At 42.3% G+C, this 144,179-nt stretch overlaps 2 protein-coding genes across 9 annotated transcripts; both read right to left on the bottom strand.

Moving 5' to 3' along the window:
• Positions 1 to 2,757: 2,757 nt before the first annotated feature.
• LOC147616418 (pyruvate, phosphate dikinase regulatory protein 1, chloroplastic-like) lies at positions 2,758 to 5,843 on the bottom strand. Of its 2 annotated transcripts, none has more exons than XM_086777498.1 (4): positions 5,194 to 5,843; positions 4,389 to 5,022; positions 4,144 to 4,282; positions 2,758 to 4,065 (listed from the first exon to the last, which is right to left on the bottom strand). In XM_086777498.1, exons 1-3 carry the CDS (start codon positions 5,773 to 5,775, stop codon positions 4,179 to 4,181), a joined length of 1,320 nt encoding a protein of 439 aa, XP_086633624.1. In that variant the 5' UTR covers positions 5,776 to 5,843; the 3' UTR covers positions 2,758 to 4,065; positions 4,144 to 4,178. The 2 variants fall into 2 exon arrangements, with proteins under 2 accessions (XP_086633624.1, XP_086633623.1); XM_086777497.1 differs by having other exon boundaries at positions 2,758 to 4,052.
• A 26,202-nt stretch (positions 5,844 to 32,045) lies between these two features.
• On the bottom strand, positions 32,046 to 95,558 carry LOC147616417 (DEAD-box ATP-dependent RNA helicase 12-like). 7 transcript variants are annotated; one of them, XR_015262494.1, is made up of 13 exons: positions 94,989 to 95,530; positions 86,458 to 86,578; positions 85,586 to 85,734; positions 85,255 to 85,445; positions 67,667 to 67,727; positions 67,286 to 67,520; positions 43,903 to 44,141; positions 34,184 to 34,435; positions 33,828 to 34,008; positions 33,640 to 33,728; positions 33,405 to 33,478; positions 33,115 to 33,312; positions 32,046 to 32,556 (listed from the first exon to the last, which is right to left on the bottom strand). XR_015262494.1 is itself a non-coding variant. In XM_086777494.1 (13 exons), exons 4-12 carry the CDS (start codon positions 85,434 to 85,436, stop codon positions 33,234 to 33,236), a joined length of 1,392 nt encoding a protein of 463 aa, XP_086633620.1. In that variant the 5' UTR covers positions 85,437 to 85,445; positions 85,586 to 85,734; positions 86,458 to 86,578; positions 94,989 to 95,558; the 3' UTR covers positions 32,046 to 32,556; positions 33,195 to 33,233. The 7 variants fall into 7 exon arrangements, 5 of the variants coding, with proteins under 5 accessions (XP_086633620.1, XP_086633621.1, XP_086633618.1 ...); XM_086777494.1 differs by having other exon boundaries at positions 33,195 to 33,312; positions 94,989 to 95,558; XM_086777495.1 differs by having other exon boundaries at positions 32,420 to 32,557; positions 33,207 to 33,312.
• Positions 95,559 to 144,179: the final 48,621 nt, after the last annotated feature.

Below are 144,179 nucleotides of genomic sequence, written 5' to 3'. Positions count from 1 at the left end.
AACTTCAAGAAGATGAGGAAGCTTGAGCACAACACAGTAGTGTATTATGAGTGCCAAAAATGAAAGATAACAAGCCCTAGAAGATAATGGGCGTATATACAATGCACGGGGGAAAAAACCTCCTAGTGAGGGAAAAAGTGCCCCGGCGGTCCTAAGTGTGTTCACACACATCACTACTATAATATGGTAACACTCTAACCAAAATCATATGATTGTAAAAGCGCCCAAATGAGTAGGCAAATTGATATGCAAATATAAAACACTCGACCACTAGTGAGTAGGCAAAGTAGCACCGTAGGGGAGTGAAAAATAGCCCAACCATGTCTAAAATAACCTTTGAGCTAGAGAGTAACCAAGCCAAAGCGTCTCTAAGTTACCCAGCCAAGTCAGAAATGAGAGGGAGTGAAAATATGTTGTAAAACTTGCAATCTCTTTCCTAGATCCTAACAATACTGTAGGCATGGTAAGTCTTCCAAGATCAAACTTCTTCTCATATATATAATGTGCCCTTTTTATCCAAGCATATAATAATGTTGATCAAGAGTCAATAATCATAACATTATGGAAAAGAGTGAACTTCCCTTGGTAGTCAATGACCAAGGTTCCTCCCAACATCCTTATGGTAGTCCCAGCATTTTTACTTTCTTAAGTCATCTTTAATTTCATGAACTTCTCAAAAATAGTGTCAATAAAATCTTAGTCTAAATTCTTAATCTCTTAATATACAAACCCAAAGTCATACAAAACATCAAAGCAATTGAAATTCAAACCTCAACTAATCTAGTAAACTGAAATAGTTGAGCCATACCAATAATCCTTATTATAGTCTACACCATTTCACATTGTCTTAACATCACTTTCATGTGGACTTCTAATTCAAACAAGAGAGTAAATATCATACTTAGAGAATGCCATGATTCCACACATAATCAATCTCATAGTCATGCAGTATCAAAAGTTTCCTTTAACATGAGAGTGATCCATCCAGAAAAGAATCCACAAATTTAACCTTGATTCTATTTTTATTTCTTTATCACGTAAGGTTTCACAATTTGGGTATCAAGAATATCTTGTTCTTGGGAAGGAGTATTCTAACCCGCACTCCCCTTGTAAGAGTATCTTATGTGTGCACCCACAAGATACAAGTATGTTTCACTCTCCTAAGTCTGATGTAAACCCATTTTGTGATAAAGTCCAACACTAGTCCTGATTGTAGCTCTAGCCAAGGTAGTGCCAAATATGTTTTCTCTTTAAATTAGGTTTCACCTCTCCTTCCTTGGTGTCCTAATCAAGAGTTTCAATTGATATCAACGGATTACGTGAAGTACATTCAATGTCTTAACCAATATTTAGTTAACACAATGTTTAAAATACACAACACATAGCATAGTTTATTGATAATGTTGCTACCATGCACATCATTTATAGGAGGCATATATTTAGGAACTTTAAGCCTATTGTAGTTGACATAAATGTTTTTTGTACATGTTATCATGGACATCATTTATAGGAGGCATATATTTAGGAACTTTAAGCCTATTGTAGTTGACATAAGTGTTTTTTGTACATATTATCTTCCTATCAAATTAAGGCATAGGTAATGGGTCCTTGATCCTGACGAATCGTGAGGAAGGATGTACTTTATATTCTAAGAATCAAGAAAAATTATCTTTTTTGTAAGCATAATTGTAAAGCAAGGGTTAACAGTGGAGTTTACAAATGAGAAATGTTTAATAAAAGATCTAAAAATCATATTTTTTATAAGCATAATTGTAAAGCAAGAATTGATAGTGGAGTTTACAAATGAGAAACGTCTAATAAAAGATCTAAAAATTCATTTAAGATCTTGATATTGAAAACACTTAATCATATCTTGCTCCAAACACGGAACTCTTGCCCTTATCACAACTCCAGTTCCATTGCTCAGTAAAATTTTGGTTTCTGCAAAGAAATTGATTTTCACTTGTGCTTTATCTGCCGACAAAAAAACGCTTGGCATGTGCTTCATAGTCCCACGCCAAATTTCGCACGCATTCATGATGATGAAAGAGTGCATTTCTCTAAATGAGTGGATGCCCTACCCTAGCTACAAGTCGAAAATACAATGTAAAAGCAACCAAATGAGTGGTATCATATATGTTTGTGTGAAAGAGAAGAGTACAACCTTGGTAAAAATGCTGCAACCAAATGAATATGCAAGCGTCAGTGTGCATGAACAAAGCATTGGGCCTCATCGCTCAAAATCTTGGTGATGATATGATTAGTCACATTGCTGGCATCAAGGATGCCAACTTGGCATGACAGAAACTCACAAGATTTTCGGCACCGACTCAAAGAGCTCAAAGATCAACCTTCTCATGTAGTTCTACAAGCTCGATAAGAAGGAGACAGAGACCATAGCACAACACATCAGTAAACTCAAAGAAGAAGATTGCTATCACAAAAAGAAGCCCATGTGCACACTCTATGCTCAAAGTTTGTACCACAAGCAATGCATTACCAATAAAAGAGCGTTGCAGGAGACAATGCATTACCACTCTATTCTTTGTTCTCTGCAGGAGACAATCCAATCCTCCTGCAGAGAACAAAGAATTGCATCTACCGCTGCACCCATGCTGCAATCATTTCTCAGTCAAACTCCCCATTGAAATTGGGACCAAACACAAGGCCGATATACCTGAACTACAAGTGTTTAACAAAGAATTAATGCAATAACAACAGATGAATTTGGGAAAAAAAAAACACAAGCAAGGTAGATATGTAAACAAAGCTCTATTCACAATGTCTGCCGAGACTGAAAACTAAGAGAAAACCCTAATCGCTAGTGTAGACTTTTTCTCCAGCAAGTCAAGTTGCACCAACGCTTCCATCTGATGCATAATGCTGGCTGAGGGAAGAAACTTGATGACGAACATTGGGGCTGTTGCTGCACACCAGGCTGCTCACTATCTGAGGAAGAGGAGTGGACTTGTGAAGCACCTGCACAGTCTAAAGAGGATTAGCAGAGTCCTTTGTCAAAGACGGGCTGCCCAGGAAAGAGGCTGCACGTGCGGGAGCAGATTTGGACCACCCAACAGCAATGTTTAGATGTCGGACATGTAGCAGACAGCTTAAGCAGCTGTGTAGACAGGTTGGGCTTTTTGCAACAGTCAGGCAGGTCAGGTAAGAGGCCAACCAGCAAGCCAACCAGGTTGACTTGCTGTACACTACTGAGTTGTAAAGAGGAAGTGACCTATAGGGCTGGTCCACCAAATCTGCAACCAAAGGGCACTTACAAGACGATCCTGCTGAGCAGCATCTTCAAGCTGCTGGACCTGCTCATTCTGCTGCCCACTTACACCATGGCTGTCCTTTAGAATTTGGCCTCATACTCCTTGCCTATGGCTGCCTTGTTTGCTAGGGTCTTTGTCGTTTGGATCCAGGCTGCCTTCAGTTTAAATGTGCTGCTCCTAGCAAATGTTCTTTGCCTCATGGTGGTGAACTATTCCTGTCCTTGACGTGCAAGCCAAGAACACAATGAACTCTTTGGATCATGGTGGTACATTCCTGTCCTTGGTTTTGAAACCCTGGTGCAAGGTCACTTGTTTTATCCCTTGGGCCTTTTTGGAGCTCACAATCATCGCACCTGTTTGTCATTCCTATCTAGCCCTAGTCCTCAAGAAGTGCACGTGGATAACAAGAAGAGGAGATGGCTATGAACACTACCAAATTCCTTTTTCCAGTCTGTTAGATGCTAGTATGTCTCAACCATCCAATTTACATTAGAAACAATAATCTGGGAGGAGTAAAGGCTAGCACTAAAAACTGTATTTACAAACAAGCCTAGCACCACCAAAGTAGTCTCACTTTGACCTTGAGATGGTGCTTGGCTTTTGGAAACATTACAGTTCTGTATGTACTTTGGCCTTCCCATGTAATAAACATAGTACATACAAGAGCACCAACCGGCGCACAAGAATGACCCATGTATAAAGGCCTATGAATTCAGCAGGAATCTCCAGCCTGGGAGCATGAATAACTGTTCAAGCATCCCCTCTTATAAGTTGCACCAGCTGCAATCGATAACTTCATAAGAAAGCCTCTAAAGATTAAGCAAAAAGATCCATGTTTAATTTTTAATAAACAAACCATGATGCATCTTACCTGCAGATTGCTTGGATACGCGCTAATCGTGGAGCTTAGTAGCGCCGAGAAATACGAGGCATGACGTATTTTTTTTCTCTGTCGTGATAAATACGCAGAATCACAGCAGCAGTCTCTTCAATAGCCTTCCCTGTGACCTCTGCCAAGATAGAAACCACCCCCCACTCACTAGCTCAATCATTGATGTGTGGTAGCAACATGCAGAAGTTTCTATCTATTTTTTGAGACATAATGAAGAGACTAACCAATGACCGGCCACTTTGGATTTTGAATGAAAAGCTTGCTGCTGTACTCAAGCTCCTTCTTTATATGATCCATGTCACTGTAAAAGCTCGTAGATGAGACTCCGAGGCTCTTATACCTGGCAATACGTATGGAATGCAAGGAATTTGGGTTAATTGTCAATGCATAGATTTTGCTCTGGTCTATCTCGAACAGTTCCTTGGGTGGACCAATGCCAAGTACCAGAGGCACATTGGCAACTTTATATCCTTTCTGAGCCATGTAAGTTGACAAAGGGGTCTTGCTTGTGCGAGAAACTCCTACTAAGACCACATCTGCTCTATGTAGATTTTTTGGAAGAGCCCCATCATCTTGCTTGATTGTGAATTCAACTGCCTCGATCCTCTTGAAATATTGCTTGGACAAGGCCATTTTACGCCCCGGAGCACCCCGTGGTAATCCCAAGGGAGTCACTCCCATGTGAGTACTAAGTAGCTCTGTAATAGGACCAAGTATATCAAGATGCGGTATACCATATAATTGACAAGCCTTTTTTGCAGCTTCTGCCATTGCTGGATCAGCTAGTGTGTAGACAAAAATTGCATGTTCCTTGCCGGCATCTCTAATGATCTCCATCAAGCGCTCTACATCATCGATCTGCTAAGATAAAAGTAAATTTTCTTATAAACAATATATACATCATGTGTGAAAAAAATATCTCTTCTCCTGATGCACCCCCCCCCCCCCTACCTAGACCGTATCTTCACAGTATACACCTAAGGACCTAATTTCAGCTTTTGATCCTTTTTGTGCACCCAAGATATGTACCTCTGAGAAGAGATGTGTATTGACGGGGCAGCCATGGTCCACGAGGCAATGCTCAAACTGGCCCAGGGCAGCATGGACAGAGTGCTCAGCAGTCCAGCCTGTGCCATCAGAGACCATGTAGATGATGTTTTCCGATCCGAGAGAGGGGGTGGGCATGTCATCATAAGCATCAGGGTCAGCATGCATGTCAGAGGGCGAGGGGGTTTGGGTGTCCACTATGGCTTCTGCAGGAGCCAAGCTTTTGTCCGTGAGTTTGCCGGAGCGGATTCTGCGGGTGCGGGCCCACCGGGTGAGCTGCGAGCTGCCCTTGTACTTCCAGTCTTTCCTTGTGCTACTGTTGGGTTGTGTGTCTTCAGCAACCTGTGATGATGGCGACGATGATGTTTCTGATGATGCCGCTGCGCGCGGGGCTGGTATCAGTGTTCCCACATGCTTCGCCCTTCTCGATCTTGAAGAACTGAACGCATGGGATTTGCTTGAATCAACTGCTTCGGAGACGAAGCCAGTCTCCCAACATGCGAAGCCATGCCGTACACTCGTACACGACGTCAACAAGCCTTGCGCAAGAACGGAGCCTACCATTGTTGCCTCGTGCTTGTCACTGCAAAAATTGAAGTGTCGATTGTACTCTAGAATCCTTGGTCATTGAGCACTAGGCTATTTTTTGCCCTTTTACTTGGATATTTTGCCCTTTTTCCAAATGGGCTTATTCACTCTCCTATTCACCTAAAAATCATAGCTCCACAGAGACAAGGTCGATCAAAATTCTGTTACCACAGATATTTTTTAAATATACCAAAGAAAATTCCTATGGAGTTAGAATTTTCATACTTGGCAAAGTTCTGCACGTCACGGGGGGTTTTTCGACGGCGCAGACGACGGAGGCAAGTCGACGACGATGGTAACTTCCTAATTAGTAGCCTCAGCCTGCATCGGTAGCTTATTTGCGTGTGGCAATTTGATGCTTAGCTATGGATTCCTCCCTTGTAATCCCAGGGCTTCCAAACCACATCGCCTTGCTCTGCCTCCTCAAGGTTCCTCGCATCTACCATGCTTGCCTCGCTGCTGTTTGCACCGCCTGGTGCAAGTTGGTCCGCTGCCCCCGCTTCTACCAGGAACAGCCCCAGAGATCCTAGCTTAGGGTACATTTTCCTCAAGAAACCATTAACTTGCAAATTTTGTAGGGTTTTGTCCTAGAACTAAACTAATTTCTGCGCGACCGATCTCTTCAGCACCAAACGCCTGGAGAGTTTCCAGCCCATCAAAACGGAGGAAGTAGGCGCCCTCTTGCGATCTGTCCTGGCCGAGCGCAACAAGCTTGTTTCTGTCCGTCCCTTTGCACCACCAACATCATCTCCCGAATGGTTGTAAGCAAATCGTCTAACGTTGTTGGTTCTGACGAATTAGCAAGAGGCAGATTGCAACCGTTGGCCGTTGGAAATTAGAATGCAAAGAATAGCAGCCCCCCCGCTCGACAGGTTGCATCGTTTAATAATATCATACGATTCAAAATCCGATTAAGGTTACTGTTAACTATTTAATCGAATTTTGTTTTTCACACATCGTGGGTCCCTATTCACTCTAATGAATTAATTAATTTTATGGTGGGTGCTTCTCTTTGATTTTTGGACTAAAACCTTAGCTTAAACATTGGTCACCCTTCTGACGTGGCATTTAATTACGTGTAAAGACCCGTTAATGAAGGGTAGACAACGGCCAACCCTCACCTCTCGCAGCTCCTCTCACCCACCCTCCGCCTGCTAACAGCACCACAAAACGTTCCGATAGCCCTCCCCCCAAATGCCCTCCTGCTGAAGAGAGAGAGAGAGAGAGAGTCTTTGCGCTACTCAAAAATGTAAGCGAGAGAGTGACAGAGACTCGTAGGGAGCAGTGAGATAGAGAGAGAGAAGAGGCGCGCGAGAAGATGATGAGAGAGCACGTGGGGCACTAACTTCTCTTTATAGGGGCGCCATCATTTTCCAAATATAATCCTTACCCACCACCCTATTTTAAATTTTTTTCCCCTCCAACCCTACCATGAGGGGGGTACCCTATTGAGAATACACGGGCATTAATTAATGTGCACTCAAAAAAACGTTGTGGGTACATATTTGATATGTATATTCAGAGAATTTATTTGATATGCATTAATTAAATGCCATTGATGTGGCATTTAATTAATACAACCTTAGAAGACTAGTTTCTCCCACCCCTCCCTCCTCTCTCCCTCCCTTTGAGGCTTTTTATAGAGAATTATGGAGTTTAAATAGAAAGGATATGGGTGAATGCATGCAAATAGAAACAATATGGGGGTCATCATTTTATTGCCTTAAATAGATAGGATTGCAAATAGAAAGCATATGGGTGAATGTATGCAAATAGAAACGATATGGGGGGTTATCATTTTATTGCCTTATATAAAGAGGATATGGGGGCCATCATTTCATTGACTTCTTCAAGCATTAATCATTACATACTAAAATAAAACATTAATTTATCAGTTACATGTATCAACTTTGTGTTTCAACTAAAAAAAAACCCAAAACTAGGACATATGATGGTATCTACGAAGGACCCCTAGCTACATCACACCCCACCGTGCTTGCTCACAGCAGTCCAGCTTGTGCCATCAGAGACCATGTAGATGATGGGCTTATTCACTCTAATGAATTAATTAATTTTATCGTGGGTGCTTCTCTTTGATTTTTGCACGAAAACCTTAGCTTAAACATTGGTCACCCCTTCTGATGTGGCATTTAATTAAGGGTAAACAGCAGGGTACCCTTAATGAAGGGTAGCCCTCACCCAGCCGTCCTCCCCTCTCACGCAGCTCCTACTTCCACCCTCACCCTATGAGGTGGGATTTCTATCCGAAGGGACTTGGTGCCCTAAGGGTATGCTAGCCCACCCCGAATAGTTTGCCTCTATATGGGGAGGAGAGAGGCAAACTATTCGGGGCGAGCTAGCATACCCTCAAGGTACCAAGTCCCTTCGGATAGAAATCCCACCTCACACACCCAACCCTCCGCCCCGCTAATAGCACCACAAAACGTTCCAATAGCCCTCCCCCCAAACGCCCTCCTGGAGAGAGAGAGAGAGAGAGAGAGAGAGAGAGAGAGAGAGAGCTTGCAGTCTCTACGCTACTCACAAATGTAAGCGAGAGAGTGACAGAGAGACTCGTAGAGGGAGCAGCGAGATAGAGAGAGAAGAGGCGCGCGAGAAGATAATGAGAGCGCATGGGGCGCTGACTTCTCTTTATAGGGGCGGCATCATTTTCCAAATATAATCCTTACCCACCACCCTATTTTAAAAATTTTTCCCCTCCAACCCTACCATGACAGGGGTACTCTATTGAGAATAGACGGGTATTAATTAATGTGCACTCAAAAAAACATTGTGGGTACATATTTGATATGTATATTCAGATAATTTATTTGATATGCATTAATTAAATGCCATTGACGTGGCATTTAATTAATACAACCTTAGAAGATGACCCCTCCCTCTCCTCCTTCTCTCTCTCCCTCCCTTTGAGGCTTTTTATAGAGAATTGTAGAGCTTAAATAGAAAGGATAAGGGTGAATGCATGCAAATAGAAACAATATGGAGGTCATCATTTTATTGCCTTAAATAGATAGGATTGCAAATATAAAGCATATGGGTGAATGTATGTAAATAGAACCGATATAGGGGGTCATCATTTTATTGCCTTAAATAGAGAGGATATGGGGGCCATCATTTCATTGACTTCTTCAAGCACTAATCATTACATTAATCATTACATCATTTCTTCAAACCTTAGAAAACACTCTTATTTTTGAAAATCTCGCATAATATATTGAATGGAAATGCAAAAAATATTTTGGTGCCATATTGACATTACATAAATCAACTTTGTGTTTCAAGTTTTTAAAAAAACCCAAAACTAGGACATATGGTATCTACGATTCTAGGACCCCTAGCTACATCACACCCCATTGTGCTTGCTTAGTCATTTGCCCCTCGCACCCATCTATGTCTACACAAGAGAGAGAGAGAGAGAGCAGAGAGAGAGAGAGAGAGAGCCTAATCTCTAACAATAAAGTGTGTTATTTGTTTTAATCCACCATAGCCATCTGGATCCATGAGTTCTTTCATGGTATTAGAGCTAGCTAGGTCTATAGTAAGATCAAGCAAATGATAGCATAGGTACGCTCCTTGCAAGCTCAAATAGTAATTCATTAGGGACTGATTAGGTTTTTCTTAAGCATTTTCATTACTTGTGGTATAATAGACAGTGTGCATCTTCATTGTTTCTTAGAGAGAGCAAATCTTCAAGAACATCTTTAGTGAGAATTAATTGACCCAAGAAGGTCTTCTTGTTGTAATAGTGTAGAGAAATTTCAAAAATATCTTCAAGAAGCTCGCCTAGGAATCCACCCTTAGAGCTACAGTCCTGAGGTAGAACAAAAGGCCCAAAAGACCACTACTAAGGCTAGTAATAAGCCTACTGGCCACAGTAGAGAAGAAGCATGCTGAGCTGAAAAGAAACACGTGACCAAGCAGGTCAGTGAAAAGAAGAAATAGGAAGGCATAAGAGAAGGTGGCAACAGTTGTAGTTCTTAGTGGCAAGCCAGCTTCAGCGCACAGAAAAAGAAGTGCACACATGGCGTAGAACAAAAGGCTCGGAAGACCACTTCTAAGGCTAGTAATAAGCCTGCTGGCCACAGTAGAGAAGAAGCGTGCTGTTGAAAAGAAACGTGTGGCCAAGCACTTGGGGAAAATGAGCATCATGAAAAATCGTGTAGTTCTTAGTGGCAAGCCAACTTCAGCTCACAGAAAGAGAAGTGCACACATGGCTACATTCAATATTCATGTAGCCAACGGTTCATCGCCTCTAGGAGAGAAGAAGAAGTCCTTGCACCCACGGGCTTCATCAAAGCCGACTTCATTTTTAAAAAAAAAACATTTCACTTTTTCCTTTGCAAAAGTTAATGTAATCTTTGTAAGCAACCACCTTTCTAAAAGTTAATGTAATCTTTGTAAGCAACCACCTTTCTGTTGAGCATGCATATGTTGTGAATTAAAATTTGAATATGATGTGTGGAGAGCTAGCTTGGGGTCTTGGATTCACCGAATGAGTGAGTAAAATTGTGAGGGCACCTCTCCCACCTCGTGTTTAACCCACTCATTATATTCCTAGTTTAAAACTTCAAACCCTAAGCCAACATTATAGCCTATGAGGTACCTGTGTGATAGAACACTCTAGGAAATGACTAAGAGTGTAGATCCACTATATGCATGGTGATGTTGCGAGTGTTTAAAAAAGTAAGTAATGTTGGGTAAATATGAGGAGCATAAGTCATACTGTTATTGCTCACCCTATCTCTCCTTGAAACACATCCAAAAAGAGCTTACCTGGTGAACCGCAACTGTTGCGAGGGTCTTTCCAATGGACGAGCTCATAACCCTTGAGGTCTCCAAGCTCTATAACTCCTTGAGAAGCAATTCCATCGCATCTCTCTCGTGAGCATTGTCACACCGTCGCGTTGCACTACGGGTCCTCGTCCCTCCTCTCAGCTCACTTCACTCACACACATTCACTAGCATGCATTAGGGAGATAGATTAGCAAGAGGATTAGCAAGAGCAAGACTCAATTGCACAATGGGAGAGTATGTTTTTTATGAGAGGAATTCACTTATATACATGGCCATAAGTGTTCACACTCACTTAAACTAGAGCCGGATGGGCACTTTAGGCTTATAAGAGGCCTAATGCTATTACAATGACTACTCTCATAATATATCCATAAAGTACATCACTTAGGACTTCATCCTAACTTGCTACCACATGCTCTTGAAGCGGGAATCGCCATAAATACTCCGTCACACCATTACGAGCGCCCGTCCAAGTTGTAGCTTTGGACACTATTGCTTCATATCTTGAATGTATGACCCTTTGGTGTAATGGCGGTAGCTCTTGTTAATCCTAGAATTGGATTAACATTCCCTCCTTCCTGATAACAATCGCGTCCTTGTGATCGCGTTGAAGACCTTTGTGTGGGGAGAATGAACAAGCTTTGTCAATGGCTTTGATGTTGAATGACGTTCAATGGTCTTTGTTCCTCCGGAAGGAATAAGGAAAGCTAGTTAATGAATGAAGAGGTTAGTTATGTATTGGGAATTCCTAACGGGGTGGGGCGTTTTGCGAATGATTGTATTTTTATATTTGTGTGAGCCCTTTTTTTTGCTCACTTTGTTTTTGGTAATCATCGCGGCAAAGTTACATGTGATTTTTATTAGTGGGGACACTAAGAGATGTTAATAATGAGAGATAAGAGAGAGAAGGATATGGAGGAACATAGACTTAATTATCAGAACGAGATGGTGATTCTCATTTCTTCATTTAATTCATTGAACGACATCCGTCATTTGAAGTAATTGGCCTGTGATGATGTCCCTTTGTGTGACAGGATTCTTGTTAAATGTTGTTGAGTGTAGGCTAATCCTGTCTTCTTCTGCCCATGTGTTTTTTTATGTTTTTATGTATATTTAAGTTCTCTTAGAAGTAGATTTTTATGAAGTACAAGAATTGAGTCATATAGACTCTTATTGAACTGCTCTGTGTTGAAGTAGCCACTTGTTGGTGAGGATTAAAAGAATTACGCTGACTTGCGAGGCTAATATAGAGATCTTCACTAGGGATTAAACATCCACCATGGCCCCCCCATCCAGAGATGTACCTGGAAGTTGTCGATGGTGAGGCTTTGGTGCAAATGTTCTCCAGTACATGAGTATGGATATGTACTCATGGAGCAGTTGCTACATTAATTTAGGCAAAAGAATAGTAAGCAATGAGCTTAACAATTATATAGTAGCTATTGCGTGATATAGCTTAATCTTGATGTGGCTTAAATCGTGAAAGTGGAGGTTCTTAAGCTGTGAGATGAAACTCTGTGAATTGTAATTGTGTGAGATGGAATTCCATGAATTTGCAGGTTTTGACCTCAATTTTTTTAAATTGGGTCATCTAGGTCATGATTTGTAAGCAACAGCTTCTTGTGCGCTCATTTCTCACTTCCAGAGGGGTGACACGAGCATTGTTATTTTGTTCTTGATGTGCTCCTAAGTCTCCGTATTGATTCTTGAATTTATTTGCTGAAATGATATCAAAGGCAGTAGGGAAGACTACTGACTGTTTGCTTGAATAGACAAGCTCTTGTGTTGGTGCTGAATGAGAGTGGTTGAGTTATTTGCTTGCTGTTTCTTGGGCCTCCATTCTTGTCGAACTATAGGTAAAGTTGTTGGGGTTAAAGTCAATGGTGGTGAGGTTTTCTTCACATTGTTCGATTTTGGCAACCATATGATAGAATTACCATCATAGTATCCTTGTTATTGAAGTACATGCACATGCACTCATCTTTGACGACCGAACACTGTAATTTGGTGGCCAATGTGCTTGGTGTTGAGGCTTTCTTCTTTGTGCAAGCTTAGGGGACTTTGTGATGCGCTTGGGGACCCAAGCTTTAGTATTTCTTTAGTAGTACCCTTGTGCTTGTAGTAGTGTTTTTGGTACCCATACTTGTTGCATTGGTGGAGTTCTTTGAGGAACTTGCATAGGCTTTTGTGGACGATGTTGTGGAGGACTTTTCTTTTTCCTTGGCCTCCTAGTGCTACGTTGTTGAGGAATAGGTTTTGACTGTCGAGACACCCAAATTTGATTGGCACCTTCATAGTAGCCTTGAGCTACTAGTATCTGCTTCTCCACCCACATTTTGATACGATTAAGATATCATGATTGTGGGAATCTTGGTGGAGTTTTCTTTAGGGTTGATGTGGAAGGTTTGGGACCCTCCTTGACTTTGGCTGGTACTACTGAGGCTGCAGGTTTGAGACTCATGGGAATTGTTGATGATGATGAGGTTAGAGTCTCTTGTGGAGTGGCTGTCGATGACGAGGCCTTTGAGCATGTGGTTGTCTCCTTTGTTGAGATTTATCGATGAAGATGCATAGGATCTTGGGCCTTTCCTTTGAGTTCCCTGTTAGAGATAGATGGTTGGGCTCTGGGAACTTCTTCAGGTATAGCTGCTGATTGCGAGGTTTTGGCATCGAACTTCGTAGGTGAGGATGGGACAGTTGGGATTTCCAAGGGCTTCACATCTTTGTTCAAACATTTGAATGAATTGAATAGGGTCTGTTGTTCCGTCATATTTGGCCATAATTTTAGAAATTTGTACGGCCGTATTTCTATATGAGTCACTGAGGCCGTATGTGAGTGCCCTTGTTGGAAGAGACTTAGTGAGTCCCTAGCCACCCCCCTTCCTAGACTAGTTAGTATGTCCAAGGTGTAGGCATTCAGGAAAGGGTTGGTACTTATAGGATTTGCGGGAATGTTAGGCAAGGGGCCAAAGCCCGGTGGAATCGAAGTGACAGGGGGTGTAAAACCCGATGACACGCTTGTTATAGGCATGGCCAATGGCATTGGGAGGAGGTGAATTTGTGGCATAGATCTCAATGGCTCGAAGATGTTAGCCATTGGGTTGAGTCCATGTGTGATCCCTGGCAATCCCTCTACCGTGGCCATGTCAGAGTGCCTAAATGCTTCTTAATGAGCAATCTAAGTTTTTTTTTTTTTTGCTTTTCATCCTTTCCCACAGCCCATTTTACAACCTCAAGCGGCTTGGCGCACTCTTCGTTGGATCAAACGGGTGTCCATTCGCCCTAATTAGCTTAGGCATTATACACACGTGAACGACCTTAGAGATATTTTTTTTGAAAAAGCGCATACTAGGAGCTTCCCAGATGGAAGAGGAGGTCCTAAAACCTATTTTCCATCACTGTCTCAAGATGGAAAAAAAATCAAGATTTTTTTTTCCTATTTCGCAACGCATGTTTTTGAGGGTGTTCCAAAAAGGAATTTTGAAAAACAATGTATGAGGGAGTTATAGCAATTTTGGACTACTACAGCTTTGTTTTCCTAAGTCGTCCGTGATTTTGTCGCTTAGACCCTCAAAAATAGCTCGAATATGACTCGTCGTTTTCGCGCTGTTTTTTTTTCGATTTTTCATGGTTTTTGGGCTATTTTTTTACCTCGATTGCCGGGTCAAATTTTGAGACTATTGGTCAGAGGCCAAAATGGTTGATTTTGACTTTAGACAGCCAGTCCAAAGTCGAAGAGCTCGATGTCAACTTTCTAATGAGCCCTAGAGCGCCTTCCTTGGATATACGGTTTAGGAGATACGGGCCTCCAAACAGGGGTGTTTTCTAGAGTTTTTTTTTGGTTATTTTGTGGACCTTTTCACGGGCTAAGCCTTTCACGTCCCAACCGTTCACGTGCTAAGCCGTTCACGTGCCAAGCCGTTCACGTCCCAAGCTGTTCAACGGGTCAAGCCTTTCATGGCCTGTACTTTCACGCCAGACCTTTTCACACGGCCTGGTCTTTCATGCCTCCTCTTTTTTTTATATTTAAAGTCTAGTGGGAAATACGAATTTTTCTTTTTTGGGGAGAATATTTTTGAATTTTTTTGGGAAAAATATTTTTGAATTTAAAATGAAAAGGGTATGGGTATTTCCCAAGAAGGGAAGTGGGAGTAAAAAAGTCAACCTTTTAATGACACACCTTACATCCTTCACATAAATGACCCCCAAAATGGATAATTTTGACAACTCATGAGTATCTACTCATCATTGAATACTTATTAGCTTTAATGACTTATGTAAAAAAGTGATTAAAGATTAATTCTTTCACTAATCTTTCCCTCTTTTATACTAATCAAAGACTATAATTAACCATTAATCCCTAATTAATTCACACAATTGAGCACATCATTGGATAGAGCAAGGGAATGCTAATATTTGTGCATCAATAATTATGTAAATTAATCTAAATCAAGAGATTAATTAGACTCTTAATTATAGTCTCCTCTTTTAAGGCAAAATTAAGCAAAGAGAGTCAAATTTCTCCAATTGATTAAAAAATTGATGTGATTAGGTGTTTGATGCATCTAGATGCTCTCAAAACACTCAAAAACCTCAATTTCGACTACTTATATGATCAATTTAGATCCCAATTAACACATTTTCTAAATTTTTAGCCTCTTGAACGAGATTAATCACCTTTAATGATAAAAACCAGTCCATTAAGAGAAATTAATCAAATTCAAGGATTTTTTGATAGTTTTAAGAATTTTTTTGAAAGATTAAGCCACTCCTAATTCTTGCTAACACTTTAATCCAAACAATTTCAACAAAAAATACATAATTAAACTATAATTAATGATCTCAGATCTATGTTTAAACTAAAGAGAGCTAACATTCACAAAGAAATGCATTCTCTTGCATTGTTGATGCAATGGATGCAAACTAAGCCTAATATAAACTATGTGCAAGCCCTAAGAACATGAAAAACCACAAAAACAATAGCAAAAACACAAATTAATCTAAAAATTAAGCAAAAAATATTCTTTTCAAAAACAAAAAAAGAGAGCTATTCTACACCAAATCTCACATAAATCACCATAAAATCCACATCTTTTTTATGGAAAACCATTAATCAAGATGATGGGCAATGGGTTATGCGTAGATTAGAGGCAAAACGATGGAAACGCCAAGGGATGGCTCCCCAGAAGCAACGCCAAATATGTTATGGCTCACTCTAACCCTCCTTGAAACACATCCAAAAAGAGCTTACTTGGTGAACCGTAACTATCATGAGAGGATCTTTCCAATGGTCGAGCTCGTAACCCTTGAGGTCTCCAAGCTCTACAACTCCTTGAGAAGCAATTCCACCGTGTCTCCCGCTGTGCGAGCGTTATCACACCACCACGTTGCACTACAAGTCCTCGTCCCTCCTCTCACCTCACTTCACTCACACACACTCACTAGCATGCATTAGAGAGATAAATTAGCAAGAGGATTAGCAAGATCAAGACTAAATTGCACAATAGGAGAGTATGTTGTATTATGAGAGAAATTCACTTATATACATGGCCATAAGTGTTCACACTCACTTAAACTATGACGGCCAGTCGGGCACTTTAGGCTCATAAGAGGCCTAATGCTATTACAATGACTACTCTCATAATATATCCATGAAGTACATCACTTAAGACTTCATCCTAACTTGCTACCACATGCTCTTGAAGCGGGAATCGCCATAAATACTTAGTCACACCATTACGGGCGCCCGTCCAAGTACTCCTTAATGTAAGATAATGGCGGTAGCTGTTGTTGATAATCCTAGAATTGGATTAACACATACACTATGGAGGTATAAGTGGAATGTCCATCCCATATGGAGGCCAAAAGAAGGCGGCTAGAAGAAGGTGAGAAATAGCCTAAGTTGGTGCTTACTTTAAGGGAGATGGTGCTTAAATCTAGGCAAGGTTAGGGGATGGCTTAATGAATATTAGGAGCTATAATTATGGCTAATGGAGACGTACTAAAGCCTATATAAACACCATCTATCTAATGGAATGCATGGAAGATTGTCAATGTAATTAGCCTCTTGATTAAGCATATTATTGTCCATATTATTGTCAATACAATTAGCCTCTTTATTAAGCATATTATTGTCCATTTAAGTTTTGATTAATGAGATTATATTTTAGTGTGACATTGCATTAGCTATTATTTAATCAACTTTAATTAGCCTAATCTCTAACCAATGAAGTGTGTCATTCATTTAATACCTAGATCCATGTATTTTATCATGGAAGGTGTGCCCTTTGTGTACTCCTCGAACCACAAAGATTTCTCCAACTCACAGCTTTCTTCAACTCTCTTTGCTACTTTCTTATACATTTACTCGACATCCCTTTTCTTAGGGAGTTAAAATCATTAAATTATTGATGCATGGCAACGAACTTTACATGTAATGGAGTTAGACGGCCTTGCTTACTCGAGAAATTTGGCATTATCGAGCATTGGGCTATGTGGAGCAATGATTGGTGCAGTCAAAGAAGAGGCCATGAAAGGTTCTTGTTGATTTGAGGAAGGTCCAGGCAATGGGTTATACACCATGGGCCAAGCTTATGCCACTACCATGGTCCCCCCCCCATCTAGAAATACACCTGGAGGTTTGGTGTTGATGACAAGGTTTAATGTAGGTGCTTGAGATATCGGTGCCTATTCTTACTAAATGTGTCTACTAAATACAGAACCCGTGTGTATATTTTAGGTATACTGCATGGGTAGGGGCTAAAGGTGTGCTTGTGTAGAATCTCCTTTGTGAAAAGTGCAACACACCATTTTCTTTGACACTTATTTATCTACTTTCTTCAAATCTTACATATGGTTTGGGGTAGGAGATTAAGTGTTGATATGTAATAAGGTTGGCCAGTATAAGGCAGTTGTGAATGAGGTTGGGTTGTCCATGAAAATGGAAGAATTTAGGACACCCAGTATGGCATATATGTTGGTAAACCATGAGCTATGGGTGGCTGAAATCCATTCAGGCTCTTTTTGAACTATTGGTGGCTAGTGCCTCCCCCCCTCTCTTACTTGAAGCATGGTGATGTGGGCAGAAATAATTGAAGCCGTACATAGTGCTTGCATGGCTTGGGGGTGAAATTTTGAATTGTCGAATAATGCCAACCTTGGGCGTACGACTTTGTTTTGATCTTATGGGCATCTCTTCCTTGCTTAATTATCATGGTTGTAGGCAAGTTTTGTGCTTTAAAGGGAGATATGGAGCCCATATGATGGAATCACCACTTTGTGTGAAGTTGGATTACGGGACAATGTCGACCTTGGGCGTGTGGTTTTTTTTAAACCTTGGGCATCTCTACATTGCTTAATTGGCATGGTTGTAGGCAAGTTTTATGCCTTCGAGGCTAAAATTGTATATGGCCAAAGTCCTACCATGGTAACAAAATCCGGCTCATATCAGGCTTGAGTTTGTAATGAGAACATGTTTTGGGCACCCCATAAATGTGGGAATTCGGGCAAAGTCTAGTTATATGGGAGTATGGAAAGACAAGACACTTTTGATAATTCAATATACATCTAAGCTCAAGCTTGGGAGCTCCTTCAATCTTTCTTGTCTTAATCTCTTCTTAATTCTTTCATGTTTATGTTTGTCATTAGCTATGGAGTCTTGATGAGTTTCTTGCTTACATGTGTGAGTGCTTATGTGTGTTGAGGTAAGTTTGATTGATTTTTACTTGTGATTAAGTAGATGTGGAGTGTGATTCAGAGAGAGAGGAAGAGAGAGATACGGTGTGAGAAGAGAGGAAGCTTTCTAGCTTCTCCCTCATGAGCGAATAGATTACGGAGATCCAAACATTGGTGGTAGAGCTTAAGGGCTTGACCACCCTTGAGGTTTCCATTCCCATGTTCAATGTACTTTCATGCTCTAGACGGGTTGTACTCCTTAGTGAAGACAATGCTTGTTGTGAAGTTACAGCTTCCTAAGAACAAGAGAGGTGCCACTACCAGGGAGAGTAAAACCTAGTGCTAGAGTCGAATAGGAGCATTTTATTGATCCATTGTTTGTTTAAGTTTTCCCATGATTTACAAAACTTGTGGTAGATTAAGTGATTGTTGAGATTTAGAGTGATTAGTATGGTGAATGTGTGATTAGATTGATTGAGTGTTGAGACTTAGAGTGATTAATATGGTGAAAATGTGATCAAGGTAGGAGTTTTGTGTGGTTTTTATTAACTTTAACCATCTTCTTTTCTTCTTCTTTTTTTCTTGATTTTAATCAATGGGTGATGGAAGAAGGAAAGGCAACCCTCAGTGCATATAGGGGGAAGTCCCATGAACTCCCTAGGTATCAATTTCATCATCAATTACTTTAATTTAGCTTAATTAGGCTAATTAGGACACTTAATTTTTATAAAAGTTCTCATTTTTTGGTGTTTATGCTTACTTGATAGCACTGTGCCATCAAGTAGAGTCTCAAACTATTGATCAATAAAGTAGTCTAGGGACAAATCAGGCCCAAAAAAGAAAGGACAAAATCAAGACTGTGTAGGTAAAAAAAGGTAAAAACTACCCTCTAGAAAGTCCAATTGTTGAACTGTGAAGTCCAATCATTAAGTCCAAAGTCCAATCGCCTAGTCCAATGGCTCAGGATTGAGCCAATGTGGATTGAAAGTCAAATCATGGGCAGTTTCAAGTCTGTAAAAAGCTATTAAATGGTAAAAGGATCTACTAAATGTGGAGTTATGTTAGTTACTAACCAAATATGGGAAAGGATATTGAGGGGACGTACACATTGAATGCACAAAAATCTAGGAAATATATCAGATTGATAGTAGCTGGTGTAGGTCTTGACACGTAGAAAGTGCAATTGTCAAACAATTTGATTGCCTGATCAAGTTAGTCGAATTGTTAATTGCAAATTCTATAATTGTGGGCACAGTTCACTCGCCAGTAGTATGACCAATCATGTATGAGCAATTGTATATGACCAATCGCCAAAAAGCCTAGTCACTTGTTTAATATCTGATTTACGATTGATAAAGTTTAATTATTTACCTATCCGACCGTCAAGAAGTGTAATCATCCGGAGTTCAATTGCCCGATCGAACTAGTCTAATTGTGTTTCTAGGGGAAATATTTCCAAGAATTCTAGAGAGTGACCTAAGCTAATTCTTGACCTGTGTGAGACCCAAGGATCTCCTAAAGACTAGTCATTCCTTAAAACACATGACTTGAAAACACCATTAAAAAAATAAAAAATAAAATCTTAAAACCTTAAAATATCAGAGAATTAATAAAAATGATAAAAAGAACTTTAGCAAAGAGATTCTGATGTTGGACCAAGTGCTTATACATTTACATTCACGCCGAATCATTGCGACTTCATACTCAAACCTAACTTTTAAACACGAAACATTATTATACACACCAATGCTAGGGAGTGGGACATGACCAAGAGGAGTTGATCTAACCACCCTAGTAGCTCTTTATTCTAGTTTAGATGTAGACCAAGAATCCTTCACAAGGGAGGATACTAGATTAGGATTATTGGGCATTAGCCTAATTCAATGTTCGAACTCAGATATAGCCAAATGAGACCGTGTAGTGTTCAAAGGGGAGTCATTGGAAGGAGCCAAAAGGCTAATGGATGAGAGAAGGGCCATGAGTGAACATGAACTAGTGAAGCATACGTCCTACAATGTTATAGCTTCCACATAACTAACTAAGCCTCAGTCTTCATTGACACAAACATGAGACCTATTGGACAACCTCGTGAGTGGTATTCTCTGCTAGTGGGAACCAAGAGATCTATCTAGACTCTGATGGGAAGATGTATATCCCTACAAGGGACATTGAGAAGTTTTGACCTTTTGGCCATGGCCAATGAGATAGAAAGGCCCAGAAGATTAAGCTACCAGAGCGCTCAAACAGAGCCAATAAGGACTTAGCTCCCTAATGTCATTGGCAAATTCTTTTTTAAGGAGGCTTAGAGTCAACAATGAAGGAATGATGCTATATGAGGATGCCTCATGCAACCTCTACATAATCGTTAATATTGTAGGGACTTACAACAAGCGTCATTGTGCACACCCCTAATGAGAAAGTGTTACCATCAAGCCACTGATTAAATGACATATGTTGATGAAGAAGGTAACACCAATACCCCAAGACTTTTTAAGGAGGCAAGGAATATAGAAACATCTAGGCAGGGGGAGTCACACCACCCTTAGCCTACCAAAGTGAAAGGATAATGAGAGGAAGGGAAGCGAGGACCTCTTAGGAGGAAATAACTTCAAGAAGAGGCAGCCCAACAAGAGAGCAAGAATTCTCATTCTACGATGTAAACAAGATGCCAATTCCTCATTGGTACTAATCAGGGAAGAAAGGACGAGGGAAAATAGTACTGTCTGAAGAGAGGCAACACCTCTCCATAGAACAAGAGTAACAACTCCCTAGGCTAGAGTGCCAGCTCAAGGAGCTTGGGAAACTAAGAGACTACACATTCATGAATGAAGAGCTTTAAGCTTACCAATAGTTAATGAGATACTGGTAGTGGGATACCCTATCACATTATGGCTAATGTACTCCAAGAACCCTTACCATAATCATGAGTTAGAGTACCAACATGGGTATGCGAGACCATCCTATGCACTAGTACCTCCTAGAGGTGAACCAAGGTACGTAGCCTTGATGGCTCTAGAACCAATAGTGAGCCTATAGAACTTAGAGCATGAGTTTGTATTCATGAACGAAACAAGAATAGTGCTAGATGTCATTCCCACAGGGTCAGTCTACCTAGAGGAATAAGAGAGGAATAGGAGCTCGACCATTTGAGTATTAGAGCCTCACACATATCCAAGCTAGTGTCCAAGTTCGAAGGATCAAGGGATCCCTACATCCACTTAGCCACATTTAGACAAGTCTACATGACTAAGAGGATTACCCGCTGATCCTAGAAGGTAATGGGTTGTGGTGGTGTCAAATGTTAGAAGATTCACAAAAAGCTCGAGCTAGTATTTACCACCACAAGGTTCTCAAAGATTGGTGTCAAGCACATCTCAGTTACATATATTAAGCACAACAGCAGCTTGAGCATGAGTCTAAGAGATAGTATCAACCGCCTTATGAACCTGAATAGCAGATGTCATGATGAAGAGAAACCAAACCAAACTAGGCTAATTTCATTGTTCTTAGAGGGATTAAGAAGCAAACAATTGTATGATGCATTGTATGTCAGAAGGCATAGAAATCTAGTGGAGTGTTTCCTAGATGCAATAGATTTTGATGATAACTTTACAGGCATCCCTTTTATAGAAAGCAGAAGACCAAACTCTTTGGTCAAAACAAAACCCAATGTCAAAAGCCAAGACACTAGGAAAATAGAATTTCCCAAAAGCACAAAAGACATTGCTAAGGCAATGATCAAAGGGCTAGAAGAAGTCTAGAAAGCCACTCCTAGGAAGACATGCCATCCACATTCATCTCCAAGATGGAAAATGGCTTGGTGTGTTGTTTACAAAAGCAACTACATGGTTCATGAGGGCTCGGTCTTGAGAGCAAGGGGAAACCAGTGGTGCGAGTATCAAAAGATATGGAAATCATGAAGAATCGTCTAACTATTACCGCATGCAATGAATTGCAAGAATGACATGAGTGCATGCCTTACCGGTAGCTCCTCAGCCACCATTAGCTTTACTAGCCCCACCTATAATAGGACCTAATGCTACTTCATGTAACAATGAACAAGATAACATTGGTTGTAAGAAACCCATACATAACATTGGAGGTTCCTCGTCCGGTGTTACCATCATAGCCATAGCACCGCTAGGAACCATGTCAAGGATGAGGCTAGATGATAATGAACATATTTTCTCCTAGCACATCATAAATTTTTGTTGACCATCTAGATTCAATCCTTGGAAGCCCACCTAGAAGTGAATACCATTCAGGAAAACCAAGGCCAATGATGTGGGACATGCAACAATTGAATACCTTAATGTAAATAGCATCAAGAGCTTATTGACCTCGGGACATTAGTGGCCCAAGGAGAGCCCCTCTTGCTTGTTTTAAATGTCAAGGCCCCCACAAAGTGGTTGAATGCCCTATAAAGGCAAACCCAAAAGTGGTGACAACAAATCTGCCACCTTTTAAATGTCAAGGCCCCCACAAAGTGGTTGAATGCCCCATAAAGGTAAACCCAAAAGTGGTGACAACAAATCTGCCACCGTTTGATAAATGGTACATTAGGTGTAGGATAGATGACTTGATGAGTGCCTACATAAGCCTACAACTTTGAATCCTCTTATCATTTCTATCATTGCACCACAACCACCACCACTAGCCGCAGGTTTGGGATAGTTAGTGTCATAAGAAAAACTTCTTTGGAAGAAGAATATAAAGTACCATTAAGGATTATAGTGACTAGAGTGTAGACCCAAAAAGAAGCCCTGAGTCTACAACCCAAGCACTTGAAAATTCTAAAATGAGGCAAGGACCATAACAAAAGAAGGATCAGGCTAGCCCCCAGTCTATAACCCAAGCACCTAAAACTTCCAAGAGTGTTAAAAAACAAGGAACAAGGTAGAAGGACCGTAGCAAGAGAAAAGCTACATAGCCCTCCTCAGACCCATCGAAATTAGTAACCAATCAAATAACAAGGACCTTAAAAAGTCCTAGTGATAAAGAGACAAGAGAGAAGGTCCCAAAAAGAACATCATGAACTAGGTTTTGTTGAGATTGAAGATGTTTCGGAGTGAGTAAGCCATATGACTTGGATAAAGAGAAGGGATTAAATGGTCCCAATGGACCTGTGTGTTGATAGAGAGAACCCTAGAACTCTTGGAGAAAACTACATTAGGGGAAGGTTGAGGTCTATAGGGGCCCTTTAAGCTGCCATATTATGATTTTAATGACTTTTTGTTAAAATGTTAAGTTTCTTTGACTTTAGATACCTTCTTATTCTTCAAATGGCTAGAAGTTTGAATTTCAAAGTTTCCCACCAAAATTGAATTTAAAATTGAGTGGGCAAAACCATATCATGTGACATATCTATGGAAAGAGCTCAACGAGTAGATTCTGGATCTCTAATGTTAATTTTGAGCCATATGTAGAAGTTATGGATGTCTGAAATTTCAAAAACACCCCCCCACTTTTTGGGAATGAAAAGTACAAAAAGGCATCTTTTAGAGAATCTTTTGACCACCTTTAATCACCCAACATTTTTGTATACATGGCATCACATGATTGGCCCTTTTCCTTAATAACCTTTTAATCACATGGCATCTTAAAAGGCCCCTATAGACGTCAACCTTCCCCTAATGAAAGAGCTTTCTCTAGAACTCAAGGAGAAAGCTAAAAGAGCTTTGTAACCCCATAGGGAAGAACAAATAACCCAGGCATTAAAATCAATTTGATGATATGAGGTGTGTAGAAATAGAAACCATCCTGGAATTGCCATTTCAAATCACTCTTGATGACGAACGGGGCAAGGAAAGTGAAAAAGGATAGACCAAAAGGATGAGATTCTTAAAATGTCTAAGAAAGCCATGAAGGGAAATACAAATTTAGAGGATTAGAAGAACCCCTTCTCGAGAAGTTACAATCTTACCCTAACTCGAGAGAGGAAATCTCGAGGTTAGAAAACATGCAAGAATTGGTATAGTAGACCGAGCTAGAGGTAGAAGGGCTTGTAGGATCAATTTCCTTATTCCCATTGAGAACCCTTATTATACAATGCCATCAGACCTTGTTAGAGAGGGGAATTGCATCAAGGGGAGTGTCTCAATTAAGAAACCAGTGGCATGCAAGCTAGAAGCTTGGAAGAAGTCCATCAGTGGATGAAAGAAAAGTTCAAACCGATTTGAGAAATTAAGGAGACATACCAAGTTAAAATAGATAACCCATAATGGACATTCAAGGATGTACCAGTCACAGTGCAATTAGGAAGTAATATGAGGGAGATGATATGAATGCCACCATTTCAATCAAATTGGGAGGAGTGACCACCCCACTGCGATCCTTGATGGGGGAAGAGAAATGAGCATTTCTACCAAAGACATCTGGCAAAGATGGGGAAGGAAGCCCCTTAAAAGAGAAAAAACAATTCTCAAGCTAGTATAATGAATAAAAATTTAGGAACGCCTATGAGAATCCTGAAGAATATTAAGATAACATTGTGTGGCATGATCTATGAGCATACATTGTTTGTTGTCAGACTTTGGGAGGCCCACCAATTACAATGTAATATTAGGAAGACCATTCATGCACCAATCGTTGATGATTCACGATTGGGGTTATAATGTCATTTACCGCCATCAAGAGGGAAATACCATTGAGAGGAAGACCATTCATGCACCAATTATTGATGATTCACAATTGGGGTTATGATGTCATTTACCTCCATCAAGAGGGAAATACCATTGAGGTGAACTTGAAAGACCATAAGTACAAAGAAGTAAGCAGAATGCCTATGAATTGGGGTCAGATATATGACAACTCGCTCAGATTCTATACATATGTACCACTTCAATGGACAAAGTAGTAAAAGATACGAGTCAGAAGATGAAGCATCCATAGCTTCACTTCTAAACCTTGGAGAACTAGATGCAATTGCTAGAAACCATTCATACACTGATGGGAACACAGTTTTGTGATGAGAATGCTAGAGACATGATCCTAGTCAGGACTGACCCTAGTGACCACTCGCTCGAATTTTATACACATGCACCACTCAATGGACACATGCTAGAGACATGATCCTAGTCAGGATTGACCCTAGTGCTTGACCACTCGCTCGAATTTTATACACATGCACCACTCAATGGACAAAGTGGAAAAAGATATGAGTCAAAAGACAAAGCTTTCATAGCTTCACTACTAAACCCTAGAGAACTAGATGCATTTGCTAGCCATGATGGATGTATACACTAATGGGAACACAGTTTTGTGATGAGATGGTAAAGACATAATCCTAGTCAGGACTATGACCCCAGTGCTTCCAAAAATAGAGATATCAATTTTGCCAAGGAAGTAGGAATAAAAAATGGGAAATAAGTCTTCAAAAGAGCCTAAAATGGTACCAATGAGGGGGTTAAGTGCAAGTTTTGCACACCCCTTTGATAGTGAAGCTTTAGCTGGAAGGATCTAATGGAAAGGCCCACTATAAATGCCATGAAAATAGATCATGAAATTATTGAAGTTCTAGCCCGTGATTACCCCTATGATAATTTTTTAGTGGACTCCAAAAAGACTTCCAAGTCTAGACGAAGAAGTCAAAACAAGTCCATAAAGGCAGGGAGAGTCAAGAAGGAGGCTGATCCTTTAAGCCCAACCACCAGTGATCAAGAGGAAGACTCTAAACAAGTCCCTTCTCGATTCAAAAATTATGAAGCAAAAAGCTCAAAGGTGTGTGCTCCACCACCAAAAAGGGAAAATGAACCAGGAGTGTCCTATGATGGACCAAAAGATACAAAATAGGTGGACTTGGCATTTCTTGGGGAGGAGCCCAAATTGATGTGTATCACCACAAACTTAACCCAAGAGAGGAGGAGACAGAATTTATAGTTGTTCTTAAGGGATACAGAGATGTGTTCGCTTGGAGCTATGTAGATTTGAAAGGAGCCTCTAGAAGTTTGCCATCACACAATTCATTTAGTGGATGGAGTTAGGCCGGTTAAATAAAGACCGTACACATATAATGAAACCTATGCCAAGGCAATTAAGGATGAAGTCCACATACTTATCAATGGGGGTTTCATTTACGAGATTTAGTACATAGATTGGGTATCGCTACTCATGATTGTGCTGAAGAAGAATGGTAAGATCTGCATGTGCATTCACTTAGAAAAAATGATGCGACCACGGTAAGAGATCATTACCCCCACTATCATACACACTGAACATGTGCTTTGGAGAGTGGAGCCTATCGCTTCTTAGATGGATTTTTTGGGTACAACCAAGTATCCATAGACCCAAGGGACCAACACAAGGAAACATTCAGAATGGGCAACATTTGCATATAAAATAATGACATTTGGTTTAACCAACATGCCAGAGTTATGTTTCAAAGACTTATGTGTACAATGTACAAGGATTTCCTTAGATATCTTCATGGGAAATCTCTTCATAAACTTAAAGGTGAGACAAGAGCACATACCCCATTTGAGGGTAGTGTTGAGAAGGTGCCGACGATGATACAAACAAGTTCATGGTGAGACAGAGTGTAATCCTAGGCACGTGGTGTCTAAAAAAGAAACCTTTATAGATGAAGAAAAGATTCAAACTTGAAAGACTTAAAACACCCAAAGCAGTCCAAAGACTCATGGGTTACACAAGGTATTATAGAAGCTTCATATTCATGTATGTAGAAATTGCTAGACCACTATATACCCTATTGGTATGTTTTGTGTGGAGACTAAAGAGTGTGGAGTCATTCCACAAGCTCAAGGAGCACTTGATAAAACAACTCTGATTTCTCAGAGTGCCAAGGTGGAATGTCATCTTCCATGTACATATAAATGCATCACCTTACACTCTAGGATGCATACTAAATCAACTTGGCGAAAAGAACATGCACTTTCCTATTAGTTACATAGTAGATAACTCAACACTCCTGAGAAGAATTATACCACCATAGAGAGGGAAGGCTTAGCAATAGTTTATGTAGTTGAGAAGTTTTACCATTCTCTTTTGGCAAATAAATTTATATTTTTTATAGACCATTAGGCTTTGCTCTACCTTATGAACAAACCATGCACCACAAGGCAAATTACATTCACATTGTGTAGCAATTGCACCAACCTACGTCTTAGAAAATGTTTCTGCTTTGAATATCTAACTTGGCCATCATTCCTCATGCCAAATATTATCCTTGACAATCAAGGAGAAATCAAGAGCAATAATTACTTAATCAACTTGCATGAAATGTGTGTGAACATGTGGTATGACCGCATGATATGGTATGACAAGTGCCCTTAAACCCTTTGTCCTTTTAACCCATAGTGAGCAAACTTTACTCATGCCATGCATAGCCAAATTTGTTCAAATTCATCAAGTTTGAGAAGCTTCAAATCTACCATGATCTAGACCATCAAAGTTGCCTTTTGAGCAAGTTCATGGTCGACATCTTCTCTTCACCTTTTTTCAACTTTTGATCATAATATGCTTTACATGATAATGGTTGCTTATGAATGACCTTTTGTTAATGTGTGATTTGTTACCTTACATTCCCATTTATAATTAATGACTTGACATCTTACATGTGTCTTTTTGCATAGGAACTAATGTACACAATGTGAGCATAAGTCCCTATTTCAAGAAAAGAAGAAATAAATGTCTACATTCACCACCAATGCAAAGGATCTTATTAGCTCTTTATAGCACAAAATATTTCATTTAGGCCAAAAGACATTACTTCACACCTTTGACATGGAAGTATGGCCTCAACACATTACTTATTTTATCTCCATTATCTTTGGATGCTGTCTTTAGACCTTCTACATGAAAGCGTCTAGATCATAGTTGTTATAAACTTGTTTTATTTGAGTTTTATTCTCTCAAAATAGCTTTCAGGTATGTTCTTTAGACCTTTTACATAGTAATAATGTGATGCACTCATTAATTTTACATTTTTGTGTTGGATTTCAATTGCTATCTTTAAATTTTTCTCATAGAAGTATGTCGAATGAATTTTTTATCTTGTTGTATATGTCAACTTTAAGGATCTACCAATAGGTTTACTATCAGTGCATCTTCTCTTCACCTATTTTCAACTTTTGATCATAATATACTTTACATGATGATGACTAGTTATGAATGATCTTTTGTTATGTGATTTGTTACCTTACATTCCCATTTATAATTAATTAATGTCTTGACAGCTTACATGTGTTTTTTTGCATAGGAAACTAATGTACACAATGTGAGCATAACACCCCATTTCAAGAAAGAAGAAATAAATGTCTACATTCACCACCAATGCAAAGGATCTTATTAGCTCTTTAGAGTATACAAAAGATTCCATTTATGCCAAAAGAATAGACTAAAGGGAACTGTTTCTCACATATAGTCAACATGTTTAAAGAATACCACTCTGTAGAGATTAACATGGTTTCACCTACTTGTTAACCTACTGTATGGCACTTTGCCATCTTACTGGTGCAAACGGGTACTTATCCTTTGTAAGACAGTGATAGAACATATAAAGTATGTTGAGATATCGAGTTCAACTAGTGTTACGGACATTCATGACCTGCCTACGCAATACCTTCTGCACTTATGCCACTAGCATGGTTGGTGAGATTATGATTGATGTGCCACTAGTGTGGATGATAGGTTGTGTGTGGCATAGTCACATAACCTGAGATATCGAGCTCAAAGAGTGTTACGGACATTGATGACCTGCCTAGGTGTTATGGCTCACCCAAACCCCCCTCAGAACACATCAACAAGAAGATTACCTAGTAAACTACAACTGTTCGCGAGGATCTTTCCATTGGCTGAGATCGAAACCCTTGAGGTCTCCAAGCTCTACAACTCCTTGAGAAGCAATTCCACTGCGCCTCGAGCATTGTCACACTGCCGCCTTCTTGCACTACGTGTACTCTTCCCTCCTCTCACCTCACTTCACTCACACACACACTCATTAGCATAGATTAGAGAGAGATTATCAAGAGGATTAGCAAGATCAAGACTCTATTGCATAATGGAGAGTCCTCTATATTATGAGAGATATTCACTTATATACATGGCCATAAGTGTTCACACTCACTTAAACTATGGCTGGTTGGGCACTTTAGGCTCATAAGAGGCCTAATGCTATTACAATGACTACTCTCATAATATATCAATGAAGTATATCACTTGGGACTTCATCCTAACTAACTACCACATGCTCTTGAAGTATAAGTATTCCATGCGTTGGACCATTACAGGTGCCCATCCAAATTGTAGATTTGGACACCATTGCTTCATATCTTGATTGTATGACCTTTTGGTGTATCTACCTTGACTCCTTGATGTAAGATAATGGTAGTAGCTCTTGTTAACCCTAGGAATGGGTTAACATTCCTCCCTTCCTGATGCCGATCATGTCCTCGTGATTGCGTTGAAGACCTTTGTGTGGGGAGAAGTGACAAGCTTTGTTGATGGTTTTTGATGTTGAGTGATGTTCAATGGTCTCTGTTCCTCCACAAGGAATAAGAAGGGCTAGTTAGTAAATGAAAATGTTAGAGATTAGCAAGAATTCCTAATGGGGTGGGGGTGGTGGGGTTTTTTGCAAGTGATTGCATTTTTATAATTTGTGAGCTTTTTTGGTTTATATTTTTTGCTCACTTTGTTTTTGGCAATCATAAGCAAAGTTACATGTTATTTGTGTTAGTTGGGAATCTAAGAGATGTTAATGATGGGGGAGAAGAGAAGGAAGGATCTTGAGGAACGTAGACAAAATTATCAGAATAAGATTGTGATTCTCAGTTCCTCTGTTTCTACATGCTTCTTCCCATGTGCTTTTTATGCTTTTATGTATATTTAAGTGCTCTATAAAGCAGATAATCATGAAGTACATTAAATAAGTCAAATAGACTCCCACTACGGCCTTATCACATAATAACTCTATATCTATCGTATGAATCCCATCCTTGGCATGTTTACCATTGTTCTTCAATAAATGATTTCACCACCTTTATCCATTTACTTTGAATCATTGGGGACAAGACTATGAGCTCCCCAAAGGTTACATTTATCATTTGGGTCTCTTTAAATCAACCACTAGACCTCCCTATCCCAATGCAAATTCCTCTTGCAAAATTTTTCTCTTCACCTTTTTCACCCTTGGGGTCCGCTAGTCCCTCCATCTATCTTTGCTTTTGATGAAGCATCTTCAACCTTCTCTTTCTCTTTTCTTTTTCTTTTTGCCATGATGGAATCGTTTGCCTTCTCTTCATTTTCATCCATAAGGTCCAAAAGAATGGAAACCATTGGTATTTGCTCCTAATCACCCTTTTTCCTTGCCTTTGGATGTGGGTAGTTTAGCCTCATGCGTCCCCTAACCTAGCAAGTGAAGCAAACCACGTTAACAAGACCTCTTGGAATCTTACCTAAATTTAGACAAGTGTTTCTCTACTCCCTTCCTTTTATCATTTGGAGTTGTAGGTCAATAAGTTCAAAGGTCAATCTATCAAATTTAGCATCCTCTTCCTTTAAACTTTAGGTTGGAAGTTGCTCTCTACTAGCCAATTTCCATTTTCACATTGGCCAAAGCTTCACTCTTTATGGCAATATTAAAGGCATCTTCATAAGACCTTGAATCCTTTGCCAATACCTTGGCCTTTAGCTTCCTCATTTTTAATGTTCTAACCCAATCAAGGCAATTTCTATACCACCTACCTCTTGAAAATGTCTAAAAGAACCTTACACATATCTACTCAAGAGGTCCTTACACTTGTGGCCCATGATGACTCTAAACATGCTCCCTTGTTGCTTAAAATGATCCAGTTTTTGCAACAGGCCTTCCTTGGCTTTCGTATGCCAAAAATATCAACCAATCCTGCTTTCCCAATCGCCTTGAGTCTCTTCATAAGCCCCTCTAATCGAGTGCAAGTTGAAGCTTCAAGAAAATGCAGCATAATTGCCTTGTTGATTTTACAACCCTAGTTAAAAATCTCACAAATAGGCTAATATCACAAGGTATTGGAACCATAAAAAATTACCAAATCCATATAAGTCACCATAACCACAAACAAGATAACAAAACATATCCTTCGCATAAAATTTTAATCAAATCGTGCTTTCTCTAACAAGGGTAAATAGTGACCATCGATCAATGTAATCCAAAGAGGTCTCCGATTAAAGTCTAAGAGGCATCTTGCTGCCTCCAACTCGATGGTGTTGTCTAAGCAAGGCCTCTCAATGGCGATAGAGCTCTAGTAGGTGTATACCTAGGTATCTCTTATCCTCAAACTGCATAACCTACGAGAGAGAATCAAATCCATCTTAAAAAAGAAAGTGGAGTCTCCCACAAATCTCATGGTATGGTGAAAGGAAGGGTATGTGGGTCAAACCAGGTACCTAAAATTACATTCCTAGTAAGCTAAATGGCCAACTGCAAAATACAGTTTGTATCCAATGCGTGTGATGGTTTGAAAGAGGGCACGATGACTAGGGGAGCTACTCCAAACTCAGCTTGGATGAATTACTCCTAATTATACATGAAAGCATAATCACTTACAACCGCTCATCCTCCAAGCCTCCCCCTAAATCTGGTCTACCAAAAGAAGGCATATGTCGCAATAGGATACACAAAAGAGTCAAAACGCTAGCACTTGGTGTAGGGCTCCTATAGCCTAGAAACATTCTCTCTCCATACAAGCCAAAGCTGCATATCTTAAAGCCAAGTGGGGCTGGGCAGCTAGTCTCATGGAAAGATCGAGCCTGTAAAGATCACCCCGAGGTAAAAAGAAGATGAGATATATGAAAAAGATCGACAAGATCTCACCCAATAGGTAGTGGTAAAGATCATGATTTTGGTTTTACCGATATTAACCATGAGATGTCTCCACTCAAGAAACCTCTACAATGTAGCATCAATAAGTCTCTCAGCTTCTGTCCTCCATACAACAAAATCGACACCATACAACAAAAAACCCTACAATGTAGCATCAAGAAGCAGCTCAGCTTCTCTGTCCACGATACAATAAAATGGACACCATTGTCTAAGCCAACCGTGGGCTTGTCTCTCCAAAGCTATCCACAAACGATCTCTCTCAAAACCCAAATCAAGAGAGAGAGCATCCTAGTTTGACCTCAATAGTACTGCTGATGTCACTTGAGAGATCTTTGGTGCCCAGATATCGTGCCAATCTCACAGCCTCATAAATTACCTCCCATATCATGTGTATTAAGCCCTTTGTAAATGGTTCAAAAGTCCTCATAGTAAAGACACTTGAGTCAGCAGCATTCCTGAAATTTACAAAACAACAACAGTGTTGCCTGTGGATCTAAAATCAAATATACAACCCCGTCATCACTTCTAAAGTATAGATAATTAAGTTGAAAAAAATTTAAAGCAAAATAAACTGAAGTTCTGTCGTAAAAAGCAGAAAGACTTGTGTTTATATAATGATAGTAAGAGGGAAAAGTGGTAGATGTAAAAAGCAGAAAGACGTGTGTGTGGGGGGGGAGAGAAAAGAAAGAAAGTTATATTAAACGTCTTCAAGAGACCCAGTGGATGTATGAGACCAAAAGTAATACAAAAATGTCCATGTAAACTCATCATGGTACAAAAGAAAACAAAGAGTAGAGCTATGAGCTGGGAATGTCAAATCCGAGCCATAAGATACAAAGTCGGAGAGAGAGAGAGAGAGAGAGAGAGAGTTCGAAAACTATTATGTTCCTTATGAAATCCCACATGCATGAAAAAGAAGAAAACTAATGCACCTATACAGCACACCAGTTGTATTTGCGCTCTCATTTCAATCGAAGCTCATACATACGAAACCAGAATGTACAAGAACCAACCGTTCCAACCAGTTATCAACTTTCATTCTAAGTGATCATTTGCAACATAAAGCTTTAAGCGCTATCTCATTGAGGCTCACAGCCAGAGTAGCAGTACTTCATGCCCCAGCCATCACAGCTCACTGGCAATATATCGCTTGATCAATTTGAGGCGGTATGGTCTTGATCTCCGTGCCCAATTCTTGCTCAATTTTGTATCTGCAAAAACACCAAACACTAATTTCAAGTACCAGAGAAAGATCAGCAATAAAGCTTTTTTCCTTACATGAGCTTGTTGTACTGGGTCTTACAAATTGAAGCGATCTTCATAGGTGATGAGATTTACAGCCAACCCAAGATGCCCAAATCTCCCTGAGCGTCCAACCTGCAAAGGAAAAAAATTGAAATAGGCAGTGACTGAGAGACCCGGCATGTGACGCATGTGACTGTGGTTGTGCGCGCATGCATGTGTATGTACTGGAAAGAAAATCTTGAGAAAGTTGCATTGACAGGCCTGTCACAGTGCACACACCAATTCAACCTTACCCTATGAAGATAGGTCTCAGAATTTTTGGGGAAATCAAAGTTGATAACCACATTTACAGCTTGAACATCAATGCCCCTTGTGAAAAGATCTACAGAAGATGGTAAAATTTTAAGTGTCAGGAAGGCCCTGCAACATGTAGCTCAAAAAAGAGGGGCAGATAAGCACATGCAAGGAACGAAAAAAGCACCTGAGCAAACAAGATTCCGACATGCACCATTCCTGAAGTCATGAAATACCCTGTTCCGGTGTGACTGCACCATCTTTGCATGAATGTAAAAGCAGGAGTATCCAAGTTCGGTTATCTTCTTAGCCAGAAGTTCCACACGGTTTACAGAGTTGCAAAATATGATAGACTGATTTATTTGAAGCTGAAGGGGGAGAAACAGACCACACCAAAAAAACAAATTTTCTTTGAAAAAAAAAAGACAAGGTTTTATGAACGAAAGCAAGAACAACAAAATAAAGCTTGTAGAAAAAGGTCGATGTAGATATGGAGGATTTTTCTGATCAACAAAAAGCCAGTTACATCCTCTCTTGACGCACCTTAGAGAAAAGCGTGTTAAGGCAATGCACTTTTTGCCTTTCCTCCACGAAGGCATAATATTGTGTGATGCCCTTCAATGTCAGCTCGTCCATCAAATTTATGATGTAGGGCTTCTGAAGAAACTTTTCCTTGAAGTACTTGACAGTGACAGGGAAGGTTGCTGAAAACAGTAAGATTTGCCGGTTTGCAGGAAGAAACCTAATAAGCTGCTCAACTAGTGGTTGAAACTCGGGAGACAGAAGTTTGTCTGCCTGTAATGAAAAAGAAAACACATATCCTTGTCAGAGAAGACAAAAATTTGAACAGCCCCATGAATGCTGTTAAGCTTTTCTAGCTATGCTTTACCTAAGTCCATTGCTCAGAACATTGGTCCTTTATCCAAAGTGATGACGTATGAGAACCAGAGGGGTGTGTATCTCTGCTTAAAACTCATGGACATAGTCTTACAACACCACACTTGCATAGAGACACACCACCCACATGCTTTACTTGAGATTCACACACGTGCCCTCTCATGACAGCACACTTGCAGACAGAAAGGCACCACCCACATATTCCTTCTTTCAAAAGATCTGCCAATGCAATGTGTGAAACTAGGGGATGTGCTGCCGTGAGCAGACATAAACACATTGAAAAAATACAAGGTGTATGTGATCAAGGATTTATTACATTTGTGGAACAGCTAGAGAGATTGCCGATATGTGGATGTGAACATGTGCAAGTGATTTGCAGTGATATGCATGTGTGTGCAAAAGCCAAGAGACAAGTATAAATGGATGTGCATACCACGTAACCATTGGCACTTTGACTATGCCAAGATACCTGTGTGAACAAGTGCAATTGCAAATGTGAGAATGCATCAAGCCTAATGTGAATGTGTGTGCATTTAATTTGTGTACTTTTGAATTTTGTGTCCAAAATGTCCAAGAGCGGGATTCGCAGTTGAGTTCGTGGGAGAGCGAGATTTAGCAGCACTTCATCTCTACACTTGACACGCAAGATTTTCTTTGAGCAGGCAAGAGATCCTGTGATGGACGAGAATGTTCATCTTGACGACGACCACACGATGATGACATGACAGTTGATGTCTTGGTCAACAAAGTAGACTTCGACGCAATGACGACCTTGCTTGAGCAGCAGATTTTGAACCTTACCAACACCATAGTTGTTATGCAAGCTACATTGGTAGGTTTGGTGATAGCAGGGGGAGCTCGGACATCATTAGTAGCACCCTCCTGGAACCCTCTACGAGGAAAAAAAAGCATAGGACTCAAGAGACACTAGACTCCTGGCTCCAAAAGCGGGGTACACACTGTAAGTTTTTCCCTGAGGATAAAAACATATGGATGGTACACAGGTTCCTGATTGTAAAAGCCCTTACCTGGTGTGGAATGAGTTACAAGTGAATCCCACGACGTGGGTAGATTTTTCCAAGAAGGATTCATGCACGCCGAGAACAAGTACAACACAGTACCCAAGTTTATGGAAATGAAGAATATGCCTCTTGACACATCTACAGAAATTTAGAGAGTTGCACGCTCAAGCAACTCACATGGTTTTTGGAATTCTTTGTGGATGGATTGCTAGATGGATATCAGCTCCAAATTGGGAACAAGTAAAACAAAACATTGGATGATGCCATCCGATATACTAAGATTTAGAATGAGAGCGCGGTGAAGAAACAACCAAAGAAACCCCAAAAACCCTCATTGATAGACCAGGCAATATACCGGCATAAACAAAAGTTAAAGCATGGGAAGGCATCATAGATTCCTGGAAAAACCCAACGTCAATCACAGACTTTGAGGGACCCCAAATCGAAAAAATCAAAGAAAGCAAAGCAAATACTTCAGTACATTGAGGAAGGTCGGTGCTTCTGTAAAATGCGAGGATTATCCTTTGATAAATACTTTCAGCCCTTGGTTCTTGAGGATGAATAGCACAATGTACAGAAGATAAGAGTGCAAAAGAGAGAGAAGACAAATACACAATATTGGGTCCCAAATACCCTTCGAAGGGCCCTGCCCATGTGATGTATTTTCTTTATTGAATGAGTAGATGACAATATTCTGGCTGTAATTAACCTGGACTGTACTGAGGCGACTTAGGCACCTTCCTTGGCAACTGAGATACCTTTCAGCCTGCAGTCTATCCCTTGATCTACACCTTTCCACCTTGCTTTGGTCCTTCACTTGGTATGTCTACAGCCCTTGACTTTCAGCACTTGTAGAGAATGAGATGATTTATGCCCTATGGTGCCTATTGCTTATATATCACCAATATATGCTGATCGGTTTGCAACAAAGGCTGTCGGCCTATTTCCAATCACCCATGCCCTGAATATTCACCAATTATGAGGTGCCTTTTCACACATGTGGTTATGGGGATGGCCAACACGGCCTAATGCTGGCCAATAGGGATTGTGTGCCCTACGGACTGGCCTGACAAGGCTCTTGTAGGGTTTTATGGGCCATAGCACCCATGTGCTACCCCAACCCATGCCCAAAAGCAGGGCAGCAAAGGTAACTCTTTTGCCCATGCACTTCATGCAAATACCTGCATATTCTGGTGCCCTTGCAACTGACTAAAAGCCTAACAATGTGTGGTATACCCCTACATCATTCCAAAGGGTGAAACTTGAGTGTGGGACATGCATTGCTGTTGGCCCAGGAGGGCAGTTACAGCTACACAAAGAAGTACATAGCACACAGATCACACAAAGATGGTGAGAGATAGAGATGCAAATGTGTGGATTGCATTGGAATGTGTTGAGCTGAGAAGTCAACCCACATCTAATATGTAAATACAACAATGAAAAGGTATCCTTTCACACCATATGTGCCAAGGAGAAAAACCCGAAGGAAAAAGTGCCCACAATTATGCCCTGTTCACATGTGGCACTACAAACATGTAATACATGCCAATTCGTTCCCCCCTGTAGTGGCAATGTGAACCTCTACAAGGTCGGTAGCAGATCACTCTTTGTAGGAGAGTAAGCCCAAAGCTTTGCAAAAAGCTTCAAACTTCTCTTGAGGCAACGCCTTTGTGAACATATATGCAACATTATCCTATGTAGAGCAGTAAGATAATGTGATCTCCCTTGCATGTATCCTCTCCCTGACATAATGATAATGAATCTCGATGTGCTTAGTGCGTGCATGAAACATAGGGTTTCGTGCCACGACTATAGCACTCTAACTGTCCGTGAGTATGGTAGTGGGTGTCTGTTGACACTCACAAAGATCAACCATAAAGTGCTTTTCGCAGCCTCCATACTTTGTTTTCTTGACTAGGCATCTCAAAACCAATGGGTTGATTTACATAAACCACTTCTTGCAAATTCCAATTGAGAAAAGCTGATTTAATGTCCAACTACTGCACTTTCCATCCATGATGGGTAGCCAATGCAACAACACATTTAACTGTGGCCATACAACTTTACAAGAAGTAGGTGCAAAAGTAAGTGCGAAAGTCTCATCATAATCAATGCCCTTTTTTTGGGCATATCCCTTGGACACAAGCCTGCCTTTGTACTTGTCAATAGTATCGTCTGACTTTCTTTTCAACTTATACACCCACTTTGTCCCAATTGACTTTTTGCCAGGAGGCAAGTCTACCAAGTCCCATCTGTTGTTTTTGTGGATAGAATCCACCTCATTTTGCATGGCTTGCATCCAATGCTCATCCTTATGAGCCTCTTCAAATGAATCTGGCTCATCTGCATCACAAAGAGTACTCATGCAAGTAACATATGCATGTTCTCTTGCATTACATGAACCAGCCTGTGTCTTGCTTCCAAGTGGAGTTGAAACCTTGCTCTCCTGTAAGGTACGGAGCAGCCAACGAGGCACTACTCTAGCCCCTTCCCGTTGCTGTTCGCTCTTCCTCGATTGTTTCCTCTACATTTTTGTGGTGTAATGAGCTCATTCATGCACTGATTTTGAGCACCCTAATGTTGTCCATTAGGCAAAGTTGATGGCTGATCTGTTGTGCCATCAATTCCCAATGGGAGTAGTCCTTCAAACATGTTATGTGGGCCTTTATATTGCTGTCCAAAAAATTCAGCCAATGGCTAGTCTGAATTTTCAACAAACACGTCTCTACTATCCAAAATCCTGCGTGTGGAAGGATTAAAGAGATGGCACACTTTACTGCCACTGCTGTAACCCACAAATATGCACTTCGTAGCTTTGTCATTAAGCTTACCTCACAATTGCCAAGGTACATGTACATAAGCAATACATCCGAAAACTCTGAAGTGATCAACTTTAGGTTTTCTCTCATACCAGGCCTCATATGGTGTTATGGCTTTCAATGCTTTCATGTGTAGCACACAAGATTGCCTCCATCCAAAATTTGTGAGGCAAGCCTTTGCCTTTAACCATGTATCTAGCCATTTCCATCAATGACCTATTCTTTCTCTGAGCAACAACATTTTGCTAAGGAGAGTATGGCATCATGCATTGATGCTTTATGCCCTTTTCTATCAAAAAAGCTTTGAAAGCAATAGACATGTATTTTCCCCCTCAATCTGTATGGAGGATCCACTTTGCAATCTGTTTGATTTTCAGCTTGTGCCACACAATGCTGAAAACATGCAAATACATTAGATTTTGCCTTCAAGGGATATACCCAAGTAAATTTATAGTAGTCATCAATAAAGGTTACAAAGTATACATGCTTTCAAATCAATGGTGTCCGCATAGGACCACACACATCATGTGCACAAGGTATAATTTCCGGACAGCCCTTGTTGCTCCATCTTTTGGAAATGCATTTCTGTGCCTTTTACCCAATATGCACCCTTCACATACATGCTTTGGTGGCAGCTCTACACGAGGCATGTCCTGCACCGTTTGATGCCTTTGCAATAGCATCAGACTGCCATAATTCACATGCCCAAACCTGGCATGCCACAATAGAGCCTCTTGCATGGTAGAAGTTAGAGTGGAAACCACATGAGCATCTGCTCTCTCCTATCAAAACTATCAAGTTGGTATAACACATGGTACAATGTGCCGGATGTGACTAATGCATAGCCACTTTCACGGTCCCTCACTGTGCACTTGTCGCCGTCAAAGTTCACTGCATATCCTCTTTTAGCAAAAGAGGAGACTGACATTAAATTCTTCTTAATTCTAGGCACATACAATACATCTGGAAGACATAAGTTTGTGCCATCTGCTATTGTGAGAATCACCTCACCAATTCCCTTGACGGGATAAGAAGAATTGTTTACACATGTTACCATTTTGCCCTTGGAGGCAGCCATAAGCTTCTTAAACAAGGTTATGTGTTTAGAAGCACCATTGTCAAAATACCATGTGTCAAGTCTTTCACTGACACTAAGAGACATATACACTAATGATGCATCATAACTGCAAGTAAGAAAAGTCCACTCATCCTGCACAAGATTTACCGATGCATCATCTTTCACTCCAGGTGATGAAGAAAAATCTATAGCCATGCTGCTTTCCTTTTTCTTCTCCTTTGCAAGCCGCTTTCTACACTCATTTACATAGTGATCGGGTTTTTTTGCAATAATGATACTTGTCCTTCTTGGACTTGCATGCATCATTCTTAGTTTTTGGTGAAGGCTGTCCCAAATCAGCCTTTGGTTGGACATTGCTTTTGGCTTTTCCTTTGCCCTTGCCTTGGGCAACAAAAAGCCCCATCACTGCCACGCATGACGGAAGATTTGTTCTTCGATTCTGCTGCTCCTACAACAAACAAACTAGCTCTTCAAACAAGATTAGTTCGAGTTTTCCCACATAGACAGAGTGAGCGATGTGTAGAAATTCAAGTAAGTTTCTCGTAGTGATAATAGTGTCCGGGAGACCAGCTCCTTTTCAGGAATAACCTCATCAATGTTAAGCAATTGCTCTCGAAGATCTTGGATCTTTGTAAGATGATCAGCTACGCTTTCCCCATCTTCCATGGACACATTTTCCAACTCCCTTTTAAGAAAGGCAACTTTGGCCTCATTCTTAGCCTGCTACATGGTCTCCAGTACATCCAAACCTGACCGTGAGGTCCTGCATGACCTGATATGCGGTATAATTGATCGCTTTATTGACAAAGCAATCAAAGCCATCGCTTGGGCATCACGAGTATCCTATCTCTTCTTCTCCTGTGAGGGAGGAGCAAGTGTTGCAGCTTGCTGAGCACCATGGCTAGGTGTGTTAGGTGCTATATCTGTAGGGTGTACATCTTCACCTCATACATAACCCCATATAAACGTTTGGACAAGAAGGTTTCGGACCATGAAACTCCACAAGGAGTAATTACTGCCATTCAATTTGTCCTCTTGGGACAAAAACCCGAATATATCAGTTGTATTCCCAACCATAATGCTGAAATCTCTCTGCTAAGTGATATGCAAACACTTGCAACCAAGTATGCTGTAAAAAGCACCTTCAGGCAAAATCCCAAATTCCAATGCACCGGAGTGCTATGCCAAGCAATCACAAGTTCTTGAGCAAATTTTTTGAAACAAATACAAGGTTGCAATAAATGTTTGGAGTGTCCTGACACAGCACGTGCAATCCAAATCCCTGCATATTCACTACACAAGCATCCAAACAAGGTCTGTAGAACGAAAAGCCCCAAATTTTTGTGCACCAATGAGCTGTATGATGTGCCAATTGCACACAAATGCAGAAAGCTCCAAATTTTAATGCACCGTTGGGTTTAATTTTATGCCAATTGCACATAAATTGCAAAAGCCTCAAAGATTTGTGTACCTTGTACCTGCAATTGTGCAATTAAGCACAAATTTCAGAAAAACCCCAACTTTTACTAAACCCTACACCTGGAATTTTGCACTCTACTACTGCCTGCACCTGGAATTTTGCACTGAAGCATGTAATTCACAAAAGCCCCAAAAACAGAAATCAAAGTAGTACCTTTGAGACACGCTAATTGTAACAAAAGAGAAGCAGCACTTTGAAGGTATTGACCTTGACGGTTTGCATTGTAGCAACTAATGGACGGTGAAGACCATGCCGCGGGGACAGTCAGAGCACAGGCACAGAACAGCGATACCAACAGTGAAGTAGATGGAATGGCACGAAGATAGACGGCAAACGCACGGAATGGCACGGCGATGGATGATTGGAGACAGCTGACGAAGTTGCCCGATGTAAGGACTCACAAAAAACTCAAAATCCAGTCCTGTGTCATGTAAGGCATAAAATGGGCAGAGCTCCACTCACTATGCTTGCAGCTCTGCCCGGGGGCTGGGCGGTGGTGGACTTCCCAGCAGTAGAGCCACCCGGTCAGCAATGGCTAGAAAAGCGGCGGCGGAGTACTGGACACTAGCTCTACCAGTGTTGGACGAGGGTAACAACAACGAAGAGAGGCAGGCGAAGCGAAGCTCGCGCAGGGAGAAGGTCCGTCGCACAGCAAGAGTTCGTCTAAGGCGCAAGTACATCCAGCCAAAGCTTCAGGGAGACCCTTCTATTTGATACCACTGTTGGCCCAAGACGGCAGCTGCAACTACTCACAGAAGCACACAGATCACACAGAGATGGTGAGAGATGGAGATGCAAATGTGTGGAATGCATTGGAATAAGTGTTGAGCTGAGAAGTCAACCCATATCTAATATGAAAATACAACAACAATGAAAAAATGTCCTTTCACACCATATGTGCTAGGGGGAAAACCCCAAAGGGAAAAAGTGCTCCTAGTTATGCCCTGTTTAAATGTGGCACTACAACCATGTAATATATGCCAATAATTGCCTTCATGTGCGGGACATGCACACCTAACCATGACCATGTACGAGACTTGTACACCTGACCATGAACTCTAAAGTGGATCCCTCACTAACTCGTCTTGGAGTGGGCTCACAAGGGGCTAGTTACCACTAGGTCTTGCACCTTCTGTACAAATATGGCCACATGGCATCTAAATATGGGATGCACATGACATGCCCTTCTGCTTAACTTGACGGAAGCTGGATAGCCTCCAAATAGTCCATCAATAATGCCGAACAATCTTCAAATAAGTTCTTGTCAAGCCAAACTACCTCATGCATCCCTCGATCCCCAAATTTCGCGAGAACTTGACGATCTTTGCAACTAGAGCCGTGCTTGAAGCGGTGTAAAATGATCTATCTAGAACCATCACTTTGGCTTCATCGAGCGATGATATCATGTTCTTGTTCATGTTAGACATCTGTGGGAGGAGGTCCGGCATAGTCCTTCAACCAAGCAACATGAAGGACATCATGCATGGTCCAAAATTGAAAGGCAACTTCAACTTCATGGACACCTCGTTGATATTCTTCATAACGGGAAAAGGTCCGATGTTGATGATAACTTTGGCCATCGCTCGCCTCTTGTTTCAATCTTTATTTTATAATCGTGAGATAAACCCAATACCCTTCCAAGAATTTCACATCCCTTCAGTCCTTGTTGGCCTCCTGTGCTTTGGCTAACCTGTCTTTTACAGGCTCCGAAATCTCCTGGTAAGTCTCTGTAGCGCGGTTAGCGTATAGCTGGATGTCTCCTAAGAGCCCTCCTGGTGCCCGGTCTCTGCCAATCTTAGCCTCATATAGATCCATTAAACCCCGTACTAAATCCAATGGAAACTAAAGCTCCTGGAGGCGGACCAGAAGTTAGGATCTAGGGACAGAGTCAAAGGCCTTCTGAAAATCCACAAAACAGATATATACATGTTTCTCTTCAATGCCATTGCTTCCTCAATGGTAGCTTGGAGAGTTGAGATCTGATCTGAAGTAGAATAGTTTCTCCTGAAGTCTACATGGCCTGTGGCTCTCTGTCCCGTCCCTCTGCCAAAAAATTGATCTCAAGCTCCAAAACTGCCCCATAGATCTTGGCCAATGTATGGCCTATCAAAATGGTCCTGTAGTTGTTGGGATTGGTCGGGTCTCATTTTTTTATGGATAGGGATGATGGTATAAGTGGTCCAAGAGGGAGGGGAAGCCTTCACATAAGGCCCTATTGAAGAGTTTTATGCAAGAAAGGGGGCAAGGATTTTGTGCGCATGTGCGAAATGTTCTGCCCAAAGGTCCTCATAATCCTTAGCCCGGCCATTTTACGGCTTCAATAGGGCCCTAGTGACATTAGTAGTGTTGAAAAAAAGGGCTGAAGTGGGACGTGGGGTGTGTGGCTGTGGTATGGGCTGATTTGGCACATCATAGAGTTGCCGGGTATAAGCTTCCATATTTCACTGTTGGTATGGTCAAAAATTGTGTTTTTTTGTATATACCAAGCTTATCATACAAGGCATTTCTCAAATGCCTGAGAAATGCCTGACAATATTTGGCACACTCACCAACAAGCACATGGGCAAACACAAAACTGAATAATAGGAAGAAGAGGTAGGCACTAAAGTTCAAATCGAAAGTTGGCAAACTAGCAAAACTACCTTAAAATCATAGTTTCTTAGCATGCAAAAAGAAAAAAACATCATCACCTTTACAATTGCTCTAGCAGCTCATCATACCTCATCCATCACCAGCATTGTATACTCACTCAAGTTAGAAACCCCTTTTCAGGCACAAAAGCGAATAATAGGAAGAAGAGGTAAGCACTAAAGTTCTAATCGAAAGTTGGCAAACTCACCAAACTACCTTAAAATCACAGTTTCATAGCATGAAAAAAGATTTTTAAAAATCATCACAGTTTCATAGCATGAAAAAAGATTTTAAAAAATCATCACCTTTACAATTGCTCTACCAGCTTATCATACCTCATCCATCACTAGCATTGTACACTCACTCAAGTTACAAACCCCTTTTCGGGTCAGATCTAGGACTCTTCCGGGAGTCCCCACAAGAATGTGCACAGGCTGATAAAGTCTCATAATGTCATCCTTCAAGCTCGTCCCACCTGTGGTAACCATAATCTGAATGCTCAAATGCTTAGCCAACTCTTTGCATACTTGTGATGTTTGCAGTGCTAGCTCCCGGGTCGGGACTAGGAGGAGGGCTGCAAGCATTCAACAAAAAATAATTTCAAGAAGTAACACATGATCTTACAAAACAAAAGAATACACTCCAACCAAAAAATGCACAAACAATTAATGTCAGAAGGAATGAAAACAAATCAGTTAACTGTTATATTGAACACTGAAAACACACACCCATGCGTGCGCATGCACACACACGTACAAACTCAAAAGCATTACATCTTTAAGCCTGAAAAACGTTCTGATTCTTTTCAAAATATTACTAACTCATCATTATATTTTTCAGTGGGGAGTTTTATGCCAATCCATGTGTCAAAGATTGTAATATGAACCCCGCATAGTATGATCTAAAATGGTGAGGAAGTCCATTTGCTTCTGGACATAAGAGGGAGAAGTCTATTGAATCAAGTTAAGTAGAGTTGGAGTTAGAAAGGTTGGGACAAGATGGTCCAGGTATTACGGTTTAAGGATAGTCCTTGGGTGTTCTACTAAAGTTGTAGAGAATAAAAGTTTTATTATTAAACCTTAGCTTTAAGGGGTTCCCAGTTCTATAAAGCCTTGATCCATGCCGCAATGCTGCTAATGATCTCCCACCATTGACAAGTGACGGGGGACCAGGCTATGTTTGAGTGTCGCGAGTGGGGAAAATCCTGCAATGGGTTATCCTGAAGGCCTGACTGTCATATGTCTCCTCATAGTAAAGGGCGGGTCCTAAGTCATCACCCAGGCAACTGCCCCCGGAGTGATGATGCCAGAGGAAGTCCGGGAGGTGGTGAGAAGACGAGGAATCCTCATCCAAACCTGCCGCACTTTGGGACAGTCCCAAAGGCAATGGCGTTCCGACTCTTGGGGGTGGTTGCATCTTGTGCACTGTGTTGGACGACCACCAATGGCGCCAACTGCTAAGCTTTTATGAGAGGAAAAGAGTGACCTTCCGAGGTCAGAAGCTGCCCCAAAGTTGTTTCTAGTAGTCTCTGAGGAGGCTAGGTGAGATGTCCTGGGAGAACCAATAGTTTGCTGAAGCGGGAGTACGTGGGAGGATACCCATAGCTGGCCAATCGCAAACCACATAACATGTGAATACCTAGGTAGTCTGACTGCTGGATGAAGCCATCCTCTGTGAGCCTGAGGAAATATTCGCTGTAGAAGTGCATCTTCGGTGGTGGGAGCTCCGAAGGTGCAATCAATGTGCTATGTACATGGAGGCTAAGGACGTCGAATCAGATAGTTTGTGGGGGGGGGCGGAGGAGAGGGGGGGAGGGGGCGGAGGAGAGAGAGAGAGAGAGAGAGAGAGAGAGAGAGAGAAAGAAAGATTTTATTAACATCTTCCAAAAGACCGAACTCGGCCTATGAGACAAATCAGTGTACCTGTGTGGGGTATCCTCTGTCATCCCAACAAAATGAAAAAGTACTGAACTAAAAAAGCTGAATCTGGGTGTGCAATAAGTACAATGAGTGGGGGAGGTGATGGAGCTCTACTACTAGGAGAATGCAAAGCTATATGCATGGAGTATACAATCATGATATGCAACCTAGCTGGCTCCATCCTGTACCATACTAGGGGTATAGAATGGTATACATCAATGAAGGGGGTGTCCACAGCTCCCTGAAGAACATGCCTAGGTCTGCTCTGAAGCGCGCCAGTCGCTCCGCACCCTCTCTGTGAAACTGAGCTCTGATCTCTGTCATCTCTCTCTGGTATAGGCGTGGATCAGCCAGGTGTCCTCTGTCTCCTACGGGCTCTGGGTGTCTCTGCTCTCTGGAGAGTAATTCCCTGCTGTGTAGGGGCTGGGAGTGAGAGAAGAAAGAAATTTGTATTAACGTCCACAAAAGGCCAAAATGACCTATGAGACCAAAAGGTTACATCATGTCCATGAAATACATCATCATGGGTACTAAAAATAAAAATCAAAGAAAGTAATAAGAGCTGAAATGTCAGATCTGATCCAAAAAACAGTGTCCAATTCTCTCATCACCCTAAAATATCCCGCATAGGACGTTGCAACATGGCACCCAATGTAGTAAAGTTGGGCTGGCGGGAGAAAGTCCTATGGTGGTGGGAGATGATGGCTCTGATCCTCCTGTAGTGACACAGGCGTGGGCGGGGACCACGAGGTCGAGGGCATAGGGCTCAGCATAGCTCAATGGCTCTGTCTAGTGTAACTCCTCTAAGCCGAGTTCCCTCATCAACCTGAAGGTCGGGTGTAGTGGGTGAACCTGCCCTCGTCACTATGTTCTGGAAGAAGTCGGTGAGAGCTCTCTATATTGGCCCTCTAATGGGTACTCCTAGTCTAGGCCGCAAAAGGGACTCCTTGTGTCTGCGAAGCTCCAGCAAGAAAAGTCCCAAGCATCCTTGGTCTGGGAAATCCATGATCCTCGAAAGTGGTCCAAATCCACCTTGGACGAGGCAATGAAACCTCCCCCTAATCTCATAGTAGATTGGGCATCTCCATGCATAGTGGGCCTCTGTCTCAGCCTCTGTGTGACAAAGCGGTGCAGCTGCCCTCGGCCCATATTTGGTTGTCTCCACTCTCAACTGATGGGATGAGATGCAGATCTGATGGGATGTCTCAGCCTTTGTGTGACAAAGCGGTGCAGCTGCCCTTGGCCCATATTTGGTTGTCTCCACTCTCAACTGATGGGATGAGATGCGGATCTGTCCAATCGCACATTGCACCCAGAATGACAGATGTGTGTCCATGTAGTGCGGGCGTGTGATGAAGCTGTCCTCTATCAGCAGGCAAAGAAAATGGTCCCTGTAAAAGGCCATTTTCGTCCCAAGGGGCTGGACGGGTGGGTGCCAAGTCCTCTGAGTATCCAGTCTCATGATGTCCTTCCTGATGACCCTGTTCAGCTCTGTGCAACTGAGAGCAAAGGAGGGCGCCTCTATGCTATACTGGAAGGGATGGAGTGCCTCCATCTACATGCCATGCATACCAAACCAAGTGCTTACCTGGGCATACCAACACTGCGTGTCTCCGTCTAGTGCCAGCTGTCCCGAGGACTAAAGGGCGAGCCTCGCTTTTCTGTCTGGTGGGAGCTCCCATAATCTGTGCCAGTATGTCACTGTCTAGAAAATAGCCTCTGTCACAATCAGTGCAGCCCCTATCTCCACCCGCACAATCTCGTGTGGCACTGATGGCTTACTTCTAATCATGCGTGGGATCATCATCACTAGCGGCCTCTCCATCGGCTTCCACCCATCATATACATCCTCCGTGTCTCTCTCAGTTGGCTCGCCCCTCTCTCCTCCTGTGGTATAAACTAGGACCCCAAATGGGAGCTCCATATAGTAGTGCGGGTGTGACTAGTGTCAAATAGCCAGAGCTTCATCCACAGCTCCTGAAACTGTATCTGTGAGCACTGCCTCTCAAGTAAGCCCAAGCGACATAGCCGCGCATCAACCTGGTTTCGACTGTCATCCGCATAGAGAAACACAGTTCGGTAAAACTAATATCAAGGTCACATGCTCCATCGGCTCCCCCGCTATATGTAAACTGTTGTGCAGATATGCGTATCTGAAGCGAGGAGGTGTTAAAGATCATAACCTTGGTCTTCCCAAGGTTTACGATGAGGTCCTAATCCTCGCAAAAGGCCTGTAACCCATCCAACTGTCTCTGCAACCCCTCTAGTGAGCCAGAAATGAGGACAATCTCATCTGCATACAATAGAATGGGTATCAAAATTCCTGCCAAAAGTGCTCCTGGACCTCCGTGTTTGTCTATGTAGTCAGACACCTTATCAATGTAAAGCCCAAATAGAGGGGGAGATAAGTGACAGCCTTGTTTTACCCCGATAGAGCTATGTATGTCCTCTGATTCCCTGCCGGGGCCCACACTCTACCAATGACAGACAGAGTGTGACGATCCTCCAAAGCATCTCTGTCGGTACTCCCATGTCCTGCAATCTCCTCATCAATCTGGCCCGTGGGACTATGTCAAAAGCCTCGCGGAACTCCACAAAGCAGCAGCATATCCGGTGCACATGTGCTCTCCCCTCCTAAATGATACCCCGTAATGTGAAGATGTGGTCCGGTGTGGAGTGCCCTCCGTGGAAACCTGCTTGCCTTGGTGCTCTGAGTCTCTGCTCTTCCCTCCATCTGCTGAGCTCATGCTCCAAGATTGATCCATAAATCTTGCTCCATCTGTGACCAATCATAATAGTCCTGTAGTTACCGGGATCCATGGGGTCACCTTCTTTTAGAATGGGCACAATGATATTAGCAGACCAACTAGCAGGGAAACCCTCGCATAGGGCCCTGTTAAACATATGAACCAGAAAAGGAGCGAATACATCCCTCACATGTGAGAAGTCTTCAACAATCAGCCCATCATGATCCGTGCTCTCCCATTCTGCATCATGTCAATAGCATCTCTCACCATGCTCAAGTGGAAGGAGGAGTGGGAGGAGCGAGGCTCAGGAGGGTGGGGGAGAGGTGGTTGTCCGGGGACGTGGTAAAGGGAGGTGGCATATGCATGCCATATGTCACGTGAGGTAATCGGATGGAGAGAGAGAAATGAAATGAAATGAAATGTTATATTAACGTCTTCAAAAGGATGAGACCAAAGTTACAACCATATGACATCTGATACACTATCTGGAAAAGAAAAGAAAGGACTGAAGGTAAGTATCTAGCCCTACAATACATCAACAGGGAGCATCCGGAAGTAGCAACTAGGGAGAGTGGGAAGCTAATGCTACTAGTCAAAATGGGGTACATAAGTACATGGATACATGGATACATGAATATGGGGGAGTACAAAAGTGACAGTGAGTACAACAGTATATGGCTGGAGTGGTAATCATCCTAGGAGCTCTAGCATGGGTCTCTGCCGATGGCCTGGATATTAGTGAGATGCCTGGTCGGACGAGCCCGATGCCTCACAATGATGCTCTGAATCCTCCGGTGTAGGCACCGTCTCTGATGTAAGGATCCGCGAACCCTCGGGCGTCTGGCTCTGCCCAACTGGATAGCTCTCTCAACTAGAGTCCCACAGGGTGCCCACTGTTGGGCTGTCGGCTGTGTCCCCTCCCGGGTAGTCCCTCTAAAGAAGTTAGTAATCTGTCTCTGTGTGGACTCCCTGCCGGTCGGTGCTCCTCATAATGGACTCTCTGAGCCTGCGGATCTCCAGGAGATAAAAACCCAAGCATCGCTGATCACAATAGTCCATGACTCTAGCCAGTGGTCCAAATCCCTCTCTAAAAAGGCAATGGTAGCGCCCTCGAATCTCATAATATGCTGTGCAGCGACAGATGTAGTGCTCCTCCGTCTCTGGCTCTATCCAACATATCTGACATATCCTGTCCCCTGCCTCTAAATCTGCCTGTCTCTATCTCTAACTGATGTGAAGAGGTGCGGATCTGCCCAATGGCGCACCTCAATCCATGAGACAGATGAGTATCCATGTAGCTCGGTCTAAGTATAAAGCTATCCTCAGTGGTGCGGAGAAGATGGTCTCTATAGAAAGCCATCTTCGTCCCTGAGGGCTCTAGCCATGTCCTCCTAGTGTCCAACTGAATGAGGTCCTGTCTGATGACTCTACTAATCTCAGAATGTGTCAAGGTGAGAAAGGGTGCCTTTAGAGAGTACTGGAAGGGTGGAAGTCTGTCTAAGCTGAACCCGTGGAGATCAAACCAGGATGCTATCTACGCATACCAACATGAAGTGTCTCCCTCCATGGCTAGCTGATGAGAGGACTCTAAAGCAAGTCGTGCGTACCGGTGCCAGGGAAGCTCCCAGGTGCTATGAATGAAGGACACTGATCTGGCAAGAGCCTCTACTACGATCGGTGGTGCTCCTATCTCAGCTCGGATAATCTCATGGGGTACCGAGGCCTTAGACCGAATCATCCTGGAGACCATGGACACGAGAGAGAGAGAGAGAGAGAGAGAGAGAGAGAGAGAGAGATGTGTTGGAGGATTAGAATTAGGGTTAGAGTTCATTCATGTGGGAGACATACACAAAGAAGAACAAGGGAGAGAGAGAGAGAGAGAGTTGTGGGGATAAGTCAACTCATGATATGAGTGTGTGACTCCCCTATCACACATGTATATTGCACTAGTACACATAGTGCACTTAGTACATTAAAAGTACTAAGTGTACCATGTACTATAACTTATGGGCTTGTACACACTATAAGGGTGGGCATAGTGCCTTTACCCCAACAACCTCCCACTTAAAGGCAAGGTGCCCTTAAATGAAGGAAAAGAAAAATCAGCATGTACATGATAATATACAAGGCCATATCAAGGCTGAAACTGGCCTCATCCAATGCCCATCAAGTGTCTGCAATGAGCAAACCGCTCCGGAGGCAAACTCTTTGTCAACAGATCAGCCGGGTTGTCATCCGTATGAATCTTAACCAGCTGAATTTGCTTGTTCTCTATCACCTCTCTGATGAAGTGATACTTCACATCCACATGCTTCGTCTTTGCATGAAAAACAGGGTTCTTTGCCAACTGGATGGCACTCTGACTGTCACAATGCAACAATGGAATATCACCTGTATAGCCCAAATCAACCACTAACCGAGATAGCCATAATGCCTCCTTGCAAGCCTCTGTGGCTGCAATATACTCGGCCTCTGTAGTAGATAAGGCAGTGCACTTCTGCATCCTGGATATCCATGACACAGCACCTCCTGTGAATGTAAACACATAACCGGTAGTAGACTTCCGGTTATCTGGATGACCGGCATAATCCGAATCCGTGTAACCATGCACTAATGCATCCTGTTTGCCAAAGCAAATGCACATATCCTGTGTGCCCTTCAGGTATCTCATGACACCTTTCACTGCTTCCCAATGCTTCTTGCCAGGGTTGGCCATGTATCTAGAAACCACTCCCACTGCAAATGCAATGTTCGGCCTAGTAGCAACCATGGCATACATGAGACTGCCACAAGCTGAAGCATACGGAACCTTGGCCATATCAGCCCTGTCTCTATCCGACTGTGGGCTGTCCATAGCACTGAGTTTCACATATGGAGGCAAAGAAGTACTAGTCTTCTTCCCCTCGTCCATATTGAACCTCTGCAAGACTTTGCCAATGTATTCCTTTTGAGACAAATACAACACATGCTGATTTCTGTCCCGAAGTATCCGCATACCCAAGATGTGATTTGCATCACCCAAATCCTTCATATCAAAGGTTTGATGCAGTCTCTGCTTCAAGGTATCCATCTCCTTACAAGATTTCCGGCAACCAACATATCATCAACATCCAAGTTGAGGATCAATAGACTGCCATCCAAAGCTTTCTTGGTGTACAAGCAGTGATCTATGTCACTTCTCCTGAATTTCTGGGATTTCATGAATGTATCAAATTTATGATACCATTCCCTTGGTGCCTGTTTGAGCCCATAAAGACTCTTTTTCAGCTTGCATACTGATGGGAGAAGGAACCTGAATTAGGGTTTAGAGTTCATTCATGGGAGACATACACAGAGAAGCAAGGGAGAGAGAGAGAGAGAGAGTTGTGGGGATAAGTCAACTCATGAAAAGCATGAGTGTGTGACTCCCCTATCACACATGTATATTGCACTAGTACACATAGTGCACTTAGTACATTAAAAGTACTAAGTGTACTATGTACTATAACTTATGGGCTTGTACACACTATAAGGGTGGGCATAACGCCTTTACCCCAACAACCTCCCACTTAAAGGCAAAGTGCCCTTAAGTAAAGGAAAAGAAAAAAATCAGCATGTACATGATAATATACAAGGCCATATCAAGGCTGAAACTAGCCTCATCCAATGCCCATCAAGTGTCTGCAATGAGCAAACCGCTCCGGAGGCAAACTCTTCGTCAACAGATCAGCCGGGTTGTCATCCGTATGAATCTTAACAAGCTGAATTTGCTTGTTCTCTATCACCTCTCTGATGAAGTGATACTTCACATCCACATGCTTCGTCTTTGCATGAAAGACAGGGTTCTTTGCCAACTGGATGGCACTCTGACTGTCACAATGCAACAATGGAATATCCCCTGTATAGCCCAAATCAACCACTAACCGAGATAGCCATAATGCCTCCTTGCAAGCCTCTGTGGCTGCAATATACTCGGCCTCTGTAGTAGATAAGGCTGTGCACTTCTGCATCCTGGATATCCATGACACGGCACCTCCTGTGAATGTAAATACATAACCGGTAGTAGACTTCCGGTTATCTGGATGACCGGCATAATCCGAATCCGTGTAACCATGCACTAATGCATCCTGTTTGCCAAAGCAAATGCACATATCCTGTGTGCCCTTCAGGTATCTCATGACACCTTTCACTGCTTCCCAATGCTTCTTGCCAGGGTTGGCCATGTATCTAGAAACCACTCCCACTGCAAATGCAATGTCCGGCCTAGTAGCAACCATGGCATACATGAGACTGCCACAAGCTGAAGCATACGGAATCTTGGCCATATCAGCCCTGTCTCTATCTGACTGTGGGCTGTCCATAGCACTGAGTTTCACATATGGAGGCAAAGGAGTACTAGCTTTCTTCCCCCCGTCCATATTGAACCTCTGCAAGACTTTGCCAATGTATTCCTTCTGAGACAAATACAACACATGCTGATTTCTGTCCCGAAGTATCCGCATACCCAAGATGTGATTTGCATCACCCAAATCCTTCATATCAAAGGTTTCATGCAGCCTCTTCTTCAAAGCATCCATCTCTTTACGAGATTTCCCGGCAATCAACATATCATCAACATACAAAATGAGAATCAATAGACTGCCATCCAAAGCTTTCTTGGTGTACAAGCAGTGATCTATGTCACTTCTCCTGAATTTCTGAGATTTCATGAATGTATCAAATTTGTGATACCATTCCCTTGGTGCCTGTTTGAGCCCATAAAGACTCTTTTTCAGCTTGCATACAAGCTTCTCCTTTCCACTCACTGCATAACCCTGTGGCTGCTGCATATATATCTCCTCATGGAGATCACCGTGAAGAAAAGCAGTCTTCACATCCATCTGAATCAAGTCCAGATCATCATGCGCAACCAAAGCCAACACAGCTCTAAGTGTGGTCATTTTGACCACTGGAGAGAAGATCTCCTCAAAGTCCACACCATATTCCTGCTTGAAACCCTTAGCCACTAACCTGGCTTTGTATCTTGGCTTTGCATCTGGTGCAACTTTGAGCCTGTATACCCACTTGCATGGCAAAACCTTCTTGCCTGCAGGCAAAGGCACTAACTTCCAAGTTCCATTTTTGTGCAGAGAATCCATCTCTGACTTCATGGCACGCTCCCATAGAGCTTTGTCTGCCCTCTGTAAAGCCTCTTTGTAACATGAGGGCTCCCCACAGTCAGTAAGCATCAAATAGTCAACCCCTGGAACAAACCTGTCAGGGGCTCTGGAGGGTCTAGTGGACCTCCGTACCCAATGACCATCATTTGCAGGTTGCTGTCCAGCCTGCATATCACCCATTGGTGGCTCCTGTTCCATGCCATAAGGCTGAAAAATCATGCCCGGTATCTCCTCTAACTGTGGTATATCCATAGGGATATCTTCTGCCATATCTGGCTGTCCATTTGGATCATTTTCAGCACCATTTAAGGGCTGGTTTTCCTGCTGTAATGGCTGATTTACAGCCCTTTGTTGTTGTCCATGATGTCCATCATCATCAAAGATGACTCTGCCAGGCTCCTGTTGCCTTGCAGGCTCCTTATACATGCATGTTTCATCAAAAATGACATCATTGCTGCGTATGATCTTTCTATTCATGGGATCCCAAAGTCTATACCCCATTTCACCTCTGTCACCATATCCTAGGAATATGCATTTGTGAGACTTAGGATCAAGTTTGGTGCGCATTTCCCTGCGTATGTGCACGTACGCAACGCAACCAAACACTCTCAAGTGCTTGTATGACGGAGGCTTCCCTGTCCATACTTCTTCTGGCACTTTCCCACCAAGCCTCGTGTTAGGTGACCTGTTTATAAGGTGAACGGCTGTCATAACAGCTTCAGCCCAAAAACCATGAGGTAATGCAGCATGTGACAACATAGAACGGACCTTCTCCTGTATGGTCCTGTTCATCCTCTCTGCTGTCCCGTTTTGTGGAGGATCATAAGGAGTAGAGAGCTCCCTCTTGATGCCTTTAGCATCACAAAAGTCCTGAAACTGTTTGGACATATACTCTCCACCATTGTCGGAACGCAAAGCCTTCAGTGTTTTGCCAGTTTGATTCTCAACATGAGCAACAAACTTCTGAAACACTGAGAATGTATCACTCTTCAAACGAAGAGGATAAACCCACACCTTGCGTGTGGCATCATCAATAAAAGACACAAAATATTTTGCCCCTCCCAAAGAAAGCTGAGGCATCTCACATACATCTGTATGCACAAGCTCTAACTGAGCATCTTTCTGTCCAAGAGCTTTCTTGTGGGGGCACTGTAGTTGCCTACCATATATACAATGCTCACAAAACTGAAAACTTGAAAACTTTAGAGAAGGCAAGTAACCCAAACGAGACAATTGCTCCATTCCTTTGACACTCATGTGTCCCAACCGGCTATGCCACATAGAGATTTCCGGTAGCTCGGTTGCATTTACATTAGCATGGTGACAAACACCTGCATGCATGAAATAAAGAGTGTCCACCTTAGAGCCTCTGGCAACAACCAGTGAGCCCTTACTAATCTTCCACTTTCCACTACCAAATGTGGTAACATAATCAGCATCATCAAGCTGTCCAGTAGAAAGCAGATTCTTTTTGATCTCAGGCACATGCCTGACATCATGGAGCATAAGCTGTGAGCCATCTGAAAATACAAGCCTCACATCACCTCTGCCAAGTATCTTGCATGCATGGTTATCACCCAAATAAACAACTCCTTCATTGCCAGCAGTATACCTGACAAACAAGTCTCTGCAACCTGTGACATGAAAGGAGGCACCTGAATCAATGATCCATGAGTGCATACCATGACCACCTGTAAGAAGTGAATGGGCATCAAGTGAAGACGTAAAGAGGACCTCATCCTCACTGCCACCTGCATGTGACACATTGATTTCTTCGATCTTGACTCCACTTTTGCCCTTTGGCTTTACATCTTTGGCTTCATCCTTCTCTTTGTCTTTGCCTTTTCCCTTTTCCTTTTGATCATTTTTCCATTTGTAGCATTGCTTTTTGATGTGTCCCTTTTTGCCACAATAATGGCATTCCAAATCCTTTTTGGAGCGAGACTTGCTCCTTCCCCTTTCTTGGCTTTTCCCCCTTTGCTGGGATCTCCCACGTGCATTCATTGCATTTGACTTTCCAACAGAGTTGTTTTTCCTGTTCATCTCTTCTTGAAGAAGAGCACCCTCAACATCTGCATATGACAGCATAGCATTCGAATTGCTAGTGGCTGTCCTGAATGTGTCCCAACTCTCTGGCAAAGTGCATAACAAAAAAGTGGCTTTGAACTCATCGTCCATTGCCAACTTTTGATTAATGACTTGGCTGACAATACCATTAAACTCATTGAGATGGGCTGTCATAGAAGCCCCTTCCTTCATCTGAAGACCTATGAGTTTCTTCAACCAATACACTTTGCTTGAGGCACTTTGTTGGGCATACAAGTCCTGCAATCTCTGCCACATTCCCCAAGCTGTCTTCTCTTCACGAATGCTGAAAAGTAATGAGTCTGACACAGACAACATGATAGTAGATCTTGCCAGCTCATCCATATCTTCCCACTCTTCAGCTGTAAGAGAAGCGGGCATCACACCTTTTTCTTTGATAGGCTTGTGCTGCTTTTTCTGGAGCAACACATTGTAGCACTGGGTTTGCCAAATATCATAATTCTGCGAGCCTTCAAGCTTCTTGATATGAAGCAATGAAGAGCTTTCACCTGTGGTTGCCATAGCAATATGCAACCTTTAATGCCTGACTCCCTGCAAATGTGCAAACACTGCACCCAAGATGTGCAAACACTGCACCCAAAGCACACAAAGTGCTCACAAATGTTCTCCCAAGCTTTATCTCCCACTGCGGAAGCAAGAATGCAACTTTTCTCCCACTTTTTGTGATGAAAACACCAAAATCTGGTTGCTGCAGATTTTGGACAGCACCTTAAATGTGCTCTTTTGCCTCTCCAAAGTACTGTACAGCAGTACCAAGTGCTCACCAATGATGTACCAAACCTGTATCGGCAATTTCAGCAGCTGAATTTGAACCTTTTGATCACTCAAAACAGTGTACAGCCATGACAAAACATGCACAAAGCTGTGCCAAATCTGTACCAGCAGGTACAATAGCAATAAATGCTCTCCTGGCTGTCCAAATGAGTGAAAATCAGACTTTTACAGTCTCGAACACTGCATAAAACAGTCCCGAACAGAAATTGGGCAAAAGCCCCTTGACTGCAAGCTGATTTTTGAGGATTCAAGGCATAAAAGTCTCGCCTGCTGCTTTGCCAAGCTCAACGAGCATTCAAACTTGAAAAGCCCCTTGATTTGAGATCAATTTCTGATCATGCATGGTACATTGACGCACATGAAGGCATCCAGAGTGTTCACGATGCTTCCCCCTGGCCACATATACATCAAATACATGAAAGCCCCTTGATTTACAGGCACATTGAGTGCTTGTAAAGCATCAAGACATTATCCACAGCATCAAATGCGATCGCCTGCATGCAAATCAACCAAATCAGCACAAAAGCCCCTTGATTTGCACTGCAATTTGCTGCGATTTTGCCCAAATGTGCGATTTTTCACATCATACAGCATGTATGAGTGCTTAATTGCACAATTACATCAAAAGCCCCAAATTTCGACATCCAATTTCCTGCAAATTGATCCTGATTTGACCAATTTCCTGCAAATTGATCCTGATTGTGACCAATGTCACCCAATTTTGCCAATTTTGCTCAAAATTGAGCAATTTGGGCACCTGTACCTGCTCAATTGCTTGAATTGATAAGAAATTCGCAAAATTGAAGCAAAAATACCTCTGAAATTTCTGATTTTTCTTGCAGGAAAGGAGAGCGTCGATTTTGCTGTTGATGCTGCTGCTTGCAGGCTTCTTTTCAGGTGGGGGGTGGCACTTCTAATGCTGGTGCTTTCTTCTGAGACTGTTTGGGCCACCTGAAAACATGGAGTTGAGGTTGGTGATGTGGTGCACGTTGCAGCAGCTGCGTTGATGGCAAGGTTGAGCACAGAAGGCGGATCAGGTGGCGTCGGGTGGCGCCTACACTTGCAGTCGACCACGCTTCGCCTGGCTGATATGCGCTTCACTCGCCTAGCGCTATTGTTGACGCAGCCTACGACCGAGAGCCAGCCGACAAGTCACCTTCGCTATGCTGCCTCAGCCACGCTATTTGCCTTCGCCGCTTGCGCTACACGCGTTGTGTGTTCGCCCGACTACGCTCCGCCTGGCTGCTGTTCGCTTCACTCAGACAGCCTAGCGCCACTCGCCTTGAGCGCTTATTGCCTTCGCCTAGTAGCGCTTATCCGCCCAATGCGTTGCTGCAAGCGCACGTGTATTCACCTAGAGCCTTCTACACGTTTGAGGTCGACATGCTGCTTGCTTTGGACAGGGAAGAGAAAAGGCGACCAGAATTCAGCACGACCAGTTGATGTAGGCGCCTCACCACATTCACACGAGCAAGCCTGCTTGCACAGAGATTCGACGGGCACCGGCTCTGATACCAGTTGATGGGAGAAGGAACCTGAATTAGGGTTTAGAGTTCATTCATGGGAGACATACACAGAGAAGCAAGGGAGAGAGAGAGAGAGAGAGAGTTGTGGGGATAAGTCAACTCATGAAAAGCATGAGTGTGTGACTCCCCTATCACACATGTATATTGCACTAGTACACATAGTGCACTTAGTACATGTGTGATAGGGGAGTCACACACTCATGCTTTTCATGAGTTGACTTATCCCCACAACTCTCTCTCTCTCTCTCCCCCTTGCTTCTCTGTGTATGTCTCCCATGAATGAACTCTAAACCCTAATTCAGGTTCCTTCTCCCATCAACTGGTATTGGGCTTGTACACACTATAAGGGTGGGCATAACGCCTTTACCCCAACACATACAAGCTTCTCCTTTTCACTTACTGCATAACCCTCTGGCTGTTGCATATATATCTCCTCATGGAGATCACCGTGAAGAAAAGCAGTCTTCACATCCATCTAAATCAAGTCCAGATCATCATGCGCAACCAAAGCCAACACAGCTCTAAGTGTGGTCATTTTGACCACTGGAGAGAAGATCTCATCAAAGTCCACACCATATTCCTGCTTGAAGCCCTTAGCCACTAACCTGGCTTTGTATCTTGGCTTTGCATCTGGTGCAACTTTGAGCCTGTAAACCCACTTGCATGGCAAAACCTTCTTGCCTGCAGGCAAATGCACCAACTTCCAAGTTCCATTTTTATGCAGAGAATCCATCTCTGACTTCATGGCACGCTCCCAAAGAGCCTTGTCTGCCCTCTGTAAAGCCTCCTTATAACATGAGGGCTCCCCACAGTCAGTGAGCATCAGGTAGTCAACCCCTGGAACAAACCTGTCAGGGGCTCTGGAGGGTCTAGTGGACCTCCGTACCCAATGACCATCATTTGCAGGTTGCTGTCCAGCCTGCATATCACCCATTGGTGGCTCCTGTTCCATGCCATAAGGCTGAAATATCATGCCCGGTATTTCTTCTAACTATGGTATATCCATAGGGATATCTTCTGCCATCTCTGGCTGTCCATTTGGACCATTTTCAGCACCATTTAAGGGCTGGTTTTCCTGCTGTAATGGCTGATTTACAGCCCTTGGTTGTTGTCCATGATGTCCATCATCATCAAAGATGACTCTGCCAGGCTCCTGTTGCCTTGCAGGCTCCTTATACATGCATGTTTCATCAAAAATGACATCATTGCTGCGTATAATCTTTCTATTCACGGGATCCCAAAGTCTATACCCCATTTCACCTCTGTCACCATATCCTAGGAATATGCATTTGTGAGACTTAGGAACAAGGTTTATGCGCATTTCCCTGCGTATGTGCACGTACGCAACGCAACCAAACACTCTCAAGTGCTTGTATGACGGAGGCTTCCCTGTCCATACTTCTTCTGGCACTTTCCCACCAAGCCTCATGTTAGGTGACCTGTTTATAAGGTGAACGGCTGTCATAACAGCTTCAGCCCAAAAACCATGAGGTAATGCAGCATGTGACAACATAGAACGGACCTTCTCCTGAATGGTCCTGTTCATCCTCTCTGCTGTCCCGTTTTGTGGAGGATCATAAGGAGTAGAGAGCTCCCTCTTGATGCCTTTAGCAACAGTATTTTGCCCCTCTCAAAGAAAGCTGAGGCATCTCACATACATCTGTATGCACAAGCTCTAACTGAGCATCTTTCTGTCCAAGAGCTTTCTTGTGGGGGCACTGCAGTTGCCTGCCATATATACAATGCTCACAAAACTGAAAACTTGAAAACTTTAGAGAAGGCAAGTAACCCAAACGAGACAATTGCTCCATTCCCTTGACACTCATGTGTCCCAACCGGCTATGCCACATAGAGATTTCCGGCAGCTCGGTTGCATTTACATTAGCATGGTGACAAACACCTGCATGCATGAAATAAAGAGTGTCCACCTTAGAGCCTCTGGCAACAACCAGTGAGCCCTTACAAATCTTCCACTTTCCACGACCAAATGTGGTAACATAATCAGCATCATCAAGCTATCCAGTAGAAAGCAGGTTCTTCTTGATCTCAGGCACATGCCTGACATCATGGAGCATAAGCTGTGAGCCATCTGAAAACACAAGCCTCACATCACCTCTGCCAAGAATCTTGCATGCATGGTTATCACCCAAATAAACCACTCCTTCATTGCCAGCAGTATACCTGACAAACAAGTCTCTGCAACCTGTGACATGAAAGGAGGCACCTGAATCAATGATCCATGAGTGCATACCATGACCACCTGTAAGAAGTGAATGGGCATCATTTGAAGACGTAAATAGGACCTCATCCTCACTGCCACCTGCATGTGACACATTGATTTCTTCAATCTTGACTCCACTTTTGCCCTTTGGCTTTACATCTTTGGCTTCATCTTTCTCTGTCTTTGCCTTTTCCCTTTTCCTTTTGATCATTTTTCCATTTTTAGCATTGCTTTTTAATGTGTCCCTTCTTGCCACAATAATGGCATTCCAAATCCTTTTTGGAGCGAGACTTGCTCCTTCCCCGTTCTTGGCTTTTTCCCCTTTGCTGGGATCTCCCACGTGCATTCATTGCATTGGACTTTCCAACAGAGTTGTTTTTCCTGTTCATCTCTTCTTGAAGAAGAGCACCCTCAACATCTGCATATGACAGCATAGCATGCGAATTGCTAGTGGCTGTCCTGAATGTGTCCCAACTCTCTAGCAAAGTGCATAAGAGAAAAGTGGCTTTGAACTCATCGTCCATTGCCAACTTTTGATTAATGACCTGGCTGACAATACCATTAAACTCATTTAGATGGGCTGTCATAGACGCCCCTTCCTTCATCTGAAGACCTATGAGTTTCTTCAACCAATACACTTTGCTTGAGGCACTTTGTTGGGCATACAAGTCCTGCAATCTCTGCCACATTCCCCAAGCTGTCTTCTCTTCACGAATGCTGAAAAGTAATGAGTCTGACACAAACAACATGATAGTAGATCTTGCCAGCTCATCCATATCTTCCCACTCTTCAGCAGTAAGAGAAGCGGGTTTTACACCCCTTTCTTTGATAGGCTTGTGCTGCTTTTTCTGGAGCAACACATTGTAGCACTGGGTTTGCCAAATATCATAATTATGCGAGCCTTCAAGCTTCTTGATGTGAAGCAATGAAGAGCTCTCACCTGTGGTTGCCATAGCAATATGCAACCTGTCAATGCCTGACTCCCTGCAAAATGTGCAAACACTGCACCAAAAGCACACAAAGTGCTCACAGTTGTTCTCCCAAGCTTTATCTCCCACTGGGGAAGCACAAATGCAACTTTTCTCCCACTTTATGTGATGAAATCACCAAAATCTGGTTGCTGCAGATTTAGGACAACACCTTAAATGTGCTCTGTTGCCCTTCCAAAGTACTGTACAACAGTACCAATTGCTCACAAATGATGTACCAAACCTGTACCGGCAAGTACAGCAGCTGAAATTGAACCTTTTTCTCACTCAAATCAGTGTACAGCCATGCCAAAACATGCACAAAGCTGTGCCAAATCTGTACCAGCAGGTACAGTAGCAATAAATGCTCTCCTGGCTGTCCAAATGAGTGAAAATCAGACTTTTACAGTCCCGAACACTGCATACAACAGTCCCGAACAGAAATTGGGCAAAATCCCCTTCACTGCAAGCTGATTTTTGAGGATTCAAGGCATAAATGTCTTGCCTGCTGCTTTGCCAAGCTTAACAAGCATAAAATCTTGAAAAACCCCTTGATTTAAGATCAATTGCTGATCATACATGGTACATTGACGCACATGAAGGCATCCAGAGTCTTCACGATGCTTCCCCCTGGCCACATATACATTTAATACATGAAAGCCCCTTGATTTACAGGCACATTGAGTGCTTGTAAGGCATCAACACATTTTCCACAGCATCAAATGCAATTGCCTGCATGCAAATCAATCCAATCGGCACAAAAGCCCCTTGATTTGCACTGCAATTTGCTGCAAATTTTGCAAATCAATACAATCGGCACAAAAGCCCCTTGATTTGCACTGCAATTTGCTGCAATTTTGCCCAAATGTGCGATTTCTCACATCATACAGCATGTATGAGTGCTTAATTGCACAATTACATCAAAAGCCCCAAATTTCGACATCCAATTTCCTGCAAATTGATCCTGATTGTGACCAATGTCACCCAATTTTGCCAATTTTGCTCAGAAATTGAGCAATTCGACACCTGTACCTGCTCAATTGATTGAATTGATAAGAAATTCCCAAAATTGAAGGCAAATACCTCTTAATTTTTTGAATTTCTTTGATCTGCAGGCTGAATTTCAGTTGTTGCAGGAGAAAGGGGGGGGCACGTCTGATGCTGGTGCTGCGTCGGATGCTGCTGCTGATTGTACGGAGCTTCTGGGAGCTACTGACGGGTGCTGTGCTGGAGCTGATGTTGCTGAATGGCTGCGTGGCTGAAGCTGTGTGTTAAGACGCGATGGGGAAGAGGAGGCCTCTCCGCTGGGACGCCCACGGGTGGATGCAGCACCACCTTCTCCTTCGTTTGGTGGCTTCTTGCTGCCGCCCGCTACCACGTGGTCACGTGTTCGTTCACCGCCGCCTTCACCTGCGTGTGCTGACTCATAGACATGTTCGCTCGACTACCTGCAAGCGACTGGTTCATCGCCTGAGTATGGACACCCGCCACCGACTTCGCCTGGTAGCCTTCGCCGTGTAGCGCTACACGCGTTGCTTGTTGACGTCGCCTTGTGAATAACGATCCCCAGCCTGCACCACGCATGCGCTTATCAGCCCGGTGGTCTTACGCCGTCTAACGCCCAGCGCTACACGCTTTTTTTGGACCAACGCCTCAACGCCTGCTGTGCGCTGGAACTCCACGCTCATGTATTCGCCTGGTGGCCAGCGGTCGACCAACGCTTCTTTGTTACACTTTAAGGCCACCAGCGCCTTGCTGCTTACACAGACAGCCTAGCGTTCAACACAAGCAGCACAAGCCTTGATTTGCTACCTAAGCCAGGAGAGAAATCAGCGCCTGCACCTTCTTCTCCTCTACAGCAAATTCGACACAACCATTGTTGGAAGTTCAGGCTCTGATACCAGTTGTGTTGGATGATTAGAATTAGGGTTAGAGTTCATTCATGTGGGAGACATACACAGAGAAGAACAAGGGAGAGAGAGAGAGAGAGTTGTGGGGATAAGTCAACTCATGATATGAGTGTGTGACTCCCCTATCACACATGTATATTGCACTAGTACACATAGTGCACTTAGTACATTAAAAGTACTAAGTGTACCATGTACTATAACTTATGGGCTTGTACACACTATAAGGGTGGGCATAGTGCCTTTACCCCAACAAGAGAGAGAGAGAGAGAGTTGTATTAACGTCTTCAAAAGAGAGAGAGAGAGAGAGAGAGAGTTGTATTAACGTCTTCAAAAGAGAGAGAGAAATGAAATGAAATGAAATGATATATTAACGTCTTTAGAAGGCCAAAATGACCTATGAGACCAAAAAGGTTACAACAATTGGTGGATCTGATACAATGTCTGTGTAAGGAAAGCTAAAAACAACTAAACAACTAACTGAAACTGAAACAACTATGAGGAAAAGTACGGTACTAGGAACTCCTAATGGATAACATCTGGGAGGAAAACTCCAGCAACAAAGGTAAGCATCATACACATCACTATCCAAAGATGTCTCTCATCGGTCGATGGCGGATATCCTCAATATCCTCACACAGAGAGAGAGAGAGAGAGAGAGAGAGAGAGAGAGTTGTATTAACATCTTCAAAAGGCCAAAATGACCTGTGAGACCAAAAGGTTACATCATATCCATGAGGTACATCATCCTGAGTACAAAATAGTAATAAAGAAAAAAACCAAAATCTAGAACTTTAAAATCTGATCTAGGTACATGAGCAAAGAGCTCTCATATCACCCTAATACATCCCTCACGAGCCACTGTGACATGGTGCTCAAGGTGGTAAAACTGAGCTGGCACGAGGTCCTACGATGATGGGAGATGATGGCCCGGATCTTCCTCTGGTGGCATGGCCGTGGGCGAGGGCCATGGGGTCTAGGGCGTCAACCTCTGCATAACTCAATGGCTCTATCGAGTGTCACACCTCTCGGCCGAGCTCCTACACTAGCCTCTGGTCTGGGTATGATGGGTGGATCGGCCCTCGGAGTGCTGGTATGGAAGAAGTCGGTGAGAGCTCTCTGTGTTGGTCCTCGAGCAAGTACAGCTGATCTGGATCTCACTAAGGACTCCCTGTAGGCTGTGTCTACGGAGCTCTAGAAGAAAAAGTCCCAGGCATTTCTGACCCGGAAAGCCCACGATCCTGGAAAGTCGTCCGAACCCAGCTCGGAAGAGGCAGTGGAAGTTCAACGTCTTGAAAAGACCTAATGGGTCTATGAGACCAAAAGTGATACAACAGTGTCCATCTAATCTCATCATGGTACAAAAGAAAACAAAGACTAGAGCTATGAGCTAGGAATGTCAAATCCGAGCCATAAGATCCAAACTCGCATCATTATCATCAAAAAGCCTTTGGAGCTAACCCCCCGGTAGGCGGAGGGGGTCATCAAGGATATCAAGCATGGGGGTAGCCCGTAGAAGGTTCTACAAATCAACTGGGTGTGGGAAGGTGGCTCTGTGCCTCTCCAAGATCTCCTCAAGCTGGGACCAAGAGAGAGGGAGAGAGAGAGAGACACCAAGAGAGAGATGACTTATTGACTGGTGATGAAACCCTTCACAAGTACATGCTTTTGTAGGCTAGTAGCCTTATCTTTTGACCCATAGATCTATCCCAGTGCCTACCCTAACACAAGAGGGGGTTACACTTCAGCGCGCTGCGGACCTCCGAGCTAGACGGAGACCGAGAGCACTATGCTACCAGACTCCCAGACTACATCAAAGGGAGATCACAAAGATACGGGCTCAACATCAGCACCGTATCCAGGAGCGGCTAGCTCACTTACACTCACCCCCAGAGATCATGCTCCGAGATTTTTTGCCTCGCCATCGCCTATGTATCACATATCACACCCCCTTTATGGTACTGGTTGGAGCTAGACAGATCTGCATTGCATTCTAGTATACCCTACGCATATAGGTTGCATACTGAGCCTCTAGCAGTACTGCTCCATCCATCACCCCCCCCCCACTAGCTCAGTACTTTCATAGTTTATTTCATGTTCATTTTGTCCTTTTTTTTCTGGACATTGACATTGACAGTTGTACATTGATTTGTCTCATAGGTCGAGTTCAGCCTCTAGTAGACGTTAATACAGCTTTCTTTCTTTCTTTCTTTCTTTCTCTCTCTCTCTCGCACACACACACACAATACCAATGACACATGGTGCACACATCTTATCCTCTCATAAGAGGGTGTTCACACCCTAGAAGGGTGTTCACACACACACATAGCCTTGAATCCTAACATTTAGTTATCTTGCTTATGCTCGTGCCTCATGCCACAACCCACTAAGCTGGACGATAAGACAGTTTCTGGGAAGCAAGGAGTATAGACTCTACCATATGACCACAAAGCCGATTTGGTGAATAGATTGTACATATGTTTTTTTGTGGAAAACTCAATCCAGCCCATGCTTGCATGCAAAAAACAGCAGTCATTGGACATATTTGATTCACTTCTACCTTTGTACAATTTGGGTTCACCATTTATGGAGCAATCAAGTGCTCACCAGTGTGCTGAACTTTAACTCCCAACAGCGGCAAATCAGCATCCATCGGCTGAAAATCATGACATGTTACAGCCCACAGATCAGCCCATTGATAAGGGTGTTGTGAAGGATGGAGTGAATGAGGAACGGGTCCATCCATTCAAGAGTCCAAAAGGGTGCCGAGATGGCTGTCGGACACACTACATAATAGTAAAATCATAGCTCCTTCGTCTAGCAAGACACGTGCAGGTTCTCATTATGCATCTAGTTATCATGTGGACCATACTCTCATTTTCAGCACATGCAATGACGAGGAACTTGTTTCCTTTGAGGAAGCACAGGAGAATGATCACTGGTTGTGTACCACGTAGGATGAGTATGACTCAATCCTGAAGAAAGACACTTGGTATTTGGCAGATTTGCTTTATTGCAAGAAGGCCATTGGTACAAAGTGGGTTTTCAAGCTCAAGCTTTAAGGCTGGTGGTACTACCATTAGGTGTATCATCGCATTGGCAGCACATCATGGTTGGCATGTACATCATATGGACATCAAGATGACATTCATGAACAGTGATTTACATGAGGTCAATGTATCTCAACCTCATGGATTTGTTCAGAAGGGTCAGGAGAGCAAAGTGTGCAAGTTATGGAAGGCATTGTATGGCCTCAAGCAAGCATCTAGAGCACGGTATGAGAAGATTCATGCATACTTGATTTCCCTTGGGTTGTAAAATAGTCCAACTGAGAGTACCCTCTATGTCAAGAGGGTATATGTTGATGACATGCTCGTCACAGCCCTTGATGATGAGAAGAGATCAACCTTAAAGGCTGAAATACTGAAATACATGCATCATTTAAAATGACATATTTAAGCCTGTTGAATTACTATTTATTCAGTTTCTTCAGCGTGATGATGGCATTGTCATGCCAATAGGAAAACTATGATAGTCCAACTGCTAGTCCATGGAATTTAATCACTATGACTTCATTTCAGATATTCCTTTAACTCAATAAGATCATGATATCAAGCGGTCACAATTCATTCCCTGTGATAATCCTCAAGGCTCTCAAAGTTGTCTGCTTGTGCATACAACGCACTGATAATGTCCAATGCCCCGCCCCACCCCCCGCCCCCTTCCCCCCCTATTCCCCTTTTCCCTGTGATTTTTCCAGGGCAGCTGCTTTACAGCAGGAGCAAAATTTAGAAAATATTGTATACTCCCTGGCTGCTGTTGTTGTGTAGTGCATCTAAAAAAAGTACGGAGTTAACTCCTGGCTGAACCCTGCTGTGCATCAAGCGGTCGCAATTCACTCCCTGTGATAATCCTCAAGGCTTTTGAAGCTGTCTGCTTGTCCGTACAACACAGTGATAAGGTCCTGCTTCCCCTTTTCCCTGAGATTTTTCCAGGGCAGCTGCTTTACAGCAGGAGCAAAATCTAGAAAATGTTGTATACTCCCTGGCTGCTGTTGTTGTGTAGTGCATCTTTAAAAAAAGTATGGAGTTAATTGCTGGCTAAACCCTGCTGTGCATCTGGAGCTGTCACTTACAGAGATAAACAAGCTGCTAAGTTGCTGGTCTGAGCTGCAACGCTGCTAAACTGCTGGAAGGCCAGAGACTGGTGACCATGAGTAACTCGCTGAATTAAGTATCACATATCAAACGTAGAAGCAAAATGAAATAATTCAACATTTATTGGTTACAAAATCTCAAACCACTTTCTATAAAATATAGTTAGTTAAAAGCAAACCAACAATAGAGATGCACAAACTCATTACAGCATACACAAACCAACAGATTTGCTACTCAGTACAACCTTTAACTCACCTTGTATTACATTTTTACTTGGATTCGTTTTCTCAATAGCTGGAATGCAAAATGCTGCAGTTTTCCCAGTTCCATTCTTAGCTCTTGCTAATATATCACTTCCTGTCAAAGCTATCGGTATACTTTCTTCTTGAATTGGAGATGGTCTCTCAAATCCTTTCTCATAGATACCCATCAATAACTCACGCTTCAGAAAGTAATCCTCGAATTCGTTTCCTTTTGTAGCTGTAACATCCTGCAGCATACTAGAGCTTTTATTACCCTTCTGATTTGTATTTTGTCAGATTCTGTTCGTGATAAAAAAGTTAATATATTGAGAATAAAAAGGAAACTACAAGAAAGAGTACCTTAGTCTTGTAGCGTGAGTACAAGAAAGAGTACCTCAGTCTTGTAGCGTGAATCTGGAGCTGGTGCTTTGATTTGTGCTTTCCAATCCTGCAGGCTGTAGAAAGTAGAGAACTTAGCAGCAACATAAGCAATTTAACAGATTACCTACTCTTCTCAAGCAGAATAATCATAAAGCAACAGCATAGCCAAGATTCAAGTAAGGGCTTCAAGAACTCTGCATTCTGCAAGGAGTTCCCTCATGCTTGGACTATCAACATAATCATCCACATTCATAGGCTGGGGATACGAGGAAACATCTAATACAATACTACGAAGATTGGTAAAATTTATGCACAATCCTTTCATCTATGGTGACCACAAACAGCATAAAGATGGGTACACAGAAGGAGACAAGTTCGTTAACTTCTAGAATCTACAAGAGGCCAAAAAATGGTCAAAGAAACCAAATTCCTACAATATAAGAACCTAGAGCATCCCCAAGCATTAGTGAGCTCTTTCACACGTGACAATTGTTGGTCATGTCCACTCCCGGCTAGTTCAGGTGTGAACCCAGCTTACTCACGGGCACTTTTTCCCTGTGACTGGGGACAGGTTTTTTCCCCGTCTGAACACACTATGTGTGTTGGGCACTTAGCCCTAGGCCTTTTAGTACTCACTTGTACTTTCATTTCATACCATTATTGAGTACATCTTTTCCAACACTCACGTTTCTCTGTGCTTGAGGTTGTGTGTGTGTGTGTGTGTGTGCAGGCTAGCTTCCCTCCTACCCAACATTGGTATCAGAGCCTGGTTAAGGTTAGGGTTTACCCACCTACTGCCCTTCAGCCTTGTGCTTCAGCCTATTGCACACTTTACACTCTTATTTTATTTTTTATTTTTTTTAAAACAGTCGTGTTTTCTCTCCTCTCCTGTTGGCGACCCATACCTGCTGCAACAGTCCGTCCGTACGCTCCTCACGACCTGCTACTATACGCCGCCGCTTGCACCGCTGCCATCGCCGCGCCTGTCAGCTCTGTGCGCAACTCCGCTGCCGTCGCTGCTAGATCTGCGTTCGCCACCGCCGCCTGCCCTGCGCCACTCTGCATCGTAGATGTCGACGCCTATCGCCCCTGCATCGCCATCGCCATCGCCATCGCCATCGCCTGTCTGCTTCTGCGCCGCCTGTACCTGCATCGTATGCGTCGCCGCCCGTCGCCCCAACGTCGCCTGCCTGCCTGACGCCGCTTGTACAGTGCTCATCCAGCCCAGATTTGCGCCGCCGTACGACTGTACCTGCGCCTTGTACCGCCTCAGATCTGTGTGCCGCCTCACAACTCAATAGTACCTGCATCTCAGACCCGCCCAAAGCAACTCCAAATCTCAGAACTGTAAGGTTTGAGGGATTTACAAATTTCTGACCTAAAATTGCACATTTTGCCTATTGAAATTTGAGGCTTTTCACCATTGAGCCTGCAATTGCAACATTGACATTGATTTCAGCAGATTTGGTGCATAATTGCACTAGAAATTTGGGGATTTTGCAAAAATTGGCACTATTTTGCATAAATTGGTACTATTTGCAGGCAATTTTGGGTATTACAGGCCCATTTGGTTGGCATTGGGACATTTCTCCCAATTTTTCAGGCACATTTGCTTGGCATTGGGGCATTTGTCCCAATTTTTGGGCATTACAGCATTTGGTACAGGTGGTGACAATCACATTAGCATATTTACAGGTGTGAGCTGATCGTGTTTTTCACGGCACATGTATACATTTGTGGTTTGCTGTAGTATATGTATGCCATTGTGGACACTTTGACAGATTTGCATCATCGTGCAGTACACTCGCAGATTTGGGACATGCATATGTATTTCTAGGAGTTCCTGTCACCATTTGGCCACCCAATTGGTCCACCCGTGCTTTCTTATCATGTATGTACATTGGACTGGTGTCCATGGCAATTGTTTATGCCGGGGATTGATGCCACTCATGTGATACTGTAGACTTGGCTTTCCGTTGTGACTTGTGCCTCCGTGTACATGCCCGGAAATGCTTGGTGGATTGGTGTTCCATTGGGTCTGGTACCTCGTGTACTTGCCTGGAGCACGTCTATTTTGGTATAGTCTCATGAACGGGGATTGTCCACACCAATGTTGCATTGCATAGCATCTTTATGTGCTTGCCTGCAAATGAAATTGCATGCTGTTTTCATGCCTGCATGACCTATGTGTAGTTCCGGGCTAGGGGACGCCCGCCCGTGAACCATGCGTGTGAAACTGTCTGCTGACATGGTTGTGTGGCATGTGAACACGTGGTAAGTATTACCCAATCTAGGCTCAAATAGCCCTGAGGACTTAGCCAATATTTATAAGTGAGTGCGTTCCCACTTCATTAAAGTTTAGGCGCCCAAAAGTCACTCATAAATTATGACCGCTTCCAAGTTCACACTCACTGAGGTCCCGAGGCGGACAAGACTCAATGTCCAGGACCTGATCCCCCCCTTTTACTCATAAATGGGCATCTCCCCATGTCCCTTCACCTAATTGGACCCCAATTCACTTACTTATAAAGAGAAAATTCGTGTTTTCTCTTCATGAAAGTTCACACTCACCAAGGCAGACAAGACTCAATGTCCAACACCTGATCCCCCCCTTTTACTCATAAATGGGCATCTCCCCATGTCCCTTCACCTGATTGGACCCCAATTCACTTACTTATTAAGAGAAAATTCGTGTTTTCTCTTCATGAAGATTTTTGGAGGCTGAAAACTCTGTTTTTCCACCATTTCTCTCCATTTCCAAGCTCTCCATAGCCATACCTAACTTGCTAGGGTGTTTTCCAAGCTTCCAAGAGTGTTTTGTGTTTCCAAGTGCTAATCACTCTCCTACTCACTCCCAATGATTGAAATTCAATAAAACAGCTCTCATTTTTGCTGTAATTTCTGGTCTTTTTGTTGAAAACCCTAATTTCAGCCTTCCTTTCTCAAGTTGAACCATAGGGGAAGCTTTCCCAAGGTTCCCTTCAATCTCTTGAAGACTTTTGTCGTGAAGAAAGACGACAAATCAAAGATCTCAACACTCCAAGGACTTCCATCGCAAAGACTTCCGCTGTCATCGACTCTACTTGCTATTGGTAAGCTTTTATGCTTAAATATGGGAGCAAGTAGCAAGAGGGAGGAACCGGATTACAAGATCACATATCCTGTGTAGTGTTCTCTTGTCCTACGTGCTCTCTTGCAGATTGTTGCTACCATGTGTTGGTGGAACAATAGAGAGCACATGGTAGGGAACATGGGCACTTCAGAGGGTAGTGTGGATTGCAAGTCTACATCGACAACCACTTGTTTGCAATACTGTATTCATAAGCATTGGTATGGAAATCTGGTCAAAAATGCCCATGATACTATGTACTTGATTCTCCCAAGATCAATATACTTTATTTGAGGGAGGGGTCGGCCATTCCGACTCATTGTGTGTCTCTTGTGAATTCAGCAATTTTACTTCTTGTATTTTGAGCAAGTGTCATCAAATTTTAGTGTATTTAAGTGTATTGATTAACATTGTGTTCAACCAAGTTACTTGGTATCAAAGCATACGGTTCTCTTTCACTTCTATCATGAGAGACGATCACCGTGAACACTAGCTATCTCTACACTTAAAACATTATGGACAGCCATACAATGAATGTTGGAGGCTAATACAAGAGGCAGAGACAATGAAATGCATGCCTCCAATGCTTTACAGGATGCGCAAACTCATGTGGTGCACAATAGGGAACATGAATATGTGGGACAGCCGTCCCGTGGCAAAAAGAAGATGCAGAAAGAAGAGTCCATAGTCTTGAGGGCTGAACTTACTCGTATGCAGGCTCTTCTCCATGCACAACAAGAAGAATTGAATCTCTATCGCCGCGAGGATCCATTGGTACATGACCGTTTGAAGGCCAAGAAAGCTGAATCTTATATGGATCATGCAATGGCAATGATTGCTCAAGAGTTGCACATGCAACCGAGGGATGCAGCACGTGCATACTTGGCTCGTACCGAGGATGCATATGTAGAAAAGGCAACCATCCCACATGTCTTGGAATCCCCACAAGTGCCCGAACAAGAACTTATGTCTAAGAGGATGAATCTCCGTGCTATGGGAGAGGAACAATCAGTGACTTCACGCCATGCAGGAATACCTTATGTAGCCCATGAAGAATACAATGTTTATGTCAGTGGTCAAAATGTATGTCAAATGCCATTGCCAGCTGAAAATATGCATGCACAACACATGCAACATGGGCTGCAATTTTTTGTTGGTGCAGGTATTCTTCGTATCTCTCATGCCACTCATGCCTTCGAGTGTGCTCGTGAGGGAGAAGTTATGGCTGAAAATGTATCACTGCATGTTGAGGGGCGGGCACATGTATCTATGCCTTATGCATCACCTTTTGGTCCAAAAATGATACCAGTCACAAGGGCTGTCCCAATGGACAAACATGGGGGAAAACATGTTGAGATGCACACACATGCATCAAAGTCTCCTGACTTCAAAGCAGGAGACAAATCTGTGAAGTTTGACACACATCATGGGGAATATGATGCATCAAAGGCACTTGCTTTTATTGCCCAGTTTGATATTGCTTTCAGTGATGAGGATTTCACCCAGAAATCCATGATCCGGCATGTAAGCATGTTCATGAAAGGCCCCCTTCTGTGGGCATTTCAGCGCTCTCTCTCTCTCTCTCTCTCTCCCTCCCACCCCCCCCCCCGCGCGGCCGGGCCTTTTCGCCCCTCCCCTCTCCCTCGTTTCAACTTTCTCCCACCTTCGGTCTTCCTTGCCCCCCCTTCTCTCTCCTCCGCCTAGCCTCGCCCGCCCCCCCCTTTTTTTTTTCTTTTTCCTTCCCCCTCGCCATCTTCTCCGCTTCTCTCCTTCTGCCCCTCCCGTGCAGGTTGGTTCTTCAGGCTTCAAGGGTTCTTTGCTCTACTACACAAGTTTCAGCCTTTTCTGGCCTTCGCCCTCACGACGACTCCATGGCAACCGCTCCGTCATCCCCAACCAAGGCCGCAGTTGCTTGCATTTTCTTCTCCGAAACAGATTTTCAGGTTCTCGCCACGACAATTGCCTCTCTTGAGGCCTCCACCCTGGTCTGCAAAATTGTTGGTAGCCACCCTGTGCGCGGACAGCTCAGGGGTCTCTTTCAGGCCAGCCTCATTGGCGAACTTGCGAAGATCACCAATATTCACCCTCTGGGGCGCAGATACTACCAGGCAGAATTCTACTCGCCAGCGGCGTCAAATCGGGTCATGCAGCTCAGCTAAGTCCCCTTGCATTGCGTACGACACAAGCCTTCTTTGCACGGTGGCAGCATGGCTTCGATCCAACATCTGACCCACTGGCTAGCATTCTAGGCTTCCCAGTGACAGTTTGTTTTCCAAGCCTTAAGAAGGAGTACCTTCCTCTTCTCCCAGTGATTGGTGGAGCCATTGCGAGAGTGATGGAGTCCCCCCCACTACTGCCTCGGCCCTTCCCCACTACTGCCTCGGCCCTTGGGCAGGCAGCCGAGATTCCATCCCTCCCTATTTGTGTGGCCTCGTCGGAGTCTGTACCGCATTGTATATCTCTTCCTAGCCTCCGAGGCGACCCCATATAGTAGCGCGTGGAGTATTCATGCCTCCCAAGCCAATGATTCATTTGCAGGCAGATGGGCCATTTAGCCAGAGCTTGCCCTCAACGGCAAGCCAAGACGCCGCCTCCAGCGGTTCCTCCCCCCATTTCTCATGGGGATCCTCAACAAGGAGCAGGAAGAGAGACGCCCTCAAGCAGCATAGCCCTAGGCCCCGACTTCGGATGACCCAGCTACCAGCGAGTGGCGAACGGCTGGCCCGCGCCCGGGCCGCCAGACATCACCCGGGCCGAGTGTCGCCACTACGCACGCGAGGCTGGAAGATCTCAGGAGGATTCGGTTCTATTAGAGAACCGTTATGAGCATTTATCTCAGGATTTTCCTGTTGGTGACACACCCTCGCCAATCCCAAAGCGGGCCCCTCTGGCCCCACCAGTATGGCGAATGATCCCTCATCGAGATTCTCCCCCCGACCCCCGTGTTCTGTCCAATGGATCTCTCCCAACAGCACCCCTCCCCCGCCCCTCCGCCCCTCCGCCCTCCCTCACCTCCTCCCCCCCCCCCCCCCCCCCCTCTCTTATCCTTGCTTCGACACCGACTTTACCCACCGCAATTTCCTCCACCCCGCCCTTATCATCCGAGCCCTCCCTCCTCCCCCCTTCTGCCTCTCCCAAGCACTCTCATCGCCCCAACAACCCTCAACCTGGAGCGGAGGTAGCTTGCAGGATCCGTCCGTCGCTTGATCCAAGTCCCGTACAACCCAAACAACAATCAGCACCTCAAATCTGTTATATACACGATGAAAGAGAGAGAGAGAGAGAGAGAGAGAAGCTGTGTAACTCTGTTATATACACGAAAGAAAATCTCGGAATACAATGGGAAGTGTGGGGGCAAGGGGCCATTTTATATGGCCCCAAGCTGCTGGTCGGCCAGCCTTAAATAGGCTGACAACAGCACGACCAACCCTGGAATGCCCACGACCAGAAGCTGAAGCAATCAGCCACGTGCCTGAAGTCAGCCAGCACACCTGACCAAGTCGGGTACCAGAACTGTAGTCGGCCAACTTCTGAGGACAGCCGACAGCCCTCCACACCTCAGGAAAAATGGGGAAAATGGGAAAACACTAAAACAGGCGCGCACACCCACAACAGAGGCCCTGGTATAGTGTACAGACAAGAGATGACTGCTAACAGTGGCACGGCCACAGTTCAAGAGCAAAGTATTCAGCCTGGGAGGAGATGATTCTTGCAGTCAGGGGGGACATGACCCTTGGCATCTTCCAGAGTTTTGCCATAGCCTTGAGAGCCTTTGCTTCTCGAGATCGGATAGGAGGAGCACCAGCCCCAACCTCTCTGGAGTTGACAAATTTTACGTGGATGAGTGGGCTTGCAGCTGAAGGGGTATGATTGGCATTTTGCCAGGCACTTCATTTTATGACCATGCCACAGTTATTTTGTCCTTAGAGGACCCCTGGAGACATGACAGGCAAGTGAGCTCAAGGATCCCGGTCAGAATCATTCAAGACCCAAAGATTTGCAGCAAGATAGAGCAGATATGGGTGGGATTGGATTTTCTTTCAGGCTCTGCTGCTCACACTGTGGATGAGGGCTTAGGGGAGATCAGCTAATTCTTGCACGAGGCAACTCAAAGCCGATTAGAGGGTTTCCGAGAGTAGGAGAGGAGTTTGAGGAGTCGTCTTGCCTTTCTACAACGGCTTCAGAAGAGGTCCCCGGATAGCAAGTGGATCGAGAGTCAGCTTGCCACCACTCACACGGAGATTAGATCCATAGAGGAGAGGGGGGTGGAGTACAGGTATCATGCCAGGGCCCTTTCTGAACTCAGGTAGGCGATAAAGTCACAAGGGATTTCTTTGAGATAACCGGGCCCCACAAGAGGAGAGACGGTATTTGCAGGTTGTGTGGCTAGGATGGATCAGATCCCCCCCCCCCCCCCCCCCCGCCCAAGGGAGAGCCATCGCCACGGACTTTTTTCGATCCCTCCTCACTGGTGCCTCAGTATCTCCAGAGGTGGTGGAAGCACGCAAGAGGGTCTAGCAGCATACGTGGGAGGTGGTTCCCCCTTCTCTTCGGTCATTCTTATTGACACCTTTTATTGCTAAGGGGTAGGCAGAGGCTGTGATGACACTTCCCAGGGGCAAATGCCCGGGGGCGGACGGCCTTCCAATATCCTTCTTTCTTCGCCATTGGGACCTCATGGCAGGTGGCCTTCGTGTTGCCTTCAATGAGATTATGATCACAGGTGCCATGCCAGAGAAGCTCTCAGAGGGCTTGATTCACTTGATTTCCAAGGAGGGTGGTGACGAATTGGAGATCTGGCAATGGAGACCCATCACTCTTCTAGGGACAGCCTATAAGATCTTTGCTAGGGCCATCAGCAAGGCGACTTCAACCTTTTCTCCCAGACTTGATCCACGACACTCGGACCGGCTTTGTTCAGGATCGGAGCATTCTAGACAACATCTTTATCTTCAGGGAGGCGACAGCTTCAACGAGGATGCGGCAACAAGACCTCATTGTGCTACTCCTAGACTTTGAGAAAGCCTATCATAGGGTGGATTGGAGCTTTCTGGAGGGCACTATAAGCCAGATGGAATTCCCCATGGAGTCGATTCAAGGAGTCTCAAGACTTTACTCGGCCTCACACAGCCAGGTTCTCATTCAGGGAGCCCGTGGCGATAAATTCTCTCCCCACTCGGTTAGACAGGGTTGTCCTTTCGCACCTTACATCTTCCTATTCGTCACAGAGGCCATGAGTAGTTTTCCATCTGCCCAGGAGACCGGGCTTCAGCTATTGTGTCTTCCCCTGAGCACACGGGAGGAGCTGCTGGACGCAAAGCTTGCAGACGACACAACAGCTTTCCTTGGAGGAGATGTGGGAAATCTATAGAGATTTGAGGAGGCAATCGAGGTTTTCTGCCATGCATCAAGAGCACAAATCAACTGCCACAAGTCGTGTGGTTTTTGGGTAGGATCAGCACCCACCCCAACTTGGCGGCCAGTTGTGGATTTTCAGTGGATTCCGATGGGCACTCCAGTTCGATATCTTGGTTGCCACGCTGGCATTGTTGGGGTAAAGGCATTATGCCCACCCTTGTAGTGTGTACAAGCCCATAAGTTATAGTACATAGTACACTTAGTACTTTTAATGTACTAAGTGCACTATGTGTACTAGTGCAAAATATACATGTGTGATAGGGGAGTCACACACTCACACTTGATGAGTTGACTTATCCCCACATATGTCTCTCTCTCTCTCTCTCTCTCTCTCTCTCTCTTCTTCTCTGTGTATGTCTCCCACATGAAACCCTAATTCTTCTCCCATCAACTGGTATCAGAGCCTGGAGGAGTGCTATGTATAGCCAGCAGAGCTGTGAAGCGTGTAGAGAGGAAAATCGTGTGCTGAGTGGCATCGCTGGAAATCGACTGTAGAAGAGCACTGTGTGTGGTCTTGAGACAGCAGGTCGTTGTAGTCCAGAGAAGGGCAGCGACTAGGTGTTGAACCAGTCGCAGGCAACTGGGCGGATACGCGCATGCAGGCAGGCGGGTGTCCATACTCAGGCGGACACGACACTTCACAGTCAGTCGCACCTTTTCTTCGGTTTCTCTTCGAACGGAGGCGACAAGTGGCGTGAGCGTTAGTATCAAGCAGAAGGCGCCAGCTAATAGAACCGGGAGGCAAACGTGGGCGACGACTTCTACGTTGCGCAGACGATCTCACTCTCCTCCTTGCACCTGAATCACTGAGGCGGCTCACGAACCCTCCGTGCTGTGCAGAATCTCACTCACACAACATGAGCGTGGATAGCACATGACACACAGTAATGCATCTTCGCATAGAGCTCTGGGAGGGTTTATCCATCGTAGACACATGCTTCGTGGACATCACGCACCGCAGCCTGCTCAACAATATTTCTCACAAGAAAGCATTTCTCTGCTTTGTCCTTGGGAACGCATCACCCGCAGTTGGAGCACCTGATGGGATTTGTGTGGCCCCTCCCGTGCTTGTTACGACCACCGTTTCGGCGCTTGACCGTCATAGCTGCAAGCAATGCCCTTCCTACCTCGATGTTCTGAAATTGTCTGAGGTATTTGCTTCAATTTTGGGATTTGCATGTCAATTTTCATCAATTGAGCAGGTACAAATCCAAATTGCTCAGATTTTGAGCAAAATTGGCAAAATTAGGTGACATTGGTCACATTCCGGGTCAATTTGCAGGAAATTGGATGTCGAAATTTGGGCCTTTTGATGTAATTGTGCCATTGGGCATTCATACATGCTGTATGATGTGAGCAATCTCACATTTGGGGCAAAATTGCAAGAAATTGGAGTGCAAATCAAAGGGCTTTTGTGCCAATTGGGTTGATTTGCATGCAGGCATTGGCATTTGATGCTTTGGGCAATGTGTTGATGCCTGTCAAGCACTCAATGTGCCTGTAAATCAAGGGGCTTTTATGTATTGGATGTATATGTGGCCAGGGGGAAGCATTGCGAAGACTCTGGATGCCTTCATGTGCGTTAATGTACCATGTATGATCAGAAATTGATCTTGAATCAAGGGGCTTTTCAAGATTTTATGCTTGTTGAGCTTGGCAAAGCAGCAGGCAAGAATTTTATGCCTTGAACCCTCAGAAATCCACTTGCAGTCAAGGGGCTTTTGCCCAATTTCTGTTCGGGACTGTTGTATGCAGTGGTGGGGACTGTAAAAGTCTGATTTTCACTCATTTGGACAGCCAGGAGAGCATTTATTGCTGCTGTACTTGCTGGTACAGATTTGGTACAACTTTGTACAAGTTTTGGCATGGCTGTACATTGATTTGAGTGAGGAAAAGGTTCATTTTCAGCTGCTGTACTTGCCGGTAAAGGTTTGGTACATCATTGGTGAGCACTTAGTACTGTTCTACAGTACTTTGGAAGGGGAACAGAGCACATTTAAGGTGCTGTCATAAATCTGCAGCAACCAGATTTTGGTGATTTTATCACATTCAGTGGGAGTAGAGTTGCATTCGTGCTTCCGCAGTGGGAGATAAACTTTGGGAGAACAACTGTAAGCACTTTGTGTGCTTTTGGTGCAGTGTTTGCACATCTTGCAGGGAGTCAGGCATTGACTATGACAGGTTGCATATTGCTATGGCAACCACAGGTGAGAGCTCTTCATTGCTTCACATCAAGAAGCTTGAAGGCTCACATAATTATGACATTTGGCAAACCCAGTGCTATAATGTGTTGCTCCAGAAGAAGCAGCACAAGCCCATCAAAGAAAGGGGTGTAATGCCCGCTTCTCTTACTGATGAAGAATGGGAAGATATGGATGAGCTGGCAAGATCCACCATCATGTTGTCTGTGTCAGACACTTTACTTTTCAGCATACGTGAAGAGAAGACAGCTTGGGGAATGTGGCAAAGATTGCAGGACTTGTATGCCCTGCAAAGTGCCTCAAGCAAAGTGTATTGGTTGAAGAAACTCATAGGTCTTCAAATGAAGGAAGGGGCGTCTATGACAGCCCATCTAAATGAGTTTAATGGTGTTGTCAGCCAGGTCATCAATCAAAAGTTGGCAATGGACGATGAGTTCAAAGCCACTTTTCTCTTATGCACTTTGCCAGAGAGTTGGGACACATTCAGGACAGCCACTAGCAATTCAAATGCTATGCTGTCATATGCAGATGTTGAGGGTGCTCTCCTTCAAGAGGAGATGAACAGGATAGCAATTCAAATGCTATGCTGTCATATGCAGATGTTGAGGGTGCTCTCCTTCAAGAGGAGATGAACAGAAAGAACAACTCTGTTGCAAAGTCCAATGCAATGAATGCACGTGGGAGATCCCAGCAAAGGGGTAAAAGCCAAGAACAGGGAAGGAGCAAGTCCCGCTCCAAAAAGGACTTAGAATGCCATTATTGTGGCAAGAAGGGACATATCAAAAAGCAATGCTACAAATGGAAAAATGATCAAGAGGAAAAGGGCAAAGGCAAAGACAAAGACAAAGATGAAGCCAAAGATGCAAAGCCAAAGGGCAAAAGTGGAGTCAAGATTGAAGAAGTCAATGTGTCACATGCAGGTGACAGTGAGGATGAAGTCCTATTCACGTCTTCACTTGATGCCCATTCACTTCTTGCGGGAGATGGTCATGGTATGCACTCATGGATCATTGGTTCATGTGCCTCCTTTCATGTCACAGGTTGCAGAGACTTGTTTGCCAGGTATACTGCTGGCAATGAAGGAGTAGTTTATTTGGGTGATAACCGTGCATGCAAGATTCTTGGCAGAGGTGATGTGAGGCTTGTGTTTTAAGATGGCTCACAGCTTATGCTCCATGATGTCAGGCATGTGCCTGAGATCAAGAAGAACCTGCTTTCTACTGGACAGCTTGATGATGCTGATTATGTTACCACATTTGGTCGTGGAAAGTGGAAGATTAGTAAGGGCTCACTGGTTGTTGCCAGAGGCTCTAAGGTGGACACTCTTTATTTCATGCATGCAGGTGTTTGTCACCATGCTAATGTAAATGCAACCGAGCTGCCGGAAATCTCTATGTGGCATAGCCGGTTGGGACACATGAGTGTCAAAGAAATGGAGCAATTGTCTCGTTTTGGTTACTTGCCTTCTCTAAAGTTCTCAAGTTTTCAGTTTTGTGAGCATTGTATATATGGCAGGCAACTCCAGTGCCCCCACAAGAAAGCTCTTGGACAGAAAGATGCTCAGTTAGAGCTTGTGCATACAGATGTATGTGAGATGCCTCAGCTTTCTTTGGGAGGGGCAAAATATTTTCTCTCTTTTATTGATGATGCCACACGCAAGGTGTGGGTTTATCCTCTTCGTTTCAAGAGTGATACATTCTCAGTGTTTCAGAAGTTTGTTGCTCATGTTGAGAATCAAACTGGCAAAACACTGAAGGCTTTGCGTTCCGACAATGGTGGAGAGTATATGTCCAAACAGTTTCAGGACTTTTGTGATGCTAAAGGCATCAAGAGGGAGCTCTCTACGCCTTATGATCCTCCACAAAACGGGACAGTAGAGAGGATGAATAGGACCATTCAGGAGAAGGTCCGTTCTATGTTGTCACATGCTGCATTACCTCATGGTTTTTGGGCTGAAGCTGTTATGACAGCCGTTCATCTTATAAACAGGTCACCTAACACGAGGCTTGGTGGGAAAGTGCCAGAGGAAGTATGGACAGGGAAGCCTCCGTCATACAAGCACTTGAGAGTGTTTGGTTGCGTTGCATACGTGCACATACGCAGGGAAATGCGCACCAAACTTGATCCTAAGTCTCACAAATGCATATTCCTAGGATATGGTGACAGAGGTGAAATGGGGTATAGACTTTGGGATCCAGTGAATAGAAAGATTATACACAGCAATGATGTCATTTTTGATGAAACATGCATGTATAAGGAGCTTGCAAGGCAACAGGAGCCTGGCAGAGTCATCTTTGATGATGATGGACATCATGGACAACAACCAAGGGCTGTAAATCAGCCATTACAGCAGCAAAACCAGCCCTTAAATGGTGCTGAAAATGGTCCAAATGGACAGCCAGAGATGGCAGAAGATATCCCTATGAATATCCCACAGTTAGAGGAGATACCGGGCATGATTTTTCAACCTTATGGCATGGAACAGGAGCCACCAATAGGTGATATGCAAGCTGGACAGCAACCTGCAAATGATGGTCATTGGGTACGCAGGTCCACAAGACCCTCCAGAGCCCCTGACAGGTTTGTTCCAGGGGTTGACTACTTGATGCTCACTGACTGTGGGGAGCCCTCATGTTATAAGGAGGCATTACAGAGGGCAGACAAGGCTCTTTGGGAGCGTGCTAATAAGTCAGAGATGGATTCTCTGCACAAAAATGGAACATGGAAGTTGGTGCATTTGCCTACAGGCAAGAAGGTTTTGCCATGCAAGTGGGTTTACAGGCTCAAAGTTGCACCTGATGCAAAGCCAAGATACAAAGCCAGGTTAGTGGCTAAGGGCTTCAAGCAGGAATATGGTGTGGACTTTGATGAGATCTTCTCTCCAGTGGTCAAAATGACCACACTTAGAGCTGTATTAGCTTTGGTTGCTCATGATGATCTGGATTTGATTCAGATGGATGTGAAGACTGCTTTTCTTCACGGTGATCTCCATGAGGAGATATATATGCAACAGCCAGAGGGTTATGCAATGAATGGAAAGGAGAAGCTTGTATGCAAGCTGAAAAAGAGTCTTTATGGGCTCAAACAGGCACCAAGGGAATGGTATCATAAATTTGATACATTCATGAAATCCCAAGATTTCAGGAGAAGTGACATAGATCACTGCTTATACACCAAGAAAGCTTTGGATGGCAATCTATTGATCCTCATCTTGTATGTTAATGATATGTTGATTGCCGGGAAATCTCGTAAAGAGATGGATGCCTTGAAGAAGAGGCTGCATCAGACCTTTGATATGAAGGATTTAGGTGATGCAAATCACATTTTGGGTATGCGGATACTTCGGGACAGAAATCAGCATGTGTTGTATTTGTCTTAGAAGGAATACATTGGCAAAGTTTTGCAGAGGTTCAATATGGATGGGGGGAAGAAGACTAGTACTCCTTTGCCTCCATATGTGAAACTCAGTGCTATGGACAGCCCACAGACGGATAGTGGCAGGGCTGATATGGCCAAGATTCCGTATGCTTCAGCTTGTGGCAGTCTCATGTATGCCATGGTTGCTACCAGGACGGACATTGCATTTGCAGTGGGAGTAGTTTCTAGATACATGGCCAACCCTGGCAAGAAGCATTGGGAAGCAGTGAAAGGTGTCATGAGATACCTGAAGGGCACACAGGATATGTGCATTTGTTTTGGCAAACAGGATGCATTAGTGCATGGTTACACGGATTCGGATTATGCCGGTCATCCAGATAACCGGAAGTCTACTACCGGTTATGTGTTTACATTCACAGGAGGTGCTGTGTCATGGATATCCAGGATGCAGAAGTGCACTGCCTTATCTACTACAGAGGCCGAGTATATTGCAGCCACAGAGGCTTGCAAGGAGGCATTATGGCTATCTCGGTTAGTGGTTGATTTGGGTTATACAGGGGATATTCCATTGTTGCATTGTGACAGTCAGAGTGCCATCCAATTGGCAAAGAACCCTGTCTTTCATGCAAAGACGAAGCATGTGGATGTGAAGTATCACTTCATCAGAGAGGTGATAGAGAACAAGCAAATTCAGCTTGTTAAGATTCATACGGAAGACAACCCGGCTGATCTGTTGACAAAGAGTTTGCCTCCGGAGCGGTTTGCTCATTGCAGACACTTGATGGGCATTGGATGAGGCCAGTTTCAGCCTTGATATGGCCTTGTATATTATCATGTACATGCTGATTTTTTTTTTCCTTCATTTAAGGGCACTTTGCCTTTAAGTGGGAGGTTGTTGGGGTAAAGGCATTATGCCCACCCTTGTAGTGTATACAAGCCCATAAGTTATAGTACATAGTACACTTAGTACTTTTAATGTACTAAGTGCACTATGTGTACTAGTGCAAAATATACATGTGTGATAGGGGAGTCACACACTCACACTTGATGAGTTGACTTATCCCCACATATGTCTCTCTCTCTCTCTCTCTCTCTCTCTCTCTCTCTCCTTCTCTGTGTATGTCTCCCACATGAAACCCTAACTCTTCTCCCATCAGGCATTGATTTCTCTCCCGAGCAGCAGCTTGCACCGCTTCTTCTGAGTATTCGGAAGAAGCATTTATATTGGAGCTCGGCGAGGCTCTCCCTAGGAGGCAGAGTGGCAGTGGTGAACCAGGTACTTCTAGCCACCATTTGGTACATCACTTTGTGTTGGGCCTTTTCTCAGGCATGCATTAGCGAGGTACAGCGATTGATCCGGAACTTCTTATGCGCCGGAAGCGATGGGTGGCCAGCATGGCCAAGGTGGCATGGTGAGTGATCATTCAGCCACGTAGGAGAGGGGGGACTTGGCCTCACCGATCCTGCTATTCAAAGCCATGCCTTGTGGGCAAGCTGATTGTGAGAGGATTCTTTCCCGATGGTGAGCCCTGGAAGGATTACTTATTTGGCCCGGATTTCAGCCCACACTCCGAGCCTTGGGGGCCCGTGGCCGCAAAGTACCCAATGGATCTTCACAGAGATGCGAGCCCGTGGTTTTAGCCCAGCTTTTGAGGCCAGATTTGCAGACAATTTACTTCGAGCTTGGGATCATCTCAGCCCAACCCTCAGACAGATAGTTCCAATTGCCTCAGAGGAGCGGCTCCGGCAACCTTTGTTCTAGGTCTCTTGGAGATTCGATTGCACACAAGCAGTTACCCCTGGAGGAGTAGGGGCAAGGCTTGACAGGGATCCGGGGTTGAGATAGGCTCAACATCAACATTGACTCAGCTGTCCCTCACGAGTGGCTAATGCCTATTCCAGACCCGATCCCCCCAGTGCATGTGTCACCATGAAACTTGTTTCAATGGCTTTGAAACTCGTTTCACATTTCAGTGTTGAAACATTTCATGTGCACATTGAAACCATATCATTTCATGTGGGAAAAAGGTTGTGATTTTGTGTGCTTTTTATCTTTTATAATTCTCTCTTTCCTTCTTTCATCCTATTTGTTCTTTTCTCTTCTGTGTTTATGTCTTCTTTGTTTACTGATGATAAATATGCTAATATCATCTTATAACTATCGGCCAGTACCTTCACATTTTATCTATATCATCATTTCGGTCCAACATTTCACTGTCCACCTACCTGGTGTTGAAACGTTTTGTTCAAAAATAAATCGTTTCAGCATCGTTGCGTTTCAATAGTGAAACGTTTTGCGGTGACCTTGCCCCAGTGTAGTTACGAGTGTTTACCAAACACGATATCCTCGTGACGGTCCACGGAGAAGATGAGGACAATGGTCTGCTCACTTTTTCTATTGGATCCCAAGGCAGACTAGAGAGATCAGAGCTTCCCTTAGAGGATTTCAGAGGCTGCACCTTGTAGAGGGTGAAAGCGATCGGTTTTCGGGCACGGGAATGGCACATAGATCCAACACCGACGGGAGAGACTATGGCAACTATGGATTTGGAAGTGCCGACTTCTCACGTGGCTGCAGTGGGACCCGAGAGAGTGGACTTGGCATGATCCTGCGGATCGAGAGGAGACTATGGACACCCCCTTCTTTGCATATACAACGCGGTTAGGTCGCAGGATCCAAATGACTAAGATAGATGGCACACCGGCAGCAGCACATTGGCAATCACAAGGCCCATCACAGCGGTTCCTTTCAGATTTCTGGAAGAGGATTAGGGCCAGCTTTCGGCCTAGAAAGATCACGCTCTTTCTTTGGTTGATGGCACACAGGAGTTTGGCGGTCGGTACTTGGCTGGCAGTTGGAGGTCGGTCAGCGGCTTGCCCGTGGGGCGGCCACCATCAAGAGTCTCAGCGACATTGCCTTTGGGATTGCCTAAAGGCTCGGTAGATTTGGCGGCGGATTCTCCGCATCTTCTGCTATGACCAGGCCATCAACCCGGATCATCACTTGGGGCACTGTCGCCCGAGGCGGTGACCCCATTTGGCATTACAGACCACCTGTGTGATTGTTCCCCTCCCCTCTCCCTGTATGAGATAGCCTTCTCCTCAGAGAGCGGTCAACCGGGAGAAGCATCTCTTTTCCTTGTGATCACTTGTTTCCCACCCTTACATGAGGCGAGTTTGTATCTAGCCCATCGTGGTTGTACTTAGCCCTTTGTGGCTGTTTTTTCTTTAACTAATTGAAGGATCTTTTTCTTGGAAAAAAATAAACTAGCCAACAATAAACATGCAATGCTAGAAAGCAAGTACATTGATCTTCAAAGCACATGACCAAAACCTTTCAGTGAAAGCGGATAGGTATTTAACTCCATTATATTACCAAGCTGGTAACAAGCTTTCATAATGTCAACAATAGATTAACTTGTATTTGGCCAGGCTATGCAAAGCTTCATCAGCTCCAAAGGTACTCTAAGGTAACCAACAAGCACATACACTTACCTCAAGCTAGCTTGCCCTTGTGGTTGACAGTTCGATGTTATAGCACTTGCTTGTGGCTTCAACGCTGTAGTCATATTATGCCTCTGTGCTGCACCTTCTGATTGAGCGTCATATGGAGTGCGCTGAGTGTCGTATGGAGTGCGCACTGGACGGTAACGTAACTCTCGTGAGTCCCCGTACATTTGAAAGGTCTGTACAATCATCAATGACACACATTATAAACCACAGTTAAGCTCCAAACTTAGATAGAGAGAACAAGAGTAACTTATGATTGCCTTGCATCTTGAGAAAACAAAGAAAACTGACAAAAGCTCAGCTAGGATTGCCAAACCTGGGGCAGACTCAAAAGACTTCAGACAACACTCTGTCAACAAAGTGTACTCGTGAAGCGTGCTTTAACTTTGCGCGATTACACAAGCCCCCAAAAGACATCCAAGTCATCTCCCCATGCAGATGCTAGATGTGACAAAGTTGGAATACCTGCAGTTTCACTCTTTGAGCTGTGCATCCATGGATTTAAAAACTTCTCATTATTAGAATATTGAAGCAATAGAACTAATGGAAAGGGTCCCATAGTTAGCAAGCTGGGCATTTGAGCATCCCGAGCTTGACCTTCTGGATCTCAGTCTGTCATGCTTTTAGGTTTTCTGAAACAAACATAGCTTTAAATCGTTGTGCAGCAAGAATCAATTTTCCCTAGCACTTTGCTATGAATGTTGCCCACCTACGGTTTTACAACCTTAATACAAGGTCTTATTATTTTGGGCATGCCTTACGGAATCATTGTATCATTTTTAGTAGGACAAGTGTTCCTATTTGTGTCTTGCTCAAGCTAGGCATGTGTCCTCATAAGTAGTTAAGAACTTTCCAAGTAACCCTTGAAATATTTTATTAAGAAAGCATTCAATTGAGAGAGGGATTGTTGGATAGCATAAGATTTACGCCTTACTTCAATCTAATGTCTTTGGAGTTTAGAAACATGGCATATGAAGTGACACATGGAGTTATAGGTGTCGTCTCATGTACCCTTGTATCTGCCTATCAAAGAAGCACATTTCTTTAATCCCACTTCTCTTCATTTTTTGGGTTTCCTAACTTTTACAAAGTGATTTCTTTCAAGTTAATGTGTTTTTAGTTTAATACTAGACTAGGTTAGATAAGCATCGAGCTTGTTCAAAAAAACAAAATGGTACATTCTCTTACGTGTTTCGGTTTGATACAAGTCCTTAAAGCTGAATTCCAACATGAATCTTTGAGTACATAATATATGCCTAACCAAGAAGTAGTGTACTGTGACATCTCCCCATCCCTCTTTGCACAATACCTGCTCAACAATATAGAAATAAAAAAGTGAAGAAAGATATATTAACGTCTGCGAATAGCCGAAGTGCCTATGAGACCAAAACATAGTACACAACTGATGGTGTCTCATCAAAAGTAAGACAAAAAGGACTAAAAAAGTCCTAAAACAGTCCTAAACAGCTATGAAAGGAAAATACTCCTACTGAGGTACAACAAAAGTGTATAACATCTACAACTAGCATAACACTGGTGTAATCTGCTCATCTCAGTATCTCTCTCATGGGGTGCTGTAAGATAGAGAAACTAAAGTGGCATGGCAGTCGTCTCCTGTGGCGGGTGATGATGGCTCTAATCCACCGGTGATGAAGCAGCCGTGGACAAGGTCCTGGTAAGTGTGGGCGTCTTGCTCGACAAAGTGCTATGGCTCTGTCAAGGGTGACGACTCCTGAAGGACGTCTGGCTCGCCGAGGGGGTAGTGGAGGTCCTAGTCTGAAAAAATCTGTCATGGCTCGCTGGCAGGGTGGATCCTGCTGTGCTGTCCTGGCTCGTAGGAGAGCCTCTCGATGGCGTCTAAGCTCCAATAAGAAAAGCCCCAAACACCTCTGATCCTCAAACTCCAGCACATGTCGTAATGGTCCAAAACCCTCTCGGAAGAGACACGAGTATCTCCCTCGTATCTCATAGTACACAGTATATCAGCATATGTAGTGCTCCTCTGACTTCACTTCCTGGTGACATAGCTGACAAATGCGATCTTCTGGCTTCATCCCCTTGTATCTGCCAGTCTCTACCCTCAGCTGATGTGATGAAGTGCGGATCTATCCAATGGCACTGCGAATGCCATGTGAGAGATGGGTGTCCATGTATGTAGACTGTCACAGAGCCATCTGGGGAGATGTAGAAATGGTCCCGATAGTGGGCCATCTTTGTGCCTAGTGGTAGGGAGGGGCTGGACCATGTCCTTTCTGCATCTGGCCTCACGATGTCCATCCTGATCACCCTATTCTGTTCAGAGCAACTAAGGTCCAAGAAGGGGCAGTCCAGGCTGCAATCAAATGGAGGGAGCGCATCAATCGTCATGCCATGTAATCTCAGCCAGGTACACATCTAGGTGTACCAACATCATGTATCGCCATCTGCTGCCTGGAAGAGATAAGTGCTAGGTGTGGGTATCTCTGTCTAGGGAGCTCCCATATCCTCTGCAAAAATGTCACTGACTCGAACAGGGCTTCGGTAACCACTAGTGCGGCTCCTATCTCTGCTCTGACAATCTCATGAGGTAGCGATGGTTTGCTCCGAATCATGCGTGCGATCATAGTCACCACTGGTTTCTCTAGTACCTGCCATCCATCATAGAAATCTCTATGGTCCGACCTGGTGACAAGCGGCTCCCTCCTCGTGTAGTAGAGGCTAGGTCCCCATATGGGTGAGCCATATAAGAGTATAGGTGTGACCAATGTGTCAAACAACCAAAGTTTGGTGCATGGCTCCTGAAACTGAATGTAGGCACATTGTCTCTCTAGTGCCCCTAGGGCTGCATATCCACGTGCCAATCTAACCTCTATTGCCTGCCTCATAGAGAACTATGGTCCGCTGAATGTGACTCCTAGGTACACATATGATCTGGTGTACTCCACTGATTCACCTCTAAAAGTGAACTGATGGTCGGATCTAGTCACCCAGGCTTGTGTGGTATTGAAGACCATAATCTTAGTCTTCCCAAGGTTCACTGTGAGGTCCCTATTTGCACAAAACAACTGCAAAGCATCCAAATGTTGTTGCAAACCCTCAAGGGAGTCTGCAATAAGTACAATGTCATCGGCATATAACAGTATGGGTATCCAAACCCCTGCCAGACTGGCCCCCTGCCCCCCCATCCTGTCAATGTAGTCAAATATCTCATCAATGTAAAGTCCAAAAAGGGTGGGTTACAGTGGGCATCCCTGCTTCACCCCAATGGTGCTAGTCATTGTATCCGGCATGCCTCCAGGAGTCCGTACTCTGTCTATCACCGCCTCATATAATGCATAAATTCCCCACTACATCTCCTCGGGAACACCAATGTCATGCAATCTCCTCATGAGTCTAGCACATGGCACCGTGTCAAAGGCTTTGCGGAAGTCCACAAAGCAGCAATATATCCTCTTCCCTCGTGCTCGTCCCTCCTCAATGAGAGCCCTGAAGGTAAATATGTGATCCAAAGTCGTGAAACCTCGTCTGAAACGTGCCTGCCCAAGTGCTCTAAGTCCATGTGTCTCAGCCCATCTACTCAACTCTCGATCCAAAATAGATCCGAATATCTTGGCCAAGCAAAGGCCAATCATGATGGTCCTGTAGTTCCCTAGTATCATGGGGTCACCACTCTTAAATGGAGGTACAATAGTATGTGCCGACCAACTGTCTGGGAAACCTTCACAAACGGCCATGTTAAACATGTGTACTAGCAGTGAGAGAGAGAGAGAGAGAGAGAGAGAGAGAGAGAGAGAGAGAGAGAGAGAATGAAATGAAATGAAATGTTATATTAACGTCTTCAAAAGGCCAAAGTGACCTATGAGACCAAAGTTACAACCATGTGACATCTGATACACTGTCTGGAAAAGAAAAGAAAGAACTGAAGGTAAGTATCTAGCCCTACAATACATCAATAGGAAGCATCCGGAAGAAGAGAGGAGAGAGAGAGAGAGAGAGAGAGAGAGAGAGAGAGAGATTAACATCTTCAAAAGACCCAAAGGGTCTATGAGACCAAAATGAGGTATACATAATGTCCATGAAATCTTGTCATGGATGAAATAAGAAAAAGCAACAAGGGGGAGAGAGAGAGAGAGAGAGAGAGAGAGAGAGAGGAGAATAAAGAGGGTTCCCAATACATGGTATTGGATTTCTCTTGCCCTGTCAGCCTCACTACATAGGGTACCATGTTGCAACGCCCTATGCGAGATATTCTTGGTTGATGCGAGAGCTTGAGGCTCTTTGTGTTTTTTTTTTCACAGAGATTTTCTTTTAAATTTACATTCGCAGCGCAGATTTGGCCAGTTCTTGCTAGAGACAGAGCACCACAGAGACACTGCTACCGGACTCATACCATAGGCAGAGGTGGGCGACAGCTCCAGCTCACTGATTTCTTCCAAAGATCTATCCCAGTGCCTATCCTGACACAAGAGGGGGTTACACTTCAGCGCGCTGCGGACCTCCGAGCCAAACGGAGACCGAGAGCACCAGGCTACCAGACTCCCAGACTACATCAGAGGGAGATCACAAAGATATGGGCTCGACATTAGCACCATATCCAGGAGCAAGTAGCTCACTTACACTCACACCCGGAGATCATGCTCCGAGGTATTTTTGCCTTGCCATCTCCTATTACACCCCCATTTTGGTACTGGTTGGAGCTAGACAGATCTTGTATACCCTGCGCATATAGGTTGCATACTGAGCCTCTAGTAGTAGTGCTCCATCCATCACACCCCCCCACTAGCTCAGTACTTTCATAGTTTATTTCATGTTCATTTTGTCCTTTTTTTTCTGGACATCCAAAAGACATTGACAGTTGTACATTGATTTGTCTCATAGGTCGAGTTCGGCCTCTAGTAGAGTATGCAGATGCAGAGCATATACAGCCATGAGAGAGAGAGATCCCATTTTATTCAGAGAGCCACATTCCCTACGCCAGATCTTTGAGGCAGCAGACTAGCGCATACTGGGGAGATTCATTCTAGACATACAGCGTCACAGAGAGACATCATTACAGGCTCAGATAGCTCCAGAGGGGGGACGACAGACACAGATTACTATATTTTTTCAGAGATCCATCCCACTCCCAGCCCCTTCACAGCAGTGAATTACTCTCCAGAGAGCAGAGACACTCAGAGCCCACAAGAGACAGAGAACACCTGGCTTTCGGACACCACGCCTATACCAGAGAGAGATGACAGAGATCAGAGCTCAATTTCACAGAGGGTGCGGAGCGACTGGCTCGCTTCAGAGCAGACCCAGGCACGTTCTTCAGGGAGCTGTGGACACCCCCTTCATTGATGTATACCATTTTATACCCCCAGTATGGTACAGGATGGAGCTAGCTAGGTTGCATAAGAAAATAGACAACACAAGAAAGACAGAGAGATAGGCGTGTAAACTCTTCTCTATACACAAGATCTCGAGAAAAATTGAATGAATACAAAGTGGGGATCATGGGGCCTATTTATATGGCCCCATGGATGCAGTCGGCCAGCGCATGAAGTGCCACCAACCCTCCACCACTGGGCAAAGCCAGTCGGCCAGCAGAAAAACACCACGACCTCCTCTGATCAAGTCGGCCAGTCTTCAGGAACACATGAGTGCAGTCGGCCAGCATCAGAGGCTCCTGCCATCATGTGGCATCCACCCACACCAAGGAAAAATGGGAAAAATGGGAAAAAATATACGGGGAGTGAGGAAAAATGATAAAACACCTATACAAGGCAAGCACACCCACAACAGAGGCCCTGGTGTCTAATTAAGACAGGAGATGACTTCTGACAGAAATAACAAAATCTCTATGAAATTTCTTCAAAGCAACTAAATCGCTAGAAAATAAAGAATTGCTAATAGAGAGAGTACTCTTTGAACAGAATTTCGTGAGTTTCTCAGGGGCCTTTCTCAAAATAGTAGCTTTCCAATGAGAAAAAATGCCTTGAACTCCTGGGATTCTTCTTGCTTGACTACAAAACTAGATATGCCCTTTTCTATGACTTTAAGAAGACAAGAGTCAATTGAAGAAAGTCTAAATTTAGTGCCTTTAGAAAAGAGCTCTTTGAGCGAATGAGAAGGAAGAATGGAGCAATCTGCAGTGACCACATGTCCACATACAGTGTCAATCCACATTGACACCATTGTCTATCTCTTAAGTATAATTAAGTATAGTTTAGTTTAGCTTAAGGTTGTTTTACTACGATCCATCCCCTGCATGTCACAACAGCTGCAAAAGAGAAACGCAACCACCTACTTGCTCCCAGAAACGCAAGAGAGAGAAGGGGATCAAAACGTTGATGCTGGCAGCCAAGTACCTAGACGCCCGATACCACGTCCGAGTGTGCACAAGCGGAAGTGTAGACAAAGGAAGAGAGAGAAAGAGAGACAAGGAGAGAGCGATTGCAGACAAGATCACCTTGATTGATTAGCAAAAGGCTAACAATGGTAATAGCCAACAAATGGGCGCTACAATGTGAGCTTGAGGATGAATACAAGAGTGATGAGAGGAGGCCTTTATAAAGGAGGCCATGAAGCTGTCTGACTGGCATCATGAACCTGGCCGACTGGAAAAAATCAGCCCACGACTCATAAAACATGAGAAAATACACGTGCTCCATAAAAGGCCAGTTCCCACACAAAGAGATGCACAAAATTCTAACATTAAGGAGTATTCGGCCAGCAAGGGATGCTCACATGTGTGAAGGCACCTCATTGAATGCTGATTATGCAAGTCGTGAGTAGGCCGACAACCATATGTTGGGCCTATAAAAGGCAAGGCTTTGTCCATTCAAAGAGCATCTGACTCCTCATATGTCACCATTTGGTCCCTTCACCAGTCTTGACCAGTGTTTCACACACTGAGCAGAGCCAGGGTGTGAATGGAGATTTTCCATAGAAGAAAGCTGGAGCATTAATTGGCAAAGTTTGGCCTAAAAGATGGCCACACAACATGAGTAGCATGGGATTTCATTCATGAAAGTGACTTATAATGTTTATAAGTCGGTGTGTTTACATATTATTAAAGACGGGTTGGACATATGATATTTTGAGCATGGACAGGTGAACAAAAGGAGGCACCTACTTGTAACTTGGCCAACAAGCTTGGGAAAAGCATAAAGTTGATATTTTGAGGCTAAAACTTGGAGTACATGCCAAGAAAAGCAAAAAGTTGATATTTTTGGACAAGCTCACCTATTCTGGGCAAAAAGGGAAAAGTGTTGCAAATATTGCTAGTCGACTCTACTAAAGCAAGGATTGGGGCTGTTTTTGAAGAGGCGCATCCCTTTGGAGCCTTCTCTCTCATTTTGTTGGGATGATAGAGGATAACCCACACAGGTACACTGATTTGTCTCATAGGCCGAGTTCGGTCTTTTGGAAGACGTTAATAAATCTTTCTTCTTCTTTCTTTCTTTGACACTTTAGGTTTGTCTTTTGGAAGGCCAAAGGCCACAATCTTTTGTGTTATATAATATACTAAAAATATAGCTCTCTCTCTCTCTCTCTCTCTCTCTCTCTCTCTCTCTCTATCTTTGTTGGTGATTTGCATCAAGGTTCCTATTCAGTTGCTTAGGGCTGAAAGAAGACACACAGCTTCTGCACGTGTGATATCCTCCAAGATGGAGGAGTGCCCCTCCACAAGCAGTTGATGTGGAGAGTCTCTATCCAGTCATAGATGTCAAGGACCCACTTTGATCCCCTCACATTGTATCACTGTAGACTGTAGCATTGTACCACTAGCACTTAAGAGGGTTGGTTTTTTTTTGTCATCTCTAGTTGGGTTTTTATTATGTTTTTTTCCATGATTATTTCATTTCATGGACACATTGTAACACTTTTTGGTCTTTTGTAGACCTCTCTAGAGCTGAATAAGGTTAAAGAAGCAAGAAAGAATGACAAATGGGCAATATACAGAGGAGGACAAGCAATCATTAAAGAATTCCGTACCCCACCCCCCTCAAGAGCAAATCCATCCATGGATGAAATATAGCTATTTTTATTTTGAACCTCAATTTCGAACTAGATGCAATAGAACCCATTGTAATTTAAACTCTTAAGAGTCTTAAGAGTTCATTTTGAGTTATTTTTTTCAGTTTTATGCCTCTTTGGCATCGATACCCAGAGTGGAATGTAAATAGATGTACCTGATCTGTCCCATAGGTCGGATTCGGCCTCCCGTGGACGTTAATATAACTTTCTCTCTCTCTCTCTCTCTCTCTCTCTCTCTCTCTCTCTCTCTCTCTCTCTCTCTCTCCCCAATGAAGTGAATCGGACTCTCTCTTCCTAGCTACAGAGAGCACACAACGGAAGAGAAAATAAAAGAGAGCAAAAACTCAGCTAATCTCAATCCTAATCGGCACTAACCATGCCCTAAATCCACAACCAATCTCATTGGCATTCCTAGCAACAAGAAGTTGGCTCTAATACCATGTCAACAATCATGGTGGATCAAAGCTAATCAACTCCATATTAAAAATATTAGGATGATGAGAAACTAATGGCCAAGATTGACTCAAAGCTCAAAGCATAATTGCATTTATTGTTTATTTTTATTACACCACATAGATAAGTGGCTTCGAGCTTGCCAACCAAGCGGCCTTCCACGCATCCATGTCTCCTCATCTCCTCCACAAACATTTTCACTTATTCTAGAGTGTCCCTAACCTTCTACAAGTCACCACTGAAAAAAAAAACGAGTAAACAACCAATCAACCAATTCCAACACCTTTGTGCAAAAACTTGGCCCCAGTAGAATTTCTGATCCTGATCCGTGCAAACTCTGTTTGGTACCCTCTCAGCCAGAACAGAAAAGACAATTGTAGATATAAGCTGTGTGCATAACTAGCACATGCTAAGACTAACTTGCTGAAATTATCTCTGCTGGCAACTCAAGGCTAAAGGGACAAGATGAGGGGAAAAGGTCACTTTTCATAGGTATGGACTGAAAGTTAGATCCAGTCTACCAAACGTTTTACTCCAATATTTCACATAGTAGTACATCTCCTTAGCTTAAGCCCCATCTCCTGATCCAACCGTATCAATCCACAGTCCGTATCCACTCTTAGCTATGCCTCGTTGGATCAATCCACAGTCCGTATCCACTCTTAGCTATGCCTTGATTGCTGCTGATGCTCTTGCTTCATTCCTGGAATTTATGCTTATCCTTACGGCTCTCATGGCCATCTTTCTTCCATACATGTATGGACCTCACAACCCTGTGGTCATGCACCTGGCAGTCCAGGTGCTTCCTACAAGTACGTAATAGAGGAAGATCTACCGTAGGCCTCTAAAGTTAGTCTGCATCTATGCTCAACATAGAAAAGCCAATTGCACAGCAGCTTCAACAAAGCATCATTATGACCAGTTTTTCAAATTATAACGGTTTTCAATGAATCAGATGATGGAAATGCATGAAATTGTTCAAAGTTTTATGACGTTTTACATAAGAGGAGATTCAAAATGCAAGAAATTCTTCCTGAAGCCAAATCTCTGTGTTTTGATGCCAGGAAGACTGGCTAAAATCTTTCTTGCTCTAAAGGTCTCAAATAATGTCTTTTCTATCTTCAAAACACACACACTTGAAATTTCCCAAAAAAGAGGAGGCAAATCGATCTGTATGGAGATTTGTCACACGCTGCAGCTTACTAAAATCGGAAAATATGTGAAGGTACTAGAAATAGAAAAGAAAAAGCGAGAAAAAATGGTACCTTGTCCTGATATCATCAAAATCCAATTGGTTCCACCATAACCAAAAGCTCTAACCATGATGCAGTCTTTCTACATGAGCAAAATCTGTTGCCGAACATTGCTGATGGATGCTGAGCAGAGACATTGAGCACCCTCCTTTTACACGGGCTTTGAAACCCTAGCAAAAGCCATGCATTTGAGTGTATATAGGATCACATATCGAGAAAATGGTATGGATTTTCTCCAAACCACAACAGTGCCCTGCACAGTAAAAGAGCAACACGATGCTTAGGGAAAGCAGGCAGCGGAGGATCTTGGCATTAAGAGGGCGAAATCACTCAACAATGCAAGCGTTGTAGAAGATGCTAAAGAGATGAAAAGGTTGTAGACGGTGGTGGGGCATGGGCATGGGCATGGGCAGCAGGCGTGTGCGTGTATGTGTGTGTATGGGGTGTGTTTTTTTGGGTGGGGGGTGTAGAATATCCATAGCCGCAGGCTGTTAGCTTAGCTGCTACTTAGAAACCAAAGACTTTGAGATGCAAATATATATTTATCTAAAGATACATTTAGTCATGGGCTTTGAGATGCAAATATAGAGAAATGCAATAATTTGTGCATCTATATTTGATGCAAATTACAATTAATAAGCAAAATTGGGCTTCACACTTTTAAGGTTTAATTCTTGCTATTTTTACACATACATTTAGAAAGAAATCTCTAAGTGAAGACGACCGGCTCTCTCTCTCTCTCTCTCTCTCTCTCTCTCTCTCTCTCTCTCTCTCTCTCTCTCTCTCTCTCTCTCTCTCCCCCCCCCACACAAAATCGTTTTGTGTTGCTCCACAAAATGCCTTTACAAGAGTCCCAACTACAAATGCAGATGCGGAAGATATGATGATGATCGTGTCGCATGCAATGAGCTACCCCTGTGGATAGCACACAGCAAGGAAATGAAGCCCTCGAAGGAACCCTTTCTCTCTCATTCTGTGCCTCTCCCTCTCTCGCTCCTCTCTATGCTGCGATAAAGACGAAAGAATGCTCTCTCTCCTTCCTTCTCTGTTCTTATCTCTCTCTTTCGATCTCCCTCACATGCACTATAGAAGTGCATCCACCATCTTTTTCTGTCAATCTCTTTCTTTTTGTGTCAATCTCTTTCTCTCTCACGTGTCAATCTCTTTCTTTTTGTGTCAATCTCTTTCTCTCTCACGTGCACCATAGAAGTGCATCCACAATCTTTCTACGTCTCTTTCTCCATGCCCATGTTTCTTGTATGATAGGGTGTTTACCATACTCTAAAGGCCTTTGTGTTTCTTATATGATAGGGTGTTTTAAAATACTCTCAAGGCCTCTGTTAAGGCATCGCTTCCATGTGGAGACAACTCGGGAAACCAAGGAGGCGCCTTTGGTGCAAGCAAGGGAGGTGGTGTAGGAGATAAGGAGCATCTAACACTTGCTTTTTTTAGTATTTTTGTATTGCTTTTTAAAAATCTTTGAACCTTATGTGTATTTCAATTAGTGCAAGCGTTAGCAGGCACTAATTAATGCAACACTCATATTTGAGTGAATAATCAACAAAACCACATTAATAGAGCACTAGAGAGACCATAAGAATATGCCAATCTTGTCTCAGTGGGTCCTTGCTCAAGTCAATGTGAGTGTGAATCTTGACACCTACATATATAATATGCAACTCACTATTTAAAAAAAATGAAAATGAAAATGCCAATGTCTTTTGAAAGAGAGAAATGTTATAGAAGAGGAGTGGTAAAGTTTTATAGATGAAGAGAGGTGGTAAAGTTTTATGAGTGACATAATAAGTACTTTTGATGGGCAAGGTTATGTTTTAATGGATTAACAAATAAATATAGTCACAATGATCACACCAACACGATTTTTGGGTAGGCTCTGCACCCCTCGACTTGGCGTCCAGTTGAGGCTTTCCAGTGGATTCCAAGGGGAACTCTAGTTCACTATCTTGGTTGCCAGGTTAGCATTGACATTTCTCCAGAGCAGCAGCTCGCCTCTCTTCTTTTGAGCATTCGAAAGAAACTTTTATACTAGAGTTCTGTGAGGCTCTCCCTTGCAAGTAGAGTGGTGGTGGTGGTGAACCAAGTTCTTCTTGCCACTATGTGGTACATCACTTCTTGGCCTTCTCTCGGGCATGAATTGGCCAGGTACAGCATCCTATGGGCCGACAGTGGGATGGGAGGCCAGCAAGCGCCAAGGTGGCATGGAGAGTGATTATTCAGCCACCACGTAGTATAGGGGGGATAGGCCTCATTGACCCCGCTATTCAGAGCCATGTCCAGTTGAGCAAGCTGATCATTAGAAGACTCCTTCTTGGGGTGAGCCTTGGAAGGATTTCCTCTTGGCCCGGATTTTAGCTTTTGAGTCTAGGGGGCCCTTGGTCGTAGAGTACCACATGGATTTTTACAGAGATGTGGGCCCAACGGTTTTATTCCAGCTTTTGAAGACAGATTTGGAGCTAACTAGCTTACTTCTTCGAGCTTGGGATCACCTTACCCGGGCCCTTAGGCAGATAGCTTCGGTAGCCTTAGAGGAGCGGCTTCGGTAGCCTTTGGTTTGGAACCCCTTGATCCATTTACCCAGTGGCCACATGTTAGGGGCCCGACCTCATGTATCATGGGGCACCTTGAGCATAGGACTAGCCAAGTCCCTTGGAGATTAGATCGCACACAGGAAGTTACCCCCGGAGGTGCAGGAGAGAGGCCTGGCGGGGGTCCAGGGTGCACCCTCCGCAGTCAGTGGGGAAGCTTCAAGGAGGTTCTAACCGCATGCAGAAGTGGCAGGAAGCTTTCTTGAGGCTTTGGAGGCCTAGCCCATTTCTCATAGATAGAGGTGGTGACCCCACTTGGCATTATAGACTACCTGTGTGGTTGTCCCCCCCCCCCTTCCCCCTGTTTGAGATAGTCTTCTCCTCGCAGAGCGGCTAGCCAGAGGAGAAGTGTCTCTTCCCCATATGATCATTTTATTACCGCCCTTAAATGAGGGGTGTTTGTATTTAGCCCTTAAATGAGGGGTGTTTGTATTTAGCCCTTAAATGAGGGGTGTTTGTATTTAGCCCTTCGTGGTTGTATCTAGCCCTTTGTGGCTATTTTTTCATTAGCTAGTAAGAAGGCTATTTTTTCATTAGCTAGTAAGAAGGATATTTTTCCCATTTAAAAAACCGACCCACACCAATGCATAGATTGGTGGTACCGTTTGTAAGGTCTCGAAGTCCCAAAGGCTTGGACCTAGGTTAGAGCCTTGTTTAGGAGCGACCAATGGCATCACTGTAAAGCGATGCGGGCACGCTCACCCATGAGTGCGTGATGGCATCACTCTAAAAGGGTGGAGGCATGCCCCACCCATGAGTGCATACAGCTGTAAAAACCCCATTAGATATATATATATATACACACACACACACACACACACACACACACACACATAGTCATAATGATCTTAAATTACATGATAACAATGTTCACAAATGAATTTGATCATGAGTATTCTTCTAAGCACAAGTTTGTCTATGGTATGATAAATGTGAGATCCACTTACAAAACTTTAATAAATTATGAAGTCCTTAAAAGAAGAAGTGGACACAAAGTGAGCTTCCCCAATTATCCCTAGAAATTGTATGAAGAATCTTGGCAAGTTCAAGTGTGAATGATTTTATTTCCATGATAATATCTCCTAAATGCTTTGCATTCTCATAAAGTGTGCCAAAAAACATGTATTGAAAGGAGAGAGAACCGACCTACGAGAATATGTGTTATCATATATCATTAATTGACATATGGAGTGAGTCTTTTAAGAAATTTAGTGTTTCTAGGCTACGTGTTTGTTGCACAATGTTTGAGATAATCGAATTATTCCTCCTATTACTTAGGTACTCAAAGTGTATTTGTGCTAAATTGTGTCCCACCCACTTGAAAAGAGGCTTTTATGTATGTTTTGGATTTTGTTCGCAAGAATCCCTAGGCCTAGTTCCATTTAGTCATGCACCTTTGCTCAAAGTAATACACAAAGGGGCTCCACTTTTCAATGTACACCATCCATGTTAACACCCAAAAAAAAACCTTATGATTCCATGTAGAGGAAGAGACGATACTCTCCATGGAGACTACAACATTATATCACACTTTTAGCATGAAGAGGAGGATCATGGACGTGAGAACCATTCTCAAAAGCAAATAATGCTCTACTAGAAGACATAGAAAGTTAGCAAGGTGAAATGATCCTCTCATCAAGTGCATGAAAATAGACATTCATTTATAAAGAAGAAAATAATGAGCTGCAGGATTAGCTGTTTTCATAAACTGGTTAGTCATGAGGTGCACGGTGTTTTCATAAATCAATTAGTCATGAGGACACCTATGACCTTGAGGGTTGGATGTATGGGCCTTGTTGTGGACTCTCCCAAGTAATTAGATGTGCAAAATATATATAGGGTTCTTCAAGTTCTCTAACAACTAGCATCAAAGGAGTGTATAAATGTGTCAAGTGAAAGTCCTAATTGATGACATAAAATGGACATGTCAACTAGATACCCATGGTTTAATTCATTAAGCACTTAGTAATTGGTCATGTGAGGGCTTAGGAATTATCTCCCAACAAGTTGCATAAATGTTTTTTTGGAGGTGGTATTGATGAGGTGCAAAGGTTTTCCAAAAATAGCTGGTGGTATTGATGAGGTGCAAAGGTTTTGCAAAAAATTGGTTAGGTCTAAGAATACCCATGCAACCTTAAGTTTTTGAAATGTGAATGGATAGGCCAAGTTTTGGAGCTTAATTAGTTTAATGTTCCCATATGCAAACTTAATTAGGGTGGGTGACCTCCTAGGATAACATCTCGAAACAATAGATTTACCCAAGTTTTCCAACATTTCTCCATCTATGTTAAATTTTTCCATCAAGGAATATATGAATTAATTGTTATCCCTCTTACTCACGATCCTAAGCCATGTATTAAATACATCGGGAAGAACCAAAAAATAATAATCAAACTAGAAAGCCAATGGTTGGATGGTTAGAAAAGCCATGTTCCTACTGTTGACCCAATGGCTTTATTCTAATAAGTCAAGCAATCGTGAAGGAGCAGTGATGGTCACATGGTTGCAACTCAATAGGCCATAAGCAACTAGGCCATGGCTCTCTCTAGGACCTGACATTGTTTTCAAAAACCTAAAACTTCCTCATGCCCAATATAGGTAGAGTTTTAAACTTGCCGCTTCCTTTTTACTTTCATCTACATATGTTATTAGACTATCAAGAAGTATTTAAGATGTATGTTCAAGTTTATACACAAATATATTACTTAGACAAAAAATGCAAAAAAACCCTCTTAATTATTGCTACTTTTGAATTATTAGAAATAAATGCCAAAGATTCTTTTGGCCTAATTAACAAGTCAAAACACAACCAACTTTGTTCAAAATTAACTAGATAGGAATCTAGAGTAAAGAAGCCTAATAACTAGTTTAACTCTAATAATGGTTTTGAGATGATCTTAAGAGAACACATCATAGTCATCACTTAGAACAATAATGATCTATAAAAGCCTTTATTACTCTAGCTAATCAAGCTAGAGTAATGATCTATTGAAGCCTTACTTACTCTAGCTAATCAAGCTAAAGAGGGAAACTAAAGGAAGTTCTTTTTACCACTTTATAACTGGGGACTATAATAAGGATATATCAAATGAAGATGGTCTTTATTTTTACTTTCCTATGAAGGAGAATGTAGAAAATTCAAATTCTCATAAGACAACTCAAGCAAGGAATTTCAAAACTTCCTTTTAGCCTTACCTCGAGAAGATTATAGATTTATGAGAAACAATGTCAAAGCCAGCCTTTCCCCCAATGTCAACATGCCTATCTAAAGGTTGAGCCTTTAGCTTTATTGCTAGTTCTAAAACCAAGGATAACTTAATTACCAACATTTGAATTTAAAATAAATGATGAAATTCCTTTTAACAATGACATTCAACACCTAATGTATCTCTTTGTAGATGAGTAGAATGTGGCATCACTACATATTGGCTTGCTTGATCTTAATTTTGTTGAGTTTTTTGCCCTCAAAAAATTAAAGAGTGTAAGTGACCCTTTTATTCATAGATTTGATAAAATCTTAGTAGCTACCATAAGGAAAATATTTTTTTTTATTTTTTATTTTTTTGGGGGGAGGGGTATATGCTTTACATAGATTTGATAAAATCTTAGTAGCTACCATAAGTGACCCTCTTATTCATAGATTTGATAAAATCTTAGTAGCTACCATAAGGATATATATATATATATATATATTTGGGGGGGGGTATCTGCTTCACATATTCACACAACTTACAAATAAATATTGGCTTGATTCTTAATAACCCACACACAGATGGATTCTTGATGACCCATCCATAGGTGGATTTCCTATCACTAGATGGACTCTTAGTAAAGCACACATAAATCACTATAAATGTTTGTTTTGGTAGATTTTATTACATCAATGTAAGCCTCTAAAGCTTTCTACTCCACAACCAACATCCATATCTCTCTAAAGCTTTCTAGTCCACAACCAACATCCAGATCCCTCTCTTCATTCATTGAATGCTTCATGATTCTAGCTAGAGATACTGACATAGTAGAGTATAAAAGAGGGTATGTGATCAATGTCAAGTAGGATAAAATTTAATTACTCTTTCAACAAACATTTCTTGGAGAGTTTACTTGCTTCAATAAAGTGACAAGCCTTTTTTCAGAAATGCTCTCCTTGCTAAGTTGTACAACACCTTATATAACCTAAGACTTGTCACAATGACACGGGACATTGTTAAGTCAACAATCTTCCTCCTAAGCTCGATATAGTAATCATCAAGCTTTGAGAGAGTAGAGATGAGATGAGATCCCTCATTATGCTAAATACTATTCACAAAATCCATGCGATAGGTTTTGATTTAAATGGAAAAACCATGAAAGTTAGGCATGCCATACCCCTAGGTGAAATTATTTTTTTATACAACTATAAGAGAGATAAGGGGTTAATATACCAAATTTTGTATGGAAGAATTTGCTACCAAACAATTTAATGTTTAATCCAATCTCTCTAAAAATGATGGGGTGAATCTTTATGGACATGCAAGCCTTAGGTCAAACTAGATCAAATGGAAGGTATTTATCATGGGAAGTGTGCTAATGCATTTCAAGACTCCGTACAAACCTCAAGTATATGAAAAGACCCCACACATCTGGATCCACTTAAGGAAAATTATCAAGACCTCTCTTCATATTTAAATGAAAAGACCCCACACATCTGGATCCACTTAAGGAAAATTATCAAGACCTCTCTTCATATTTAAATGAGTGATACATATCTTGACACCAATAAAATTCCATTATAATTTTGGAAGGAAAAGAGAGGGTTGTTGCAAAGAGAAATCAAACTTTAATAGATACATAATCTACTCTATCCTATCATTTTTGGACTTTACATAGATTACAAATAATCTACTTTATCTTCTCCTTTATAGACTAAAAGACTACAAATAAGATATCAAAAAATCTCCTTTAACTTCTCCTTTCTAGAATTCAAATATATTACAAAAAAAAACATTATGCTTTTGCACACATTGAAAGACAAAACTTTGAACTTATCGCTCCATGGGAAAATTGTGTAAGGGAAATAAAGAATGACTAGTGAGCTCAAATGGCTTTAGGGAAATACCTAATCTTGAATTTGTTAATAGAATATACTAGTGAGCTCAAATGGCTTTAGGAACACATACCTAATCTTAAATTTATCAATAGAATGTACCTAATCTTCAAAATTAAAATTTGAAACATACCTTATCTTAAATTTATCAATCGAAGAAGCCTACATTGTTGCTCAATATTCAAGTGGATTACAAAAAAAATATTGTTGGGCCTTTCTCCAAGTTTGATACAAACATAGAAATATGCTTTAAACTCTTAGTAGGAATCTTGTAATAATTTGCTTTGCATAAGGCCTTATAGACTATTTGTCTACAACATTCAACAACAAGGATGACATGTTTTATTGGTTTACATGGAAACAAATCATAATGGATGTGAATAATTCTTGGTGACATCAAGGGGACAAGACATATTTTGAAAGATTATCAAAGGTGGACCATAAGGATCTTTCTATATTCATTATTCCTAAATGTAGGGGTTTGGAGGTGATTTTCATGTAGACCCATTTGCACCAACAACAGCATGAGCTTTGTAATCCCACATAAACAAGAAATCAATAAAAAGTTTACTTCTTTTATAAGAATATTGTGGTAGAAAATAAGTGTAAATGGTGACATGCAAATAAGTGATTTTCATGTAGACCCATTTGCACCAACAATAGCATGAGCTTTGTAATCCCACATAAACAAGAAATCAATAAAAAGTTTACTTCTTTTATAAGAATATTGTGGTAGAAAATAAGTGTAAATGGTGACATGCAAAGATTGAGTAACGGGTATATATATATATATATATATATATATATATATATATATATAGCCAAACAAACTAGAAAAAATTCCACAAAAAGCCAAGCCTTAGAAGCTTCAGGGTGGATTATGATGGTCTTTATAAGGTTAATGCTATAATATAAATTATGTTGTATGTATGAACACACACACACACACACACATATATGTACGTATGCATGCATGCATGCATGCATGTATGTATATATACACACACACACACACATATGTATGTATGTATGTATTTTTATATATATACATACATGCATACATACATACATACATATAATATATGTATGTATATATATATATATACACATATATATATGTATATGTGTGTGTGTACACACACATAATATATGCATATACATATACATATATATGTACATATATATACTTATACATATATATGTATTTGTATATACATATACATATATATATGTATGTGTGTGTGTGTTTATGTATGTATGCATGTATGTATGTATATGTCCCTTGAGACCGCTAAGGTTGCGGGGTGGCAGCCCAAGCACATGAAGCTAAAAGAGACCAACTCCTAGACGAGCTCAAGGGCCGAAGATGCCTAAGTGGTCTATGTAGCTAAACCAATTTTCCAAGGAGTGTGATGCTGCCCTTGCTACAACACATAAAGCCATCAACACCCTCATGGATTTCTAAGAGGAGTAAAACCTTGCAATGAGGAAAGCAGTTGCTAGGGAAGCAGCCTACCTGGGGAGTATAGTAGTGTAGTGTTCAAGGATGATATGGCTTGGTCAAAGATGAAAAGGGTGGTGAGGGTGGTTTGTCACGTGATGTTGATGTGAGCTAAGATGGCATGGAAGGTGGGGGTGAAAATAGGTTCCGATAAAAAGGGATTGCATTAGGGTATAGTTGATGAGGTAAGGGTATCCATGGGAGACTAGGTCATGGTTGGCAAAGTATTGAGGTTTATAGCCCATGAGAGAAGCATGTCTAACTTCCTTTGGTCTCACCCTTCCAATGGGGTATCATCCGAGGTAAGGATCTACATTTTACAAATTTCGGCATGTGTCTTGAGATGACTATATTAGGGTTTCTTTGTGGAGAAGGAGATCTTGAATCCCATTTGCTTGTGTCCAACCTAGCCACCTTGTGTCATCTGTTTGTGCATTACTGACCTTGCTCCACCTTTTCATATGTTTGTGCATTCTACAAACCTCCACAGTTTGCCAACCATGAGCTGACTTGTGGGAAACCTTACCTCATCAATTGCACCCTAGCCCAATATCTTTTTATTAGACTCTATTTCCATCCTTACCTTCCACACCATCTTAGCTTGCATTAACACTATGTGGCAGCCCACCCTTACCGCCCTATTCTTCTTTGACAAGGCCATCTCATTCCTAGACACTACACTACTATACTCCTTGGAATCCCATTTGCATGTGTCCAACCTAGCCACCTTGTGTTATTTGTTCATGTATTCCACACTCTTTAATGAGGAAGATCATTTCCTCGACCTCATGGCAACCCACCCTCACTACCCTATTCTTCTTCAACCTAGCCATCTCATTCCTAGACACTAGATTGTTATAATCCCATCCACTTGTGTCTAACCTAGCCACCTTGTGTCGTGAATTCCATGCTCTTTATTGAGGAAGATCATTTTATTGTGACCTCATTCCACCACTTGGTCTTAACTTCCCCATCTATGTAGACTCACTTTACTAACCATGAAAACCCTTATTCGTATGTGAAGTCAACTTTCTGCCAGTTCTCCAACATGCCCAATAATCAATATAGCTAGATGGGTATCCTTTGACTATATCATGTACTCTACTCTTACCTCGAACGATCCCTCAAGCCACCATTCAAACCATCAATGTGGCTTACCGTAGGACATCTCTGTGGCCAAGGCATAGGAGGCCTTTACCTTTTTGAATTAAAGATGAGGATGACCTTAACGTGTTCTCACAAAGAACTTGGGGTGATCTCTCAGAGAGGAAGTCTCATAAGCCCCCTCGTCTCGCAGGTAGATAGTTTGGGCAACAAAGCAAACCCCCAAAAGCCAAACCCAACCACCTCACCAACCAACCTAGCCCCTATCCATAACTCTCCCGTCAAGCTATGTGCATGGGAGCCCTTTCCTCTTCCACTAGCTCAACCCCGAAGCCTCGAACTTCTTAACCAATTAAACCCCCTCATTAACTACATCCATAAAACCACCACCCTTGAATCATTCCATGAGGGGCCGCATCTCAATGAGGAACCACCATAGACTATTGTGGAAGAAGCTAGTGTGAAGATGACGAGAAGGACCTAGGGGTGTCCATGTATTTCCATGAACATTAGCACATACTTGTTGCCAACCGTGCAGGATCTCACATTCTAAGGCAACTTCCTTAGTCACTTGGATACACCCTTTGACATGGCCAAAATCTGTTTGGTGATGAACCACCACATGGATTTCTTATTTTCTTAGTGGGGGTAGATTGACCATCTACAACACACTAGAGGAGGTTGGGATTTTGTTGACCCCAGGGACTACCTAGCCGTGCACGTCACATAGGAGTCCAACTCGAGTGGTGCATGCCCTATCTCCAAATATGGCAGAAATTTTTGGCCACACCCAAAGAAATCTGCACTGACCCCAAGTTCATGCTAATCAAAATTATGTGGTCTTAGCGCAAGTTCCTACATATGGAAGGACAAGGGCCAGCTTATACATTTCTCTACATTGATGGCCCCACACCCCTTACCACCACGAATTTGCAGCTTTGAACGAAGAATTTTGATGACCTTTACTATGCCAAGTCCCCAACCCTACTATTGTCACCACATGTCAATTCTTCAGCTCATCCTCCTCATCTTGGAGGAGGTACCCAACCCTGCTATTATCGCCACATGTCAGTTCTTCCAACTTATCCTCCTTATCCTTGGAGGAGGTGCCCAAGAACCAATGTTGGATAAGCAAAGAGGGCCTAGTCTTTGATCTCAATGAGGCCCCAACGTCTATTAGCAGCTCGACCTTTCCGACATGGTCGAATATTTCCACGGCCATAGAGTGGTCACCTTCAAAGACATGTTGGGATATACAGGCTTTTGGAGCTTGTATCCAACACTTTGAGATCATGCGCCGTCTTTCTATAAGACTAGCATCATATTTGGTACCAATCTGGGTTGGTAAGTCATCCCACACTGGGCCCAACCTACTACATGTCCAATCTTTTATGGACCCACTTTCTGTACAAACCCTTGTCTAGGGGTATCGTTTAAAAAGAGAGAGAGAGAGAGAGAGAGAGAGAGAGAAAGAAAAAAGGAAAAAGAGAAGAGAGTAGAAGAAACCACAATGAAAAGTGTCAAAGAAAGCACAATGAAAAGTGTCAAAGAAAGCATAGTGTTGTTTTCACTAAAATAAGCTTACACAAGCCTATATTTTTCCCAAAGCCCATGCATGCCACTTGCAATATCTATATGGCTTTGTATATATTAGATACATAGGCATTGTTCTTTCATGAATCTACATTATAACTCTCATCATCGACAGCCTCCAGGTACATTTCTAGATGGGGGGACCATGGTGGGCACCCATGGTATGACCATCGCCTGGACCTTCCCCAAATCAACACCCGTGGACTTATCTTCAACCACCCCACCCATTAAATTAGCCATTCCTCTATCCTAAATTCTTAACAATGCCAATTTTCTTGTGCAACAGTTGTTGCCTAGCTCCATTTGCAGATATGGGTACACCCATGAACAAATTTTACTTCCCCAACAAAAGGGATATCAAGTAAATGCCAAAGAAAGCAACAAAGAGAGTCAAAGAAAATAGTTGAGTTGGAGAAGTCTTCAGTCTAGAGAAAGCTATTGCGTTGAAGTGCACCCACACAGGCATACCTTCCACCCATTGCCATGCATGCCACTTGCAGATTTCACTACAAACATTACATTTTATCTTCACTTGTTGTATCTCAAAGCACACACATATTATGCACCTACAACTAACCTCGTCTCGATACCAACCCTCCATGTACATCTCTAAATGAAGGGATAATGGTGGGGTGCAAGTCTTTCTCATGGTATGACCCATTGCCAACCTTACATGTACCTCCAATAAGCTTTCATGCATATATCCTCTGCTTACTTGACTCTAATTCATCACCAACCCAATATCGCTTGGGCCGAAATTTTCACCACAAAGAAGCCTCATCTCTGTGAATCACGTTGTGAGATCGCAATATACTCTCACGTTGTGCCATGAAGATCTAGACTCCTATCTACCCATGTAAATAATTACATTGTGTTCCTGGTGATCATTCCTCTAATCACACACTGTGGATTCCTTCTAACAACCACGTAATATTGAAGAGTCCACACCACTTTCACAATCAATGGAGGCCTGGTATAAAGAATCTCTACATCGCCTATCACTTTCCATGTCATCCTACCAATCCACCTGTCACCATCAAGGCTCCCCAAAGCTTCACACCACTTTGCCCTAAATCCGTGGATCGGTCCCAAACTATACCACTTATAACTTCATGGTGTATCCTGGATCATCCATCCACACCTTTCGACCTTGGCAGCAGCTTCATCACCAACTTGGGTGATGTAAGGATGCAGGCACCATTAGGAAGAGGGCTATGTTAACACTCTGTAGGTTAAGGTTGTTGATTTGTAGGTTTTCTTCTTGCAATAGCTTCTTCTTCGTCCCTTGCCTTTTAACCATTGTGAAGGACCATCTTTTCTTACCTCCATCTAGGTGTTAAGAGCTCTACCTTCATTTCGTTGGCAAAGGAGCATCCTGGTGTGAAAATGGAGTGGGGATAGTTTGAAAAGCATGCACCCATAATGGAAAGGTGCATTTGCGGGGCTAGAAGGCAAGACCCAACGGCGCATGCTTCAACAAGGCTAATGTAAGCCCTTGACTTGAACACGTGTATATAGGTCATTTTTTAAAATAAGTAATACACAATCATTCCCTTACAATAGTTTACTTGTGAGCTCTTCTCTGTCCTCTTCTTGCTTGCTTCTTGTATGGTATTGAATTCATGCATGCTACATGGATGCTTGCTTAAATAGGCTTTTTTATTGGTTTTCCACTTAGCTTCCTGTTCATCCCCGCCTTTTGTGGATGCTTGATTGAATAGGTTTTTTAATTGGTTTTCTACTTACATTAGCTTTCTCTTCATCCCTGGATTTTGTGGATGCTTTCTTGAATAGGTTTCTTGATTGGTTTTCTACTTACATTAGCTTTCTCTTCATCCCTAGCTTTTGTGGATGATTGCTTGTATAGGTTTTTTAATTGGTTTTCTACTTACATTAGCTTTCTCTTCATCCCTACCTTTGTGGATGATTGCTTGTATACGTTTTTTATTGGTTTTCTACTTATGTTAGCTTCCTCTTCATCCTTGCCTTTTATGAGAAAGAACTATTGCAAAAATGGATCCCTTGTTGTTCCTCCATCTAGGCATAGAGGGCTCCCCCTTCATCCCTTTGGCAAAGAAGCATGCCGTGTGAATGGATTGAGAATATGAGATGGACAAGCTAGCACACCCACATGGGGAAGTTGTAGTTTATGGCTCTAAGGCAAGACCCAACAACAGATGTTTCAGCAAGGCTAAGACAACATCTGGACTTACATGTATTTGGCTCCATCAATGAGGATTAGCCTAGTGCTTAGCTCCGTTCATTCGTTCATTCCAAGCTATGGGGATCACCCAATATTACCAAGTATTGATTAGGAGGTCATACTCCAAAAATCATATGGTTTTGGAGTCATTGGAGTTGTTGCTTTTTATTTTATTTGAACTTTATTTACACTAGGGCATTTGGTTTTCATATCTTAGAAGGGAAAAACCTTGGTTTCTTGGTGATTTGCGTGACTTTGGAGCCCAAAAATGTTTCTATTTCATTGCATTGAGCCAAGGAATAGCTTAGCAACTGTGTTTAGGAGTGGAATTGGTGAGTTCGGTTAAGGGAAAACTATGTTAATTCAATGGTAGTCTATTCTTTATGTCAAGAATTGGAATCGGTCACGAGGTTTTTGCTTGATTCAGATTCAAGAGATGGGCAAGTAGTTTACTAGCCGCCCCTCTCGCAGTCGTGGTCTAACCAAAATTATTTGGTTTACTTCTAACTTTGATTCCTAAGGATTTTCTTCAGATAAAAATCTACTGAACTTCTAACCGTAAGGAAAATTTTAACTTTATGAATTTCATTCCTTCCTAACCATAATAGATTAAGAAATGGTTCTATATGAGAATATCAAATTTTTATAAAAATAATCTTCTTCCATTAATCTAATTTTGGGTAAATATCAATTGGTGATTTATCTACATAAAATATCTAAGAATATTCTTTCTACCAATTTAATTATCAACCCTAAGTTTCTAGCTAGAATTTTGGTGAAAATTTCTCTTTTGTCACCAAAATTTAATTTAAACCTTTCTCTACTTAAAATATCATAAAAATTCTTCTTTTAAGTTAAATACAAATATCCATTTTTTAAATATGTTTAAAATCCCTCTTTTTGCATTTAAATGATTGAATTCCAAATGTCATGGGAATTCCTCTTTTATCATTTAAAAATTTCTTATGCATAAAATAAATTTATCTAAAATTTCTCTTTTTTAAAATAAATAAAAATATCTATTATTTTAAATATGCCAAAAATTTCTCTTTTTGTATTTAAATGATTGAATTCCAAATGTCATGGGAATTCCTATGCTCCGCAAGAAGTTCTTGTGCTCCATCCAAGCCGATGCATTAGTGGTGGTGGATAAAGTTTGGATAGCAAAGTTTTACTCGATCGTTCTCTAGAGTGTTTTTCTTGAGGGCTACTAAAGGTTTGGAGTGTTTTTTCATGGGCATTTGGATAGACAAAGAGTGCTTAATCAGGTGGAAGTTGGTCTTCCTGCCACACAGGTCTCTCTACAAGTTTTCGTGTTGATGTATGGTGAGGATAAAATGTGAGCCTTCATAATGGACGTAAAGTGGTCTCATAGTGTTCAGGATCTTGGGTTCTTGGATGAGCTTTTCTTGGATCTTTTTCTTTTATGGAAGGGCACTTTACATTGACATCATGCAGCTGAGGAAAACTGTTGCAATGCAAGTAGGGGAGAATGTGACACACCTATGAGTATGTACGGTAGAGCCAAACATCATATAGTAGCCACATGTAGGGTTGGATAGCACATGTGACATGTAGCACTACCATGTTGTAATGATGATGTGGTGTTGTGATGTGGCATTGGTGACATGGAAATCGAGTACAACTGGTCGATAGTAATACTATTGGCTAGAGCATTGGTGCATATATATATATATATATATATATATATATATATATATATATATATATATATATATATATATGTTGAAATATACAAGTGAATAGGGTGTGTGCGGGAACAAGCCCTTGGCTAGAGGCTATAAAAGAGAATCTATAAATGTGAGAGAACCTATGAAAAGGTGAGAAGAATCTACTGGGAGAGAATAAAGGGTAGCATAAGGAGCTTTAGGAGGTGTGGAGATATTCTGGGAGAGGTGGAGAGAATCAAGCAAAAGAGGTGGAGTGAATCAAGGAGAAATGAGTGGGATTAGATGTCTGGATGTAAACTCTATAAATTGAGGCATTGGCCTAATGAGAGTCGGATCATCTTTTTTGAGAGAGAGAGAGAGAGAGAGAGAGAGAGAGAGAGAGAGAGAGAGAGAGAGAAACCCCACAACCCAATGTAACCTGCCCCAATAGAGTAAAACCACCTTTGAGCCACCGATGATGTAGGCCATGTGGTAGATGTATGTGTGAGCACTTTAGTCAAGGTCACGGGCACTTATAGTAGCCTTGGACATATAGAGAGAGAGTGTCTCAAGGACTATGAGTTTAGGGACTTGAGGCACTAGTCTCGCGGACTATCAAGTAAGAGGGAAACTTGGTATAGGGTCCAGATGTGCTAGGAGTATTCACTTCAGGAGGGGAGGTGTTGAAATATACAAGTGAATAGGGCGTGCGCGGGAACAAGCCCTTGGCTAGAGGCTGTAAAAGAGAATCTGTAAATGTGAGAGAACCTATGAAAAGGTGAGAAAAATCTACTGGGAGAGAATAAAGGGTAGCATGAGGAGATTTAGGAGGTGTGGAGATATTCTGGGAGAGGTGGAGAGAATCAAGCAAAAGAGGTGGAGTGAATCAAGGAGAAATCAGTGGGATTAGATGCTTGGATGTAAACTCTATAAATTGAGGCATTGGCCTAATGAGAACTTGCTCGTTTTTTATTATCCATGCCTACACTAAGCTATCAGTTAATTACTCACTAATCACATCTTAATTATTGTCTAATCTCTTTGTTAATGATATTGATTCTAGCATTTGATCCACCATAGCTCATCACATTGCTGTAATTTTAACATTTATGTGGGTAGCCAAATCTTTATATTCATCTACTTTCCTTAGTGTGTTGGACTTCACGTGTTCTATATCTACCTTTGAGTGAATACTTGTTGGAATTAAAAAAGGTTTGTGAAAGATGAGTGCCATCCTCTAAGAGGGAATTCAGTTAATGATCTTAGGGAGGTCCTTGAGGAACATGAGCTACTTTTCCTTGGTTTTGGACTCAAGTGTTCTATATCTACCCTTATTGAGTGTAGTTCCTCTAAGAAGGAATCCAGTTGATGATCTTGGTTGAACATGAGCTATTGATATTCCTCTAAGAGGTAAGAGATTGCAAGAGAGGATGCTTTAGATGATGTTACTTTTGAATAGGCTGCTATTGTGGCACTTGAGGGGCTACTAGTGCTAGATTGCAAGAGAGGATGCTTTAGATGATGCTACTTTTGAATAGGCTGCTATTGTGGCACTTGAGGGGCTACTAGTGCTAGATTTCATCAAAATTATCATTCCCACCAAGACACTGAACTTCTCTTGTGTCATTAGCCTTAGGGATTGGAGCTATTGTTGTTGCTCTTTTTCTATTATTCTTGAGAAAGGAAGGGGCTATTGTTGTTTCTCTTTTTTTGTTGCTTGAGAAAGGAAGGGGCTATTGTTGTTGCTCGTGGCACCAAACTTTAATGATAACTCTAATGATTCGGTAAAAAGCAGTTTCAAAGGTGACAGGTGTAGATCAATGTGAGAAACATTTGAACCCAACGGGTTCTAAGACTTTGAAACTGACACTATGAAATAGAGTTTGACACCTATGTGAGAAAACAGATGTGAGAAAACTTTGACATTAGTGATGTTAAACTCCAAGAAATTAGCATGAGGAAAGTATGACACTAGTGGGTTCAAACTATTTGACCCTAGCATGAGGAAATTTGTCTGGGCTAATTTTGAAAGACTTTTTTGGCCCTTCTTTTTAGGGTTCGGTCTGTCTTGGCTAGGTTTTAATAGATTTTTTTGACCCTTCTTTTGGGGGGTGTGTGTCTATCTTGGCTAGATTTTGATAGAGTTTTTTGGCCCTTATTTTGAGGAGTCTATCTATCTATTGGGGGTTCTCTAACACTATTCTCTTGCACATGTGTGTTCTTCTTAGTGTTGTTTTCCCCTTCAATATTTCTCCAGCACCTACAAGTTCACTTTCTTTGATATTATTTGTTTTTGCTTTATTCAACATTTTTAAGGGACTTGCTTCAACACTCTACGGCTTTCCTTAACATTCTATTTTTATTTTTATATTTCATTAAAATTTTAAAGTTTTGAGGTTTTTGTTGTTTTTATAATTTTTAGCATTCCTCGGTATACTTTATGTACACTTAGGTTTTGAATGCTATGTGACTATGGTCAGTGGCTTATGGTTTAGTGTATGGTGACTACTTAGCTTCAGGATAAGTGCCTTATTAGCTTAATGAGTGATAGCATAGTACTGCTACCTGTAGAGAGACCTTAATGGTCTATGGATACCTTTGTGAGATTTGGCAATAGCGGTTGGCACCTTTTTCTTGGTTCGTCTTTCGGGAACTTAGTGAAAATGGATTGGGAAACTAGTGGAATGACTGCTTATGGCATCTACCACCTTGGGGATTGGGTTTAGTTATTCAACTCTACTTTGAGGATCGTGGCTTTAGTGATAATGAATTGGGAGACTAGTGGAATGACTGCTTATGGACTTGGTTCTACCACCTAGGGGATTGGGATTAGTAATTTGACTCCATTTTGAGGATCGTGGCTTAAGTTAGCTTAGTTGGAGTGGTAGCTTTGACCTCAGCTTTGACTTGGCTTGGTAGGTGGTGTTGGGACCACCTCCATTTTGGGTTTGGCTCATGATGGAGTTGTTGACTTGGAAATGGGCCATATGAATAGGGTGCCTTTGACTTGGGAACCCTTCCTAGTAGCTTCAAGCTTCAAGAAGATTTTTCGATATCCAACATAGCCTTTTCTTGGGTTATTTGTGGATTGCAATGACTTTTGCTCGACTTTCTTTTTCTTTGGTCATGGTCGAGGTTCCTTGCTCTGCTGTTGGTGGGTTTAGGTTGCCAAACTTTTGACTTGGCCTTGGCCGGCCTTGGCCTTTCCTTGTGTACTCTCCTTGGAGTTCCTATGTATATATTACAAGTGGCATGCATGGGTATTGGGAAAAAGGTGGGCTCATGTAGAAGCTTCTTCTTTGGTGAAAACTCCAACACACAGCTTTCTTCAACACTCCTAATTCAGCATTCTTTGGCTCCTTTTTGCATGCATCTTATGTGCAGTACTCTTGGACAAGGTACCAAAAGTGGGCCCATAAAGATTATGGAAAGTAGTAGACATGGCCCATAAAGATTATGGAAAGTAGTAGATAGGGCTTGACATGGGGTGAGACTTACCAACCCACATGGTACCAAATATGTCACCAGCCTTATAAAAATGTAATGAAGGGTTTGTGGGAAAGCTACCAATCGGATTGGTGCATTATCTCAAAGGCCTTCCAAAACCTAGTATCTTAAAGGTGACATCTCTATGGCTATGGAAGTATTTGACTATGTTGTCAAGATCTATCTATTGGTGACATCTCTATGGCTATGGAAGTATTTGACTATGTTGTAAAGATCTATCTATTGGTGGCAAAAGTTGGGGCCTTCATCTGCTATTTGCCACTGTGGTTCTTGGGCACCTCCTCAAAGGATGAGGATGATGAGTTGGAAGAACCGGCATGTAACAATGATAGCAAGGTCAGGGAACTTAGCATAGTAGAGTTCATTGAAGTTCTTCAATGACTACATCTAGCCTGTAAAGCCCATGAGACAAAGCACCATAAGTAACAATTGTACTGTCATCACTATGATCATGAACAATACATTTGTCATCCACAAACTCAACCCACTAAGCCAGCCTTCCTTAGTAATGGCAAAGATAAATAACAAGTTCTTCTCAATCCTTGGTATCTATAATGCATCTAAAAGCATGATTGTTCCACCATTTGTAGTAGTGAGAACAATTTTACCAACTCTTTTTACATGATAAGAGGAGTTGTTTGCATAGGTAGCAGTGTTTCCCTATGGAGTAGATTCAAATGAGAACAAACTATGATGAGAAGTAATGTGCTTACTAGCACCACTGTCAAAATACCAGACATGTACATCTATAACACCCATGTATACATCCTTATGTGAAGGGTCAAAACTACACTCTGCACAATGAAAGCTCAATCATCACGTGCTTACTATGGATTCTTTATTTTTTGCATTAGATGCTGATGCATCAGGTATAGTCATACCCGAGTCTTTCTTTTTCTCCTTCTCCAATCATTAATATAGTAACTAGGTTTCTTGCACTCATTAATACAGTAACCAAGTTTCTTGCAATAGTTGCATTTTTCCTTTTTCATTGGCTTGTTGCCTTTCTCATCTGTAGACTTGCCTGATGACTCTGATTTCGGCTTGTAACTACCATGAGGAAAGGATTTACCTTTGTCTCTTTGTTGACTAGCAACAAAAGCTTGATCTCTTGTACACATGACAGATTTGTCTTTCTTGGATTGCTCTTCTTACAAGAGCACATAAACTAACTCCTTAAACTTCAAGGCATTTGGATTGCCTTTCATCATGAGCCTTATATGGTAGAAGAAAAACCTTGATACGAGTCTGGCAATGCATTCAAGATAATAAGAACTAATGAACTGTCATGATATATTTCATCAACACTAGCCAACTGCTCCTTAAAATCCTTGATTTTTGTAAGGAAACTATCCATGGAGTCTCCCTTATCTATATGCCCCGACTCTAATTGCTTGTGTATATAAGCAATACGTGCTTCATTACATACCTGGTACAATGGTGCAAGTGCATCCCAAGAATGTTTAGCAGTCCTACATGATTGAATGAATGTTTAGCAGTCCTACATGACTGAATGAATGTTTAGCAATACGTGCTTCATTACGTACCTGGTACAATGGTGCAAGTGCATCCTAAGAATGTTTAGCAGTCCTACATGACTGAATGTGAGAAATGATACTCCTTTTGATTGGACAAAGCAAGCAATGCATGTGCCTCTGTGAATATCTTCCATCCCACTTTATTTGTTCCTGCATAGGAGGTATGCTATGATGTGGTAATGCACCATGTGAAACTGAGTGCATATTTGCAAATACACCATGTGAAACTGAGTGCATATTTACAAATGTGCCTTCTACATCATGTTCATCAAAGGAACCAAGACATTTCTCAGTTCCAACCACAGCATTCCACAGCCCTTTGGCTCTACCAATACATGCCGTATCATATAGAACCATAACAATAGTTGGTCCTATCAACCTTATCCTCAACATAGCAGATAATATCTGAAATACATCACTACCTACCATTTCTGATAATACCTAAGAAAGTAATCATGCAACTGCAAAGTGCTGAGTGCTGCTTTGATATAACCAAGGTGGCTGCTAACAAAGGAGACCTCCAAGGTGTGTGAAAGAAATGCAGAGTATAGTGAGTAGAAATTTTACTCGTAATATGCAAAGATGGATGTCGTTTTGAAGTGAATCTCGTAGACGAGATCTGGTGTGGTGAGTGTCTGATGTTGATGCTTTCTCGTGTATCTGCACACCCATTTGAAGTAGATATGACGAAACTACTCCAAAATCCAATGAAGAACAACGTAAATCTGGTCCTCAAAGATGTCCATAAAAATTGAGAACTGTACGAATGGCCCCAAAACACGATTGGAACAAAATCTGACTGAAAAACCTTAGTACAAAGTACTCCACACTTCACGGCCCTCTTTCTTCTCCTAGAAGGGCTCCTTGATTTGATTTAAGAAGACAGTCAACTCGGGGTGAATAGTAGGTAGCAACACAGGGGCAAGAAGCATATGCTTTGATACTAAATGTTGGAAATAGGGTTGCAGGAAAGCGCACACACACACACACACACAAACACACACACACAAGTATAGCCCAAGATGGGTATATACTAGCACGGGGAAAAAAACCTCCTAAAGAGGGAAAAAGTGCCCTGACTAGTCTTACTGTGTTCACACACATCACTACCAAATATGGCTACAAATGCTCCCATAATGCACTGAAAGTTTAGGGTTCCACTATCCTACATTAATTTTGCGGCTATGTCTATCGGATTAGCACTGCAAGCAAGAATTTACCAAGGGTTGTCAACTCTGTTCACGTCATGGTTCCTTTAATTATTTTATGATTCATACAATATGTTTCTCGTGCACCTCATATGTTGTAGAAGACAAAATTACCATTACACACAATACCTTTTGATTTTGGTTTCACTCTATCAATTTGAGTTGCCCACACTAGGACCACCAATTGCTCTCCTACTCTGTCAAACATAAAAATATGTTAGTATCCACCATGAGAATTCCCGTAAACGGTCAATGTTACATTTGCACTTACTTTTTCCCTAGGAACAAGAGGCTCGTCATCCTCATCGCTCTCACTATGATCCTCTACTATTGGAGTAGGCACACTCTGCTCATCATCATACCATTTTACATTATATCACATTGTTCCATAATTGTGAATCAAACATCATCAACAAAGTGTACCTTAGGTTTTTTGTTGCCTATTGGATGTTATTGTTCTTCATCCATGTGCGTGCACTTGAAATCTTCGAACCACACACAACACTCCATTACTACTACTCGTATGTTGGAGGTATGCTTTCAATGACAATGTGCATAATAAACATAGGGTCGGGTTTGTTAGCTCTGGGTTGAGAAGGAGGAGGACCGCATCATTGGTTGAAATGGAGCAGTGAATCCTCATTATCCCATGTACTAGTTTGCTTTTCATGAGGGCTTCTCATTCTTCTTCCTTATGAAATAAAACCAATGGTTGTTTATTTTTACATTGAGTGGGTCCAACACCATTCATACTTTTCTAAAACACGATTTCTTTTGTTGTAGTAGACATTCTACTTGTTCTTCTATAGTATACTTTCCACAAGCAAAGTCCAACCATCAAGGATATCTAAGAAATACATCCTCCTCCCAAAAATCATTGGACTCAAGTTTGTGTACATTGTGTCGTTAGAGGACCTATCCATCCAAGACTTGATGATTGGGGCTATCACCTTGATTTCTCAAGCTAAAGTGCATGCTCTAAGCCACCTATGTACAACACAAAGAGTTATATGCATTGCTATAACAAGGTGTCGGAAGCTTGATCAACAAAGAAAGTACCTAAATACGCATTTCTTGGATACTTGCTTCAATCCAGGCTGCTTTTGTCAATTGTGAAGGAAGACTTTACTCTTGGATACTTGCTTCAATCCAGGTTGCTTTTGTCAATTGTGAAGGAAGACTTTACTCTTTTGATTAGCTTGTTGAATGTGCTATTGAAGTGCTTCCTTTTTGTTTTGATGACTACGATGACAGAGAATGTGTCGAGCAATTTTATTTTGTAGGTCATCTATATTCCAGATTGTAGAGGTGTTTTGTTCTAAAATCTGGCTCCACAACACCTCTCTTTTTAAGAACCTCCCGAAGTCCTACTACGTGTCTGCACACAATGGAAGAAGTTAGTACCATTCCTCGTTGGCATGATTTCCAAGATCGGCATCACTAATTTGGCAATTGCACTTACCATGAGTCACATGATGCATGACCCTTATGTCTTGGTCTGCATCCTTTAGTAGGTACAAATAATGACACTTATCTAATAGCCCTTATGTCGAGCATGCAATAGAGTACACCCTGCTTCTATCAAGCCTTTTTGGCTTGTCATCCCAATTCTCTTCCATTAGCAAACTACACAAATAGTGCATGTTACATGTTGCTTTACGGTCATACAAGCCTAGTAATTAAACAAGGAGAAGACATAAACTTGAAGAAATCTTCACCATTAGTTGAAACTGCCATCATGACAAGTCTTCTAGTTGCTTTTTGACACCTTGCATTAACTTCATAAAATGACAAGTCTCCTAGTTGCTTTTTGACACCTTGCATTAACTTCATAAAATGCCTCTCTCCACTTAATTTGAAAGTGTCAGGATCCCAAAAAAATCCTTTTGCTAGAGAGTTTCACGTAGCCCGACCTAGTAGTTATCCTACAAGTATGATATTCCATGGCATTAGATTTATAACTCGGTTATTGATTCAAAACCCATCAATACTAGAGGAGATCGCTCACCTAGAAAACAATTTGTGAGAGAATCACTGTGTGACGGCCCCATGAGACTCCTTCTCCATATGCTTCTCTATCCACTTCATGTCCTCTAGTGAAGCCTGGCAAAGCAACATGTCCTCCATATGCTTCTCTATCCACTTCATGTCCTCTAGTGAAGCCTGGCAAAGCAACATGTCTTTGTTAGCACATCCCAGTGCACGGATCATGCATATCTTATCCATTGCGTGGAACACATATATCCATTCTCATTAATGCTACAAGTTTCAATGTTGTGTTTTAGTAATAAAGTTACGTACATTCTAGTTATCAAGACATAGCTTAGAAAACTCACTTGCTAAATCAGGCGATCACTGACAACACCTCTCATTCATCATGTGTGGAAACATCCAATAGGGTAGCCTGGACAAATGGATGTCTTGAACTATCGTGTGTGTGAACGCTACATTGAAACTATTTCAATACGCAAAGCTATACTCTATGCACGGTACCAGAAACATATAACAACACTATACCTCTTTTGATTTCTTCCATCCAAATGCATAAGCGGTGGTTGCCATCCCAAACGTAAAACACTTTTGGCGATAAGAACTCCCACTTTGTCCTTTTGATTTGATCCTCAAACTCTTGGTTTTTCTCTTCCATATCTCATCCCCATAGACATTTGTCTCTTTCCATTATTTCACGTGTTGGAAGCGAAGGAGTTGCGATAGAACATATGAATGTTCCTTTTGTGCGCATGTAACCATGGTTAAAAAACTCAACATATAGCTTTGTGTACCATGCACCCAATAGATCGATGGATTCAACACCAAACGGCAAAGTGGAATCAATGGAGTAGGCATGCTTTTGAAAAAGACGATAAGATTAAATAGTCTCTTTGACTAGAGGCTTTCCAATTCATATATTCAGCTTTTGAGAGCATGTCATACCGTCGGTCTATCGAAGATCTCTTGTAGCATGTTGACATGTAGTTTGCTACCATAGTTGATAATGAAAGCATTTTACCTTTTCCTTTGCCTTTTTGCTTCTTGTGGACCAACTTTGTGTAGTCACTATCGTTGTCATCTTCTTTTCTTTGCTTGCCTCGCTTTCTAGATGTCACTAGCACTTTCACTGTGTAACCCTTATCACTATCGTGCTATTTCTTTTTTCTCTCTCTTGTTTTGGTTGTCTTGATTGTAGGGGCCTTTTGTGATTGTTGAGTGAGGACTTCCAGATGTGTTGTGTGAGTGTCTACCCGAGACGTATATATTGTACTCGCATCTCCTTTAACATGTTTGCTTCCAGTTAATAGAAACAAACTACACAAATCACGAAAATGATATTAACAAAGTATACTTACCAAGTTAACCTTTTCCCATATCATAAATGAGTTCACAACATCATGTAACATTGTCACCCTGCTCAATTGGATACGGTAAGGGAACGTCTTACTTCAGACAATTCTCGGCCATAACTCCCACATTACCTTCTGAAATAGGTTGAGAATGCATGGTTTGACTTGTCGATGTGTGCGTTATGTGTTCACACCTTTCCACAAAAATAATGGACACTTTGTCATTACGCACAAATCCTATCAACAAGTAAAACAAATCACTTCATCATTATGCACAAGTTCCTAAAAACAAGTACAATAAATATTTATTTAATAATAGTTTTTGAAATGTACCATTATAAGATCAAATAATACTCTTGTTACCTTGAATATTTTTGGATCATCTCGCAAACATCCAACTGTGTCAATGATGCTAGCCATTTGGAAATAGCATATTGTCTAAATAAATACAAATATAACAAATTATTTATGTACATCAAATTTTAACAAATAAAATATTTCAAAAAATATAAATAAAAAAATAATATAATTTTTTATATGTTTAATTATACTACTAATATTTATGAATAATACAGTTATAAATTTTTAAGATATTTATATTATATTATTTATTAAACATAAATATAATAAATTAATTATGTACATCAAATTTTAACAAATAAAATATTTAAAAATAAAAAATAAAAAATATAATATAAATTTCTCAATGTATTTAATTATATAACTAATATTTATGAATAATATATTTATATTTTTAGAGATATTTATATTATAGCAATTATTAAACAAAAATATAACAAATTAAATGTGTATATCAAATTTTAACTAATAAATCATTTCCAAAAAAAGATAAATATAAAAATAATAAAAATACTTGGGAGAGTCAGCGGGCTGACGGCACAACAGGGGAATGCCAACGGCGGCAACAAGGGAGGTGCATGGGCAAAGGCAGATGTAAGGGGAGAGTGGTAAGAGGGAGACGCAAGGGGAATGAGATGGGAGAGGCGGCAGTAACAAGGAGAGGGTGAGGGAGGCACAAAGGGCGAGTGAGGGGAGAGGGGAGGCACAGGGAGGCACAAAGGGGCGAGTGAGGGGAGAAGGGAGAGAGGGAGGGAAATCAAGGGGAAAGTGAGGGGAGAGGGGAAAGAGGAAACGGAGGCAGAATGGGCGAGTGAAGGAAGAGAGAGAGGTGCAAGGGAGGCAGGAGGGGAGAGGTGCAAGGGAGGCAAGAGGGGAGAGGCAGTGGCAACAGGGGAGGAGAGAGGGAGGCGCATGGCACAAGGGGAGAGTGAGCTTAGAGAGAGGAGATGCAAGCGAGAGGGGAGAAGGGGTTCCAAAATAGGCAACCCCCCTTATAAGGGGGTCACCTATTTTTGGAGGAGGTGGGCCCCACGCCCAACCACCCCTCCAACGGTTGGGGGGTTGTGGTGAGTGCGCGCCACAACCCACCCAAAGATCGCGGCGTTGTGGCAAGTGCTTGCCACAACCCACTCCCTTGGGAGGGTTGTGGCTACCCCCTTGTGCCCCCCACCTCCCTCTCCTCTCTTACAAAGAACCCCCCTAGCTCTCTTCTCCCACCATCACCCTCTCCTTTCTTTCAAAGAACCATGTCCTCTTTTCAAAAAAATCAAACCCTTTTTCCTTTGTGCAAACTCTTATTTTTTGTTCTCTATGCAAATTAAGAGCATTTAATGTCATTAAATGATATTAAATACATTCTTTTTAATTGTTAATTAATATTTTTGACAAAAAATGAATTAACAGAATAAAATCTACTGATTTAGGAACTAGTTAATGCATCCCAAATAGTGCTAATCATTGTTCTTGTTTGCAAATTATTTCAGATTTATCAAACTTTTTTAAAATTTTAAAAGTTTTATCAAATTTCATTTAATTTAAGCACCACTTTGAGCTTCTCTAACTCTTATCTCTCACACATTTTCATCCCAAATATTGTGCTCTGAGCTGTCTATGCTTTTGTGTTTGCAATGGATTGCTCTCCTATATCAGTATTCTTTGGTGCCTTCAATAATAATGACCACATGGTATCTTTTCCTTGTGCAGGTCAATCTTTGGCATTGAAAGACTAGGAGTTACAATCTCCTCTCTTTAGAAATCCAAATTCTTCTCTTAGTGTCTTTACCATTTGTGAGTTAGAAGATAACCCAAATCACCTAATGCACTTGTATCCAAGCAAGACCACCTCTCTCTCTACTGTGTATGTTTTTAACAAGGAGTTGTCGAATAGACGGCGGTGGATCTCACGAACGACTGAAGAATCTTCAACCACCCTCAATGTGGTTCCAAAGGGTGATGAGTTGAACAACATTGTCAATGTCATAAAATGAATAGTAACTCTCATGGTGGTATATTGAAGAAAATGTTGATGCGATGTTCGTGTATAGAGAGAGATTCTAAAGTTCCTAAAATATATAATGGCAACGTTGCTTTTGAGCTCCCTTGCATAGGTGATTCTTTTGTTTCTCATGATGAATAGTAACTCTCATGGTGGTATATTAAAGAAAATGTTGATGCGATGTTCGTGTATAGAGAAAGATTCTAAAGTTCCTGAAATATATAATGGCAACGTTGCTTTTGAGCTCCCTTGCATAGGTGATTCTTTTGTTTCTCCCATGCATGGAATGGAACAAATGTGTGATGGCCATTGCTAGACTAAACCGATGAAGACACATGTAAAGTTCCCGGGCAATATGAGGAAGAGCTATTGTGGAGGGTTTTTTAAATGCATAAATAGTCTATATGGAAGATTTAGAATCAATGGCAAGGCAAACACATTGTCATGGAGTGGTGAGTGTTTGCAGATATGTCAAACGTTATAGGATGCAACTAACCAATGTCTTGAATTGTAAGTACATTAACAGAGAAATTACCCCAAGTGGGGATTTCTACCTGATCCTCGTAATGTTTTTTTTACAAAAGCATGCCTATTTGCATTGTAAAATGTGGGGATTTAGTATACTATTGCATGCCTGCCCATGCACATTCCACAAGGCTGATGATACACGAAGGTGTGCATCAACATGCAATCCAAAAAAGAACTTCAAGAGCTACCATTAATAAGACTAAGGAGCTAGTTAAGGAGGTAGTATCTGATTTATTATCCTCTGGACCACGCAAAATTCAAATGAATATCGCGAAGTGGCTTGTCATGGATACAGTGGTGAGAACACCAAGTACAATGGAAAATCAAATCGGATCAGTGGAGCTTGGAAGTCTTTTAGAAGAAATGCAACCTCTCATTTAAGCACACAAGTAAAGGCTCCTAGAATCTATATACTTTGAACTCTTTTAAGTGAACTTTTTTCCATATAATGTTATTCGTTCTTTCATCCAACTTAGGTTCAAGAGAATGGTTAAAGCTTCAAAGCATGGTGGTCTCTCAAGTGGTGTAGAGTCAAGAATACTAGAGGAGCTGAAAAAATAGTGTGCATATGAATTCGTTCATGGGAGTAGATACTTAGGACAAGGGACAAAAGACCACTAGCATTGCTATGTATTTAAGATGTCAACTACTACTAGACCGTCATCGAGTGTTGACCTTGTGAGTAGGATGCATTGCTATGCGAATGGAGATTTGAGGTAGGCCTAGGTATGCTTTGACCATGTATGCAGCAGTGTAGGGTCGACCACGATGGCGGCACATGTTTATGACCCCAGGTATACTTTGCATGATAGAACTTATACAATGGTCATTTTACATGTACTAAGATTCTACATGTACTCATAGAACTTATACAATGGCCATGCTCTACTAAGATTTTACATGTACTCATACATTGAAGTACATACTTTAGCATGCAAGAGCTTATGACAATTACCACTTGCGAAATGAAAGAGGAAGACATGGATGCACAAGAAATGTTGTGGGATGCTTAATGAGGCAATGGAGCAAAAGGGGCTGCCAAAACCAAACTTTGCCACCAGCTTCATGGTGGATGAGGCTCAAGCGAATTGGAGGGCTGTGAGGTCTATTTATAAGGGCATGCTAGATAAGAGAATGGAGGGTAGAGAAAGACCATGCTTGTTTGATTGGGAACAAAGTCTTCATGTACATACACAATAGTACATGGTCAAGAATTACCAGGACGAGCATAAGCTTATTTGTGTAGGCAATGGAGGTGTGCGGAAAGCAAAGATGATGCCTTAGCTAAATGCAAATATACAAGAACATGGTGGGGTAATGGCAAAGTGGTAGATGGAAATATTCTTGTTATGGATTGTTGGGGCTGAGCTGAGCTGGTGGAATGTATGATATCTTCATTGGAGGAAACTACTTCGGGTAAGAGAATCAATGTTGGTTTGCGGGAGTATTTCTGCTTATGTAGTTTTTTAAGGGTTTTGAATTTCTTGACCTACATGTCTTTGCACATTGTACATAGCTTATGAAGGGGTGTCTAGATTATTTATTTATTTTTAAATAAAACGAATAGTTTTGAAAGATTTTGCCTTGTAGCTAACAATTGGGGAATGTGTCTTTCAAAAGACCTTGTGAACAATGTACTGATAATTGACTTTCATTATATTAACCATAAAAATAGAATTCACTTTTTCTTTTTTAAATAATGAGTGTTTACCTCATAAAAAGGGTGGGATCATGCGCACTCTCTCTCTCTCTCCTGCACCCTCTCCAAGTTTGAAAGCACCAAAAAAGGAGAGGTGTTCCTTTAATCACTCTTTTCTTTGCATGCACCAAAAAAGAGAGAGGTTTTCCTTTAATCACTACTTTTTGCATGCAACCAAAAAAAAAAGGAGAGGTCCCTATTGAAATTGACAAAAAAAGGAGAAGGAGAGATCCCTATTAAAAGTGACCAAAAAAGGAGGTTCCTATTGGTGAAAAAAAAAGGAGAGGTCCCTATTGAAAGTCACATGCAGAGGCTATAATTAGACCAACTTAAAACTATATAAAGGTATGGCTTGGAGCTCATTAGATCTACCATAGGTCCTCTCTTTGAATGCATAGTCCCTCAACAAGCTGTTCCTCCCTCTCTGTTTCTCTCTCACATCAACCCTATACCCTCTATCTCTCACCCTCTCATACTTTCAACATTTCTAGCTTGAGCAACACTGTGCCAAACATCAAAGAAGCAATCTCTAGAATCTTGTCTAAGTAAAGGTTGCCGATGAAAGACAAGAACCAGAATGAATGTGGTGTTGTAATGCAGTAGAGTCTAGAAGCACAAAAGCTATGGAACAAACTCAATGAAAATGGTCCGTTTTGAAGATGAAGACGTATATCAATGGAATATGAAATTGAGTATTGCAATAGGGAGTTGGCATCCATATGGCTACATAAGTGATAAACGAAGAATCTATTCTTCGAGAGGATCTTGGGAAGAAAAATACACCTAGTTTAGAAGTGGTAATAGACCATATAGTGTTGCCATAAATTAAATAAAAGAGAATAATCATGGTAACTAGATGTAAATAGTCTTGCTCGTTGGTTGGAGATCTCTTGTTTATTTGGACTTTTTTTGTTCCTAATAAATGTGTGTGTTTTTATTATAAACTTAGACTGTTGCAGTAGGATACTTAATTTTGTGTACATGAAGTTATTTTAGAAAGTATGGTATTATTTTTTTCCTTTAATAGCTCTCTTCTCCTTAAAGTTAAGATATTTGTGCACAAACAAATCTGTGTTTGAGAGAGAGGGGGGGAGAAGAAGAAAATGCATGGTTAGAGAGTGAGAGAAGGTAAGGGAGAGATATAGAGAGAAAGATAGAGATAAAGACAGCGTGAGAGAGAGAGAGAGAGAGAGAGAGAGAGAGAGAGAGAGAGAGAGAGAGAGAGAGAGAGAGGGCAAGAAAGGGTGAGAGAGAGAGAGAGAGAGAGAGAGAGAGAGAGAGAGAGAGAGAGAGAGAGGGGGATCAAGAAGAGGGAGAGAGATATATATTTATATATATCGAGAGAGAGGGAGGTAAGAGGGATAGATTTTGATAGAGCAAAGGGGGCACGAGAGAGGAATTGAGAGAAAGAGGGAGGGAAGAGGGATAGATTTTGACAAATCAAAGGGGGCACGAGAGAGAGAGAGAGAGAGAGAGAGAGAGAGAGAGAGAGAGAGAGAGAGGGATGAGAGAGGGTAGAGAGAGATAGGGGGCATGAGAGAGATGGGGGGGAGAGAGAGAGAGAGAGAGAGAGGGATGAGAGAGGATAGAGAGATAGGAGGCATGAGAGAGAGGGAGAGAGAGAGGAGTGGAGGGGGGCACGAGAGAGAGAGAGAGAGAGAGAGAGAGAGAGGGATGAGAGAGTATAGAGGGATAGGGGGCACGAGAGAGAGGGAAAGAGAGAGGAGTTGGTTGCGGTAGGTTGGAGGGGGAACGAGGGTGGGAGTAGGACATGGGTATAGAGAGAGATTGGTTATCAAAAAAAGCCCGCTCGGAGAAGCCTACTCCGTGCCCATCCCTTATGACATACAAGTAGCCATCTAGCACCACTAACATACAAGTAGCCATCTAGCACCACTAAAGAGGCATCTTCTTTCTCGTGCCACATATATGGCAACCTCTCCACGCTCTCAAGGCATGTAAGAGAAAAAGTAAGTTATAGTATAGGTGCAACTTGTAGCCGCCACTGTCAAGAGTCCCAACTACATTGTAATCTCCATTGAAGCTTACATGGCTGATTATCCAAGCTGCAACTTAATCATCTCCTACACCAGTGTAGAGAGGGGTACCAAGCACCCCAACATGATGTAAAATGTGAAGTAAAAATCATGTTTCTCATCATGCACTAATCGTAGGATATGTAGTAATGCAACGTTAAGGCATGTTTTCAAACACAGTGACCTTTGCTTAGATCTTCAAAGAGCAAAGGAGTGGTTCACTAGGGTATCCCCTTTGTGGTATGGGTTAGCTAGATTTTTCTTTGATTGTGTGGTGCTTCTCTAGTGTAGGTTTGGTTTTAATTTGGGTTATTTTTGTTTTTTTCTTGGGTCATCTGTGTGCTTTCTTGTTTGCTAGGTTTTTTGCACCCCACTATGGTGCCTTGCTTTGCTATAACCTCATGTGTGAGTGAGATGGGTGGTGATCTCTCTCTCTCTCTCTCTCTCTCTCTCTCTCTCTCTCTCTCTCTCTCTTCCTCGCACACCATCTACACCTGTTTCGTTGGTGAAACAGATCAAATTGTAGGTGTCAGAGTGCATTGCTCTTTCTCTCGCTTCCATACACACTTAAAGGGGATTGCCATTCTCTAATGAGAGCAAAAACACAAAGGGCTGCTCCCCATGCACAATCTCTATCTCTTGTTTGAGAAACACGAAGCAACTTGTAGCCTCTTTAAGAAAAAAAGCATTGAAGTGTTCACAAAGGCGAAGCACAAGCCTCTTCGAGACCCATGTCCCCAAGGCCCCCAAGGAGGTGTTGCCCCTTAGCTACGCTAGAGTGGAAGCCTGCCTACTCGCCCACGCCAACTGAAATCGTTCAGGATTGCACCCAACATCTCTCTCTCTCTCTCTCTCTCTCTCTCTCTCTCTCTCTCTCTCTCATTTCCTCTCTCTCCTCCCTTTTATGCTTGCTTCTATGAAATATAGCAAAGGTCCAATTATAGTTCTTTAATGTGGTTATGTTTTGTGGAATAATGGGGACATTTGATAATGGTTGCAAGACCTCGCTCAAGCATTGGTCTGTGGGAATTCTATCAATGGTTGAGAGTGGTGAGATGTGGTGTTTCATGTGCAACATGCATTTAATCTCCTAATCATCATTCAATCTATTCCGATTTCTATGCTTGCCAAAATTTGAGGGTGTTTTCTAGGGAAATACCCTTACAACATCATCAACTATAAGAGTGGTTTGCTATAAATTGGTGGTTAAACGGGGAAGCTCAACTTGTAGCTCGGGGGTTTTTACTTGGAGAAAGGTGATCCCCATCACATAATCACGTTGAAGAAATTCCAAATTATGCAAGGCATGCAATATATTACATGGAGAAAGGAGTGGGACTACACCTTTCCATAAGGTCTCCTCGTTAGGGGGGTATGTCTCATTGGCATATTCTAACCACCATGGGAACAAACCCCATACCTTTTTCTCGGTAAGTTCTTCTATCCAACCTTCTAGATATATTCTAGTATTGTGGACCCTTGAAAATGGAAAAAACCCTCGGATGCTCGAACTTTGGCCTCAAATGTTGGAACTCTCATAACTGGAGTTGAGACTCTATTTCACTATCCAACTTTGGACCCGGGTTGTTGGTTAGCGCACTTAAATAGTCAGATGATGGAGGGCAAGCTGAGAGCAAACATAGGTGAGATTTTGGAGAATGCCACTATGTACAGGAAGATAGTGGGTAGCTTGATCTACATGAAAATTCACTAGACCAGACATGAACTACACAGTTGGGTTAGAGAGCCAGTTTATGTAGGTTCCTGGGAAGTCGCATTTGGATAGTGTGACTAGCAGGTTTATGTTTTCCTTTAGGAGTGGTGCTATCATCGAGTAGCAAGAAGCAGCTACTAGCGGGGCGAGATAGTTGCCTTGTCAAGTGCAGAGGTAAAGTACAAGGGTGCTACGATGGCAACATGTGAGGTAGCTTGGTTACGGGATGGTTATGTAAGCTACTTGGAAATTTGGGCTTACATGTGGGGATATGTTATATGCACCACATTAGGCTTGTGAGCATGGGAGCATGGGATCAAGCTCTAATGGAGCATGGGTTAGGACTAACCTTAAGGGTTAAGGTTAGGGTCAGGCATCCAAGGGTCACACATGGGAAATGGAGAGTCAAGAGTCACTTGAGGGCCCTCCTATATAATAGGGGCATGGGGCACACTCAAGGGAGGCTTGGGGGCTTCGAGGCCAAGGCTATGTTATCTTGAGGCTTAGGCTATGGTCTCTTGATGTTAGCTTGAGGCTAGGTTATGTTACGGTTTCTTGTGTGTAGAGGATCATATCTTCTCACCTACCATTTCACACCTAGGTTATATTACGATCTCTTATGTAGAGGATCATATCTACTCACCTACCATTTCACACTATAGCTACATGCTATTGGATTGGAGTTGTACCTCTTGATGGTATGGAACATCAAGGTAAAGGTATGATGTATTTCATTATATTTCATGTATGCATCCCTTGGGCTCGCGGGGGTGGTCGGGTGGATGAGTTTATGTCTGATTTATGCATGTTTATGCATAACAATTATCTAGAGAGATCTTAGGGTTTTAACAGTGGTATCAGAGCAATCTCTAGTTAATTGTTGTTATTTTTTCTTTCTTATTATAATTTTTAGCTTTTTTTGAAGTAAATTTTAATATTTACTAAATAAAAATATTATTTTATTGATTTGTGTTGATGATTTGCACGTGGATCGTCGATATGGCAATTAGAACGCGTGTTACTACTATTCAATGAACGAATCGACGTTGCGGGGGAATTCCATGAGTTTAATGCTATTTTTCTCTATTTTTTATGGTTTAAAATAAGCATTAATGGAATTTTTTACAAAAATACCACATATTTTACTGTGGATATTTTTGGTAGAATGGATTCTCTAAATTTCTAGAATTTTTAGGAATTTTTTCTTAATTTTTTGAGCATTTTTCTGGTTAAAAATATATATTTTATACATTTTTATAGGTTTTTCTGTAGGTATGCGATCAAATTTCTGCCGATTTTCTACTGAAATGCAGTAGAAGGCAGCGTGTTGATGCATTGAATGCTCTCTCGTGTGCGTGGGACCCTCTTCATCTCTCAATTCTAAATTTTTCTTATATTTTCCTCTCGCGTGTATAACCACCTCTCGCGTGTATAACCACCTCTTAAAAAAGCACATGTTAATCATAATTAAGATTCTAATTATGATTAGAAAGTTTAATTAAGAGTTAATCTCTTTGTTAACAGAGAGAGAAGGAGGGGGTGAAGAGAGCAATGAATGAAGAAGGAGCTGAGAGAGGGGAGAGGAGAGAGTCCCTCTCCCTTGGTTTTCAACACGCGCACGGGGGGGGGGGGGGGGGGGGGGGGGGGGGCGAGAGGGGGGGGTGCTAAAGCCGGGCGAAAATCGCCCCCCCCCCCTTAAAATTTTTTTTGAAGCTTTTTTATTAAAGCTTAATTAAGCTTTAATAAAGATTTTAATTTTTTAATATAAAACAAAGTTTTTTTTTATTTTAAAAAAAAGAGCTTTTGAAATATTTTAAAAAAAAAGCTTGGGAAAAAACCTGAAAAAATGAGGAAATGCCAAATTTGAGAAAACAAATTCTCTGAAAATTTTTGAATTTATTTTCTTGAAACCTTTTGGCTTTCCAAATTCTGGAAAATCTTTTGACCTTTCACATTCCTTTTTTTTTTGTCTTTTCATTTTCTCAAAACTGTTGGCTTTCCGTATTCCAGGAAAACCATTGAGATTCCAAAAATTTTTGAGCATTTGTATTCTAAATGCGTTCGGGGTAAATTAAAAATTTTAAAAATTTCTTTAAAATTAGAAAAAATTTATTTTAAATTTTTAGAAAATGTGGGGTTGGTGATTGGCATGTGGTGTGTCCATTCGGGCGCCCGTGACCATTCAAATTCCTTTTAAAATATATTTTTGGACCAAAAAATTAAAAAATCCATTAAAATTGTAAATTTTCATTGGATTTGAGATTTGTCAGGTGGAATTGGAAATTTCGTGAACGATAGGATTCTCAGGAAAAATTAAGAATTTTCTAGAAATTATTTTTAAAAATCCTAGAAATTGGTATTTTTAAAAATATCAATGGTATTTTAGCAAATCTATTTGCTAAATTTTTTTTGGAAAAATATAGGTTTGGAATGCTATAAGAAAGGTTTGGTGGAATTTAAAATTATCGTATTTTCAGGCCCTATTAAATTAGAAAAAAATAGAAAAAAATCATGATAATTCTTTTTCTCAAGAATTTAATATTTTCGAGAGTTACTTAATGTTGAAGTATGTTTTCTCATGCTGACATTAGATATATGCGGGTTATTCGCATATTATTAATACGATTATACCTCGTATTACTAGTAGATATTTCTGTTTGGATTAATTCTAAACGATGTTTTCATGATTTTTTGCCATTGTTTAGCCATTCTTTTTAGACATGTTCCATACTTTTAATGGCTATAATCTGCGTTCAAAGTGTATTTCACCTTTGACACTTTTCCATGATAATTTATTTTGCACTTATTTAAGTGTGGTTTGTGCTTAATTTCTTAAGCCTAAGACAAATTCTATCTCACGGGTTAGTTGATCGGTTTGTTTTGGTGGATTTTATTGGATGTTTTCCAAGTTTTATATGGACTCATCAGGTTCTGCCTAGATCACTTGTGTCTAGGGGTTTTTTATTGAGTGCTACACACGTGTTTCACTTGCTTTGGAGTTTTGCTTGAATGACACCATGTTCATATTCTTCGGATTGATGAGTTGGCCACCAATTTTAATGCTTCTTTTGGCATGATTAATGACCATTAGATGGCATGCATTAATTTTTATGATCAACTATGGTTTTTATTGATTCGAGGAGCTTTTATGCTTTTATCCATGGTTTTACAAGGATCTTTTGATCTTTTGGATAATTTTATGTGCTTTGAAGGTAGCATTTGCCTTTATTTTTTACACTTAATTTTAGAGTATATTGCTTATACTTTTGTACATATTCCAACTTGGATACCTAGTTGCTTATGTATCTAGGAGAGTTATTTTTTTACCCTAGTTTTATTGTGTTTTTGGGTAGTTATCATTAGAAAGGCGCCAATAATTCAAAATTCTTTTCTAATGATGTACTCGGAAAGAGTTATTCCTTGATGTAGTCTCAAGTATATAGAGACAGGTTTTAGTATGTGAAAGTCTGGGATAAGGCCATTTTATTTCTTTTATACACGATTTTATTCATATTTCCTAGACGACATACTAGGGAGTTTCAGAGAGTTTCAGATTGGTAAGGTATGTATGGGTGGTATCATGGTTGTATATGACGCTAGTGATCCCTCACATATATTATCTTATGCGATAAATTGGGCTCAAGATTGTTGCTTTGCTTACATCACTTAGCATGTTGACCTCAACATTCAAAGACAATCTCATTTTCTGAATTCACTAGAAGTTATAGTGTAGGCATTCTCTCTAGATAAACTTATTTTATCTATATCCTGCATGTATTGATGAGTGTAATCTCGTCGACATTTTCACTTGTTGAAATCTCTTCCCTTAGAGTTCAACGAGTTTATCTTGTTGTAAATTTGGATTCTTCCTTTGTTGGCATTTCTTTCTCTAGTTCCGTACTTTAGGTGATTTATACACTCCACCTGAAGGTTTACGGATGTACACATGTGACTCATCGGACGCTGATGACTCTCTATGTTGATATGGGTAACTCGGGATGTTGATTATTCCGTGTGCAGATGTGGGTACGTCGGGGCATCGATGAATCCCTGGTTACTGCTGTTATAATGCCATGTTTTCCTACTTTATTCTGAATGGTTTACAACAAGGAAATTACTTTTTGAGTATGAATTCCTCTGATCATCCGCAGTCTAATGGGCAAACAGAGCGAATGAATCAGATTGTAGAGGATATGCTTCGTGCATGTCTCTAGAAAAGCATCAAATTGGGAAAAATATCTTCCAATGATGGAATTTGCCTATAACAGTTTTAAACATACGGCTCTTGGTTTTAGTCCGTGCATACTTATGTATGGGTATCAACCTAGGGCACCTATTGATGTTGGTCTTAAGGACATCAAGCTTGATGCATCGAGGGATTTCTTGCGTCATACGTAGGAAATGCTAACCGAAGCTCGAGATTCTATCAGGAGTGCTCAAGATAGGGCACGGTTCTATGCTGATAGAGGACACTCAACTTGGTCTTTTGAACCAGGAGCATTGGTTTATTTTAATGTTCCTAAAGATTCTCAGACTTTGTCAATAGGAAAATGCTCGAATTTATCTCCTAGATATTGTGGTCCATTTCAATTTATACATCAGATTGGCACGGTTGTGTATGAACTAAAACTACCTCCAATTGTTAGAGTTCATCCAGTCTTCCATATCAATAGATTGAAAGGGAAAATGGGAGGTGAGGATAACACAATTACTCCTCAAGAACTCGAAGTCAAAGAATTATCCTATGTTCCACATGAACCTAATAAGGTACTTGAATTTAGGGAAAGGAAACTTTGTAGTTGACTAATCCCTGAGGTTAAAATTAGGTGAAAAGATAGGGAAATAGAGGATTCGACTTGGGAGTCGGTTGATATTATTCAGTGCAGTTCTTCTTCTTTTCATTGCAAGAGTGCAATGTTTTGAGAGAGAGGAAGTATGTTATATGCACATTATGTGTGCATATACTAGGAGGCTAACCCACATTAGGCTTGTGAGCATGGGAGCATGGGTTAGGACTAACCTTAAGGGTTAAGGTTAGGGTCAGGCATCCAAGGGTCACACATGGGAAATGGAGAGTCAAGAGTCACTTGAGGGCCCTCCTATATAATAGGGGCATGGGGCACATCAAGGGAGGCTTGGGGGGGCTTGGAGGCCAAGGCTATGTTATCTTGAGGCTTAGGCTATGGTCTCTTGATGTTAGCTTGAGGCTAGGTTATGTTATGGTCTCTTATGTAGAGGATCATATCTACTCACCTACCATTTCACACTATAGCTACATGCTATTGGATTGAAGGTATACCTCTTGATGGTATGGGACATCAAGGTAAAGGTATGATGTATTTGATTATATTTCATGTGTGCATCCCTTGGGCTCGGGGGTGGTCGGGTGGATGATTTTATGCCTGATTTATGCATGTTTATGCATAACAATTATCTAGAGAGATCTTAGGATTTTAACAGGATAGCCAGATTTTCATCTATTGCATCAATCTTAGCAGCATACAGCTAGCAAAGAACCCAATGTTTTATATATGGATCAAACACATAGAGGTCCATTATAACTTCATCAAAGAGAAGGTCTCAGTAGGAGATGTTAATCTCGTGTACATCAAGCCAGAGGAGCAGGTAGCTAACATTTTCACCAAGGCCTTGGGAGTATTGAAGCTTTGCAGATTCCACACTATGCTTGGGAGTAGAGAAGCTTTGCAGATTCCACACTATGCTTGGAATATTGGAGATGAAATTGAGCTTGAAGGGGGAGTGTTGAGATGTCAAGCTCAACACGAGCTACCACTCATGGCATGCCTAGGTGACCACTCCACCATTAAACCATTGGCACGCTTGGCAGCTGACATGATCGATCTTTGCTAGTGATTCTATAGCTAGACTACACCTACCTAGTTCAACCAAGTTATGGCATACTTATCTTCATAGCTTACCGTCTTGGTGTGTTCACTTTATGGATTGCTTATATATAGTACTCTAGTACTTATGTCAGTTTTCACTCATCTTTTGTAGAGCTCTTTTGAGAGCAACAAGGAGAAGAATATTTTAGCCTTCCATCTGTGTGTGTGTGTCTTATCCATTGTTGTGCGAGTGTGTGTGCTTGTTGCAAGAGCTTAAGCTCTCCCTCCTCCCCCAATCCTTCCAATAATGACTTTCCAAGCCACTTAATGGTGATTGTTAACCACTATGTAGGTTAACATGGTTTTTTGCTCATGCCTAGTCTACCGTAAGGCACTTTGTCATCTTACCCGCATAATGGCACTTATCTTTTGTAAGATGGCACTAGAAGATATAAACCAGCCTTACATGCACCTAATGTCAAATAGGGAAAGCCTACGGACTTAGTGTACATAGTAGCTTAAGACTAGTAATAGGGATCGGACTATTCTTAAGTTTGGTCGGCCTAGTGTGAAAACTAGTCCCTTGTATATAAGTCATTTTTGACAATAAGCAAGGCACAACCATTCCCTTGTAATAATTTTCTTATGAGCTCTCTTTATTTCCACTTCTTGCTTACTTGTATGATTTTGAATTCATGCTTGCTTGATGGATGCATGCTTGAATAGGTTTGATTGTAGGCTTCCCTCTTTGATTATGGAATTGTTCTATGTCGTTGCTATGTGCCGTCTAAGTGGTTGATAGGATGAAGGCATTGTTTTGATTCAAAGTGAGGCTCTTTCAAGGCAATGATTTAAACTTAATTAAGTACTAGTTCGAACCATCTACACAAGGCCGGGGAGGGGTTGGGGAGTGTGATCCTGTCTGACCTATTGTATACTAAAAATCTCAATCCGGAGCAGAAGGTCAAAATCGACCATGGGGAACAGTCTATCCAATCCGAGTAGATATGAAATGGGTTCCTAACTTTTAAAAAATGGGGGTGGAGAGTCAAGTTGGGAAGGCAAAGCAACGGAGCTTGATGGAATGGAGTCGGTGGTCTTGGACATGTAGTAATGGTTGCTTTTGACAACTAGGTGATCATTTCAGGCTTCCTCAATCAATGTTTGTGCATGACCCTTTGCGATGACGTGTTGATGTGACAATGGTGTCAACGGAGCGGTCATCGATAGCTTGCCATTCTGGTCCAATGGTACATAAATGAGCTTATAGCTAGCTATACCATATTTGGACAACATGTTTAACGCATACTGTCTCTGTGATAACCATATGCTCTCAAGCATCTTGATGACCTCAATGCCAAGAAAGTATGTCAGCTCACCCAAATCCTTCATGTCAGTCTTCTTCTTAAGGAGACCCTTTGCATTCTCAACTTCCTCTTCATTGTCACGCCTAACAATCAAGTCATCCACATCAATGGTGATGACCATAATCACTATATCACATTTTCACACATAGAGTGAATGATTAGTATCTGCCATATGAAAGCCAATGGTGGTGATAAGATACCATGTAATCTTTTCATGCCATGCTCTCAGTGCCTACTTCAAGCCATACAAGTCTTTACATAGCTTGTACACATAATCTAGGTGACTCAAATTCTCATAACCAAGTGGTTGTTCCAAATATACTTCTTGCAAGAACACATTCTTTACATCCATTCTGACGCAGCCACCACTACAATAAAAGTTGTCACGATTGCCATCTTGGCAAGACGGGGCTGAATGGCTCCTCATAATCAATGCCATAGGTTTGAGAATAACATTTGGTGGCAACTGATCCTGCCTCTTGTACCTGCTAATGCTTCCATCTGAGTTGTGCTTCATTTTAATTTCTTCATCCATGGCTTTCTGCCAATGTACATGCCCACAACATACTCAAAACATGTGGGTGCAACCTCTTGCACAACCTTTGCCATGCATGCATAATAGTGAGCTACATAACCATCATACATCAATCTCTGAAGAGGGTTTTTAACCCTACCCAACCTGCATGGTCCTGAATATGTCCTTTGTGTCATGGCTTCCTGAGCCTTCCTTGTGCAGGTGTTCGATGGGCTGGAATCCCATACTCCTCATCAAGACTCTGTTGTTGTGAGCCACTAGATTCTCTATCAACATATGAATGCCCTGCTGAAATATCAGCCATACCAATAGACTCATCAACCTTCTCGTTACCTTTATGTGATGCACTTGCTGAACTTGCAGGACTGATTTTCTGATGTAGCCTACCACTCCATGGTCTATCACAACAAACCCATCACTACTAGAGGACTCTCTCGGTCCACTCAATGATTGTGATTGTTGACCTATATTCTACACAACCACCTGCTCCTGTGCATCAGCCCCAATCGATTTTTACATTAGCATACCAACTACTCATCTCATCAAAGACAACATCCCTTCTCACCCTTATCTCTAATGTGATAGGGTTATAACATCTATATCCCTTTTGCTCAAGGGAGTAACCAATGAACACACATTTTTTAGCCTTTGTATCCAACTTACTATGTAGCTCATCAGGAATGCGTACTTATGTAATGCATCCAAACACTTCAAGTGTGACAAATCTAGTTTTTTGCCAGTATACTTCTCCTCTGGAGTCACACCATGCATTGTTGTTGTAGGGGTCTTGTTTATAATGTAAACTACCATTGCCAATTTCTTTAGCCCCCAATAATGGTGAGGCATGCTCTTCTCAGCCCCCAATAATGGTGAGGCATGCTCTTCTCAGCCACCATCAATGCACGAGCAACCTCTACAATGTGACTATTCTTCCTCTCAGCACAGTAACACCATTTTGTTGTGGAGTGTACATGCATCTAAATTGCCTCTGAATTCCATGCTTTCTCAAGTACTCCACTAAACTCATTGGAGAAGTATGACCTTAGGCACTTAACCTACAAACCTGTTTGCTTTTCAACCAACATTTTGGAAATTTTGAAAGTGAGTAAGCACTTCACTTCTCTTTCATGAAATAGACCCACACCTTCCTTGTGTGGTCATTAATGAAAGATACATAGTAACGACATCCTCCCATTGATGTCATCTTTGTTGGGCCCCATACATCTGGGTGCACCACATCAAGTGCTCTCTTACTCAGATTCATGTGTGTCATATGGAAATACATTCTTTGTTTGCTTTTTAAACCGACATGCTTCACATACTTTATGCATTCCATCCACCTTAAACTTTGGCAAACCTGTAACAATTGCTGAGTTCTATATAGAATTCAATCGTTGCTCATCACATGACCAATACAATTGTGCTAGATATCTACATCAACCACAATACCTGTACCTTGTGTAAACATAGCAGCGTTCGCCTCAAGCATCTTACATCCAAAGTGAACATTCTGCCCACTCTTTTATCCTTTGCAACCAAATGACATTTATTGTTGAAGTCCTCAACATAGCACATAACCCTTAGGGTTAAAGTGTACATGAAAACCCTGCACAACCATCTGCCCAATAGAAACCAAATTCTTTGTTATGTTAGGCACCTGAAGTACATTATCCAAGTACCTCATCTTGCCATATATAGCCAATGGCACATTCCCAATGTGAGCAAAAGGATGAGCCGTCTACATAACCTATTTTTTTCTAGATTTTTGACATCTCTAAACCACTCACCCATGACAAATCATATGGTTAGAGGCTCCCGAATCCACATACCATTCATCATCACCGTTTGTGGATACACCTGTAGTCTCACTAAATTTAACATGTACTACATAATAAACAACTACTCTCACATCTATCTTCAGCCTACTTGCTTGAAGATATATAATTGTTTTGCTGCAACCTATCACTTTTTATGTCACTCTACATCTTGCAACATTTTGTTGTGCAAAGTGACTTGGTTTGCCACAATAAAAGCAATCCTTTGAACCTGATCCCGATTGCCGTCTCTTTGCCAATAGCCTTGGCCTCTCTCGCTCTCCCTACCTTGAGATTGTCCTCTTCCACCTATGTGTGTTTGCTACTATTGCTATGTGAATCATTGGACTGTTGCTATGCGAAACATTGGACTGCGTCTTTGCCAATTGCCTTGGCCTCTCTAGCTCCCGTGCCCCTTGAGATTGGCCTCTCCCACCTATGTGTGTTTGCTGATGTTGTTGTGTGAATCATTGGACTGTTGCTGTGTGCAAAACATTGGACTGCTAACTGTCCATAATTCTAATTTCCAAAATGGCCACCACCTTGGCCTTGATCACGATCTCTACCTCTACCTAAATTTGAGTAGAAGGCCTCTTTTGAAGTGTTCTTTCTTTGGGGGGGAAGAGTCTTTACCCAGATACTTCTATTCTATGATTAACATAGACACCAAATCCTGAAAGCTAGGAACATTCTCTCTTAAAGTAATGGAGGTCTTAAATGGCTTGTATTCTTTGCCAAGACCATTCAAATGCTCACCAAGTCATCGTCTTTCGCTGAGACATAAATAGACCCAAGGGATTCAACTATACCCTTGATCTTTTCAATACATACTCATTGATAGACATGTTCTTCTTCTCCACTGTATGCAGCTCCTATTTTAGCCTACAACTTCCTTGCCTTTGTGTTTGTCTAGAACATCTTCACCAGGTTTTGCCATACAGTGTTGGAATCTTGTATATGCCCTTGTATATTCCCTATCATAGTGTCTATCACATTGATTGAAAGCCAATACATGACTTTCCTTACACCCTGGTTCCATTCTTTGAACGCTTTTATCTCTACACTACTGAAGTAGTATTCTCTTCAAGCAATTTCGGAGACTCCTCATTCTCTCCTTCAACATAGTCCCAAAGATCCTTTTCCCATCAAGAAATTGGTCATTCTAAACTTCTACACATGGAAGTTTTTATTTTCAATCATCTCATTGACAATTTGGTTGATATTGTCAACATGCATTTTTTGTATGTAACCTGCAACACAGCAGTATCTGTTGTAACTCTTATAGCGGTACTTCTACACAATTTGTATGTCATCACAACATGTGACCAGACTACACGTACATACACCCAGAATCAGGAATACATATGTAAACACTATCTAGAAATCGAAAATGCACTATTGCACTGCCAAAGTTCAAACGAAGATAGTTACAAACGAGAAATTCCCAGAAGTGCTCGAAAACATCTTACAATGGCCAAACGGAGGCCAAAACGCGCCCATAATGCGAATCTGGTTGTAAAATTTCAGTATAAAGTATTGCACAATACTTCTGTACTGTAAAGATAACTCCTCAATCAGAGATGTGAGCTTCTAGAGCTACCCAAGGGGGTGTTGTACCAAAACAAGAAGCGACAGAGATGATGATGCTCTTATCCATGTACAACTTCCTTTGCCTCCATAGCTTCCTTTTCTTACTAGCTTAGCTCTTTATTATGGACCAAGCTCTGATACTATGAAAAGATTGGGGGAGGAGAGAGAGCTTGAGCCCTTGCAAGCATGCACACTGGCACAATAATGGATAAGACACAAAGATGGAAGGTTGAAATTTTATTCTCCTTGTTGCTCTCAAAAGAGGTCTACAAAAGATAAGTGAAAACCAACATAAGTACTAGAGTACTATGTACAAGCAGTCCATAATGTGAACACGCTAAGTAGGTGAGATGGCAAAATGAGTATGCCATAACTCAGTTGGACTAGATAGGTATATTCCAGCTATAGAATCACTGGCGAAGATCTGTTGTGTTAGCTACCACATGTGCTAGTGGTGCAAAGGTGGAATGGTCACCCAATCACTTCATGAGTGTCAACTCACGTTGAGCTTGCCATCTCAATAATTTTTACAAAGCACTGAAAATTATATCTCCTAAAGCTCGAGTCAATAAAAATAAATTTTAATGGGGCGCGCCAAAGTCATCCATCTACTTAACTGCCCAAAAATGGGGTTAACAACTGTGTTTTGCCCAAATTTGAGCCTCTAGGTGCTATGTTTATGGTAACTCCCCTTTCCATTTTAAATGGCATCCTAAGCATATCTTCTGCATATCCACATGGTGATGAAATATAAGGCAAAGTTTTATGCAAAACCCTATGTCTCAAGGTTTGGAGTTTTGTCACGAAGGCTGTAACGCCTGTGAGACCGACGGCAGACTGGATGGCCATGTCCGGGGTTCAGTGGGAGAGGACGCCCATGCGGAGTCATGGGCGGCCAGGCTAGTGTGGACGGCAGGCCACACACTATATAGCCTGGGGGGTGAGGGGCAATCCTCATTCTTCCTCTATGGCTGGTGGGTGGTGAGCCAGAGGCCGTCCCCTCTTGTGTTAACGCCCGTAGCGGCGTTACGGATATCTAACACTGGTATCAGAGCATGGTTCGAGGGGATCGTGAGAGTCCGCGCGTGAACGGGGGACCGGAGCCCACTCGATGGTTTTCAACCATTCATCTTAAGGGGGGGTAATGTCACGAAGGCTGTAACGCCTGTGGACCGACGAGACAGACCGGATGGCCATGTCCGGGGTTCAGTGGGAGAGGACGCCCATGCGGAGTCATGGGCGGCCAGGCTAGTGTGGACGGCAGGCCACACACTATATAGCCTGGGGGGTGAGGGGCAATCCTCATTCTTCCTCTATGGCTGGGTGGTGAGCCGCCAGAGGCCGTCCCCTCTTGTGTTAACGCCCGTAAGCGACGTTACGAATATCTAACAAGTTTCTTAATCCATGGGGTTGGGATGTGTAATGTGTCCAACTGCACTTGTCATATGATGGCTTCCTGCCTTTGAGGTTATGAGGAAACATCATGGGATACTACAATATATTATAATAAAGTCCAAGACTGTTAACCTATGAACGGACATTGAGACATACTATGTTTTACGTCATTAATTTAAATATTATGAGTCATGGGCCGGGCTTGTCGGCACCATATGTTAAGGATGAAGGGATTAGGTGATCGCCGATGACAGGCGCACCTTGAATATCAGTAGGATAAGGGTTAGGGTCGGCCGGCCATGTATGGGCGCCCAAGTGTGAACGACCAAGTCACCTATAAGAGTCAAATGTAACCCTAAAATCCTCATTCTCATGTGTTGTGAATACAAGAGTGCTCTTGCCTTATCTCTTTGGTTTCCTTCTCCTGCGTGTGTGAGAGAGGGAGAGAGAGTGAGAGAGCGATTGAGCACTGTGTAGCGGCACGGCGGCGGAGAGGCGGTAGAGCGACGACGGCGGCTCCTTCTTCACTACTGCGACACGGGAATCCTTCAAGGCGGCAGTTGAGCGGTGAGTGACACACCCTTTGCATTCTGTTTGAGCTTCCTTCCCTGGTTGTATGCTTGCAGCCATTCGTGGCTCGCATACGGTGTCCGGCAAGTTCCCAGCTACGACCTGTGCGGCAAAAGCGCACATTTTTGGCGTCACTGCAGGGGAGTTGCCCTGCACCAAGCTCCAGTTTGCAGCTCGGCTGCTGCGTGAAGTTTAATCTGCACTGTAGGAAAGCGACTGTGTGTTTGTTGTTGAGGTGTTTCTGTGTTTTGCAATCTGTTTCTGCATTTTGTCTTCTGCATTTCTGTTTCTTTTGTTATTTTTCCGCTCCGCGTGTGGGTGTGCGTTCTGTTATCTGGTTATCTGCGTGCAGGGGGGGATTTCTAAATGCCCAGATCTGTGCTGTGTGCGAACTACGCCGCGGACAAGGCTGAACCCTAAAGAAACCCTAGAAAACTTATCTTTAAAAAAAACAAAAAATAAAAATTTAAAAAAATATAAAAAATAAAAAATAAAAAATTAAATTTTATTTTTAAAGAAAGAACCAAACGTGTGGAGAGGAAAGATTTTCTAATTGGAGAAAAAAATTTTGAAAAGAAAGAACCCCAATTAACCCACGACCCACGACCCCGGCCCCGGCCCCGGCCTCGGTCTCGGTCTCGGTCTTTTGATATATATAATTCGCCATTCACATCTCATGTAGACCCTACCCTCCCAAAGAGTGTCCATGTGGATATTCTACCCACTTCGTTTAATGAGGGCCCTACTGAGCTACCACATTCCGATGCTCTTCCTAAAGTAGAGGTCCCTAGAAGCCAATCCATAAGAAGTGACATTGCGTCCACTTCAAGAGAACCGTTTGGCACACCAAGTCTAGATGGGATATTTCTCAATGAAAATTGGGAATATGATCTACACACAAAGACTCTAACTGACCTATACACGGGTTACACATACCATGTAGGTTGGTTAGAAGTCCTACGATCTACATCTAGCGCCACTAATCTAGAGGAGCAACAACAAATGATATGTGAGGTTATTCATAGAATTATCCAATTTGAGAGGCAAAATAGGGGAGTGAACTTAGTTTCCACTGGCCCTATGAGGTTTTTGGATACGGGCAAGGCCAAACAACCAACCCTATCACAATTGGAGACTCGGTGAGTCCCATAGACCCTTCATATGTTGTTTCGCCTGGAGTCTCAATGCAGGTTGAGCCCACGAGCAGTAACTTTAGCTTTCCAACCTTGGCTCAACTTTCCATTAGGGAATCCACAATGCCTACCCCAATGATGAGCATGACAGAAAGCGCACCTGTTACCACTGTAGTTAGTACGACACCACTACCTAGTGGAACAGTACCTACAACAGTGCGTGGCAGTGCCTATCGGCCTTATGTACCTATTGCTACTCATGCTCATGTAGCTCCTACGCCTCTTAGTATGCCAATGGCGTATGCTCCACGACCACCTTATCATGACCATTATCCAAGGGGAGCTAGGCCTAGTCACATATCATATCCTATGTCATTTGCCAACATACTCAGACCAACGCCAACTCCTATCAGCCAGGCTATCCCAGAAGTGCCTCCACCAACTATGCCTGCTCACTTAGGTGATCTCGCAGCATTTGCTCAGACGATCGGACGATCCATTGCGGAAAACATGCGGGGCATGCCTGAGAGAGAACCTAGAAGCAAGGCAGTACAAGTGGCTAAGCTCACTCAAAACTTCAGTGGTAACGAGGATGTTAGGAAGCACATTGAAGTCTTTGAACATGTGTGTGATTCCTTGGAAGAGCACAATGAGTTGCATAAGTGTAAAGCCTTAGGCTTAACCTTGAGTGGGAAGGCCGGAGATTGGTATCGAACCTTAAGGGTTGAAGAGTGCACTCACTACCCCACTCTCAAGAGATTGTTCTTGAAAGAATATATACGCGAGGGTGTGCTTTGGGGAGTAGCATCTCAACTCCAAAAAGCTGAACGCGAGGAAGGGGAGTCCGTGAGAGACTTTATAAGTCGATTGAAGCATTTAAATTCTCGTTGCACTCCCGATGAGCGCTTCAATAATAACCAACTCCTCGATAGATTCATCCGAGGATTGCGCCACGAGGACATTTACAATGGCCTAGTCATTAGAGGTCTTACAACGTGGGAAGCAGTCACTGCCAATGCAATCCAGTTAGAAGACAACTTGATGATTGCAGGTAAAAAGGTGTCTTCAAAAACAAAATCCGTTAGTTCGCAAGTATCTGGGCACGAGCCAATGACAGTAAAACCTATTGCCAAGGAGCCCAAGATATCTGAAATGTCTGTGACCGACCTTACTAAGGCTCTCCAAGAATACTTTAGGGGTAATCGAGCTCCTCAGAATAGCCATATGTACCCAAGAAGAGAGCAACAATGGTGTTCGGTGTGC

This window comes from Cibotium barometz, chromosome 38 (assembly GCF_041138505.1).
Source record: "Cibotium barometz isolate CiBa-2024 chromosome 38, ASM4113850v1, whole genome shotgun sequence".
Taxonomy (NCBI): domain Eukaryota; kingdom Viridiplantae; phylum Streptophyta; class Polypodiopsida; order Cyatheales; family Cibotiaceae; genus Cibotium; species Cibotium barometz.
This window is presented reverse-complemented; position numbering and strand designations above follow the sequence as displayed.

Excerpts from the sequence above, each read along its gene's own strand:
- LOC147616418 (XM_086777498.1), bottom strand. The coding sequence starts at position 5,775 with ATGGTAGGCTCCGTTCTTGCGCAAGGCTTGTTGACGTCGTGTACGAGT. Across the intron at positions 5,023-5,193 it reads ATACACATCTCTTCTCAGAG|ATCGATGATGTAGAGCGCTT; the intron begins GTACATATCTTG and ends TTATCTTAGCAG. Across the intron at positions 4,283-4,388 it reads TCCAAAGTGGCCGGTCATTG|AGGTCACAGGGAAGGCTATT; the intron begins GTTAGTCTCTTC and ends CTATCTTGGCAG.
- LOC147616417 (XM_086777494.1), bottom strand. The coding sequence starts at position 85,436 with ATGTACGGGGACTCACGAGAGTTACGTTACCGTCCAGTGCGCACTCCA. Across the intron at positions 34,009-34,183 it reads TTAACACGCTTTTCTCTAAG|CTTCAAATAAATCAGTCTAT; the intron begins GTGCGTCAAGAG and ends CTCCCCCTTCAG. Across the intron at positions 33,729-33,827 it reads TCGGAATCTTGTTTGCTCAG|ATCTTTTCACAAGGGGCATT; the intron begins GTGCTTTTTTCG and ends CATCTTCTGTAG.